Here is a 143,153-nt window from a genome sequence, read left to right as displayed (position 1 = left end):
AAAGAATCGATATACACACACCTTTTCAGAACCGCCTGTCCTAGACGAGGTCACGGAGCCTACCCGGTAACACAGGGCATAAGGGGAAGGGGACACACCCAGGACGGGACGCCAGTCCGCCACAAGGCACCCCAAGCGGGACTCGAACCCCAGACCCACTGGAGAGCAGGACTGTGGTCCAACCCACTGCGCCACCGCACCCCCAGAATTGATGTATTACATTTTAAACATGTCTTTAAAATACAAGTATCAAACTTGAACGGAACATGATTTTTACAAATTTATTTATTTATTTATTTATTTATTTATTGTTGGGGGGTGCGGTGGCGCAGTGGGTTGGACCGCAGTCCTGCTCTCCGGTGGGTCTGGGGTTCGAGTCCCACTTGGGGTGCCTTGCGACGGACTGGCGTCCCGTCCTGGGTGCGTCCCCTCCGGCCTTACGCCCTGTGTTGCCAGGTTAGGCTCCGGTTCCCTGCGACCCTGTATGGGACAAGCGGTTCTGAAAATGTGTGTGTGTGTGTATTTATTTATTGTTGGGAATATTGCGTTAAAAGTACACTAATTAATACCTTAGATTCGTCGGCTTTTTTGTACATGGTTTACTCAATAAAGCATTTAAGTGCATCCGATGCACGATTTAAATGCTTTACTGAGTAACCTTGTTTAGGCTTTGCATTAAAGCGCATCCTATGATGATATACGATAATATTTAACCTTGTTTTTATAAACAGTAATGTATATAATGTGTAGTTATATAGTTAGTGTAGTTGAACAGGGAAGTATAAAAGACAAATGGCTGCACCTCACAAATAAACATAAAACTTTGTTTCTCATAAAAGAGTAAAAACGACCGTAACCCGAGAGGATGGCACGACCGCTAACGTGAGAAGACGCCGGGTCCCCGAGCTCTAGGCGCTTTCGTCTCCGCTAACAGTATAACAAAAAATATAATCTAATATTATTTTTTGTAATTCTCCAAATAATTCAACATGTTCACGTTTCAAAATATAGCAATTAAAATATTATTGATTTTTTTATATATATATGAAAAACAAAACTGGTTACATGACTCAGAACCTTCACTGTGTACATTGGCGTTAACTATGTGGTTTTCCACCCGACCCGGTACGCAAAACACCGGATTAAGGCAAAGAGGAAGTGAATGGGGGAAGAGTTAAAGTGTAACACCGCATCTCGAGAACAACGATAGGAAGCAGTCAGGATGTAGTTTCCGGTTCTATATGGACTGTGTGTAGTATGTCAAAAAAAAACGGAGACGTCTTTGTAACGTCCTTGGCAACGATTTAAACAAACACGCTGAATTACAAATAAACGTAAAACCGTTTTAACTACGTTTGCTGTGTTTGCCTTGACTTCCCTCAATGTCTTTTTCAGTTTAATTGGCTGTGTTTAATAACCTATTTTTGTTCGAGATGAAGTTGTTTTGCTCACTCACCCCTTTCATAAAACTGGTATAAACACAAAGCGAATGCAATGTGAAATAGAAACTTTTTATGAACAAATTCATTTGGTTAAGGGGCGATCGGATCGAAAGCCACGTTTTTACCGTTAGGTCGTGCGTAGGATTTTATGGCAAGCCGCAGCGAATGTGGGATGGATGCATGATTAATTTAGTCTTTAACTGCATAATTAACTGGTACCCCGACTCTAAAATAATTTGAATGAGTAACCCATTAAATGCCTGAGGGAAGTTTATGTGGTTGTCAACGCTATTTCCGTCTCCTAAGCGCTTAGATTTTAACCTATATTCATATTTCAATAAATCACAACGAGAGTGTGTTTAAATAATCTGTGTTTTTACCCTAATGTCACGATGAGTTCTGGAATGGAGCATGTAGTCCATCTGGAAATACACTAATGACTTTCAACATAATACAACATGTTCTACATTCTGAAATCAACCTATTTTAAAAACCACTAAAGCAGGAAAGCATTTATTTGAAAGTAACCACAAGACCCCACCTTCAGTAAATGACTTTCCCTCCCGAGCACATAGTAAGGTAGAGGCTTTTCAGAGGTCTGGGACAGAAATGAAAACATGTCATAATCCAACCACACCTGAGTGCACTTCAGTGCCTCTGCAGATTGTCCATATGGCTGATAAAGTACTGACAATAAATTGGAGACTTATGTAATTCAAAAATAATATCTTAATTGCAGATTGACCTCTTGCACATATGAAAGAAACATTGATAAACGCTTTATTCCAATATGACTTAAATTGTCTGACACTGGCCAAACAAATGATGATCTAATCAAGCTGCAGAATAGTTCAAGAGAATGTGTGTTTTAGCAAGTGGTATAACAGTTTGCCAAGAATTTATTTGCTCCCTGACAGTAACTGCTTTTCCAGGCCAAGGAGACTGTGGTTTAGAGCCTATTCTGGTAGCTCAGGGTACCAAGATAGTTAGAGTGTTCCCTGGATGCGATTCCAGTTCATCTCAAGGTTGGTCAAGTGTTAAAAGTGCTAAATATTACCAATAGGGCTCAGAGCAGGTGTACACAGATACTGCCAGGACACATTAGACTTAATCTAATCTAATCTAGCAGTGTAAATCACCTTGGTGAATAAGGTGTGTGGGCTGATAACACTACACAGAGTTCATTGTAAGTCAGTTTGAAGAAAAGCTTCTGCTAAGTAAATAAATGTAATGTGTTATTTAAATGAAACATTTAAAATCAAATATTGGAGAAATGCCCCCAGTCAGGGGGGGTGCGGTGGCGCAGTGGGTTGGACCACAGTCCTGCTGTCTGGTGGGTCTGGGGTTCGAGTCCCGCTTGGGGTACCTTGCGACGGACTGGCGTCCCGTCCTGGGTGCGTCCCCTCCGGCCTTACGCCCTGTGTTGCCGGGTAGGTTCCGGTTCCCCGTGACCCCATATGGGACAAGCGGCTCTGAAGATGTGTGTGTGTGCCCCCAGTCAATTCTCTGTTCTCATATAATACAATTTATTTCTATGTTTTTAATAGAATGCATTCCATTAAAAATTATACACTCTAAGACACACACTGGCTGAAACCACTTGTCCCAAGGCAAACCGGAGCCTAACCCAACCCAGCCGGAGGGGGAGGGGATACACCCAGGACAGGATGCCAGTCCATTGCAAGGCACCCCAAGCAGGACTTGAACCCCACCTCCCACCAGAGAGCAGGATCCAGCCAAACCTACTGCAACACAGCACCCCTCCACTCTAAGACAGTAGGTAACAAATCAGTTAAACTAGATGGGGACCTGTTCACTAGGGGCACTAATACATTAAATAATAATCAATAATCACCCTGGGCACAAACTCTTTACACTCTCCCGTCTGGCAGGTGTTACAGAGCACTGTCCGTCAGAATTACCAGATACAAGAACAGTTTTTTCCCAACGGCCATCACTCACATCAACAGTTAAAACTCCCCTCTAGGTCTTCTGTCAGTTCAACAATATCCAACGCACACACGCAGTCTGAAGCCGCTTGTCTCAAGCAGGGTCACAGCAAACTGGAGGCTAACCCAGCAACAGAGGGCACAAGGCTGGAGGCAGGTGGGGGGTACACACCCAGGATGGGACACCAGTCCGTCACAAGGCACCCCAAGCGGGACTCAAACCCCAGACTCACCAGAGAGCAGGACTCGCCAAACCTGCCATGCCACTGCACCCCCCTTTTCACTATCCAACCATTTTGTGTAATGGCTTCTTATTTATTTACTTTTTTCTATTTATACTACTGTTTATACTCTTGTGTTTGTATACTCTGTAAACATTTATTTATTCTGTAATTCTGTGTCAGCTGTTTGTCTGTAAATACTGGAGGCACCTAGAACCACAGCAAATTCCTTTTGTGCATCAGCACACTGGCCAATAAAATTTATTCTGATTCTAATTCTGATAATTCTATAGGGAAAGATATACCACAAAATGAAAGATCTAGCTCATTTCATTGTTGATGCTTTTGGCAAATAGTCATGTATTTCCCTGTTAAATCTTATTGCTAAAAAATGACCTGTAACATTGCTCATGCCTCAAGAAAGATCATTTCTACAATGACGTATGGTGGAGGCAGCATCATGCTATGGGGATACTTTTCATCAGCAGGGATTGGCTGCCTTGTTAAAATAAAAGGTAGATGTATGGAGCAAAATAACACGGGATGCACCAAGGCAGCTAAGAATCTGTGGTACTATATGAAAACTGCAATCCATCAGCATGATCCAACCAAAGTGAACAATCTGGAGCAAACATGCCTATAAGAGTGGTGTTAAATCAAACCATAACATGTCTACCCCCCAAAAGCACACTGTTATTGCAGCAAAAGGTTGCTCTACCACGTTTTAAAGTGCAGAGATTGCAAATGGAAACAGTATATTTCAATTTCAATATTTTCTATTGTAAAAACAACACCTTAAAGCAATAAGCTTCAGTGTTTTAAAATAAAATTATCACAGAGAACAATCTACAATTTATGATTCAGTAAAATGAAAAAAGTGCAATTATCTCCACAAAACACAGCCATGCTTGGCCCCATTGTCGTGAATTGCTCCAGAGAAAATTATTATGTAAAAAATACTTTATTATTGCCAAATTCAGAATTTACAACCTGGAGCATCTGAAGGAGACACATAATGATTCATAAACAGGGGAAGGTTTTGTTTCAGGTTCTTCTTAGGCTGTGTACAGGCACCAGTGGCATGCCGTTTTGTTCTAGAAAGGGTTAGGTCACAGGGTTTTCCCTAACCAAAGTTGCAAGCGTGATGCTAATAGGCACATTTTTTTAAAACTTCCGTCCTCTCCAAGTGGATGAAAAATGTTTGGCACTGACCAGTTCCACAAGTAACAGGCACTTTCTTTTAGCCTTCATTATTCTGTATTGCTGCCCTATCTTTGCTGACACCTGTGTCTGATTGGCAGCTCAGTTTCCATTACAGCATAAGTCCAGCTAATTAGCCCCCGTCTGTTCATAATTAGAGGCACTGATGTAACCTCATCTCCTCCCAAAAGTGCTGGTGGCTCCAGGCAAATGTGGAAGCCATTAGGCAGTTCTTAATTAGTTAAGCGGTGAGCGTGTGTCACTATTTGTGTGTTTTGGCAAGGGCTTACAATGCCCTCTCGCTGGCAGATTAAGTGGCACATTTGTTTTTCAGCATGCCTAACATTTTCATATTTCATCAGTTCTTTCAAGGGGGTGTGGTGGCGCAGTGGGTTGGTCCTGGTCTTCGGTGGGTTTGGGGTTCGAGTCCCACTTGGGATGCCTTGCGACAGACTGGTGTCCTATCCTGGGTGTGTCCCCTCCCCCTCCAGCCACGACATCAGTTGTTTCAAGCATTCTTTGCAGTCAAGTACATCAGATATAAGGTACGTAATATACATGAACAGAAGCTCCACCAGCCTGTTGTTGTCTTTGTTATTTTAACATTGCTGATCACAGCACAGATTTCTCATAAATATTTCCTCTACCACAATCACCTTCAGGATTTCTCTCTCTTGAGCATATACAAACACCTCCATGTGCATGTCCATCCATCAGTTTGTGTTCTTGCATGCCATTCAATTGAAATCATGGCTCCTCCCACTTCTCATCCACCACACAAACCACAGCCCCTGCTGATGATCCCATCCGGCTGGACTCAAGTGATGACGTCTTTGATGAGTGTTGCTTTCACTTTTTCTGACATGGTAGGAAGGATGCGACAGCGACTGTGCACCTTGACCGCTACTGAGACACATTACATCACCCATGCATTTTAATCTATTATCTCTGCAAGGCTGCCTACAGTACACAAGGAAAATTGTAGGAATATTTTTCACTACTATATAAATAAAATAACTTGCAGGTAACCCAGCATGAAGAAGCTGTAGGCTTTATATAACATGTCATAAAATGTTAAATATCCTTGATCTGTTGTGATCTCTTTGTGACTGGGCACAGTTTTTGATTTAAAGACAGAACAGTTGTTGACCTGTTTCATTATTATTCAGGATGGCCCGTACTACTATATTTTTGCTCTCAGAATTCTTCCGATGGCAAAGCACATTAAAAAGAGGTTGCAGTGTGAATTGTTTTAGGTCATCTTTCAGTTTACTAATAATTTTCATTTTTCTATCTCCATAGCACCTAATTCAAAACGACATGAGTTTGTCTGTTCATGTAAAAGATCAATAAAGCTGTCCATTCCAGTGTCCCAGTTTAATACATCACAAAGTTACGCCTCTGTCTAAAAGTGTTTAACGCTGCAAAAACTGTTTTGTGTCTAAAGATAAATTTCCTTTAATCTCTTCAAGGTCTGGTTTTTTCCCTTTGCTGTAAAGTTCATCATTATACCACAGCAACCACTGTTCTTTTTTTTCTATAAACACTTTTATGGGAAGACATAACATTTGACTGTAAATATGTCCAAAACAACATGCCATTAAATTTGTTTAACCATCAAGCTTAATTCTACACATGAATCTAATTATGAACACTCCCATTCTCCTCATAAGACTCCTGAAAAAAGGAGATGTCTCTGCATTCTGCCAACTTATCTTCAGCATGCTACACTTCTCTGCCTCGCCTTGTTGTGTTTTATTCCCCTCCTGCTTGGAGACTCATAAACAGCCTTCTCCTTTTACACCATCGCCTCTTTATGAGGCTCTATCGTAAATAAGCTTAAGATATTTTTTGCCCCAATACCACCCAAGGGAGTGGTTCAGCTAGCAGCAGCAGAGATGCAAACATCCCTTCCTCTGCATATTTGCCAAGAATAATACATATCCATGCTGTCATTAGCAGTGCATTTTTATGCTGCCATCCTGGCAGTGTATTACTGAAAAGGGCTTTTAAAAATGTGCAAGGGAAGAGCATTTGTCCCACTTTCTAGAAACCTTCATTGAGAGTGTTTTCTGTATAAACAGCATATTGATGTGAAAAGGCTGTGCATCACACATTGTCTGTTATCTATAGCAGCAATCACATTTGTTGGCCTGAGGAGAGAGGGCATATTTTGAAATCCTTCGGAGAAACACAGATTTGTGTTGTCATGATATACGTTTCAGTACCTGCCTTTTGTGAGATCATGTGTCCTTCAGTTGTCCAGTGTTTAAAAATATGTGCTCCTGTCTAGCTTTACCTCAGAGAATTATCTAAGCATTGTGCTAGGCTGACTTAAAACCATTAACACGTTCAGGTTTATACTGTTCCTCGTAAATAACTTCATTCCATTGATGGAGCCAGGTCAGCTGAATCATATGGATGCCAAATGTGATAAAAAACGGTTATATATACATGCATCTTATTGCTTATTTAACAAAGTTTCATAATTTTTCCACAAAAAATATTTACTGTAACAGACACTTAATGACATGTAAATATTCAAGTGTAATACAACATTTTTATAGGTTTATGTTTCATTATTTATAAATGGTTCATATGTGTCTAGTCTGTACCTTCAATGACGTGCTCAACATTTTTCACATTTGAGAACAGTTTCAAATGGGAACAGATGTAGAGAGTCTAGCTATTTACTGTTGATTAAAATCATGACTAACATGAGAATAGGCGATTACAATTACATAATTGCAATTGTATATTATTCTCATTTTATCCAATTTCAAACATAATGTACAAAAATAACCATAAGAAGTGTTTCAAAATGAAAGATGCAATAGAATAAGTGTTATGTGATGTAGTTAATCATAAATTCATAAATATTAATTTAATGTTTTGAAAGTGTAATGTTGCATACATTAAATTTTTCATTGTTGTTTTCATACACATACTGAATTCTTCACTTTTTTAATACTAAAGTACAGAAAGAACTGTACAGTTCAGCTAAACCCAGGATAGGTGAAAATCACTATAATACCTTTTTTCCTCTTTAGACCTCAGACTGGTCCTCTTTTCCATTGGAGGGTTTCAAATGAGTTAAGAATATGAAGGCTCGGGTGTTGGCAGGTCAACTGACAGCTTTCCCAGTTGTCATAAAGTATTCTTGGCTCTGCATTACAGATGTAATTAATAGGCAGAGACGATTTGCATGAAGTTTTCTGAAACATCAAATTAAATGCTTAAATATTTCAAGAGTGGTTGAAAACATAAATAAATTATTAAATGAAATAATTAATGGATGATGAAGGAAAAGTAAAATTACGCAACCTTCAAAAATGCCGATTTGCAATGTGCAAAACATTTATGAGGTGCTAAACATTAAATATACAGAAAGTTGAAATTAAAATAAATTTTACTGAAAATAAATCAAAGAGTGTAATATGCATAGAATTGACAAAATACTGCAAAAATCTCAAAAAAATATGTTTAACATAGAATAATTTGGGGGAAAAATCTGGAAAAGTGAATTTTCGTTGATGCAGGACAAAGTAATGTATTACAGATAAACTACAATAAAACTGAATTTAGAAAGTGTTTTATATTGTTTTTGCTTCCTGTCTTTCGACAGCACTGACTTACGGGCAGCCCACAAATCACTCTTGACTTTTGCTACTCCAGGCTGTTCTGGTTTGCAGGATGTGTTCAACAGCTGCAGCCATCGCCTGCGTGTTAAAATGCAAAAACTTTATGTATTCATCAGCTCTCTCATTTGGACCAAATACCAGTAGTGTCTGAGGTTTTTCAGTAATCTGGGCTCTCAGGAGACAGGGATTGTAAGATCGAGTTCTGCAGTGAAGCGGTGGTGTGGAGCTGGCCCTGCCTCCATCGATTTTTTAACCAAGCGCACGCCCAGTCCTCCATCCACCCATCCCCCATCGCATGATGGCAGAGTGCTCCTTCCCTTACTGCTGCAAGGAACTGGCTGAGGTGTGACAGTAAAATATTCACTGCAGAAAGAAATGAAGCCGAATGCAGAAACATATTCAAAAATAATACTTAGACAAGAACTCTGGACCTGGGCACCTTAAAGAATTGCTTACATTTTGGTTTTCTGTGTCACATTGTTGTTGTTTTCCATTCTGTTTCTTCAGTAATGCAAATGACCTCTTTGTTAATACGGATACACCTTTGTCATGTGTCATGTCGCAAGAAGCCACGGACAGATGGAAATGGTATGAATGTCAAAGGTCTTCCTAGGCAGTGAAACGAGTAGTAAATCACGCTGTGGACCTCAGGCTACTCTTTGACTGAGAACTGGTCCACAATCCAAGGTCTCAGAATGATGAGAACATTAAAAGAATCTCTTGAACAACTTCCAACATAACCACTCCCTGAAACTGAGATAATACTTCTGCTAATAGAAACAGTTATCAAACAAACAAAGCTTTTTTACATTTCGAGGTACTTAAAAACAAGTTTATGTTTTTTTTTTTAGCTTTTCCAGACAGGGAATGACAGAATAAAAAATAAAATGACTTTTACTCCTTGTTTGTGGCAGAGGAAGGTGAGAATTGGGGTGTGCTCACATCCTTGGGTGGGCCTTCATTCCCAGTGGGCCATAAACCTGCAGAGTAGATAGTGAGTCACAATACAGGTGTTCCTTTTACATCTCAATTTTTTAAAGAGCTTTATGACTTCTTTTTCACAGGGAGCTGAGGAAACAGAAGGGAAGCAGAGCTCTCAGACATGTTGAAACCATGGACTATGTCACTGCAAGAGTACATAATTAAGGAGACACTTACTTTCACCTGAAGTATTTCCACCAGCAAAGGCACCCAGACAACAGAAAGCAGCAAGGGACCAAACAACAGGTTAATGCAGTCAAAAAGGAAATTTCAGAAGAGGAAAAAAAGGAATTTGTGTAGTTAAGTGTGTTAAGTTTGATCCAACCCCCCCCCCCCGAACTGTACTGGCCTGAACGACAAGAAACACTGAACCTGACTTGGAAAAAATCATACATTCCTCTTACAATCTGTATTTCAAATTGAAACCTTATTTCAGCTTCAGTAACATTTGTCTTGGAGGCATATTCCGGAAATTTAAAGGCAAATGAAAGCCATGCAATTTAACAAAGCACCAAGATATCAGCTGACATCAAGTGAGCTTGTTCAGGGGTACAAACTACACGAATCACACAGCCTTGCTTCTACATTGGAGCATCAGAAGACTATAAAAACCTGGAGCTAACTGCACAGGATAGAGTCGATGTTAAATGAAAGGCTTAAAAAACCCACATGGCAAAGATTTTTACAAGGCACTTTCAATCCTGTAATCAAAAGTGGGACAAGAACATTTTCTTTGACCGGGCTTTTTTCCTTGTTGCTTATATGGATTTTATCTTGTGTTCAATGTTTTCTTCTAGTATGTTTATTAAGGCTTTGTTGAAGGTCTCCAGGAGAGATAATAAAAGGGTGACATGAGAAACAGGCTGGTGAGAAAACAGTTAATAGTTAATACTGTCAATCCATCTAGTCCACCTCATGTGCAGAGGTTCTGTGTGTGTGTGTGTGTGTGTGTGTGTGTGTGTGTGTGTGTGTGTGTGTGTGTGTGTGTGTACACCACTGCCCCCAAGCCGCAACATGAGATATAGCACCTGTTTCTGCTTTCCTCCAATTTATTCCAAGAGTGTAGCATCCCACTATCCATGAACAACCTTAAAGGCAGTCGCTCCCTTTTTGCCAGCAGAGATTGAGTGTAGTAATTTCCCAATGACTTGAGGGTCCAGCCACATCAGCCTGTAGGTGGGAGGCTGCTTCTGTGCACTAAGGATTACAACAAGGTGTCAGGGGGTGAGTTTACAGCTCCATGGCTGTTTTTGATAGAGAATCGTTAGAGCACATCTATGAACTATCAATTCAGCACTGTTAAAAATCTACAAATGTGCCTACACAGTTAAACAGTATGTTAAACCCTCTTGTTACATCTGTCAGTCTTCCATTGCATTAATTTTCTCCCCTTAATGTTCTCCTTGTGTCTGAGTGGGTTTCTTCTGGGTGCTCTGGTTTCCTCCCACAGTCCAAAGACATACTGGTCACGTTCACCTATAGTGTGTGAGTGACAGAAAGAGTGTGTTCCACTGATGTATGGTTGAGTAACCCAGTGTAATAAGTGTATCTAGCACTGTAAGTCACCTCGGCGAATAAGGTGTGTGGGCTGATAACACTGCATAGAGTTCATTGGATGTCTCTTCGGAGAAAAGCATCTACTAAATAAATAAATAAATGTAAATGTAATTTTAAAATCCATTACCCTCCCTACCTTCTGCAAGCCAAATACACACACTCAAAGAGATGGGAAAGCTCCTTATCCCTTCAAAATGCTCATAATAAAAGCCTGTAATTGTGCCACATGCAAGCTACTGATTTGTTTTAGTTGTCCAGCATCATGCCTGTAGGTTTAGAGGAATTTTGCAGCCCAGAAGTCTTTATGGTCTGAGACCACAAACAGCATGTTGGCCTATTGCATAACGATTTGATTAGTACTGTTGCGCACTTAGGTTTCTATGTTTGTGCATACATGGTCATGTATTCCAGCGTGGATTGCTGAAAAACTGGAAGAGAAAAAGAAATCGTCAATGCATAAAATTTAACCCCAAGGTAATACATTACACGTTATCAAAAAAGCATCTCTGTTTGAGTATCCTATTCTTCAGAACTCCTGAATCCCTTCCAGAATTCAAGGGTGTCTCATCTTTTAGGAGCAGTTTCAGTCCTGAGCTCCTGACACCTTTGTGAATTAATCCCTCATGACCAGCTTTTAAATCTACCTTTTTTCCTACTCGTATTTCACTTCTCCACGTTGCTCCCGAATTTGTGTGCTATGTCAGCAGTGGTACCGAACAAACAAGGCATGCTTCAATAACTGTGTGTGCATGTCTACTCCGTCTGACTATTGACAAATGCATTTTTTAAAACTCTGACTTGTGTGTCACTTTGTACAAAAGCATCTGTAAAATAACTGTTCACATTATGAACATGATGCATAATTTCCATCATTTGGAAATGGAAAATGGAAAGTGCCATGAATGTGAACACAAGGAGAGAACAAAAACCTTTAATATCTCCAGCAACTTCAGTGAAAAAACAAGGCTAAAGTATCATTTTGGCGCTTATGTTACACAGTAATTAGACTTGTTGACTGAATCTTATTTAAGAAATGAGAAAAATGACTGCTATGAACGGATGTGTGTCCTGAATCGTGAAGCTGGTTTGGCAGATGTCTGAAATCCCATGCTCTTTTTAGGTTCAGCAGTGCAGTTCTCCCTTCCATAAAAAACCACTAGACTTCCATTTCTTAGGGTCAGATTCATACAACCTGCACTGATGCGCTCAGTGCCTGGAAAGTCTAATGTGTAGTACCATCATCACACTATGGATGGCAGTACAGCCCCTGAGACCATTTCCCCCTGAAAAAAACCGTGTTGAAGAAGTCTCTGATGCCCGCTCCTCATAAGAATCCAAATTTGAGCAGTCTGTATAAAAGGTGCCCCTCCCTATAGGTGCTGCAGCATACTTGGGCCCAAAAAAGTAACCTTCCTGACTACTCCTGTCCCACTTTCTATAAACCTGTTTTCTGAACTTTCAAAAGCACTGCAGTGCGAGCGGTGTCGTTTTTTCTTGGCATCCGAGAGAAGAGAGTCAACCCAAAGAGCCGAGCTTTCCCCTTTCACGATGATCTCCTGGCTTTGTGCGCCTCCAAGGTCTGTGCTGTTCTCACACAATCCAGGTTTCTGTGGAATGCATCTCAGAACCTTGCGATACTCCAAAACTGACAAGGCCCAGGATTCACCTGGAGCACCGCTCACAACCCTTTCTTTTGGGGTTCAGCAGGTTCCTCGCGGCTACGTGCTGCTGTCAATTCAAAGGAGGTCTGTGGGATGCAACTCCAGGCAAAAGGGCTGTTAAAATAAATTAACAAGTGACCTTGAATTGAAAGGAGAGTCACCTATCAGGAAATAATTACATTCATTAATTTTTCGTTTGCACCCCCAAATGCTGCTACGGCCACATCCCCCCCCGCTCGCAGATATGCTCTTGAAGGAGGAAAGACCAAAATGCCCAGAAAGTACTGTTTGCAGTTGAAACTGTGAGATGTGTTCGAGCCACTGATGTTGTCTGCTTTTCTATAGACCTGGATCCAGAGGTAGGAAAATTTTACACACACATAGATGCATTTTCAGAACCGCTTGTCCCATACGGGGTCGCGGGGAACCGGAGCCTACCCGGCAACTCAGGGCGTAAGGCCGAAGGGGGAGGGGACAAAATAATTTCAACAAGTAAGCGCTGCCTTTCTATATTGTGTGGTTCGTGGAAACGCGGTGCTGTAATTTTCTCTTCTGTACAGAAGAATTTTGCTGAGCAAAGGAATCAAATGTAGTGGAAGAAGTCTGACTGGTTGAAGGGCATCTACCAGGTTTGCTTCTTTAAAACAGACAGCTCAATCTATGAAGAAAATGTAAAAAAAAAAAAAAAAAACACCATGGATAGATGCAAAGATTCAATCTGTAGATAGTGGCAAAATCAATACAGGGAGGCCGTAAACAACAGAAAACAGAGAAAAGGATGAAGTCTGGACAGAGGGAGAAAGTGGAAAGAGGTGGAAGAGAACAGTTCTGAGCAGAGAAAAAAGAGATGGGGTGACAAAGAAAGAAGAGGATGAGTGAAAAATGAAAAACATCCAGCAAGAAATGGAAGAAAGTGCAAATGAGGAGACAGGAGAGGGGGAGTGAAGGAGCCAGGGAGAAAGACGGGAGTGTAGAAGTGATTTATACCGGCTGTATAACACTCCACCCCCTCCTCATCCACCTCCGGCACCCTCCCACCTTCTCCAGGCTTTCTGCTTCTTTCCGCACTCTCCCCACTCCCCGCCACACACACAAACTCACACAAACACACTGCGGTCTCTCCCTGCACCAGCCCATGATTAGGATTCTGCTGCGATTCGACTGCAGCACTTTGCAAATGGAAGACTGGACATAATTTCCCTAAAATGCTGTTTTTTATCACCTATTTCCCCTTCATCAGCCTGCTGCACAGGATTGATGGCCGATGGCATCTCTGACAGCTCAATGTTTTTATGGTCAGATTTATGAGCTATCTGCTCCTTGCTCTTTACGGCTCAAACTCTGTAAAAATGCTTATTTCTCAAATAAGAAGTGGGAGGGAGCGTGTGTATGGTGGCGTACACAGGCAGCTGAATGTATAATGTGTGGAAGGTGTATACAGCCCTGTGCCCAGCTGTGTGCAAGACTATTCCTACTACCACTCTTGTTAATCCTCTGGCCAACTGCTCCATACTATTCCAACCATTTTTTAACACTGCTGTTCAGTAATCCAGAGTCTTATTACTACTGCCACAAATTAATCCTCTGATATTATTGCTTGTTCTAATAAACCTCTGTCATTCTGCCATTGTGCGTTTTTACTCAAACACCTCATCCAATATGACCAATTAAAGCCCTGACTATTCTTACTATTTCTGCTCAATTAATCTTTATGCATTAATTCTCTCCAAGGAAGCGATCACTTTTGCTTTAATTAGACTATCCTGGCACTATTGTTTCTGCTACATATCACAAATCCACCTTCGCTGTGGTAAATTACTGTGTGCCCTGCAACAGGGATCCAGATTTTAATCCCTGCAGCGCAATACTGCCCATCTGTGGCGGGGAAGCCGCAGGCCCACGTGCTGGCCTGCGTTCTCTTGGGTGGGTGAGGTGTCTCAGATTCTGTCTTCCTGGGTATCGGAAAAGCTGTAGGTTAAATCAGGCAAAGAGCGTTCCTTCGCGATTGTGTTCCAGTGAAGCCTGCAGCTTGTGTAGTGCAACAAAGTGAGTAGCTCTGATCAAGTACGTCAGAGATGGTGTGTGCCTCTGTTCATCCCTCCCAGAGGTGACTGGAAATGACAAAATCTGGAGGAAAAGGAGTCAAGACAGTATAAAATGTCTCACTGCACCACCATTCATCAGCATGTCTGTATTATTAATCATTAATCTGCTACTGTATTTTGAGATTGTTGGAAATGCAGGAATGGGAATATAGTGGGGTATTAGCACTACATGTACAGTGTCATTTGAGAATTTGGGTATATTGGGGTATCTATATGGCTGTATGCTCCTCCTCTTTTGGATTTATGTAAAGAAACAAGTGTGCGGATATTTGAGCGTCTTAGGCACATGTGTCAGGGAGTGTCAGCGTGTCTGTTAGAATGGAAATGCGTGACTCTGTGTGCGTGGACACATTCGAATGCGGGCGTGGGTTTAATTGAATGTGCATGCGTGACAGGAAGCGCAAGCACATGTGTAATACTCAGGCTGTGCGTGCGTTTCTGTACGTGTGTAAAGTTAAGAGACAATGCGAGTGTGTGCGAATGTGTGCATGCGTGCCGGCTTCCCACTGTGCTGATCCATCACGGGTGTGAGCAAAGTGAGCCGCTAGGGCCCAGTCAGCGCGAGCAGAAAGGCACGGAGAAGGAGAATCTAATTTATAGCCTCAGCTCCCCCTCCCCGGGGGGGCACTGCTGATGGGGGTGGGGGTTTGGCAGCTGGAGACTCCGGAAGTCAGAGTGACTGGACTGTGACAGTTTCTGGGGCCTGAGGAGCAGGGAGGTTTCATGACTAAAAGAAAATTGTGCTAAAGACACAAATGTGAAAGTGGAGTACAGACATTCAGAAACAGGAATATAAATGTCTCTTCATGGCTCGAATGGAATTATGCACAAAAAGTTAAAAAAAGCAAGTAAAGACAAGGAAAATACCCAAGACTGTTCTAGAAACAATAGTTCATTAACCTTTAAAGTTTACTTGTGAGTATATTGTTTAAGTGTTCTCATTTTTAGATCCAGTCGCTGTGTTTTCAATTTTCTAGGTTTAATGTGCACAAGAGGCCAATAAAGGCAATTTGTACTCTGCTTTGCAAATGCTAAAGTAGCTCATTTCTTATATTTGGAGAAAAAGGGTAAGCATCAAGTATAATCTACTCGCATATGTGCCATTCTGCTTAAAGTTGCAGGTTGCTTGAATTTTCCATTTAGTTTTTTTTTCCATAATATGAGTCTGAAACAGCCATGGGAATTTTATGAGAAGGAATGTGAAAATGGAAAAATGTGGGCACTGCTTCATCCTAGTCCAACCATCACGCAAGAGGGGAATGTCTTCCAGAAGGGAATGTCTTCCAGAAAGGGACTACTCTTCCACAAAAACATTACAGGTTGTATAAATGAAAGCAGCGCATATCCTTTCCGGATGAACACTTACATTTGTGTGGGAAGTTTGGGTGAGAATGTGAGTGTGGTGAATATGAGTCACTGTCGTGGTAGAAGTAATTTTGTGGGCATGTTTGCATTTGTGTGTGTGTGTGTGTGTGTGTGTGTGTGTGTGTGTGTGTGTGTGTGTTATGGCTCTGCTTAGTTTAATTTTAATGGGCCCATGCTGTGTAGCTGGCAGTCATGCAAGTTCTGCATGCAAAATCAGTGCATAACTCTGACTTCAGCCCTTTGTCCATACTGACCAAGAACAGACCAGCTTGTTTCATTAAAATATCTGACCTATACTCAGATCTATTAGTAACTGAATTATTTTTATCTTTTAATCTTCATGAAATGTCAAATGATGCACAATATGGGAACTCACATGTTTCCTTTTACAATCTGGTTGTACACAGAAAAAAACAAAGAGCTGTTTGTTGTGTGTACAATACACTTTATAAGTCTGTATAAAATGGAATGTGCTATTTCACATCTAATAAGAGCGATGAGAAGTGAAAACAATAGAACTATAGGACAATAAAGCTTGACATGATCCCTTCACCGGTTCTTGGCATTTATGAAACAACATCTACAGTGTTGCAGTATACATACCAATGTGTGTCAAACTCCCTCTCTCTGCCATTCCCAAAAGAGGCTAAAGGAAAAGCAAGACTTGGGCCAAACGGGGCATGTGGCTGCAGCAAACGTCATTTTTTAAAGGATGCATTAATGCCAGATTTCAAAGGACAGACGGGGACATGAAGCAGATGTCTGGAAAAGCCTGCTTTCCCGCAGAAGAGCAGACATCCTGTGCAAAGCTCTTTCGCTCAAGTCATCTGCGGAAAGAAATGACCCCTTGAATGGAGTCGGCATATTTATCGAAAAGGTAATCTCAGAGAAAGTATCGATTACAGACTCATCTCCAGCAGGGGATAACCTCAGGCCATGATATCAAAACGAGAAAGAAATAACCAGTCAAACAATGGCTGTGAGACATCCCTCATAAATCAGTTGACCGAAGCATCACATCTCATTCAGCTCTAGCTTAACAAGTATCGGTGGCACGAACACCCTGCTGCTTCTTCACATTTTCCGAAAGCCTTCTCTTCAGCCCGCTCCTCACGACCGCGAACAGTAATGCGGGGGTTGGGGGGGGGGGGAGCAGAGAGGAAGGAGAGAAAGGAAAATGTTAAAGGAATTTCAAAGAGCTTTTAAAAGAGGCCATTTCATCAGAATCATTATTTTTTTGCAGTTCTCCAAAGACTTGTAATTGGTGGCCTATGAAGAGAGACATGCTGCAGCAGGGCTTAATTTAAAACCCGAAAGGTCACCGCGCCGAGCAAGGTCTCCCGCTCAGCCAAAAAAATTAAATGAACACTATAGAGGGAGGGAGGGAGGGAGGGAGGGTTGGCGATGGAGGAACGAGAAATGAGAAATGAAGGAAAGTGAAAGGAGCGGAAGGAAAATGTGAGAGGGACGGAAATAAGACAGAAAAGAGAGTGGGAGTGCCAGGGAATAGTGTGAGAAGAAGACACACGAATGGAAAAGGGAAAGGAGGACTTTAAATGATCCCTAAAAGCGACCACTCAGACATTTTTCCGTTCCACTTTACTTTACCATGTACGTTCTATCAGGTATTGCATCAAGTTCCCTTCTGGATAATCATGACTTCCAGTGTCAAACTGGCTGATGGCCAGTCTGCTCACCGATGTAGGCCACACACGCTTGGCAGGTTGCTGCGGATCCCCAGCACGAGCCAGATGGGGCGTACCGCGTTGCTACCTGCTGCAGTAAATCTGCTTCATCTGTCTTAATGATCCTTTCCTTGCGTTCACAGCACAGCGCCTCGCCGGAATAAAAGTGCATAGCATTCTAGATCAGGAGCGTGAAGGTTTACAAAAACGGTTTTGCTCCTTGCAGGTACAATTAACATTCCCGTTGCACCAGCTGCGGCGACGCGCAAAAGAGTTGCTGCTAACGACAGTATTTCTGAGAGCGGCGGTGATGCCGTCCCCATGCTCAGGTTCTGGCACCCGCTCCCCCTTCGGAACTCGGGCACTTGCTCATCAGTCGGTTCCCTTGACTTTCCCAGCGGGTTTTCGACCGCGTGGAGATATATAGCGTCCCATCGTTGCCAAATGGCGGAGCCCAGGCGTAAAGCCCCTCGCGCCACACCGATAAGACAAGGGTTCAGCTTTAATGTTGCCAGCACACAGAGAGACGCACCCGGGCTGGCTGTAAAAAGGAATGGCCTGTCTGCTTGTAAACACTGCAGCCTGGGAGGTGCATGGGGGTGGGGTGGGCCTGCTTTAAAGGGAGGAGAGGTATCTAATTCCCTTGAAAATAAACTCCCACCGCCCAGAGCGGAGATCAATTCCTGCTCTTTCAATTCCAGACTCACTCCCCATCTCCTTTCAATTGAATCTGCAGTAAAGCATGACTAGTAAAAGGCCACCGTGCTACCTTAGGCATTCTTGTATTAGATGCCAGTTGCTCTTCTTTCCTGTGAAATACAGCACCGCCTGTGTGAAGGAACATAAAACGAGGGGTGCCCTGTGAAGTCCAGGTTTGAGCTGCAAATCGCTCTGCAGCGGAGGGTTTGCAACGCCGCTTGCATACATCCCCTGTGAAGCCACCCCCTCACTGCCAGAACACCCCCGGTGAGAGCGAGTGCCCGACATCTGAAACCAGGAATGTTATGGGGTGTTCTGAGAGTCCTGGAGCAGGGCGCCTTCCCCACGGCCTGGGCCCGGGTGCTGATCAGATGGACGATCAAACACTAATCATTCCCTCACGGCCCATCCTGCGTAAAGCTGCCATTAATTTTGCAGAATTACATCAAATCTGAGACATTCTTTATGCGGCCCACGGCCCAGAGACAGTTATACGACAGGGACTGCTGCGCAAGGCAGATGGGGCAGCTTGGCTGTGCATACTAAATACCCCTGCATCGCACTGCGCTCCCGCTACTCCCACCCGCCCCTCACTCTGCCCTCCCTCTCGGTCTCTGTCACATATATTTTCTGTTTTTCGCCCCCCTCTCCTTTGTCTTCTTTCCTTCCAACGTCCTTGCTTCCTGTCATTTTTTTCCCTCTATCTTCATTTTTCTCTCCTTGTCCTTCTCCCCAACCGCCTCTTGTTCACGGTGCGTCTCGTCCTAACAGCCATCGTTATGGCTCTCTCCTTCCGAGCTCCACTTGATTATCGTTCCCCGCTGTCAGTTCTTCTGAGCCGCACGAGCCCAACCTGCTAACAGTCTGACCTTCTCCCTGAAGTCTTTCCTCATGTTCAGGAACTGAAAAAGCACAACTTCTTTTGCACTTGATTCCTCTTCTGTCAATCAAAAAACATATTGATACCCTCTGCTGGATGTTGCTCGTTTACATTGTCCCAGAAACAGGATGTATTGCTTCCTCTTCTGTTTCTCCTCCACATAATGAATTATGAACTCCTCGTCAGGGGCAACAGTAAACCCCTTTCTTAACCCTGACCTTAGTGACCTGGATTAACCCTCACTATAACTCTTGACCACCATAGTGCAGGCTGACATTTCAATCCATCACTCAGATGAATCCCAAAACAACTATTCTCTTTGAATTGGTCACTTGAAGGTCTCTATTACTCGAAATAAAAAAGTTCCTTGAATGTCCTATATCGCATATTGAATATCTCGGAAAAACTACTGCAGCACCACGTGTTGCAGAAATGGACAAGATTTTTCTCTTATAAACATAATGTACAGCTGTATTTAATCCATCGGTCCAAGAGTGTGGCCTCAGTTCAGAGTAAACTAGAGAGGAATTAGATTAGATACATTTAAGAATACATCTTATTTACATACCTACAACTTGAACTGGTCAACTGGATCAAAACATGAATGAACGATTTACATAATTTTACGTAAATCAAAAAGCAGTGTGTCCTCAAAATGTTCTGTTCAAAAGCATCATCAACATCAAAAGTAAATCAGGGGCAATTCATAACCCAAAGGGGGTGAAAACGGCCAGATTTACTATTCTAACAATTGCAATGTAACAACTAATACACCATTTTCACAAATGAATTGCTCATTTTGTGCAGTGTCCAGCAAAAAACAGGACATTTGACTTAATGCTCTCTGTCATAAAACCTAGAGCTGCCCTCATCTTTTGCCAGTTAGACACTGTGTGTTACCTAAATTCCCCTCTTCTTCATACACGCAGTATGTGATGTGGAACTAATTCCCCGGGGTTTGAAAGTATGGTCAAATGAATCCCATTTTCATTATTACCATGGTCAGTTACTTTCTGGGGGGTGCGGTGACACAGCGGGTTTGGCCGGGTCCTGCTCTGTGGTGGGTCTGGGGTTCCAGTCTCGCTTGGGGTGCCTTGTGATGGACTGGTGTCCCGTCCTGGGTGCGTCCCCTTCCCCTCCAGCCTTACGCCCTGTGCTGCCGGGTTAGGTTCCGGTTCACCGTGATCCTGCTGGGGACAAGCAGTTTCAGACAGCATGTGTGAGTTACTTTCTTCCATAACAAGGACGAGAGCTAACAACCTTTTGATCGCATCTCCAGATCTTTAACCGCAAAACGACGTGTGAACCTTGACAATAAGACAGTTGCATGTAGGTGCTGCTTACATGCCAGCAGGCTTAGCTGTTTGTGAGAGGCGTTGCACAGCTCCCAGGAGTGCTATGACAAGGCTCTACTGTGATTTCTTCCCTTGGAGTGTCAAAATACCACTAGTCTGTTGGTGAGTGGCCAATATGCAGATAAATCAGTCAATGTATTGCTTCACTTGTCTCCCTGGAAGATGCCTAAGGCTGGTTTGGAAACACTTCCCACAAACAGTGCCAAGAAGCGAGCTGATGCAGGCCATACCAAGCCACACAGGTACTATAGCTTGGAAGCTCTCCAGTGACCCCCCATGAATTCACACCAATCAGCAACAACAACCTATTATTTGCAACAGCAATGGAAGGAGAAGCTGGAACATGGGGAGCTGCAAAGCGTTCAGTGGCAATCTTATTTCAGGTTGTGTTGTCCCCATAAAAAAAGCAGTAAGACCTCTGACCGGGTTACTGATTATATTGCAGCATGGGAGTCCTGTACAGACCACGAGTCTCCCTTGCACCACTTCTTTGTATTGATCCCTTAAAATTAAGTTGCACTGCAGCGGGGACCACGGAAAGGAAATAGCAAGGGAAGGCAGCTGCCAAAGTTGTCTCAGGAGAGCCACAGGCAAGGCTAGGGAAGAACGGACATCCAGCAAGGTCAGTACCACTGGCAGCTCACAGCTGTCAGTCGGTAACAAGCACCATCCGCCTTCCCATCCTCCATCTTCCTTTGCTCTCTTCCTCCAATTCCTACAGTCTTCTCCTTCACCAAGCCTCACTGACTCACGGCGTCAAACCCGTTTCAGCAACCTTTACTGGAACGCCTCCTTCGCTGCCTGCATACAGCTAGCAGCTCTTGGCAGCCAGCTTTTTCACCTAATGGCGAGTCCTGAGCCAAGTGTTTTCATACACACCCAAGGTTTTGAGAGCTGCTCGCTCATTTGGCCAGCAAAGCAAACTACAGCATTATGCTCAGGGTCTTCTTCGGTACTTTCATCTAAATCTCCTTTTCAAATAAGAAAGCAGTACTAAGGTTAACAATGTGCTAATAAACGTAGTTTCCTAAAAAGTTTGTCAATACTGCCAACCGTTGTGGCAAGATGGCAGTAAAGCATTAGCAGCTACAAGGATTTCCACTTAGCCGTGTTGTCCTGTGACCGTAATTCACAATGCAATCTAATTAAAACCGATACCACATTTGTCCTGGTGACTCTGCCAAATGACAAAAAAGTATATAAACGATATATAACAAAATATACAGTGATCTTATGGTTTTAGTGCTGAGAATACCGTGGTTGTCACCATTTTTACACAGCAGTCACCTAAGATAAAGATATACAGCCCAATAATAACAGATGGCTGAGAAACAGCGAATCTGTTTTAAAGAACTGGAAAGCACCATATACAATATGTGTTAAACGGAATTTGTAATCGTCACTTTGATTTCTAATTTCTAGTTATGGTCATGGGGGGATGCAGTGGCACAGTGGGTTTGGCCACATCTTGCTCTCAGGCAGGTCTGGGGTTCGAGTCCTGCTTGGGGTGCCTTGTGACGGACTGGTGCCCAGCCCCGGGTGCATCCCTCCCCCCTCTAGCCCCCCACTGCTGGGCTAGGCCCCGGCTCACCACAACCCCACTCAGGACAAGCGGCTTCAGCCTGCGTGCGTGTACGTGTGCGCATGTGTGTGTTATGGTTATCATAGCATGGCACTGATTTTTAAATACAGTACATAGATTGAAACTGAACAGATGCAGTCATCGCCCTGACTGTCAGCCTCCTTGGTTAGTGCAAAATGCTGGAAGCTGTCATTGAGCTTAATAAAATGTAGCTGAGTAATCTGAACTTTTCACGCACATTTGTGAATCTTGCCATTGTGTTTCATTTAAATATATACACTATTGTCATTTGCCAACATTCAGAGGTGAAAAAATTACATTTCAGTTTTTAAAATTGAGCTGTTATGTCTTAAGAAAAAGCCATTATTTGCCTGTCACACATGATTCTATAGGCAGTTTCTTGTATAATGTGCACGGGCAAAAACGGTGGTGTTGGACAAATTAACTGCTTAGACAATTGCAGCTGCATCCGAAGCTCCTCTCCTGTTCTGAAATGCACTTTTGTTTAAACATCTGGTCTAAGCATCTGTTAGATCAATAAATGTAAATGTATTGCTATTTGTTATGTATCACACTCAGCTCTCGTATGAGAGGGTCCCATCAAAAAAAAAAACCAATGCAGTGGTACTAAAATACATGCAGTACCCCGATTACTTTGCAAAATGGCCTTTTTCCTCCACAGTAGGTATTTTATTCTGCATAGCAGTTTGTATTTGTCACGTCCACGCCCATAACTCAACCGACAACACCCGACTCTGCTCCAGCACCTGGTTAACCACTCACCCTTTAAAAGACCCTCCTCAGCTCCCATACCTTTGTGGAATCTCGTCAGGGACAACCGCCCTTTTTTGTGACTCCTCGCTCATACGCATCTCCAGTTCTCAGTTCACGTTCGCCGGTTTTGACCTATAGCTTTGTTTCTCGTCCACGGATCTTCATTTCAACTCCAATCGCCGTTCGACCGCCACTCTTCGCTTCGTCTCCTGACCTCACCCATGGATTCCCGCTCTGACCCCGACCGCCTATCGACCGACCCGCCGCCTGTCCCCAATACTGAGAACTTGCCTGAATCTCTGACTCCAGATGAACGACTTCACACTTGGGTTTTTCCGTTCCGGTTCTCTCTGCCTGACGTGACAGTATTGGACTTTTTGCAACAGACACAAAAAAGACAAACTGACTGTCACATTATATAGCTGGGCTTTGATATTTTTTTCCCTGATTGCACACATTATTTAAGCTATAATAATAATAATAATAATAATAATAATAATAATAATACAGTACAGTACTACAGTTACATTTCTCTATGGCATCATCATTTTCACATTTCTAAGTCTGTTTTCTTTAATTTTTTTCTTTTCTGTGCCACCAGAATATTCATGTTTTTGCTTGCTAAATGTAGTAAAAGAATAATCATGAATACATAAATAACTTGAATGGAATCACAAAGGAAGCCTTCTGTAAACATTGTTTTTGTGAACATAAATGGAACCGCTGCTAGACATTCAAACACTGAGTGAGACCTCAACAATAATAGACATGGGGGCCGTGCACAGAGCTGCCAGCCCATGTCATGGTGTGCTAGGTGGAGTGCCCCTCTTACACCTTACAACCAGTCGTCAGGACTCTGCATTTTATAATGTGGCTGATTGGTCAGCCGCTTGTAAGAATGTGTTTTCCTAAGTCACATATGACGTAAGCCCGGGACCCCCTGTATTTCCTATTTTCTACTTCTGGCCAATCACAACCATTAATTAAGGTCACTGTAATATCACAATGGAAACAGCACATTCAACTTGTCTTTCTAATGGTTTTCTCTAAAGTGGTCTACAATGTGGAGCTACTTACAATTACACATTTATTCAGCACGGTAACTTTTACTGAACCAACTTAGGGTAACGAATTTGATCAAGGACGGTGCAACTGGAGCAGGGATCAAACATCTGTGTGTAATTCTACATAGCACTTCCAAAAGCAGAGCTTCTGAACACTCTGCACAGTGAAAGATATAGTCAATGATCTAATGAAAATTATTTCTTTATATTACAAATAAATCAGTTTATCAGAATGTCTCCATCCAGGATACGCCTTGTCTCACACTTTGCTTTTGACAAACAGTAATTTATGTCAGATGCATGTAAAAGAAGAGCTTTTGATATTAATTATAAACTATGTTGCCATTATTTTCCTGAATGTATTTTAATAAATTTTAGGTGACATATTTTGTACAGTAAACATTTTCCTGTACAAAATAATGGGAACTTCCTTCCCTTACAATGAGTATCTGCCTTATGAATGACTTTGTGGAAAGAATTATTCCCATTACATGAGGAATGGGCGTTCTTCTATATTACATAGAGACTTGCATAAATATAACACTTCCAACCACAACACACTGGTTTGTGGGAAAAGCACTCTTTGAAACGCGGAATATCTTTGCTCTTCTCCATAGCAGTTCAAGTCAAAATTATAATGCATTGTGATATTATCAGTTAGACATGGAACCTAAAAGAAAATGAATCAGGATGCAATAAAGACTCCCTGCCTTTAAACACAGTGAACCTTTCTAATAAATCATGTCAGTGCCCCATGATTCCTGATGATATTAATCAAATTGTTTTAGTAGCATGTAATATGTGGTGTGTCATTCACATTCAGTACTACACATTCTTGAACTGTAACTACAGGAAGGGTGTCTGCTACAATTAAATGTAATATAATGCATATCAGAGATTCTGCTTATATCTGGTAATACAATGTACCAAATAGATTGTAAACATTATGTCTGTTAGCATTAACTAAACAAACATTTACTTAAAACTGGATGCACATTTAAACACCTTTCTATCTCCAGTGTATTGAAGTACACTATATATTACAGAAATAGGAAATTGTTTTGATCTGTATCTGGAATGGGCAGTGTATTTCAAAGCGGCCCTTCCAACCGTGAAACCACATACTTAAACACTAGAGAGATGTTCATACATGTGCAACAACAAAAAAAAACAATAGACTACATACTGTGTTTATTAGTCAAACACTTCTTTGGCAGAGCAGATCTAAAGCAAGAAATATTTGGCAAGATGTTCTAGTTTTTCTTTATTTTTGCAGTGTTGTGAAAGAGTGCTGATAAAACGAAATGTAACGTTACAAAAATGCCCCTTCAATTTTCCACATTCAACCCCAGGCCAGTTAAGTGTACTTTATAATTATACCTGGGTCTAGTCAATGATCATGCAAATTAATCTATTAAACTTTTGTGAACACTGCATGTTACTATGAGGTGCTTCAACTTGTTTAAACTGAGCATTAATAACTTTTTTGTCATTGTAAAATGGCATCATTAGATGTTCCAGAGAGGGGGGCATGGCGGTGCAGCAGGTTTTGCCAGGTCCTACTCTCTGGCGGGTCTGCAGTTTGAGTCCTGCCTGGGGTGCCTTGGGATAGACTGGTGTCCCGTCCTGGGTGTGTCCCCTCCCCCTCCAGCCTTGTGCCCTGTGTTGCTGGGTTGGGCTCCAGTTCACTATGACCCTGCTTGGGATGAGCAGTTTCAGACTGTGTGTGTGTGTGTGTGTGTGTGTGTGTGTATACATGTTCCAAATGACAAACAGTAATAAAATTTATTCGAAACCAAAATAATAAAAAGATGGTCCTTCTTCTATTACCTGACTAATTTGCCCACAGTTTATGTATGCATGTCTGTATCTACTCTGTAATGGACTGGCATCCCACCCATGGTGCACCCTGCATAACCTCTAGACTGCAAATCTGTACAATGAGAAAGGCTACTGACAGTGAGTGATGAATGAAAGCTGAATGAAACTGAAAAAAAACTGCAAGGTACCTCAGCTCTTTTATTCTACCAACTTATGATTTTAGACATGCCATTATTGGACTCAGATTGATTCATCTACCCAAAACTCTCTCAAAAAGGATCTTGCAATTATATAGGTTAATGATTAAGTTACAGGTGGGATTCAAACCTGTAACCTTTGGGCCCAAAGGCAACAACTAACTACTACGGTACCAGCCACCCCCCTTTTCTACATATTTCACAAGATGTGTTGCGAAACAATATGAGAAACCCCACACGAATGACCCGTTGCAAGGGGGTCCGTTATGCTTTTAAATGGAAAATCCTCCGCATAAATAGTTAAAACTACGCAATACGGATAACGTCTCGCTCGCCGGGACGGTAGAGATTTGATTGAGGTGCAGCGCCATCTGGTGGTCATGTGCAGGAACACGAACTGGGGGCAACGTGAGCCAAGCAGCGTATCTGCAGCGCGCTAAAGGAGGTAAAACAGTTGCGCGATCTCACTGCCACTTATGTCACAGTGAACAGATGTTGAGTAGTGTATCTAGCAGTGTAAATCAGAATATGGTGTGTGGGCTGATAACACTACATAGAGTTCATTGGAAGTCGCTTTGGACAAAAGCGTCTGATAAATAAATAAATGTAATATAATGTGATAATGTGATCGAGGAGATGGACCAGGTTGTCAGTTCAAAGAGGGATCGGTGATGCAGCTCAGCTTCACATGGCGCTTAACCTGAATAACTATGCATTGGCTGCATACATTCAATGATTTGTAGTTAAAGTCACTTCGGGGTTGGAGCGTCGGCTTAGCTATTAAATTATAGCAGTAAATATCTGCTTGTAAGACATACACCAAGAACCATTGCTTTTCCTAACACAGTGACAGCAAATCTTGATGATACCCATGTGCCTCCAGTCACACTTACGGAGTGTCAAGTTACGGAGCGTCAACACGAACCTGATATGTTTACATATAAGGGACCTTTATTTCCATCAGGTTTTCAGGTTTTAGGTACAGGATTTGATTGGGAACGCCAGAAAAACGTCTTTGTAATACAGCGGCGCATCCCACTAGTAGTACTCAGTACTGTGAACAATAGTGATATGATATCAGTTCTGTTAATCATGTTTTTTTTCTGAGTAACGGAGTTGACAGTGCGAAAGCATTTGTCCCGCAGTTTTTGAAAGGCAGCCTTCTGTTTCTCTCCGACTGCAATGCAAAGCTGTGTACACATCGTGAGTGTTTTGATGCGAGTATAGCAACCTATAATATACTAAACATTCCAAGTCATGCGTCCTCTCCCTTCGATACAGCCAAATAAACGTTAAGTCCATCCCCTAGAAATTTAATGTCATTGGCTAATCAGACCGCTCACATCTCGATGCATGCTGGGAATTGTAGTCTTTATTTGGGGTCCTGTTCCCGTACAGTGCAATCGTGTGAACTACAGTTCCCATATTTCCAGGAAACCACGCTGTCCTGTCAATGTTTTTGTTATTGTTGGTGAGTTGGAACAGCTGACATACTGAGGACGAGAAGTTACTTGTGTGTATCATATGTTATTTCAGCGTAGCCGCAAAAATAAATGACAGTCTGTTCTGTACATTTTTAGACAGGAAAAGAAATCTGCGAGAGGTGAGTATTTTAGTGACTTTGTAATCATTTTGTCTGTGTCTTAATGATTCCACTTGGACAGAAAATGTATTGTGCAGCTTTTGAGATGCGCTTCGGGAGACCAGCGAAGGAGCGCCGTGCAATCTGGAGAAGCACTAACATGAACTAACAACACACCGAACTAGGACAATACTGCCTGCGCTCAAGGCCTGCTTATGATCTGTCGTCCTCCCGTATGTGACGGGCTGCAAGGAGAAAATGTCTGCTGAGGAGCGAGCTGGCGTGTTTACATTCCATCTCTGTGGTTACGTTGGAGCTCGCAGTTGTTGCGCCGTTGTGTCGTTGCGCCGTCTCGTGCGCGGACACGACGAGCTACGTAACGGCGACCTCACGTCAGCATTGCGATGACAACAGAGGCGACAGGTACGGTACGCTTCGCTTCTGGCCGCGTGCGCGTCGACAGGAGCGGCCCGCGCTCCGCGTCTGCGCATTTAAATCCCCGGTGACTCCTGGTACTCCGTGTCCCTGGTACCTGACCGAGAAACAAACGCCGCCGTCATTCCTTCCGCCGGTGTATTGGACCGCTTATCGTTTTTACCTGCTTTTAGTAACTATAATAGTTTGTGATTCGACTACGGATTTAGTTCTACTCCTGCACGCCTGTTTCTGTTATTTATTCTGCTTAGCCCGTGTACATTGATTTATTTAATATTTTAATGTATACTGGCCCGCGTGGTGGTGGTGGGCAAGCGGTTCTAGTGTGTGTGTGTGTGTGTGTGTGTGTGTGTGTGTGTGTGTGAGAGAGAGAGAGAGAGAGAGATATGTCCCTTGTGACCAGCGGTGTAGGGTGACGCTCCTTCAATTCCCACCGAGTGTTTTCTCACACCACAAATAGTGCTGGTGTGTTTGCAAAGTGCCGTTCTCGCGCACTCATGTGCTGTGGCCCCCCGTGTGTTTTTCTGTGAACAAGACTCCTCCGGTTACACGTGTGCCCCCCCTTCTCGGAACACTTATTCTGAGACCCCCTTTCACAACACTTCACCTTTCACCCGTTTCTGCCACACACACCCATGTAAGTGAATTTAAAAGAAAATAAGAGAAAGTGCTGCAAGTGTTTAGAGCTGCTGCTTTTGGACTCAGATCCCGCCTCCAGCACTCAGGAGTACTGTACCCTTGAGCAAGGTGCTGTACTTACCCTGAATTACTTGCGCAAAATCACCTGAATTGCCCAATTAATTGTGACTTTCTTGGGAGAAAGGTGTCAGATAAATGTGAAGAAAGCTGGTACACTTAAGTTAAACACACCCATCATCTGGTTAAAGAGCATATTCAGCTCTACTTTTTTTAGGAAAAAAAACCTCAGTCTCAGACCTCGTGAATTTAGAAAGCATGAAGAAAGCATGTCCTATTTTCGATTTTTTTTTTTTTTAAAATTCTATTTCTGGCCAAAGACTGATGAGGTTTTCATTAAATCAGATGGGAGTGAGGCAGTTTTTCTGTTCCTGTCTAAATACACACACACAAAAATTAGCCATCGATGTGGATGCTATTTACTTTATATCCATCTATTTTCATAAACTGCTTGTCATGGTCAGGGGGATACAGAGCCTGTCCTGGAATCACTGTCCACAAGGCAAGAGGTTTGAGTCCTAGATGGGTGCCTGTACATTGCACATTGTAGGGTACACACATACATGTGTGTGGCTATCCTGCAATGTGCAATGTGCAATTATACTATATATAATTTAGAATTTTTATTCCCATCCACACACAGTCTGAACTGCTTGTCCCGTACGGGGTCACGTGGAGCCGGAGCCCAACCCGGCAACGCAAGGCATAAGGCTGGAGGGGGAGGGGACACAGCCAGGATGGGACGCCAGTCGATCACAAGGCACCCCAAGCAGGACTCAAACCCCAGACCCACTGGACAGCAGGACCCGGGCCAACCCACTGCACCACCACACCCCCTATTCCCATCTATATAAATTAAATATGATCATTGTATTCATTGTACCAATGTGTAACAGCAGCCTGCCTGTTTCCGGTACTTCTGCATACGGCAGAACGTTGCTTGCCTTTCTGCATGATCGCCTACTTTGTGTCAAAATTTACAAAACACAGCATTTACAAAATACTGTGAATAGCTAGTGGGATCATAGTGAATCCTGAATTTTTTATGGTCACTGTGTTGCATATTTATCTGTCAGAACCCTTTTGCATTTGGACCTGAGAGTGTTAGAAATCAGTACCATGTACAGTTGTGTAGTATCTTGTCATTTGTCTCTGTGGGGGTCTCGGTGTTGATTAATCCCAAAAATATGTGCGGTTTATGCCGGATAAAGGTAAAATGGGACACAGATATTATTTTGGCCGATGTGTTTTTATGATTTTGCTTTTTTCTTCGGGATAGGTGAGAAGTTTGCTCATGTAATTCTTCTATATTCAAAGAATCATCTTGCCAGATAAAGTAATACTAATATTGGAATAGGAATTTTCTTCAATGCATGGTGTGGCATGATTGAAAGTCACTTCTGCCTATTTCTCATCTTTGTCAATTTCTCTTGGTCCTCAGTTGCAATTGCAAGCTATTTAGACAACATGGAAAAGACATGGAAGGTGGAGTTCCGCAATGTCGGGCAAAGCTACTTCCCACAGAGCAGAGTGGAATGCCACTACAGTTTGAGCCCCCAGCATATGTGGACCAGCAGTGACTGGATTGGGCTTTTTAAGGTACAGTGACTCATTATTAAAATGAAAATGTACAATTCTTACATTTCACGGTTCCAAGAAGTCTCTAGTTTGTTGTGTGTGTGTGAGAGTGTACGTGTGTTATGACCTAATTTTAAATCTTTAGCCGCTTTTTCGAAGCTGTATTTAGAAGATCGGAAGCCTCAACTTGTTATTTTCTTCATGCTGTGCCCCATCTCAGGTGGGCTGGTCCTCCGTGAGGGATTACCACACTTTTGTCTGGGCGGTCGCACCAGCTGGGTACCAGGAGGGAACAGCTGTGAACTGCTGTGTGCAATTCCAAGGTACTGCTGTTGGGTAGTTTATTTTTTTTTAACAAGTCTGCTGTCTAAAATGAGCCCACCTGCTGGTTTAAAATTGGCCGTGCGGTACTTGTACGGAGCGTCTGCTGGTGCAGTATTTGTGTGGAAAGCGCAACCGGCCTGATGAAACGGTTTTGAATGAAGCTTCGCTGCGTTCTGCAGTGGGGTCAGTGCGGATGCGGGACCATGAAAACCTGGATAGTACAGCGGTCATTAAAATGGATTTTGACACAAAGAGAGTATCCTGTGGGAGATTGTTAGATTACACGCTGTAAAGACAGCAGACAACTTTATATGCGCCAGGAGTCATTTTGTGTTCCTCTGTGTGTGAATTAATGTACCCTTTTGTCGGACGATAAATTAATTTGTCAGAGAAGGTATACGGTGTAAAGATAAAAAGGAGAAAAGGAAATCTAGAGACAAAGGCTAAGAAGGCTGGACACAGAATGACTGATTTGCCCCTAAAATGAGTGCGAGGCGACTGGATGCGATGACCACACGGATGTGCAAACTGGAGAAAATCCCATTAAAGAATTCTATTAATAGTACCAAGTTGCTCTACTAAAGCAGATACTTAGCAATCAGCATTAAATTATTAACATTTTTGCTGTTTTATATTATGAATATTGCTCCTCCTATTATTAAGGATATTTTTAGTATGTGTGCCAAAATTCACACCTCTGCTGTTATTGCAGAGCTGCTGCATCTAATGTTAAGGTGGGTAACTGCAGCAAACTGGAAGTGCGGGATTTTTTAGCAGATCTCTCAGGATGTGTTTATGTTTGTCTCACTCACTGCTTCCTAGATAGTGTTCGGGAGTCATTTTTATGGTCAGACATTGCCGAATTAGCATTGTTGTGTGTGTTCTTACCGCTTTTAAGAGCTTTAGCGGTGTAAATATACACAGCTGTAGCCCGGCCACACCCAGAGTCCCACACTGACAGCCGCACCTGGGGGTTGCTCTTTAAATGGACGCCAAGGACCAGCTGCGGCCAACCAACTAACAGAAGACCCTCTACTAAAGGGTGGACTTTGACAAGGGTTCGGAATTTTAAATTTAGGAGAGCTGTTAGAGAAAAGGTATCTTGAGAGTTTGTCTTGTTGACACTGTTGACAGTTTGTATTGGATGGGACAAGCGGTTCTGAAAATGTGTGTGTGTGTGTGTGTGTGTGTAGTATAAAGGATGTGAATTTGTGCTGGCCTGAAAGCCATCTCCTTTGTGATTTTGCTCATTTGGTTAGAGTTTTTTATTCGGGTTTGGCAAATATGGATGCTGCTAATACCATTTGCATGAAACCACTCACCTGGTCACTCCTTGAACCCATCACATCCTGGCATCTCACAACATGTTCTTGAAAATGTTGGAGAAAGAATGCAGATGTTGCTGAGGAATCCATCTAACAGATGTTTACATGCCAGCAAACAGATGTGATGTTTGTTTTTTGAGGCAGTATTAATAGTCTCCTGTGTTGAGAGTCTGTTGATGTACATTTACACTTACATTTACATGTATACTCCTGCAAATATGTGTGTCGATTTTTGCGATGCTGTCACTGTCCTGAGTCCACCGCTGTGGTCACTGACAGTCTGTCCCTTCTCCTTACCACCCAACATCCAGCTTCTTACCTCCCGGGCCCCAGCACAGATCCCTTCCAGTTTGTCTATGTGGACGGGAAGGGGGCCATATGCGCCCGCAGCTCACACTTCACCTTCTGCGCCCCAAAACCGCTGGAGGACCTGGTGACCCTGGAGGAGGAAGGACACGAGGAAGAGGAGGGGGCGGACTTGCTGCTAGTGGTCCCCCGGGCTGAGCTGCTGCAGGTGGGGACTGGCGGGTGGGGGTGGGGGCACACAGGGAACCATTTTGCATGTGCAGCAGAGCAGAGAGGCCCCCTTTTCCAGGGCCGTGGGGAAGATGCAAATGAGCGGTAATAAAAAGGTGCAGGGAAGGGACTGAAATATAGGATGTAAGAGAAGATGAATGGAAATAAGGTGCTACAAGTGTTTGGGAATTATTCAAGTATTAAATTGAATTTGCTGGGTGACTCATTACTTCTTCGTTGGCTGTGACGGCGGGGCCAATGCACAGAGCCGCCTGGAGGAGTGTCTGCGGGAGCGTTCCGAGCTGCTCCAGGCCCGGGAGGTGGCAGAACGCGCCCAGGAAAGGGAGCGCCACCTCAGAGAGAGGGCCAAGGAGGACTGGGACCGTGCGAGAGGGGAGCTGGAGGAGAGCATCGCCAAGCTGAAGGAGAAACTGAGACAGAGCCAGGAAAAGATAGAGGAAATGGAGAAGAAACAGCAGGTTTGGCAGCTGCAGCCGTCGTCACTCTGTGGCGGCAAAGCCTCCGCTAGGCCTCCACATGGTGGATTTATCCTACTTCTGTTTTGGAGTATGTGAGTCATGTGATGTTGTGGTGCGGGTTTGACCTGTGAGAGATGGCACTCGCCCATTTCACTCTGTTTGTTTGTGCTGTTTTGACGTTATGAAAGTCTACTAAGTCGAGCACAGAAACGGGCAGCACGTCATGCGCTTCGCCGCTAGGGCGGTTTTGTACTATTAAGGCCAATGCTTTCATATCACATGTCTTGTCAATAAAATCCCACAGTTCTGCTTTAAAGCTTAGCAAACCGTAGCTGTCAAAGAACTGGTGCATTTTTTGCAAACCTGATTCATATTTGACTTCTTTATGCTCTAATTGGTAGATGGAATCGTCAGAACTGGAATAAAACTTGATGAAAACTAATAAAAGGTCTGTTTCCCTGTGTTCCTTTCGACAGGAGGCACAGTTCTCCCATGAGGCGATGATCATGGAGAAGGACAGCCTTATGGCGCAGATCATGGAGAGCCAGCAGCGGATCAAAGCTCTGGAGGATGAAGCCAAAGCTCTCGCACATAGAGGGACCGAGAAGGAGGCCGAGCTGGAGAGGTGAGGCCCGCGTCTGCGCTCCTCACCGATCATTGTCCCGTCACGCTGGTGCCAATCTGCGTCCCTCTGTATGCAGAATGAAGGAGAGGATTAAGAAGATGACTGCACAAAAATGGGAGGAAGAAGAGGAGAGGAAAACTCTGCAGGTAGAGCTAACCACACAGTCCTCCCTATAGTGGCAGCAAACTCAGAAAGCACCTACACACAACCTTGACCTCACCAACCCCGCAACCGGCAGCTGTATGTCCTCGTTTTGACCTGCCCTTTCAGGACAAGCTGCAGCAATCTGAGGAGGAGCTGCGCAGCCTTGCGGCTGAGTTCCAAGGCCTGAGGAGCTCGCTGGCGCAGAGGGACATGCAGGCCTTGCAGCTGCGGGACACCATCACCACCCTGACAAGCAAACTCCATGCTGCGCAAAAGAAGGAGGTGAGGGGTACAGGGAGCTAAAAGCAGGGGTTCACGGAGCCACCAGGGCAAACGTTAAGTGACCTGGCTGACCGCATTCGCGCTACGTGCAGGCAGAATGCGAGGCAGCCCTGTGCGAGCTACAAAGCCTGCAGGAGCGGCTGGCCGCCAGCGAGCACACGGCGGAGGGCCTGAAGGCAGAGCTGAGCGCCATGGCGGCCAGGCGGGACCAGGCTCAGGCCGAGGTGCACCAGGCTCGCCTCCAGGCCGCCCAGCTCACCTTACAGCTGGCCGAGGCCAGCCTAGCCCTGCGCGAGGGCCGCGCCGCCTGGGCCCAGGAGCGGGAGGCCCTGCAGCAGAGCGCCCAGGTGAGAAGATTGACACATCATGGCGACGGAGTTGATCTCCACAGAAGATTGACCCTTATGGGTCCAGAAGCTCCTTCTCAGCAAGAAAGGCTGCTGGGCCAGGAACAGCTGTACAGGCCCAAGATTTGTGATGAAAAGTTTGCTGATTCACACTCAAGGAGAGTATCTGCAGTTATGTACACTGCCTAGCACAGGGATTCTTCGCTTTACGATGGGGTTCCATTCTCATGACCTTGTTGTAAGTTGTTGTGTTCAGAAGTTAAAAATTACGTTCAGGTGGTCACATGTTCCAAATTTATTTTTAGTTGATGCTTTTCTCCAAAGTGACTTACAGTGTTATGCTACTTGCAGTTATTCACCATGGATACAGCTGGGTAATTTTACTAGAGTAAATAGGATAAGTACCTTAATTAAAAGTACAACAGCTGGAGGTGGAATTCAGACCTTTGGATCTAAAGGCAGTAGCTGTAACCACTACACTACCAGTGACAGATGTCATAATTGAGGACTACCTGTACGTATTTCTGCATCGGTAAAAATATTCCTCACATGGTGAGGCTTCTGCAAAGCAAACACAACAATTGTCATAACTTCCTTTGTCCTCACAGAGTTAAATCTTAGTAGATTCTGCAACATTTCTCGGGCAAACTTGGTTTAACGTCCCCAAGTGAGTTTGGTGGGGCGCTGGCTCTGTGTCCAACCTGCTGTGTTTCCCGCAGGCAGACAGAGAACGGGTGGAAAAGCAGAGTGCGGAGTTACAGCGGAAGGAGGAGTGGCTGCAGGAAGAGAGGATGGAGAGGGAGAAAGTGGAGGTGGAGCTGGGAAAGGAGAAGGACTGCAGCCGGGTACGTGCTCAAGCAGATGTAGAGCTGGACCAGCGCATTCTGTGAGCAGACGCTCAGACCTCTGCCTGTGCTTATAAAAAATGTGCCACAAAATTAAAAGAGGCGCGCACGCGCACACACACACACACACACACACACACACACACACACACACACACACACACACACGCAGTTTTCTGTGCACAGTAAGGCTGAAGGTTCCTTCACCTCCAGGTCCAACTGAGCGAGGCACGCAGGGAGCTGCAGGAGCTCAAGGCCAGCCTGAGAGTAGCCCAGAAGGAGAAGGAGCACCTGCTTCTGGAGAAACAGGCAGGTTCTCCCCTTTGACACCCATACTGTTGTGCTTGTCCACACACACCCTTTGTGAGAACAACACACAGGGTCAAGCAGCACATTCATCACCAGCCTTAATGTCTTCTATATGCTGGAGCTCTCAGTGCTACATTTTCAGATTTGTGTGGCTTTTGGAGGAATTTTTAAATAGGATAAATATGTGGAAAGGTACCACCTGCTGTAGCGTCCTTGAGCGAGGAACTTGCCCTGAATTGATACAGTAAGAATTACCCTGCTGTATAAATAGATCAGTCATTTTAAGTAGCTTAACAGTTTAAGTATCTTTGGAGAAAAGCTAAATGAATTGATGTACGTGTAATTTAAATGGTAGACGTGTGTGTGTGTGTGTGTGTGTGTGTTTACTCACACATCTGCATGCCCTCTGCTTTCAGGAGATGATGGACTACATGCGACAGCTGGAGCAGCGGCTCGATGCGGTAGCAGACGCCAAGTGGAGCGAAGCAGCCTTTGCTTCAGTTAGTAAGTGGCAAAACCTCCAAGTCCCTTGGGGGGGGGGGGGGGGGGGGGGCATGTCTTTGGTGTGTTTTCCTGTCCCACCCTGTGTGTCCTCAGGTACAGCCTGGCCAGTCCGATGTGTGTTGTGATTGCAGGTCGTCCCGATAGCCCTGTATCTGACTCTGAGGATGAGAATCCTGAGGCCCTGCGTCACCGCCCCCCTCACCCCCTTGGGCCATATGGCCTGTGTGACCCCCCACCGACAGACGCGTTGCTTCTAGGGACTCCACCACCTTCTCCAAGGGAACTATCCCGGGGGACAGTGGTTGTCAGTCAGCCTGCCCCTCTTTCGTCTCCACGGCAAACGGGCAGCGATACACTGACACACAGCTCAGATTCAGTAAGGAACAAATTTCATGCCTGCACACACACACACACACACACACACACACACATTTTGCACTGTCAGCTTGCTTGTTTTCATAGACAGATCCCATAAGACAGCAGGCATGGTAATTAAGGGTAATTAGTTACGGTTACCATTCCTTCAATAGTAATATTAATTAATGACAGTATTAATAATAGTTACCAGCTCCTTGAATTCCTGCTGCCTTCTGAGTGTCTCTTTCCCTCGTGCCTGTGTTTTTGTCTCAATGCGTTTCTGCATCTCCTGCGGTGGTCCTAGGAGGAGGATCTTGAAATGGGCAGATCAAGTGGACAGAGCTCTGGGGAGGAAACCGCTCTACTCCTGCCGGACCACAGGGATACTGTCCTGAGGTATGCACAGTGGTCACTTGTGGAACCTGACTGTGTGTTTTCCACCTTGCACACAAACACACTTCACAGCAGTGCATTGTTTCGCCGTTATGATGGAAGTTTGAGCAGCAGCACAACTCGTTTCAACCTGGACAGCAAACGGAGAAACCAGTGAGCTGTAAATGGCCGAGGAGAAGAGTTTCTGCTGGTGGGAGTGATTAGATGGGAAGGAGGGAGGACAGATAGGAAGCCATCAAGCTGCTGCAGTGATCTACCATCAGATAGACAGAACATGCATAAGCTAATTTTCAGCATCATTAAAGCGCCTCTTTCATCTTCCTTCCCATCCCTCCCCTTCTCAACTGCAAACCGTGGCCCGAGCCCCAGTGTTGCCACATGTGGACCCTAACTGTCCTCCCTCTGTTTCCCCCCTGCGCTGCAGCGAGCTCGCCGGCAGCCCACTCTGGTAATGCACGGAGACTCAGGAGCACTGCCAGAGGTCGCCAGCTGGAGACCACCAAGTGTTACCTGGATCCCACCTGTTACGTGGTTTTATATGATTTTCACTGTATGCATCTTTACATAAGGCTGTCTAAACAAGTTCAGTGTAAATTAATTTTAAATACCAGCACAAGCTGTGGAGCTCACTGACTTAAGTGAACATGTCCACCCTTCATACACGTACCTCCTTTCTCTGCATATTCCATACACCGATCAGCCACAACATTAAAACCACTGACAGGTGAAGTGAATAACATTGATTATTCGTTACAGTGGCACCTGTCAAGGGTTGGAATATATTAGGCAGCAAACAGTCTGTTCTTCTATGCGGTGGTTAGTACCTACCAAAAGTGGTCCAAAGAAGGACAGCCGGTGAACCGGCAACAGGGTCATTGGTGCTCAAGGCTCATTGATGCGCGTGGCAGCGAAGGCTAGCCCGTCTGGTCCGATCCCTCAGAAGAGCTAATGTAGCACAAATTGCTGAAAACCGTAATGCTGGCCATGATAGAAAGGTGTCAGAACACACAGTGCATCACGGTTTTCTGCGTATGGAGCTGCGTAGCGCAGATCGGTCAGAGTGCCCACGCTGACCCCTGTTCACTGCCAAAAGCGCCTACACTGGGCACGTGAGCGTCAGAACTGGACCATGGAGCAATAGAAGAAGGTGGCCTGGTCTGATGAGTCACGTTTTCTTTTAGATCGTGTGGAAGGCCGGGTGCGTGTGCGTCGTTTACCTGGGGAAGAGATGGCAGCAGGATGCACTATGCGAAGAAGGCAAGCCGGTGGAGGCAGTATGATGCTCTGGGGAATGTTCTGCTGGGAAGCCTTGGGTGCTGGCATTCATGTGAATGTTACTTTGACACGTACCACCTACCTAGAAATTGTTGCAGACCACGTACACCCCTTCATGGCAATGGTATTCCCTGACGGCAATGACTTCTTTCAGCAGGATAATGCGCCCTGCCACACTGTAAAATTGTTAAAAAGTTCAGGTTGTTTACTTGGCCTCCAAATTCCCCAGATCTCAATCCTATTGAGCATCTATGGGATGTGCTGGAAAAACAGGTCTGATCCATAGAGGCTCCACCTCGCACTTAAAGGACTTAAGGAATCTGCTGCTAACATCTTGGTGCCAGATACCACAGGACAGCTTCAGAGCTCTTGTGGAGTCCAGGCCTCGACGGTTCAGAGCTGTTTTGGCGGCACGAGGGGGACCTACACAGTATTAGGGAGGTGGTTTTAATGTTTTGGCTGATCGCAGTATATCAGTTTCATGACAGTCGCATGTATGTTAACAGGTGTGCAACGTTTGTGTGTAAAGGGAAATACAAACCAAAGGAGGATGTAATTTTTTTTTTTTTTTTTTTTTTTTTTTTTTTTTTTTTTTTAAAAACAGTTGATGTGAGAGTGCAGGTATATGTTTGTGTTTCCTATTATCAAAACGGTTTGATTTAAAGTTTATGCAGCACAATAATCTGTACCAGTATTTTTGCTTTAACGAGTTAAGTGTTTCTGATAGCTCAGACACAGTTAATTATATTAGTAGTCATATAGTAGTGTTTTGTGCACTGTTTGGCATCACCATTATTACCATCAATTAGTCGTTTAGTTCTTTAGATACATTAGTTGTTTGAGTTCTTATCCAGGCATTAGTATATGGAAGTTGTGTGAGGGATTTTACTTTGTAAAACAAAATGGAAATATGAAATGCAGACCAGATGAATACTTAAATGTGAGGGTAATTTCTGAGTGGTTTTAATTAGCAAGAGGGAGGACATCTACAAATTTATGGTGTTTCAGCACTTTTTAATGTAGTGTACAAGATTAAAATAATTGAAAGTGACGAAACAACAGGTTGACTGTTTATAGGTGAATTGGCGATGCTAAATTGCCCGTAGCGAGAGTGACTGTGTGAGTGACTGAGTGCATGTGTGGCTATCCTGCAACGGACTGGCGTCCCGTCCATGGCATACCCCCCTTGGCCTAGTGCCTAGTGGTTCCGGGACAGGCTCCGGACCAGAAGCGGTCCGAGTGAGTGAGGTGAGTTGAGTCAGTTTTACTGTTGTCAAGGTGTACTTCCATAGTAATATATTTAATTTCAATCTTTTTCCAAATGATGTGCACTGAGAGGTATTAAGTGTATATAGAGTGTGGTAAAGACTGCGCCTAGACTGAGAGCAGTGCTGCATCTGCACTAGGGGCAGAAAATGGATGCGAACAGGTACAGGGCAGAGCTGCACGCCTCTACTTGGCATGGAGAAAGACCGGAGGCAGAGGCAGACACTGCCGCTATCCCACAGAGGAGCAGAACCATAAACTTTGGAGATTGCCCTTTCAAATTGCCCTCATCCCAGCCGATTATTCCGTCCACGTTGATTTGTAATCTCGACGAGATCCCAAACACTTTAACGCACAAATAATGTAATGAGGGAAAGTGTTGGTTGTGTGGTACAGATTAAAAAGATGCAGCAAGTGGTACTTGCTGTTGGACTGTGTGTAGCGTCATTGAAATGTTGAGGCCAATTTGGATGAACACTTGTAACAGTTCTTCACTGCGGAAACCTACTGTTTGCCTGGTTGATCTGATATTTACTGTACTTTACACCCGTGTTTACTCTTTGGATATATTTCTTTGCAGTCTTAGGTTTGTCACACAAAATTAAATTATTTGTTGTTAGAACAGTGTTATATAGGTTGCTGTACCCATCCTTGTTTTTGGTATTACTGATAGTTTTATTTGGGAAATTATTTGTCGCCTCCTTTAAAATGCATTGTTGCTTTTGTTATGCTTTGCGAATCCACTTTTAATCTTTGGCGTTTATTTTAACCGACTGGAGTCTATGCAGCAAAGTACCAAAACAACTTGCAGAGTTCAAGGTTTTGTGAGGAAGTGGCGTGCGCAGTTCACTTTACTCTGCGAGGTTCTGCTGTTGTGTCAGCAGGTGGGAGGTTTGTGGTCATGGGTTTGCGTACGATGTCTGTGTTGGTAAACAGCTACATACCAAATTAGACCACACCTCTCACTTAAATTGCTGCGGAAAACTGTTATTTATGTAAATGTACCAAAATGATTTGGCCTGCCAGGGTTGCGTCCAAATCGACTATTCTTACCCCTAAATATTCTGAAATATTGTACCGCATTGGATGTCAATCTGTGATCTGAGGTGCAAAATATCACACCAGCTGGGGGACAATAAGACCTGCAGTGTGTATCAGTGATATGCACAATATATGCAATGTCACATTAACATTTTGGGGTTTTAAAAAAACACCAAGTCATAGTGTCAAAGCTTCATGTTAATTAATTTGACAACAGTGATTGTGAGATACCTAAGTCTTCAGGAGTCATTTGACTGAAATTGTATGTCCTTTTTTTTCCCCCACATTTACAGTTATTTCAGTTCATCAAGCTGAGCAGATCCAAGCTTTCTCCAGTTGAATGACTTCAGAAAGCTGGTGAAGTTGCCCCACTGGTTTGACACTAACTAGTACTGCACATACATGTATCATCTTACATGTGCTGCCGTTTTTGCAGTACAGCTCCCCTTTTCCCCTGTTTTTGGCTTGGGTTGACAGATTGTTTTTCGCAGGGCCTCCCCCGGCTTCCCACTCAACTTGTAATTAATTTTTATGCATATCCATTACTGTACAGTGTTTGCCTTCCGTAATAAAATGCTATCCACTGTATGTGTCGGAGTCTGTCTAGGTGTGTCTCACCTGCCCGCATCCCCATTTCCTTATTTCTCGCTCCCCTTTCTGTACCATGTCCAGAGTGGCGAGAGCTAATTATAAAATCAATGGTGCTGGGCTGCCTGTTTTACAGCGCTCACTAAAACCTTAACTGATAAATCGCTGCGGGATTGACGACTCCCCCATTCTTTATCTCTTTTAATTAGAAATGTAAAAGAAATGAAGACCCAGGGGCCAGTGTGCCCCCCTCTGTCTTTTATTACCCCCCCCCGCTGGACCCAGTTTCTGCCCATTCCCCTGCATCCCAGTCCCCAGACTGACACGTGTCCACAAGTCATCTTCCATTCGGGCCCATCCCTGTCCTCCCCTCCCACTGTCTCCTGAATGTTCCCCTGCCTTCTGCTTTCACTCAGTCCCATATTCTTTAATATTTAAGACCCACTTTTCCATTTCTTTCTCCTCCGGAGAAGGTGTAAAATTTACAGTCTTCCTGGCTCCAAGCACATCACCTCCTTGTGACCTTCCCTCTCCTCCTCAGCCTCTTTCCCCTTGGCACTGCTCCTCCCCCCATGACACATTGCAGCCCTCCTCTTTTACACTCGGCTGTAGGGAAAGAAGAACCATCTCCTGCTCAATGGCTGGCAGAAGCAATGTCAGAAGTTTCATGTGGCGTCCTGCACGGGTATGCTTCTGCACACTGCCGAGATGCGCGGCCTCATTTCACCGCCCGTTTCTCCGCCTCTGCTGGATGTGTGATAAACTGAGAGCGTACAGGCCCTTGTTCCCCTTGTTACTCCGCTGCAGTCTTTGGGATTCATACTGTTCCGTTGTCAAGCTGTTCTTGCTGTGTCCATGGGGGCAGGTTGTGTTGTATTACGGTAACGCACACAACCTTAGTGTTAGGATCTCTTCGATCATGTGCTTCATTACGCGGTTTCTAGAATTCACTCAGCTCGAGTGAACGGTGATCAGTACCTATCAGTACCTCATTCTCCACATGTTCCCAAGATGCTGCAGGACACCCGTACTCCCTGCGGAAGGCCAGGGCGGCACGGTCCTGGCTCAGAGTGTATCCACTCGCTGCACTGCATCAGGCAGAGCCTTTCTCTGGCCTGCAGCCTTCGCTACCCCCTCATCCCCCGAGCCTCGCTCTCTTCTCCAGGCTTGTTCTGCTCACCCTAAATCAGCATAGCCCTGTGTCAGACTGCCAAGATAAAATATAAATAAAGATGGAAACGCATAAAAGCTACAGATAAAAAATACTGCACAGCCTCTTTAAATCCCCCAACCCCGACAAACTTTCCCCGGTGTTCCCATGGCAACGACTTATTCGGTTTGAATATACGAGGTCATTTAGCACCTCCTTGTAAAAGAGTGTATAATGTATGAACCCAGTTTTAATCCCAGTTTCGCTTTATCGATCCCTATTTAATGAAACTTAATTATTCCAATCATTTAATTAATAGAAGGCTATCATCTGTTTATCGCTACCTTCTCTCTCCATATTAATAAAAATGTCCATTGTGACAGAGATGTTAATCATGCTGGACCGAGTGCGCGTCTGTGTTTGTGCCCATTAATGTGGGAGTGGAATGGTAAAGCCCTTCCCCTCCGTTCTCTTCTCTTTGTCTCGCTTTGTGTGAATTGATGTGTTTTAAGCTTCTCTGCGTTCGGCACGGTCTGCCAGTCTGACTGGGGGGAACGAGAGTGCGGACTGAAATTTTTAGCTGAAAAGTTTAGGAATGTGTATCTGTGGAGGCACTGAACTGCTGAATGGGCAGATTTCCCTGTATTAAAATTATAGTTCCCTGTCTGATGTCTGCGAGGTTGAAAAAGCTGACTTCTCTCTCCATAAAATGAACCTTTTCTCGTACTCGTCTGCCCAGATTCTGATTCCGAGTTCACTCACAGCACGCTACGTTAAAGAAATGTCAAAACGCATTTAAACTGGTGGTCTTTGTAGGAAACGATATGTGACACGCCCTGTGCGGCCGAGCGTAAGCCTTTATTTGGAATGAATTTATGGTCAGTTGATTGTGTGCTCTAGGGGACTTGGACTTGAAGAATCCTTGAATGGACAAAAAAAAAAAGGAACTCATGTTTGACATGAAGAAAACATCTTTACACTTACATTAATTCATCTATCTGACACTTTTCTCCAAAGCAACTTACAGCGTTAAGCTTTTCACAGTTATTTACCCACTTGTACTGCTGGGTAATTTTACTGCAGCAATTTAAGGTAAGTACCTTGCTCAAGGGTACTACAGCTGGAGGTGGGATCCTTCTGCATATCCAAAGCAGGACTGCGGTGGTCCAGAGCTGGGCACACCCTGGATGGGATGCCAAAAAAAAAAAACATTTACAGAAAATGAATGTGATGCAAAGCTGTGAGAAATTTTCAGTGAAACCCAAATGAGAGATACTGCGACCTGCTGGAATGGCTGTGTGAAAAAGGCCATGAAAATGACTCCGCACTCCAGTGTTGAGATGTATTCTGGACTTCTCTCCTGCAGCGCACTATTGAACCAGATGTGCAGTACGCCATAGCCCCCTGTCGACAACCACCGCTCATGGCAGCTGGGTGTCCCAACGGTGCCGGCGAGCTCGCGTGGACAAATAAGACAGGGCCGAAAAGCGTGCTGTCCCAACATTTATTGCAAAACACAAAGACAGATGGTAAATAAAAAATAGAAAATAGCAACAAACATTACATACTCCTTAGTTTATAATGCTGTATAAAATCTTATGATTTGTGAAATCTGATCAGAAAGCAAAAGCCTCAAGATGAAAATATATGAATTTTTGTGGTTAAACAATTGACAGCATGTAAAAGTAGGAAAAGGTGGGAGCTGGTAAAAAAAATAATAATTTGGCAGCATTTTAAAGAGTTTCACATTTTCACAAATAAAAATGCTCCCATCCTGATTTGCCCACTGCCTAGTTTTGTATCGTCGGTGAAAGCGGGGGCTGCTGGCCTGGCTGTGCTGTAAAAATGTGAGTGTGGTGAGACCACCAAACGCACATCACCTGGGATGCTGCTGCCACCAGTCATCTGAAAAGGCACTTTATTCAGAGGTACAGTGGGGCTGCGAGTCGATTTAGGGCCAGAGAAGTTCTGCACAGATTCCATGTGTTTCACAGTGAGACAGACAAAGTGTGAAAACACAAAGCGTTTTAAAAAAAAGTCCTCTCAAGGGGTGGAGATCCCTTTGTAGGTCAAACGCCTCCGATCACATGGAAAAAACTGACATGATCTCAACAATCTTAATAGTTTCAATAACAACATCATGGATATAAAGATCTAAAAATAAAAGCCTGGTACATTCTTAAAATGTAATACTAACCCTTTATTAAAAAAAAAAAAAAAAAAAAACCCAGGAAGTCCCTAAAGCCTTTTCCATAATAGCCATACAGGAATACAAAAGAACCAAAGGTCCAGAGGGTCCCAAGGTCCGTCTGTGGAGAACGGCACCTCCGCGCTGCGGTTGCGCAGCACGTGTCGAGCTCACAGCCACCGCCGATTAACGCCGCAAGGCCCGAGAGACGATTCCTGAACGGATCCCGACTGCCGCATCGCACGCTTGGACAGAAACCGGTAAATCACCACGATTTGCACCTACAAGCCTGCTTAGGCATGCCACCTCTGTCAGTCACACAAACAAACGTTTGCATAATGAAAGTCTTCGACTCCTGAGCTGTGCTCCGTGATGCTACATGCATGAATGGCTTAACCTGAAGAAAAAGTGGCCTTTTTTTCATTAGCGAAATATTATTGCATTTGAGTAATATTGTCCCTCCAACCTCCTTCTACGCCAACACTGGTCCCGTCTCATATTTATACAACACAGTACTGTCGCTGCACAATTCCCGTGGATTCAGTTTGTTTTGAAGGCTGTTGCAGTGAGAGCGCTCATACAAAGAGTTCTGAGTTCTGGAACTGAAAGGCTGTGCTGCAAGTCACTTGCCATGTGTTCCTAAGGCCCCCTGACCGCAGACCGCCAAGGTATTCGTCCCTGAAACGGGGAGGGGCCGATCGCTGCCGCTGGATTTTCAAGCACAAGAGAAGATTGTGTCTCTACAGTTACCTGGAGATGCCCTGTCCTGCTTTGCTCTGCTTCCCCAACACTGTTGGCTGCAGCCTGAGAACGTAATACTGACAACCACGTGACACGGAGATTGTCCGGACCGTGCAAAAGCAGATAACGTGCGGCCGCAGTTAGTACTTCCGCGACACTGGGGTTCCAAGATCAGTCCAAATGTGCTCAAGATGAAATGTGCTTTAAAGGCAGGCCAGTGGTGCCACATTGTACGAAGGACCTGCTTCTACCGTCACGTAAGACCACAAAGTCTCTGCCCCGTACGCTGGTCAGACATGGGTCCAGTGTGTCCGTACTTCTGCCCATTCTCCCATCCTGTTGCTTATCTGACAGCGTTCGTACTGGACTCGATGGTACGCCTTCTGAGTTGAACCGAACAGTAGTCTTAGCTTAAACAAACCCCCTATTCCTCACGCAAAACACAGAATGCATTAGGATATTTCCTACTAATTGCTCCACCTAAAAATGTAACACTGATTTATACAAACAGAGAAATCCGGGATTAAAAAGCTACACAGTGGATCCCCAGGGCCACATCTGAGAGGCGCCGATGTGAGGCTTATAACTCCACATCCAAGAATACGTAGAAGGTGCCTTTATTACACCGGCACCGGGTAACTTACTTTAATGCAATCTAGGTATGTTTCAAAATGATTACGTAATAGTTAGAGAGGTTAAGAAAAGGCTTCGTGAGGGCAAGTGAAAAAGTGTCCGCAATGATGTCTATTTACACACTTATTATCGCGGACACTTTCGGACTTACCGCGGTACACGCGCCCGCAAGAATGAACCCAATGCGCAACATGTGGGGACCGACGGAAAAATTGACTAGATAAGATAGATATTCCACAGCCCTGGACTTGAACGCAAAGCCAAAGTAGGAAAAAGAGCTGCGGTGGGAGCAGGCGAAGCTCCAGGCCTGTTTATGTAACTGAACTTTAAGCAGAGCTATTTTATTGCATTTTATTGAATTAAGTTTCTGGAACAACCCCCCGGAGGTTAAAAATCACCACAAAAACCGGAAAAGTCACGAGTTAAAGCAGAAATGAACAATGGAGGAAACGAAACGAACTCAAACGCTTAGGATTTATTTGTCTAGATTAGCGAGTCCACCTTTCCTGTTAGCCCGAAAAGAAAAGAGAAATAAGGATACCCGTTTCAGGCGTGGCCAAGGGGAAACGTGCCCAATCCCCACATTCTCACTGTGCTGCCCACGTCAAAGTGTCCTATGCACTAAGTTGCCGCTCTTCCAAGTGGTCAGACACAAGACTTGACTACTACTCACAAATGTGCCCTAGAAAACTGAACTCGGTGAAGCTGAAGTCTAATGAGCTTCTCCTAGATCCCCCAGCATCCCGCATTGATCCCGCTAAATAAAAGTGTCTCGAGATGAGGGTGGATGAAAAAATGAAGGCCTTGCGGGGGACTAAGTGCTCACATTGCATTTTCTCCATCAATTACTACGCTGAGACATGTGGGTGTGTTAGGGCAGCTTGGGTTTGGTCCTCACTGAGTAGCCCTGAGTCATCCTGCTCCAGCAGTAGGCATCTTGTTGGATCGAGACTGTTGACTTGCATTAAGGACACTCTGTGTGTACGTGAGAGTGCTTTAAAAATCCGTAGGAACTGGTTGCCCTGATGAGGGGCACAGGCACCAGAATCACCATCTCAGACCCTGGGGCCAAATACCATCGTCCTCCAGGTGTGTGCTGTCCGGTACCTCCCAACGGGGCCCCGGAAGTGCTTCGCATATGGCTAAATGTACACGAGAGTCTCAACATACTCGACACAGGAAGCAGTAACTACTGGACACCTATGAATCGGAGGGATGCATGAAGGACAGGTTTGCATTTCTAAGATTGCTGATGAAGGATAGCTGAGGGAGTGGGAGCAGATGCAAATTACTGGGATCCCTGACAGTAGTAGGGGTTGGTGCTGCCCCTCTACGTTATAACACAAAGAGTTCATTTTGGCACGAAAACAAAGGAAGGAAAAAACATCGCCTAACCGGAACCGCAATTCATAGCCGTGTAATCGATGAGCGTCACACCAGCACCCTATTTACAACCATCCCTCTGCATGACATCCAAACTGAGTGACAGATTTGATTATCACCGTTTTTGTCTGCATGAAGCCAAAGTGCGAAGGGGCTGGATATGAGATTCAGCTGAGGTTTACCAGTTGTGTATTGTCAGTTCTTTCACTTAGTGATGAAAATCTGGTTGTACAGATACATGGCTATAGCAAGAATACATAAAACCTTAAATGACAATTAAAGACAAAAATAAAGATATATAGATATATATAAGCGAATGCATATATCAACAAAGAAAAGAATAAAGTAAATTGAACAAATGTTAAAACCATGAACAACAAATGATTACCATGTCATGTTTAGTTCGGCTGTACTGTACTTTAAAGTGTGTTTTTAGACTAGTCTTTAGCGGCCTCTGGTGGCTCCTCGAAGAACTGCACCGAGAAGCGGCTCTTGTGACCTCATGCCACTCCTTCAGCATGAGTCCAGTGCACAGCGCTGGTGTTCCTTTGTTTTGGCATTCCTCTAAAGTACAATATTTTTTAGAACTGTTCCTGTCTGAAGAGTTATTTTTTCCTCATGCCTTTTCAATGCTTTCAGTTCTCGTCAAGTCCATGAATAGGGATTGTATGCGTTTCCTCCCGCGGTGTAGGACCTGTCTGTCCTGGTCCACCTCCACCCTGTAGTCTGGGGAAATAGCTGTGCAGTGGGTGGATGGGCGCAGGAGGATGGCTCTGTCGTGAGATGGGCAGTGCAGAAGGACGAGGGGTTTGGGGAGGGGGCGGGGGTTGCCTTCTTCACTGTGCCCGTCCCCCATGCCCACTTCTGGGCAATTCCGCATTGGTCTCTGGCACAGCCCAGGCCTCTCCATCGCTGTCGACCCCCCTCTCCTTGTCCTCATCTCCGACATCATCGTCGTCGTCATAGTCATCCTCCTCCTCCGGGGAGGGTTCGCTGCCGTTCTCGGCTGCCCCGCCGTCATCTTCGTCCTCCCGCTCCTGCTTGACGGTGACGCCGCACGGAACGGACGATGCGGGGCTCCTGCCAGGCTCTGGCTGCTCCTCAAAAGCCTCAGGATTCTCCAGCATCTCACGGATCAGAGGCGGCATGGGACCTGGGATCTCCATCTTCAGCGTGATGGCTCTCTCCGCCCCTGTGGACGGGAGACACGGCCCTAAATCAATCGGCGTCGCTCCTGAGAATTTCCTCCGTCATCCGAAGCTCACGCTCGCAACCTTTCAATGAGCCTCTCCCTAATTTTCCATTATTCCTCCTCATTTAATGCATGCGGTGCTCTCGGCACTCACAGCATCTCTCAAATACCTCAATTGAATTAACGACGCATGAGTTCATTTCCCTTTTAACTAGGGAGCGATGATTTGTTTCGAACCAAAACTGCATTAATGCTTTCATAATGATCATAATTGAAGTTACACCATTTCTTACGTCCTTTGTGTTTTAACCTAAGCGGAATTTTGATCCTAAATTCAATTGATATTGATTTTTCTACCGTTTGTCTCATGCCCTGTTAAGTAAGCCTGGATCTGAGTGCCAGCTGAGTGGCGTGGTAATGCAGATCTCCCGGGAGCCGAGCTGCTCTTTTGCCCTCTGTTTGCTCTCCGTGAAAGTGCCGTGCCGACCCTGGGGAGGGTCCCCATGTGCTACTGAATATGTACGTGTAATGAATGATGTCATGAGTGCGATCCCAGCACAGAGGGCAGGGTTGCTCTTCCCTCCCGGGACGGGTGCTGCGCTCACCCTTGGTGCTGATGCCTCGGAGGTCGGTGATCTTCATCAGCATGCGTGGGAACATATGCGGCTTGTTGGGGCGCCGGCGACGGGCGTAGATCTTAAGTGCCTCCAGCAACGGTTCCTGCAGCTTATCCACGCGCTGGGGCTCCTCCAGATCCATGCGGTCTGGGCCGGCAAACAGAGACGGGCGGTCACATGCAGTGAGCGGGACCCAAAGGCGGTCGTACGCCTTTGGCGAGACCAGAAGCTATGCAGCTACCTGCACTTGGTCTAAAGGTAGCAGCTTTAACTACTATGCTACCAGCCATGCACATGATAAGCAGTCAAATATACAACTTATTACAAATACCTGTACAGGCTGAATAAGGTTAAATAATTTTATCTGATTAAACTCTATTTTTTCAGAGGGAAAATATATTTAATCCATCCATCCATCAATTATTAGTAACCAGTTTCCAATGCAGAGACCTAGTGGTCCGGAGCCTATCCCAGAAGCACATGGCATGAGGCAGGCTACACTCTGGCCGGGATGCCAGTCCATCACAGTGTCATCACACACTCCTTCCCTCACACACATAACACTACAGGCAATTAATAGTCCCCTGAATCAGCTGGACAATAAGTCTTTGCACTGTGGGAGGAAACCAGAGCACTGGGAAGAAACCCACACTAATACAAGGTGAACGTGCAAACCCTGCACAGACCGGGCTGGGTTGGAGCTCACACCTAATCTCCCACCCCAGAACATGTGAGGCACCAGCGCTATCCCCTGCAGCACCATGCTGCCCTATTTTATTTAATTCATTTCTGGGGCAGAGCTTTCCATGTGTGTACTTCCACAGGCGATGGACACGGCGGCGGACACATGGTAGTACCTCCACAGATGAGGCAGATGGCACTGAGGAGACCCGTTTCCGTGTCGTCCATCTCCAAGGGCAGCAGCTGGCCGGCGAACGCGAACACCAGGTCAGTGAGCGGTCCGAAACCCGCGTTGTGCATCTGAGTACGGTTCAGGGTGAGCCCATCAGAGAAGGTCATGGTGTCCTGCTCGGGAGTGTAGCGGGTGCAGATCCTGAGCATCTGTAGCAATGCAGGACACAGAAGGAGAGCTGAAGAGAGCGGAGCCACGTGTCTCATAGGTGAAGTAAACGATACGTACGACACGTGTTCAAGGGAAACGTGGTACGTGACTGCATTCGCAGCTGTTCGGTCCACCATGCGACACGTTGCTGTTTCCAAGGGATCGATTACATGCACGTGAAAATAATAATCGCTTTCCACAACCCCACGTTCATGTTGCACTTTTTCTACTTTGGCTTTTCCCAAAGGAAGAAGAGCGGAGGCCGTGAGCACCTGTGTAAACTCATACACTGCAGCACGCCAGTGGAGCAGGCGCTGTTACTTTCTCTGGCGAATTCCCCGAGCGCCCCCTCATCCACTTACAAGTGCAACTGGGACCAGAGGACTGTTTGTAAGTGCTTTTGTCTGTAACTCCCGAGGAGCAGGTGTAGCCGAAGCAGAGAAAACCCAAACGGTGTAAGAAAAGTAAATGCGAAATGTCAGCTGCGCCCTTGGAGGACCATAATGCAGTAAAAATGGGTTAGTGGGCAAACCGGCCAAAACGTGCTGACAGTGGAGAACTTAACTGGTTCGCAAAGCGTTTTATCTCATATTTTATTATTGCTGTGCAATATGGGACACCTGCTGGCACATCGGTTAGAAGTGCTGCCTCTGGAGTCAAAAGTTTCAGGTTTGAATCCCATGTCCAGCTGCAGTACCCTTGAGCAAGGTACACACACACACACAGACTGAAGCCGCTTATCCCGGGGGGTCACAGCATACCGGAGCCTAACCCGGCAACACAGGGCGTAAGGCCGGAGGGGGAGGGGACACACCCAGGACAGGACACCAGTCCATCGCAAGGCACCCCAAGCGGGACTCGAACCCCAGACCCACCAGAGAGCAGGCACAGGCCAAACCCGCTGCGCCGCTGTGCCCCCACTCCCCCCCTCCCCTTGAGCAAGGTACTTACCTAAATTGCTCCAGTAAAATTACCCAGCTATATAAATGGGTAATTAACTGCAAGTTGCTTTGAAGAAAAGCATCAGTTCAATGAAGAAATGTAACATGCCCTTAAAATTACGCACGCTTTCAGATCAACGTACAATTTCACAAAAGCCCATCAATATAACAGATTATTTCAAGGTGAGAAATATTAGTAAATACTTTTGTGTGTCTCTGACTGGTACCGCAATTCAGCCAGAACATACTGTAGGCTTTACACAACGATGAAGAAAGCACCCATGTGGCAGTAAGAAGGAGCTGTGGCACGACCCTCTGCGGCACTTTCCTCCGTTTGCGTGGCCTCGCGCCATCCTTAATGCGGTTACAAAGACGGACGGCTGCGCGGCGAGCCAAAAGAACCCGGCACACAGGGTTCTTTGACCTCTCTGGCTGCGTTTCCGTCGCCCCTCCTCCGACATGCGCAGCAGCCTTGACTCACACCTTTGCTCACGTGCCTTTGATGTGGCTTCCTCTGCAGCGTGTTTATGCCGAGCCGCAGCACGCGTCGCGTGCCTCCACACGGACCGAAAGTGGCAGCCTCGTAGATCCCGCTCAACGGCCCGCGCCTGCCGTGAACATTCATTGTTCGCCATGCGACTGTCTTCACAGCAGCCTCAATGCAGAATCTGCTGCAAATGTCCAAGTTTCCACTAAATCCACTGTGAATCATATTAAATAAGTGACACCGGTGCTTCCTGTTGGGCTGTATCTCTCTCTCTATCTGCCTATTTCAATCTCACTCATCTCACACCCCAACCAGACTGCTTTGCTCCTCCACCTCTGCCCGCTTGGTGGTCCCATGCACAAAAGGTCCAAAAGCAAAATCACAAAGGTTCTCGATTCTGGCTACAATGTGGTGAATGTGTGAACGACCTCCCCTCCTCACTCAGAACTGCTGAATCCCTGCCTACTTTTAATATGAGTCTCAGAACTCACCTCTTCCCTCATGTCTCAAGTGCATACACGACAAATGTGTGAATGTTTATGTTCAATAATTTTGTGATTATAACTGTACAATAACAGATAAACCTTTATGCAGCTACTTCTGTGATGTATATGGTGGAATGTGACAAATTAACTGTGCTTTAGAATCACGCGTCTGCATCCAAGTCTCTCTTTCCGTCGATGTGATGCACTCATTGTATTTTTCCTCAAGATGCACATTGCTTTGGAGAAGAGTGTCTGCTAAATGTATCCATGTAAGTTCAGCCACTTTTCATGTGCTTATCTCACACACACACACACACACACACACACACACACACACATTTTCAGAACTGCTTGTCCCATACGGGGTCGCGGGGAACCAGAGCCTACCTGGTAACACAGGGCATAAGGCCGGAGGGAGAGGGGACACACCCAGGACGGGACGCCAGTCCATCGCAAGGCACCCCAAGTAGGACTTGAACCCCAGACCCACCGGACAGCAGGACTGTGGTCCAACCCACTGCACCACTGCACCACTGCACCCCCTCCTATCACACACACATTGACTGAAACCACTCGTCCTGAGCAGGGTCGCGGCAAAGAAGAGCCTAACCCAGCAACGCAGGGCGGAAGGCTGGAGGGGACACAGCCAGGACGGGACACACCCAAGACGGGACACCAGTCCATTGCATGGCACCCCAAGCGGGACTCGAACCCCAGACCCATCAGAGAGCAGGACCCAGCCAAACCCGCTGCGCCACCGTGCCCCCTCATGTGCTTATTTCTCTTATAAATACCATTTTGCGCTTTGGTAGCTGAGCAGGGCCAAAGGCACTGAGGCTGGTGTCCAGTGATAGAGCAGCGTGTGGCAGAGCAGAGGGCAGACGGGTTCCAGTTACCAGAATGTCCAAACAGGCTGACTTGAGCAGGGTGATCTGGTCAGCGATGGTGAGTGTGGTGAATCCCGGAAGCCGCTTGGCGAACTCCACGATCTTAATGATGCACTTCGTGGAGAGCTCACTAAACTTGTCCCACAGGCCCAGGTCTAGCTGAACACGATGGTCAGAGCTGGAATTCTGAAGCAGAGCACAGATTTGGTTGTGAGTGAATTGCTGGGGGGGGGGGGGACAAGAACAGAGTGCCGGTGAGACGGAATGAGATTTGGAGGGAAAAAAAGTAGGAAGAGACACCAAAAGGTCAAGGGATGGGGGACAAGATGAGAAAGAAGAGGAGAAAGTGTCAATAAGTCCTGAGACACGGGAAGACAAGTAAGGAGCGATGAAGGGGAGCAGTGCCCGAGACCCTCGTGGCCCTGACTAACCGTGGTATATTTGCCAAGCTGGCATAGTGAGGGGAAGGTCTCCTGGTGGGCCCTGCTCACTTTGTTGACCAGCTCCTCCAGCTCCCCGCTCAGCTCGTAGCTCTCGGGGAGCACCACCTCCTCCTTCACATCCTTCTTCTTCTTGTTTCGATCATTGCGCACCGCTGGAGAGAGAGCAGAGGTCAGGTAAAGAGTACTCGCAGTAATCAAACACTAAAGTGCCCTTGTTTTGTTCCCCAGGCCTTAGATTATTAAAAGATCCCAGACAGTCATGCAGAAATTATTATTTTTTTTTTTTTAACCACTGCTGTTCCTAGAGAACCTCAGTGAAGATCTTCATAAAGCATTTTGGTTTTGACCCGCTCCTGGGTACAAGTCCCTCTGCCATTAATCACAGTACATTTTCTCTCAATTTGTTCTTGCAATAGCACTGTTCATCTTCATGTTCCTTTCGAAAGTGACACCACTGCCACACTCAACCCACCCAGCGACCCTTCATACACATATTTTTTTTTACTGCTATCATCCTACATGTATTTAGCTGAGGATTTTCTCTAAAGCACTAACAACTATTTGCCCATTTATGCAGCCAGGTCATTTTTACTCTAGCAATTTAGGGCAAATACCTTGCTTATGGGTACTACAGCTAGAGGTGGGATTCAAATCACCAACCTTTGGTTCTAAAGGCAGCAGCTCTACCCGCTACGCTGCCAGCTGTCCGCGAGCTTCCGCAATCTTCCAATCTTCCACCCAACGCTGTCCGACAGCAAGAGAAACACATCCTAAAGTCAGCAGTCGGCCCACCCCCCCTTCCTTCCTCTCAGGATATCCAGTAATAGCGGAGTTACAATGTGATCCCAGCACCAGCACACATCCCGCACAGTCACGCACATGTTCCGTCGAGCTCCGAGGGGTAACACCGCCGTAACGTCGTGTGCGCAGACCTGCCACAGGGGGGCCTCATAGCCCTGGAGTTTCCAAGGACGGTGTCACAGAGTATCCCATAAGGCACCCGTTTGGCCATACCTGAGATCCACGCACCGTGTCAGTCCACACGGGCCGCTCAAAGGCATCCCGGGCGAGGGGGGTATCCCCCAGTGTTCAAGCAATCCTAACATTTGTCTTTAAAAGGTAAAATTTCCTGGTCCCCCCAGTACCTTACCATGCCGCTGGGTGCAATAATTGTCTCTGCCATCCAGTGACACAGATTCCTTTCTTAGGCCACTTTGCCGGAGCCACCGCAAGCCAAACTGCGTTGCATGACTGCAAGCTTCCTGTTTTGTCATGCAGGTTCATATCACACAGGAAACACTACAGAATCTGTTTTTCGCCCAGTTACAAACAATTTGAAACCGGTGAAAAGGCGGTCAAGCGGTCACTAATAATTCCCGCAGGCCTCTGCGGTGCCGCGCCGTCAGCTCTGCCGATACGCACGTTCCTCACCTTCCTTGGACATTCCGACCTCAAAGCACTTCTGCAGTCGGCAGTACTGGCAGCGGTTGCGGGTGACCTTGTTGATCTGGCAGTTCTTGTCCCGGTGACAGGTGTATACCATGTTCTTCTGGATACTGCGCCGGAAGAAGCCCTGGACACATCACAGCAGGCAGTGGGAAGGGGGAGGACAGAGACCTGAGCACGTGGGGCATATTCATGGCAAAGTGCACCTTTTTTATGACTATTAACTTTTATTTTGGTCCCACCTTTGCTGCTGGAGAAGTTGATTTATAATGAACTGATGATTTATGCAGCAAGGTATTTTAAAAGGGTAGGTATTGTGATCAAAAGTACTACATAGAGTGGGATTCAATCCGGGAACCTTGAGATTGTAAGGCAACAGCCCTACTTACCACATTACTCGACAGGTATTTAATGCATCGAGAAAAACTGTACAACCAACCTGGTACACCAAAATATTAATTATAAGCAGAATGCGTTACATGCTATGTAAATATTTAATGGTGCTGGAAACCAGACGTGTGGCTGCGATCGTAGAATGTGTAGTGGTGACTGTGAAAGATTGCAGATTACATTTTATGAAATAATTTGATTAGAATAATCTGGAATTAAGGGGTATTACAATTATTAGAAAGGCTCACTGTGTATAAAGACAGAGAGCCTTTGCCGAATCCTGATTCATTGCGCTTTAGATCCCATGTTTAACTGATAATACAGCAACACAACACAGTTTTGACCTGGACTTCAGTGGAGAGAAGCAAAGAGCTCCAGCGTTTCAATGAATACCGATTATGTAAGTACCTCTTCACTATAGAAATAAGAAATAATAATATCTTAATTCCCGAAGTCAAAAAATCAACACTTGAGCATATTTTGTTTTTTCCATTCAACGGTCAAGCTTGACAAATGTGCCCAGCAGAGTAGTTCGGACTTTATGGCAGTTTTCCAACATTATGCACGCACCACACGCTCCTGCCACACTTCTGCTACTTCTTGTTGTACATCTTTTTTTAATTTGCTCATTTAAAACGAAACCTGGACTCAAATGTACTTTTCCACCTCATGATTTATTCCAGTTTTTAATATTTCACCTTAATTCATTTTGCCATTCGCCCTCTCATCCGTTTATACTTCATACTATTTATATTTCTAAGCTCTGGCACCACTTTATTATAACCTTACATCTCTTTCCTAATAATACATTTTTAGTGTATTGCCTGTGCTAAACTCACTGCTCTGAAATTATACTGGAGGTCCATTCTAATAATCTGGATTAAACGTGAACCCCTATTCTACGCTGTTGGATCACTTAATGTAAATTAAGCCTGGTGGCAAGAACTCCTTGAAACCTGGGTCCCGGCTGATGTATTGCATTGTGCCGACGTCTCCGCGGTGGCTTGAGCACGTCTGCGCCTCACCTTGCAGCCCTCGCAGGAGCTGACCCCGTAGTGGTAGCCCGAGGATTTGTCCTGGCAGACAAAACAGGGCTTGTAGACACGCGGCGGCGGGGGCGGAGAGGGAGAACTGGGCACCATCTCCTCTGAGCTGGTGCTCTGAGTCTCCACCGCTGCAAACATGGGGGGAGAGAAAGCAAGAGAGAGGAAGACGGTCACAACACTCCCCGTGGGCTCACCGTTGCTTGCTACCAGGGTTCGAGGAGCAAAGACATTGTAGGTCGTACAACGTGGCCGACAGCGAACGACGTTAAAATCTTACGTGCTGGAGGCCAATGAGAGCCGGAGGGAGAACGCACGGCCGTAGCGGAGCTACAGTTGAGCTTTTCAAGGTCAAAAACGGCAGCAGAATGACGGGAGACCTCACAAGCCTCCGCTCAGTTCGTGATCTACTCTAATGATCTGTTTATCTCGCCGAAAAAACACTTCCATCCAGAGAGAGAAAGTAGACCCCGACTTTTCTCGGTACCCCCTGCATGTCCAAGAGCGAAGCGCTGCTTGACTACATATAACAGTGACCGGCAGAAAGCGAGTCAAGGGAAAGGTGCCTGTCAATCAGCGAAACTCGAATCCCCCTCGACTTCTTCCACACAGGAGGGAAGCTGCAAGGTAAATATTTTCGCAGGCTGGGGAAGGTGGGAATGCTGAGTGACAGAGGGAAGGAGGGCGAAGATAAACAATTAGAGAGTCCGAGATAACCGGTAGCTTGAGAGAGGGGTTGATGCAGCGGAGAGAAAGCAGCAGAAGCATCTAGAACAGGGATGCGCGATCTCTTTGGGCCGAGGGCCATCGTCGTCATTGTGATCAAGTTCGAGGGAGGCGTCTGTAAGACTGTATTGGGTCATACCGAATCCTAAATGTATACATTGGAGAATTGTTTTCATGTGTGGAGTTTGTTCAAATACAAGTCTGGTTATCGCCGTATTATCATGCGATTCGATAGAATTTATCGTATTTACGGTAAGCGCAGTACACATTAATAATTTCACAAACGTTCTTGAGGACTGCATTATGAGAAACGGCAGGCCACGTGCAACTCCCTGGCCACGCGCTGGACTCTACTTGTCTAGAACATTACGTTGCATGGGGTCTCTCTCAGTCCCCGGTCCTCGTCCCAATCAGCGCTTCACACTCCCTCCTGCTTCTCCAGCTTTTGGTCTGGTGCCTCTTTAAAGGTATGGAAAGGCAGCGGCCCACCTGGACATGAATTTTTACAATGTTTCCTGTAGCTGATGCTTTTCTCCAAAGCCACTTACAATGATTTACCCATTTATACAGCTGGGTAATTTTTACTGGAGCAGTGTAGAGTGTGTACAGTACCTTGCTCAAGGCACTATAAGAGCAGGTCAGATTAGAACCTGCAGTCTCTGGAGCTACCCCTGCTAATAAGCACTGGACCGAAGTAACTCAAATTACTTTTTTAAGTATCCAACAGATGAAATGGGCAAAATGAAGCGTCGTAAGATGTGTGTGAAAAAGGAAACGATGATAAAATTCTCTGGGCCGAAGCAGGCATTGTGAAAAAGGGATAACCATGTGCACATGTCACATCGCTCCTTTCAACTTTCACTCCCCCAGTCACCCCTGAACGTCCACTCTGGCACCTCCCGCCCTTTGACACACAAACCCTATTTTCCTCTGGTTTCCTGGCCCTAAATTCCTCAGTGCTGCTTCGCCAGGGTTTAATAGAGGTCCAGGATCGTAATCGGCCCTATAAAGGCAGTCCCAAAGTCGGGAATGAGGCCCCAGTCTGGCTGGCGGGTCCTTTATTGGGAGCCAGTCACCTTGGGCAACTATTCACACCGCCACCTTCAGGCCCGGCCTATAAAAAAGCTCAATCATAAAATAAAAAAACCAGGAGGCTCTAAAATTCAAACTTTTAACTGCCTCGCCCCTGCAACCTCCTGCACCATCTTCAGTGGAGACCACAGGGCTAGCCTAGCCCTAACCTACTACACCCCAACCCCTCCCTTGTGTCACACCAAGGGGTATAGCCAAACCACCATCCTAGCTTTTAACAAGGGGAAGGAGACTTCAAACAGAAAAAGAGGGCATAAAAAAGAGATGTTAATAAAAAGAGAAGGGAGACAAACCAGAGAGAGGAGGCAAAGAACTGGAGACTGACATGACAATTGACAAGTGTGTCTCACCCTTTCCTTCCGTCCTGATCCCCCATCGCAGATGTGGCGTTAACAGAGGCCGTCCACGAGATTTTACCGGCAACACACGCACCTCTCGTGCTAAAAAACCCTCCTTGGCTCATTCGTCCGTAGAATTTCCACTGGAACGTCACGACTATTCCCGAAGGCGAGTGGCAAACAACTTAATTCATCCGCATGTTACAAATGTCAGCTTTAATCTTCGGCCTCAATCAGATTTACGTAAGTACGCGAGCACGGTTTTGTTTAATTGCATGCCTCCTAGGTTTATGCAAAGTAACCGCATTTACTGGCACACTATTTATCTCGTCTCCCGGTGTCACAAAAACAGGCTCGGTGCAAGAGTAAGGAGGAAAAGGGGCTTTTTTTTTTCCATAGAGTCGAGTTAAGGGGCAGTTGGAAGCGCAGTGATTGGAGCTGCTGCTTTCGGATGCCAAAGGTCGCCAGTTCAAATTTCACCACCCGCTGCAGTACCCTTGAGCGAGGTACTTACCCTGAATTACTCCACTACAGTAACCCAGCTGTATGAATGGCTAAATAACTGTAGCTATCTTAACACTGTAAGCTGCTTTGGCAAAAAGCATCAGTTAGATGAATAAACGTGAGGTTCTGGATGGCATTACAACCCCCTCGAGTGGAACGAGATACAAGTGGCACTTAGAGCCAGGTTTATAGGTTCTAGAGGCAGGAGCTGAAGGAGGAAGAGGAAGAGGGAAAGTATCTCAGGTTCTACCTACAGCCAGGCCAGTGTTCCTGAATTTCACCTCCAGCACCCCCTTCGCAAACCGCAGCTAAAAATCAATCGGCACTTTGGCTTACGCTGTGAAATAAGCAAGTGAATGTGCCCACGAAGCTCCTCCTTCTTCTGCATTCATGCCATGGCCAGCGCTGTTTAGAAAACAAAGCTCTCCGAAATCTGAAGCCCTCTTATCAGCTCAGTGGCCTGGGGCTCAATCTGCATGACAATCCCTCGCCAGGGAGCTGCTGACTGGTGACGGACAGTACAATTTCCAGGGCAGGGGGAGGTTTCTGTGTGTGTGTGTGTGTGTGTGTGTGTGTGTGTGTGTGTGTGTGTGTGTGCGTGTTGCTGACGGGCCTGGGTTGTTCATTTCCTGCTAAGTATCATTTTACCTCTAATCCCATCTCTCAATGGCCTCTGTACGCAAGTGGCACGGCTGCTCTTGACGGCGCTAATCCCTCTGTCCTACGCAGCAGGAGCGCTTTCCACTGCCTCCTGCTCCCCACCCCCTCATTTCCCCCTGCCCCTTTCCCTCAGCGCCGGGGCAAAAGCGGAACCGCTCTTCCTCAACCCCTATGCAGGCCCCGCCAAGTGACGTGTGTGGCATGACACCCGTATGTGCGGATTGCCCCGAATCCTCGAAGCGCCGGCAATAAAGAGGTCAGTTGCGTCCACTTGTGACGAAAGAAGCTGGTGAACAACGTATGGATTGTGGCAAAGAATTAACAGGGGAAAAGAGCCATTGCTGAAGGTATTACGTGTGCCGTGTTGCAACATCAGGGCAGACGGAGCCCATTATGACACGTTGGCTGACATGCAAATATTTCTTCAGAGTGGAAATGCAGTTCCGTCTACGTGACTGTGGGTACGGCCGAGTTGGAGGAAAGTTTTTTCAAAGCCTCTGCATGTGAGCGCTTGTGAATAACTGCAGCTCCAGCATTCTGCGTGGGCTGCGTTCCAGTTGTCCCCGGTCCGCCAGAATCCGAAAATCGCTTTGATTTGCAAATGTATCCGCGCCACCCTTTTCTGTAACAGTTGCTTCCGAGTTGCTCCTTCCGATTCTCTGTGTGTGTGTCTGGGTGTCTTTATACCAGAACGTGAGCATCTGCAGGCAAAAGAAAGATCTTCCGTGCGTTTTTCCGGACATGTCCAGCGCCAGACTTTTAAACGGAATATGTTTCTGAACAAAAGAACAATTTTTTTCAGGGAACGCCTCCAAGCAGTGCAGGAAAAGTGTATCAGCGCGATGAATGGTGTGGAATAATCCAAACACGGAACTGCACCGAAATTATGAAGGTACCGGCAAAAGCTGCTGCAACGTATGTTAACAAACTATGAACACTGCCCCCCCTATATTAACACACACACACACTGTCTGAACCGCTTGTCCCATATGGGGTTGCGGGGAGCCAGAGCCTCACCCGGCAACACAGGGCGAAAGGCTGGAGGGGGAGGGGACACACCCAGGATGGGACGCCAGTCCATCACAAGGCACCCCAAGCGGGACGTGAACCCCAGATTCACCAGAGAGCAGGACCCAGTCCAACCCACTGCGCCACCGCACCCCCCTCACCTATATAAAGGATATTTTAAAAGGATGGGTATAATTACAGCGTTAAAACGCTTAGGCTCCTGCAGAACAATATGCGTGAATGACTGTAAGGGGTTTAAAAGCTTACAGTTATGGATGTGACACGACAGCTCTGTGCAAGGGCATGTCTGTGGTTCTAAGCTGTGCTGTGTGCGAGGCACCTGCGGTGTGCTGCTGGGGGGAAAGAGAAAGGCAGACAGGAACAGATGCGAAGAGGCCAAACAGGTTTCGCGAACAGCGAGACCGACAGACTGACTGGCATGCGGACGCCGGCCCTCACTGGGCGTTTGTTCCCCCGCCGGCCCCACACCTCCCGAAAACAGGAGGCCGGCGCTGCAGGACCGGGATGTAGTGCAGCGGAGCGGTGACGGGTGGGGCCAGAGGAAGCTACCCGGCTAAGCTGTCGAGATGGCTGGGGGCCGCGGGGAACGTGGTCTGGGCATGGGAAGGGGCCGAGCAGCGGATGGTGTCGGGGCAGCCCAAGGACACAACGCCCCTCTTCTGTCATTTCGCTTCTGCTTTCGCAATGGCAGGTTGGGCCTGGCTTTTCCTTGCTGCCCACATCTTCCTGCCAGTGACATATTCGTACAAGGTCATGGTCCCAAGCAACCCTTCCTTCCTCTTTTGGTATTTACTTCCTCTACAGCCTTTTTCCACTGGCCCTTTGGGGTGGCACAGCGGGGCACACCTCTGAGATCTTTTCATAAGAAACTCTCCACCTTATACCTCATCAGAACTACAAGCTGTACATGGAAAGGGCTCAAAGTGCTTAAAATGAGAGCGTGAGCACAATTTGTTACCCGCGTGCTTGGTGCACGTCGGAGCTCGGTCGAAGGAGCCACGACATCACGTCCACCGAATGTGGGAAAGTTAGAATAGGCTGTTTTGATTTCCCCCATGTGCCTGCACAGGAAGTGTCGAACACCCACCATGTGACTGGGCTGTAAACAAAACGAAAGACTGGAAACTGAAGGCTTGTGTGTGTGTGTGTGTGTGTGAGAGGGAGAGAGGGAGATAAAGATGTTGAGCAGCAGTAAATCCTTTCACAGCTGTCTGTGAAGTCATTACCTGCAGCCCACCCGCTTGCCTGTAAAGAAGCAGTGCTTCCCCTTCCTGTTGGCCCACCTTTGAAAGGAAGCCTGTGAAAAAGAGGCACACCATCCAGGAGATGGCTCAATAAAAACACACATGCACACACGCACACACACATACGTGCATAGCCAAACAGACACGCGCACACACGCACACACACACACACACACACACACACACACACACCAAACCTGAATGAGCTGAGACCTCCTTGAGGAATTTACATACCCCCGTCAAAACCACACACAGCCCAAGACACACACCCAAAGCTTGCAAATACACACACCATCCCAGACATGGTGCAGTGGGCAGCAACACAGCTGGTGCCAGTGGGTCTGTTCGAAAGGTGGGCAGTTAAACCACGGCTGCCCCCTCAGACGCCAGTCGACACACAAAACAGTCGAGCCTTTCTGGAGCTCCTCATAAACCCCACCTCGTGTTTATTTATGTCTCTTACGAGACTACGCCAACATTTGGCCTCGGTAACAACACTAAGAGCCAGTCGAAAGACCCAGGATTCCAAACAACCATAAACCCCATGACACCGGAACCCAAGCAGAACTAGAGAGGCCCACAGATGCCACGCCGTCACTCAGTGGTGGGGAAACGCTGCCACATTTAACACCAAGAGATAGCGAGCTGGCCTTTCATGAAGCCCGCTAGTCCAAAAAGAACGTCGGCAGGCAGTGCGGGAGCGATCTACTACACGTTCGATCAAAGGCATTTATCTAAATGCCTTTAGCAAAACCATCTAGATGCATGAATGGACCAAACCTACTGTAGAAATGTGAGTATTGGTTCAGGCAGAAGTGTCAAATCGGCGACTTAAATAATGTAGTGTAGCTCTAAAAGATACAGGTTCGTAATTTAAAGGCTTCTAACTCCAGTCCATATCGCGGTACTGCTGAGGGACCCTTGAGCGAGGATTTCATCCGGAACTGTTCCAGCGAATGTTCCTGTTTATGTAAAATATTGTGAGATGGTGTGGATAAAAGCATGAACTAAGCATCAAATTAGCATCAAAACTGGAAGAGCAACGAAAGCAGGGGAACAGGGTGGAGGGCAATGGGATTTTAAATGAAGTACTGAATTGAAGCAAGGCTGGCTAATTGAGGCATGCTGGGACACACATGCCAGGGGGGAACTGGTCCAGCATCCTGCCGCGTGCCCCTGCCGTGCCTTCAGCGGTACAGCTGCACACCCAGTTCCGCCTGCAACCGAGGGGGCATTCGTCCACCATCAAACCCCCTCTTTTATCCCTCTCTCTCAATTCTGCATTTGTGGACTGCGCCTAGCAACTCCTGCTCGTTGGTCTCCTATTGCTTCCTCTTCTAACTAATAGAAACCTCAAAAGCTGCCACTGGTGTGAAAGTAGGCGGACAGCACACGAGAGAGAAAAGCGAAACAGAAACAGCGATGCTTCCTGTATCTACTGCTGGGCACGAGGACTCCACGCCCCTCTTTCAGCACTTCCTCCGTCAGCAGAGAGGCACCTCTCAATACCCCCCAGCAGGGCCAGGTCTGCTAACACCATGTGTTCTCGCAATTGGAGGCAGAGTCATGGGTTTTCAGCACCTGCTCAGAACGGCTGTCTCACGCGATTCAAGGTTTTCTCGGGGATCGCTTACCTAAAAGGGAGGAAGGCATGGGAGAGTGATTTACGGCGTGGCCTTGTAAACTGACAATCCCAGGTTGAAATCCTACTTCTGCCGCCGGACCAAGGTACTTAATACAGAATTGCTCAGGTATACTCCGTATACATAGGTAAATCACTGTGGGCTGTTTGTTTCGCTTTGTAAGTCACCTTGGACAGAGGCATCAGCTAAATTAAAAATAAATAAATAAATAATAATAATAATAATAATAATAATAATAATAATGATGCCTAAATCAAAACCCTCTTCAAAACTCACATAACCACCTGCACAACGTACAGACTGCGGAACAGAATAGTTCATTCTCAGCATCAACTGTGCCGTGACTGCCGATTGCAACCAACTCTTTATGAAAACCTCAAATTTCTTACCTCCTACAGAATCTGTGGCTGCCTAATGCTTCCTGTGATTTGTGTGACTTGTGGTCAAGTGACACTGAATGATTTGATAAACACTTTGGTTGTGTTTTTTTTATTACAACAGCCAACCAGTCATTGCAGGATTGCACCTAAGAGCCTGAGTTCTGCGGAGAGTTGGGTTTGAGATCTCATAGACGACAGTGTGTGCACAGCGGCTCATATCTGTGGCCATTCTGAACCTGGAAAGACCACGCATCAAGGAGGGGTTTCCCTGCCTGGTTACAGAGGCAGTGAAACGAAGCCCTCCAGTTCTTTACCACCGCTCATGTGTTCTGCTATTAACTCACTTCAGCACTGGCTAATCTACTGAAAACAGTCAATCTTGGTGCTCTACCTTCACCTACTAGGTCACCTTGAGAAGACACTCTGCCTCTTTTTATCAAGTTAGCCTAAAAGGGTTTATTTTGAACCAACACAGAGACTGTAAATGGAGCGTAAATACCAGGAGCCAGTATTCTCCCGCCACCTCCCAGACGGTTTGGGATTTACTCAGGCTGAAGAGACAGTTGATAGAGCCGTCCCTGTGAAGCAGAGGCTCAGCACATATCAAATGGGACAGATGTTTAAGTGAGAGGGATTTTAGCGAGGTTAAGTACCTGGGTGGCTGCAGGCAATGACGGAGAGCTTTTTTTCGCTCTTATGGTGGAGAGCAAAAGCTATGGAGGCAAATCAGCATATGGTAATCAGAGAGCTTGAGGGAGGTGAGTTTGTGCATGGGCGTCAGGGCATGACAGTCAAGGAACCCAGCAGAGGCAAGTCGGTACTTGCTAGTCAGAGCAGTCAGACCAACTAAGGAAGGCAAGTTAGCGTAGGGCCCTTAAAGAAGGCAAGTCTTTCAATGTGTCTTGAAGGTGTGGGTAAGACAGTCTTGGGTTAGGTGGGTCACCAGCACTGACAGAAGCAGCAATTTCCAGACAAGCCACAATGTGCAAAAATACAGAGTTGCCTATACCTAGAATCGCTCGCAGTTACGAAGACAAAATGCCTACAACACTGATCACGGTGACACGCTGAAAAACACACCTGCTCACATAACATTAGATCACAGCCAAGCCTCATCAGCTAATCCTCACCAACCTATCAACCAATGGAAGCTGGAGAGCAGGGAGGAGCCAGAAATGTTCTCCAGCAAAAACATCACTCTGGGTTCACCTACGTTACATTCACCAGATTCCTTTGTCCAAAAGAGACTCCAGAGCAAGAGCATAATGGCACATTTGAAAACAAGAGCAGTACTGCTGCCCCTACAATCACCGCACTGAATGAGCTATTATAAAAAAAAATAGTACGCAACAAGTGTCAAGGATCACTGTTGGCACTTCACTGGGCCAAGCCGTCAGTCAACAGCATACAGAGCCCTGTCCAACGGCACCCCCGAAACACAACGGTGCACTGAGAAGCTCAAAGAAAACAGTGCAAATGTGTACAACATATTGAACACCAAGCCCACAGACAAGCGGCACAGAAGTGGTTCCCAACATCTTTAATCCAGCACGCAGAGAACACACCCGGTAGAAGGTCCTAAATGCCTACTAGGGATTCGGTACAGTCACATGGCAGCAGTTGGCATGAACTGTGTGTCCTTCAAGAGTCTTAAAAGCTCAGCTGAGATACAGGAAACACTGCAGCCCTTCGGAGGAGCGATAAATCTAACTGCATGCGCTCTCATCCAGTGTGACTCCTGGGTTTCACGTTGGATTCGTCAATATTTTTAACTGAATCTCACAGAAGGCTGACGAAGGAGGGATGAAGTTTGAACAGCATTAACATTTCTGCTCAAAGTTCTGGGAGATAGCTTGCGTGTTCATGTAAACATCTCCAGAGCTATCTGGAACCAGAGCGGGTTTGGGCCTTAAGACTCCCCGATTTAGTCAGCAGTCAGAGTACAGATGGGGACTGGACAGGGCTAAGGGGACGAGGCTTCATCTGGAGGCTCAGACGAGCCAGCAGGCCTGATTTACAGTTCCCCCCCACCCTGTGGGACCGGGCCATAAACCGACATTACAACACAGAACTGGATTCCAGCAGGAGACTGAGAAATCCTGTCACGCACACACGAACGCAAGCTCCCAGCCTCCCTCGCTCTTGCTGCTGGCAGCCTACTGTGAGGAGCCAGCAGACAGAAGCCCTCTATGTGGCCTTCAGAAACACAGCACCAGAGGAGCAGCGCTCTTATCTTTCACTGGAACCAACACTCTCGCCTCCACATAAGACTGGGCCACTCTGCAGAAATGACTCACAGAACCAACCAAAACAAACAAAGAAAACTGGCTGCAGAAAACGGTGCTGAGATACCATGGAAACTGTAGAGTTGTGCTGTGGTGCTCATGAAGTCGTACAGTGGACAGGGGTCCCAGGGCTCTATGTGGATTTCGGAGGGGAGCATACTGCAGTATGAGTACCAGACAACTTCCAGTAACTATATCTATCTCTGGTGGGTCTGGGGTTCAAGTCCCGCTTGGGGTGCCTTGCGATGGACTGGTGTCCCATCCTGGGTGTGTTCCCTCGCCCTGCAGCCTTGCGCCCTGTGTTGCCGGTTTAGGCTCCGGCTCCCCGCGATTCTGCATGGGACAAGTGGTTTCAGATGGTGTGTGTGTATCTTACAATGTTCATAATAAATACATTTCAAGAAGGATGCTAGCTCATTACTCGCATCTAGGGAAAAAAAAGTCTGGGACAGCTGGTAGTGTAGTGGTTAGGACTGCCAGCTTTGTACCAAAAGGTTATAGGTTTGATTCTCACTTTTGTTGTAGTACCCTTGAGCAAAGTACTTACACTAAATTGATCCACTGAAACAGCATAAATAGCTGTAAGCTGCATTGGAGAAAAGCATCAGCTCATCGGTATGAAAGGGTCCTAGAGTTCTTTGGTTGACAAACAAATACTCAGCGTCACCCAAAACATACATTCGGGTTTTGTTTCTGCATAGGGATGGAACAAAACAGTAAAACTAATGGAGTGATGAACACCTTCATGAGGATTTTGAGTTGTACGGTATACCCTGAGATGAATGGCTGCAGGAAGCGTCTGAGCGGTGGTGCATCTCCTCAGTCTTTAACCTCACTGGAGTGAACAGCTCCTCAATCGCTCCCACGACTGGCGGAACATCACCTCCGTTTCTCACATGATAGAAGGACACCTCTTCTCCATCACTCACCTCTCTGGCAGTGCGGCTCCTCAATTTCTCACCCAGGATTTGCCTCCCCGGTCAGGCATTCTGACCGCTGCCCCATAATCCTTTTCTTCCTAATTTAACCTTCACCCCCAGTCCCCTTTCATCCCCTGTGCTCTCACAGCCCCATTGCCTCAGGCATTTTAATCTTTTAATTGAATCTTTTGTAATTATAACGAAATAATTAAAGACTTCCATTAAGGCAAACAAATGATGGGGCGAAAGGGGGTGGGTGACTCTGGCAGAAGATATTGTGTGCCTGTCCTGCAGCCCTGCTCCCAGGCTGCCCGGCGATCATCCCACTCTGGGCCCCGCAGCAAAGCCCGGCGACAACAATAAGGTGTGTGTGCTGGTGGGGGACCCGCGGTTACATACTCATCAAACCTCAATAGCTCATGTCTGTAATCAAGGAAGGGAGAGATTTAGATCCACACAGAACAAATTAACGGTTACGCGCATCTGGCTTCAATGATATTGTCACAGCAAACACACCGTCCTAACAATCAATCCACCAAATCAATACTTACCATCGGAAGCGCTGCACTATATCAAAGCTATGAATAGCGTTTTAATGGGGGATACGATTTCATTCCTGCAGTGGGGGTTAGGGATTATTTTTGCAGCGCTTTTTTAAGGAAAGAAATAAACATCGCAACTAAGATCGCCATTAATTACTGTCAATTCGGCGGAGGCCATGCTAACACTAACCGTCGCTGATGACTGGTGTTTCTTTGTTATGTGGAGAGCTTACAGAGCTGTGCCAAGTACAGTCTCACCCACACTGCCAGTGAATTCTCTATTAAGAGCCTTTTGAAAGCCGTCTTTTCAAGAGCCAGAGGAGACCAGCAGGCACACGGGAGCGCTTGACATGGGCCAGTCCGCTATCCGTCTGTAACCCCTGACATTGACTCAAAAAGAGGCCTTGAGCTGTTAGGTGAAAAAAACAGGAAAGCAGATCACACCCTCTACAGTTCCTCTAGCGTCATGAGCTCTCCGCATATGCCCAACGGGAGGACCGTTTCAAAAGTCACGCGTTGCCGTACTCGGGGAGGAGAGCTTCACGTCACTTCGGCACGTAAATTTGCGAAAGACAAAACGGCAGACGCTTTCCCAAAGCAGCCCACCGCCTTCAGTACGGGTCAGAAACAACACGCATCGGCGATGAAAAAAAAAAAAAGAAAAGAAAAATGACATTTTCGTTCTGGAAAAGTCGCAAACGGGCTCATTCCACATCGACGCTTAATAGAAAAATTACATCGGCAGAGTAAATCCGAAAAAGATCCGTTTTATGTTCATTTCAGCCCTCGCAGTCCTCCACCTCGTGCCAATAGGTTGTCGCATCAAAGGGAGACCGTTCCGGCAGAACGAACACGAGACTTGCGCAAACTTCTCGAGCCTCACACGTTGGGTTCAAACTAATTTATCTCCCCGGTTCGAAGAGACAATAAGGGGCAATAGTTAGCTAAGAGATCCCATATGCCTGCAAGGCTAAAAAAGGATATGCGACGTACAGGGCTGAAATAGTACACCTTTCCTCACCTAGGGTTGAGTCTACAAGCCGGATTTTTCCTCGCCTTTATTTCCGGACCAGAAAACTTTTCCCGGGAAAACAAAGGAAAACAAAGCGAATGGCTGGTGAGACTTGACTGATTAAATAAACAAATCTCATCTTGTTATCGTGGGGATCGCGGTTAACGAGTTGAAGCCGGCGGGATTCCCGCAGCTTGCCCTCGCAGGCCGGCCTGACAGGACATCTGTCTTCATTAAAGGAGACACAGCACGGATGACAGCCACTGAAACGCTGGTGTCTTCACGATTAATGAAGATAAATGGCCTCTCCGGAGCGGGGAAAAAGGAACAAAAAAGCAGAAGGTAGAACAAACAGCGTCTGGAATGGCACGGCTGGCTTTAATGTGAAAGGCTGGGAGAGGCGAGCGGGCGGCCGGGTGCTGTTGCGGTGCCGCTGGGTGAGCGCGGTGGAACCCGGCGCACTTGTGTTTCGACGCAAAATTTTGATGGGCCGCTCCAACCCCGCCCCCCCCCCACCGCCCGCAGTCGGCCGCGGCGCTCAGACAGGCAAGGCCCCATAGACGCCAGGAGAAGCCAAGCTGGAGCCACGTCTGTCATGGGACGGCTCTCTTGTTCGAGGCCAAAGACTCGTTCTGGGAAGGAGGGAGCGAGTGCAACCGGGTGAGAGAGACTGAAAGAGAGGGGAAGGAGGTGCTGGATGTGGTAGCGGTGCTGTGGGGGTGGTGGCTGGGCCCTCTGGCACTCTCAAGCGCCTCCACTGTTTTCTGAGGACAGCCCTTCGCATTCCATCTTTTTTATTTATTTATTTCTACTTTCTTTTTTTTTTTTTGGATTGTGTTCACAACACCCTGAGAACTCCCGATCTCTTTTTTTTCGTTCGAAAGAAATCTGAAGATACGAGGCGCACCCGTAAAACACATTCATTTCCCTCGATGTCAGCGTCGCCAAATGCCCACGGATCGCCTGGACGAAGGCAAAAGGCACGAATCAACAAGCGTCGGTCCCGCTGCGTCGGGCGACAAAACGGTGCGAGGGCAACCGAAGCCGGAGGAGTTCCGCACATCGAATGCAAGACAGTTGCCGCAACCTAAAAAGCTCCTCTAAACTGTGAGCAGTGAGTTTACACCATGTAGAGTACTCATGAATGTCATCCTGCCCCCTCTACCTGTTGGTGCCAACTTGCTCACACACTTCTACGCGTCTTTTTTCAACTTTCTCTGTCTTTCATTTCAATGGCACATGATATCAGTATTCAGGTTGGCACTCGTAAGGAAGACTGCAGTCCTTTCGAGGGTAAACAATCATGGGACCCTACGGATTCCCCCCCCCCCCCACACACACACGCACACACACACACACACACGCACACACACACACACAAGTAGCTTGAGCGCAGGGGTAAGCCCTGATCCCGCCCTGTCATCCAAATGCAGGAGATCGGGTCCACATGACAGCGCCTCCGCAAGAGCGCCGCACAAGAGATGCCCGAGGCGGTGGCACTTACACTGAACGCTGGTGGCGCCCGTCCAGGCGAAGGGGTCCAGTCCGGTAAAGAAGGGGCTCGCTTTCCGCAGCATGCAGGCCCCTCTGTTGGTAACATCATAGAGCTGCCGAGGGCCCATTCCCAGAGCCTCCATGCAGTCGAACATAGTGCTCCTTTCCAAAGCCCCCCTGCCAGAAACGCGCGGCGCGGCCGAGTTTCCCCTGCCTTCGCTCTCTCCTTCCTGCTCTGGGTCACGGCACGGCAGAAGGAGAAGAAAAACAGCAGAGTACAAGTAGCGCGAAGCTCGTGAGCGTACGGCTCCCTGGACCTGCCGGCCTGGCGCGGCCGCAGCGTTGCAGCGCTCCTCAGCTCGCCCGGCTGGAGCGGCGGCCCTGGCTCCCGGGTGCCTTCGCTCAGCTCTCCCTGACTCTGGGTAAGCTGCTCGCGCTCTCTTGTAAGAGACCTAAATAGAAGCCCTGCGCAGCCCTCACTGCCTCCCAGACACCGCGGAGCAAACCAACTGCCTGAGCCCTGAGCGCAGAGAGGGGGAGGACGAGAGGGTAGAGGGAGGGTGGGAGGGAGGGAGGGAGGTAGGGTGAGAGAGAGAGAGAGAGAGCGATAAAGCGGGGACCGGGGCCTTGTGGGTGGACCGATCTGGTTACAGGGCAAATTTAATTTCATCCTCTCTCTCGACTGGGTCCCCGTCTTTGTATTTTATCCTTCATTACAAACACAAACACACACACACAACCTTTCCCTCCCCGCATACCGCGCTCTCGTCGCTCTTCATTCTCTGTCTTTATGCTGCACCTCCCCCCCCCCCCCCCCCCCCGCCCGCTTCTCTTGCTGTAAGCTCCCCCTACCCCCACCCCACCCCCTGGCTTTAATCATAACCATATTAAAGTCCACCCACAGTGTCCTGGAGAAAGGGAGAGGGGAAATATAGTGTGCCGAACTGAGCTGAAAACAGAGACCAGATGCAGCAACACATCTGTCCCTTTGTGTCCTGAAACAGCAGAAAGAGAAGGATGGGCTTTAACTGTGACAAATGACATCTTCATTGCCCTGTTGGACTCTGTGTGGGTGCCCTGTGATAATGAAATTAAGAAAAAAAAATATATATAAACATGGGACATATATATGGAGAGAGCTAGTAGTGTAGTGGTTAGAGATGCTGCCTTTAGACCCAAAAGTTGCAGGTTTGAGCCTCATCTCCAGCTGTAATGCCCTTGAGCAAGGTACCTATCCTAAATTGCTCCAGTAACATTACCCTGCTCTATAAATGGGTACATAATTGTAAGCTACTTTGGGGAAAAGTGTCAGATAAATATACATCCCATATACTGTGTGTTAGTGTTTTTTTGTTTGGATAGGGTTGTTTCACTGTTCTCCCATTATTATCATTATTATTATTATTATGGGTGTGTCCCCAAGGGGGCGCAGTGGGTTTGATTGGGTCCTGCTTTCCGGTGGGTCTGGGGTTCGAGTCCCGCTTGGGGTGCCCTGCGATGGACTGGCGTCCCATCCTGGGTGTGTCCCCTCCCCCTCCAGCCTTGCGCCCTGTGCTGTCGGGTTAGGCTCTGGTTTGCCGCGACCCTGCTCGGGACAAGCGGTTTCAGACAATGTGTGTGTTATTATTATTATTATTATTATTATTATTATTATCCAGTAAGATGAAATTTGAGCAGAAACATAGCTAAACTTGGTAAATAAATTGGGACAAACATGAATTAGGGGTGGATACAGAATAAAAGTATAATCCTACCACTGGGCACAGTAAGGTGAGAAAAGAGGAGTGATGGGGGGATGAGGGCCACCACAGTATCCAGTACCTGCCCCATCAGCAAGAAAACGCCCAGTGTCGCAGTGTCGCAGACGTCTACATTTCAACTCGTCTCGCCATTTACTGGGCAGACGCTCCTCTGAGGTTCTGCTCTTTATAGCGCTCGCGCTCACGGTCGCTCAGAAAAGTTACCTTTGCACATTTGAAACCGCAGTGAACGTTTCAGTTCGAAGCATGACTGTCAAGTCACACATTAAATTAATAGATTGACTAATTGCATTCGTAAAGATATGTATCACAGAGCGTATGGACCGAGGGGGTGCACTGACGCAGTGGGTTGGCCCGGGTCCTGCTCTCTGCTGGGTCTGGGGTTCGAGTCCCACTTGGGGTGCCTTGCAACAGACTGGCATCCTGTCCTGGGTGTGTCCCCTCTCCCTCCCTCCTGCCTTACGCCCTGAGTTGCCGGGTTAGGCTCTGGCTCCCCGTGACCCCATATGGGACAAGTGGTTCAGACAGTGTGTGTGTGTATGGATCTCTGAAATAAGGACCTCCTGGATTTCTTTAGGCCCAAAGTGAGGGTAGATGTCTGAGAAGAAGGCACTAAATCCGAGGAAAGGCTGGCGGTGCGATGTGGTGTGGTGCGGTGCGGTGCAGTACTCCTGTCCTGAGCGGGGCTCCCCCACCAGCTGGGTCCCGGTGGTACGGCCCATCGGCCCCAGAAAAGACTCCATTTCCTGTCAATCTGTGCTGCTGCCTGGACTCTCCTTAAACGCACTCTCTCCTCTCCGTGTCTCTCACTCGCTCTTCTCTCGCTCCAGGGATTCGCTTTCCATCTTTCCCTCTCATTTCCCATCTCCCCGAGACCCCTCGTAGATCTTTCTTGCGCACTGAGGGGTCGTGTCATCTCCGCGGACCGATCCAGCCCAATCAAACTGTGAAAGACGCTTCGCTCGCCCAAGTCCCTTCTCTCCTCGCAGTTTTCCGCCCCTCGGTACTTGGCAACATTTGGCATTTCGCGAATGATCTTCTTCGTCGCGTATTCTCTCGCAGCGTCCGGGTTCGCGCTCACGCAAGCGACAATACATGCGCACAAATGGACACGGGGAAACCCTTCCTCGCACGTACACGAGCCCCACAGCCACGTCCCCCCCGCTGAAAGTCTAACAACACACTCCTAAAGTGCATTAAGAAGCCTGAGCTGATTACAATCGATGTGGGCTAAAGCAAGAGACGTGGCTCCTCGACAGGGAATGTGAGCTGATGGGAAAGAAGAGGGCTGGAGTCGTCTTTTGGATTTGCAGCCGCCGTGTGCCGACAGCTGCGGGACCGACATGTCTTAGAAGAGCTCCGCTTATATTATCATTCCATAATTCATTTAGGATCATTTAAAATGTTACTGTCCCACTTGCAGTTTTCCCCGCAAGGTTTCCCTCTCTTTCTGTGCACTTCTGGAGTCTGTTGTCCAGCTTCTTCTCTCTCTCTGCCTTTCCCACTGTCCTTTCCATGCCACCGCACACACACACACACACACACACACACACACACACACACACACACACGCTTCCCATCTACCATCAATTCAAGAAAATTCTTCATTGGCATCGGTTCCATCTCTGTATTTCGTCTCTCTTGTTCTCTCCCCACGTCTCTCTCCCCTCCCTGAAGCCTAATTCAATCATGCTTTTATTGGAAAGGCCCCCAGATTGAATTATTATTGCCTAAACCAGCACATATTGTACCATTCACTTTTTCCTGCATTTTTTCTTCCCTTCCTCTTTGGCCGAACAACACGTTAACGGTTCAGCAGATCTGTTTCATAGTTTACATTTGCTTAGGATATACTTTTGAGTTAATTCTTGACTTGCTGAACATTCAGGAATTAATCAGTTTATATAACTGAATATTTACTGGAATAATCTGGGCTATGGGTTTTGCTCGAGCGCTCTGCAGTAGTTCCCCCCCTTGGAATTTGAAAGGCCAGATGTGAGGTCAGAGATACAACGAAAAGTACAACCAGAGCACCGCTTGCCTCAGAGTTTAACGTTTTTAACAAAGCGCACCTTCGGCAAACTAGAATCAGAAGTACTAGTGATGCTTCTAATCCTGTGCCTCATGCACACTCCACATTCGAAACGTTTCTGTGATCTTATTCATGCAGATCCGTGTGTACGCGACCTCATCCATTTGCATTTAAAACAGCCATCTGTGATTTATTACCGCTCTTTCGGCCTCATTTGAAATATGTGGAACATTTGAGTCCATCCTAATACCTTGCAGCGGAGTTAGACGGTACGGTATAAAGACGTATTAAATGTGTTTTCTTCTGTTTCTCAGTCTGTCCTCCAATCTTGTTATTTATAATCATTGTCTGTCCATTCACTGGAGTGGTCTGCCGCAGTAAGCCGTGTTCTGGATTGCCAGCAAAGCCACTCGAGTACATTTGGACATTTAATACAGGCATACTGCATAGTGCTGACCCCACCCACCCCTCCTCCCTTTCCTTCCCTGTCAAAGAAGGCTGAACTCTGGAAGAAACCCCCACTGGGTCACTAACTTTCCCCCCCAAACTGATCCTGCCCTTCTCTCGTTCCTTCCCCTGCTCTCTTTTGGAACCGTTGCTCTGCCTGCTCCTCTCGCAGCTTTGGCCTTAAGTCGCTTTGCTCTTGTCGCCTCTTAGTCTTTTTCACCCATTTCTGCAGACCTCCCTAGGTAGATCCTTTTTTTTAGAGGTGAACTCTCGGATTTAACTTTCTTTCCATTTCTTCATTAAATACATCTATTCTTCCATATCTTAAGAATTCACGCGAAATCACACAGTTCATTTTGTCCTCGCGAACCTGTAAGGCCTTCCTCCGGCCAAGCTGACCCTTTGCGTGATCCCAACTCGCTGAGCCTGTGCGCCAGATGCTGCGCCAAGGTACAAGGTGCTTTACTGTGTCCTCTCTTGCTCTTTTCCGTTTCCCTCCCCTCCCTTGTCTCTCCGCTTCCCTCTCTCTGCCATCACGAGTGTGTGCGGCCTTCCATCTGCCGCGTCCTCTCTGCACTTGGACGCGGCTCCAACTCCTGCCTCCTCGCTAGCACACGTGCAGAGGGAGAAATACGGACACGGGAAAGCAAGCCTCCTGAAAAGCCTCCTTTTTTTTTCTTTTTGCCATTTTATTTTTAATCCTCTCTTCCATCGCTCTCTTTGTCTTTCCAACGTTGAGCGATTTTCATAATGAAAACCCGCTCGGCACTGACATTCAGGTGTTTTCAAAGCACATTTCAGTCCAGTTTTACCACTCTTCTTCACTGTCTTCACCGATACGATCCTCAGATACACAATAAATGAAGCACGCTCCTTTTCCTTCTCCGAAGCACATTTTTCTCCGAGACGCCCACGTCGGGGTACAAGCGTTGACCAGTGTGACTGACTGCTAAGAAGGGTATCCTGCAGTTCCCCGGGCTACATCAGCTCCTGAAACCAACATGAACGCTGCAACAGCATGCTGCAACAGAGCTCCACTGATGACAGAGACACAAGGTGCCGTGCCGACCCCCACCCCACCCGCCCTCGCCTCTGGATTCGGGTTGCCAAAGCACGAGCGGTTTCCTGGGTCCGCAGATGACGGGCCCGCCCTGTGGGACTTCGAGAGAGGCGTTTACACCGCCCGCACAGGTCCGCCCAAGCTGCTCGTCCCCATCGCCATCGCATGTCATCAGCAGGACATCAGTCAACCAGGTACACCTGGGCCTCAGTCAGACATATCCCTCCATTTGAAAGTACACCGGATCTGATCGACATGCCTAAAACACACAAACCGTCTCTCGCCAGCGGTGCTACGACATTCCCTCTAAAGAAGGAACAGGTACGGCAGACATTCCTACAGCCGGCCCCCGACTCCATTTAGAGAGCGCTGTGAATTCGTGATCAAAGGCCCGTCCCCAAAAAATAGCTAAACATTACAGCCACTCTGGGCCGTATCAGTCTTGGCCATCGCTCAGCATGGCTCTCGCTGCATGCTCTCATGACTTTCCACTAAAGTTATTCAACACCAGGAACTGGAGCACACATGTTTTTGAGCAATCGTTGTGTTGGCTGGCAAATCGTAAGCCCCCCCAGGGTCACGCCCACCCCCCGTGTGCCCTCCCCTTCCAGTGAGGCCCCGCCCCTCCTCTTTCGCCATTGCCCAGGCCCCATCCTGCACGTGCCAACTGTAGCCTTCTGAAAAAACTACCGAAGCTTAATACTGGACTCTTTATCTCTATTTGTCATCACAGATCATCACCCCCACATGCTCTGCCTCCCTCCTTTTCTACTCCCAGCGTCCCTTCGGTGGAGTTTTAACTCGTTTTTTTTGGCTCGTCTGTTTTGCGAGTACACGTCGTCTAGCGAAAGCAGAAACAAGAGAATTAGGAGAAATAGATGCAGTTCCCGGCCTTTAAGTTAATGCACTTCATGTTTTATGCATATCTTTCAATGCAAGTGTGCAACACGTATGCAGGTTCTTTGAGAGTTAATATGTCCACATGTATATTTTTCTCCACATTTTTGTCCCAGATGCCTAGATTCATACAACAATATTCATAAATGAAATGTGACTCATATTTGCCTCTGTTTTTAGCTCCCTTTGCTGGTCACGCAGAAGGAAGCATCAGCGCTACAAAAGATGAAGGAACAGGGAGAAAGAGAAGGAAGGATGAGGACAGGCTTAACAAAGAATATCTCACGTGATTTTGCTTTGTGAATAATATTTTCCATGGTGTTTTTTTTGAAGAGGAAGCTGAGAGTGTTAATCAAAGTGAGAGATCTCCAATGTGAGGGAGTGGGTGAGAGCAGGCTGGTGGTGTCAGCAGGCACCCAACCTGTCAGTTACATGATGAGAAATAGAGAAAGCACTTTTTAACTGTACTTTGCACAGAGCACTGCTCAGACACTTGCCACTTCATTAACTGCCAGCTGTCCAGTCACACCAGGCCTTTCTAAATGACAGGAGGACAACTGCGCCTGGGAGCTCGTGAGATACATTTATCCGATGCCTCTCTTCAAAGGCACTCAGAGCGTTATGCTTCTTACAGTTATTTACCCATTCACACAGCCAGGTAATTTTACTGGAGCAATTTTAGGACAAATACCTTGCTCTAGGTATCACGCGGAACACAGGGAGCCGGGAGGGCTAAACCCAAGTGCAGCGTTGTTCGTCAGAAGTTGAGGGAAGAGGCAAGTGCTCAAAACCAGGGACAGGCGAAGGGTCGGTCGGAGGACAGGACAGGAACGAGGATCCACGGACGTGGTCGGAGAACGAAGCAAGGAGTCAAAAAGCCGGAGATCGCGAATAGAGTAAGAGCGTGTGTAGTAACGCGAGGAAGGGCGGTTGTCCCTAACGAGATTCCGCAACGGTACGGGAGCCGAAGAAGGTCCTTATAGGGTGAGCGATTACTCAGGAGCTAGTGCAGAGTCAGGTGTTGTCGCTTGTGTTGTGGGCGTGGACGTTACACTAGGGTACTACAGCTGGGTTGCGAGCCTGCGACCTTTGGGTACCAAGGCATCCGCTCTAACCACCACTCTTCCAGCAGGGCTCAGATACCTTCTGTTCAGGAGCATGAGGAGACCGAAGCTAAGATGGCGATTCTTTGGGTTGGAAGGAGCTTGAGGAGTAATGACCCAAGTTGAGACACTGGCACTCAACCCAGGCCCGGACAGGGATGAGTAAGTTGGATGGGGGTTATGCTTTTTCGTGCACACAAACACACACAACCTTCTCTTGCTCATTTTCTTCCGACCTCTCGTTCACACGCAGAGGCGCACACACGCATACAGGGCCTCTGCTACTTAAAAAGAACTGGGCTACAGCCCAACGGTTCAACTCTGGTTTTATATAAATAAATAATTAGGTACAATGAGCCGCTTGTGCTCAGCCCCCTTCAGTATTACAGTAACCTTTATTTCCCTGTTAGATTTTTTTTCCCCATGAAAATGTGGCATTCATTTTTGAATGTTCCTTTTTCCATTCCATCTTAAACCACTTACCACCAGAATGTCTCTAATTTTTATAAATCCCCAGGACCCCTGAAGCCAACACAACCACCGTTTGTATGCGTGTCTGTCAAAGCAAGTAAGGGTATGAGTGCTTTTAATTATGTCAGTGTCTATGAATATATTTATGCTGGCACATGTCAGTCTACTTGCTGCATACTTGTGTGTGTGTGTGTGTGTGTGTGTGTGTGTGTGTGTGTGTGTGCCCACAAAAAGGCAGGCAGCTATACCAGTGTGTTCCCCAGGGGGCAGTAGAGTGTCAATAGAGTTGCATTCATCGAAAAACAAGACTGAACAAGCGTTAAATTCTGCTTTCACACTTCTTGCGATACTAATGACCACCTTCCCATCATTAAGGAAAATAAACGTATGGAGTCTGAGCAGTAAATAAAAAGCCTTCACCTGAGTTCTCATGTTACACGCATGTCACGTCAACACTACCCCCTTTGAGGCCCGTCCCCACTCCCACCCCCACCCCGCCCTGCTTAAAGCAGAAAAAGCGTTCCAGCGCAGATGCTATCACGCAGTAAGTGGCAGTAATGGGCTTCCAACTGTTTGCTCCAAGAGCTCAGATAATGACGAGGATGGACCGACAGGGCTTCGACGTACAGGCGCGTTCAACTGTCCGCCTTTCCCACGAACACACGCAACGAAAGTAAAAATCATCAAGGGACAGGAGCATTTTCTAAAAACAATTTTAGCGGCATGAGCAGGCTTTACATACCACAGCTGTGCCACGGGCCACACGCATCTCTATCTCTCCCGTCTTTGCGCCAAACAGGTATTTCTAAGGTGCGTGCCAACAGCCGCGCCGGGCGGAGCGCTAACCTGTCGACACCGCTCTCCCCTTCCAGGACCAGCCAACGTACTGACGTCTGCGGGATATTTAGCGTGGAACTCATGTCTGTGGAAGAATGCAACACTTTAAAGACGCCCGGAGTCGCCGTGCGGCTCCTGTTCCACTGAGTTTTTTTCGAGGTAGCAGACGCTCCTGACGGCAACAGAGAGAGCTGTCAAGGCAGCCCTTTTCTGCTCCAAAGCGCCTTCAATTACGCTGCGCTGAACTCCTTTCTTTCCCTTCCGAAAAGTTTTAGAAGAAAGAATGAGAATGAGCGGCTAAAGCTACTCGGGATATTCCTGCTGGCAATAAACTTGGCCTGAACCGCCAAACTGCTCGCAACTGAATTATTCATATTATTGCGCTTCGGCCTGCTGTGCGTGTTTGAACCTCCACGTTTACTTTTTGAACAGAAACACCAGCAGTTTGACTTTTCTGATGAGACTCGCAGGGAGAAAGCCAAAGGGAGACAGTGTATCAGCGGGCTTTTTCCAAAAATACCTAGAGGATTAGCTGCGGAGCGAGAGCGGAAGGCGATGACTGACGTCTGAAAGGCCGGCCTGGCGCTCAGGCATGTTTCGACCGGCCGCAGGACGTTAGCCGTGTTCCGAGAGTTTGGAGCGTTTCTCCAGGATTTGCCCTCGACTGCCCGCATTACTGTGAAGCATGTGCGCGTGCGTTTGTGTCTGCGTGCGTGTGCAATTTCAGGCTACGGGGTACCGGAGAACAACACAAGGCCAAATTGTCCCGTTTGTCCTCTTTTGTCTGCTAACAGAATATTTATACTCACTTTCAACGATGGCCCTTGCGACCACGCTCGTACTCCGGCGGGGCAGTGCGGAGCGCTACGCCGCGTATGTCATAGCATGTCTGGGAGAACGCTCCCTGCCTCCCCCACAGCAAAAGAAAAACAAAACAGGTGAATTATCGAGGTGCGCGGGTTCGACATGTTTCCTCTCGTTTAAAAATCTCTCATTACACTTAGTTTCCGTCGAGTCGTTCACTACTCGTGGTGACCCTACGTGTAACGGGGCGAAACGTTTCACGCTCGCTACACGTACGCTGACCGAAACCCAAAGTCGCCACTTCCACAGTTCAGAAAAGTTCCCTATTTCACCCCGCTAATATCCCAAAGCGACACTACTCGGGCCTTGTCTTTCTGTCACGACAGATGTGTGGGGAGAGAGCTGGAGGAAAACAGCTGTCACATGTCCCCGCGCTGGATGCTGCATTTCGGCCGTCGACACGGTGAGTTACCCTGTCACGCTGTCTAAGTTGTGCTAACGATCCAAGGACAAGTTTTCACTTTGCCTCATTTTTTTATTCCGTGAACACTCGACCGACATAATTCTTACTTTTTAAAAACACGTGATTTTAAACAAGCATTTTAGATCGCTTATTTCAATTGCGTTTAAAGTAGTCGGCATATACTGCATTTTTGTATCCCGCATGCATAGTAATATCTATATTTACAACATAAATCTCTCTATGTCCATCAAAACAGTTCTTTACTCCGTACAATTAGGTTATACAGTACAATCCACAATCCTTGTGATTGCTTTGATTTTTATACTTCTGAAATGATTTGGAAGAAGAGAAGAATAACAAGGCTAAGGTATTTGGTCACATCCCAAGGATGGCTTAGCCTGTTCCTAGAAGTGGGGTCTGCAATTCTAATAAAAGGCGGAGGTGATTATTCCTAAATGCGCGTGTCTTTGCGCATGTGTGTGTATGCATTAATGTGCATTAATTAATTTTATTAATCTGTAACTTATGAGTGCTGACACAACGCTCGGGGATATTTATAACTGAGAAATGAACAATGGTGTAGAAATGCAGCATGGCTCTTTTTTTGGGCATCCTAAAAATAACAAGTCGGTTCCAAATCTGTGGTACGGAGACAAGAGAGTCGTACAAATCTTCTCAGCGCCCCCCCTTCAGAAAAGTCACTGGGAGTTATAATTACACCTGGACATATCAAAAGAATAAGAAAAACAGCATAAAATGTTGTATTGACGTAGCTGTAATCAGTCCGTTGAATGCGAGGAACGAGACGAGGTGCTTTGATCGAGGACTGTAAATACACGTCTCATTGCTTCACTCCACAGAAACGGATCCCCTGCCTTATGACCTGTCAATGGCCAAACAAACCCCCGTTAAGCATAATTGACCAGGGAAAACCGCATTCCTGCATAACAAAATGCAAACAGTCGCTTTTCGCCGCTTTTCTTCCGCTTTGCATGAAGAATCCCCCGCAAAGAACCTCCCACAAAGCAACTACACCCGAGTTTCTGTTGCAAAATAGCCAACAGGTTTCAAATTAAACATGTAAAAAAAAAATCAAGCATATAGTGCCAGAGCTAAGGTTAAATAAACCAAGTTGAAAATGACTTTGACATCAATACTGTATTCCCTTCTGAAGCAAAAACTGGACATTATTGTTATTATTGCATATAATTATTATCATTTAGCAATAATGTTATATAATGTGTAATAATAATGGTCTATCCCAGGCAGCCATGTTGCGCTCCAGCAGGCTTCTTGGCGAAGGTCTACTGCGCTCCTCCTCGCTCGTCATGTACAACAGCACCCCCTGCGACCCGCTGCGGAAACTCTGACAGCTTCCCGCTTTCAACTAGTTCGGCTGTATTTTCTCCAAACATTTCGCTGCCTGTTTTTATTTTTAAAGTAACGTTCACCTTCAGAGTTGCTTGGCGCGGTACAAAGACAACCCTGTTTTTCGTCTCGTACCCGAGCCGAAGGGGCTCAGCTTCAAACAGCAGCGAACCAGAGGAAAGAGGTCCCCTTCATTGAGGGCCACGGCCGGTTTATACAGTCAGTACTTTTTCTGGGCGCCAAACAGAACCCCAGAGACGGTGGGTTATGAAGAACAGGCTTCTCTGTCTACCGTGGTCTACATGTAAATGTCTCTCTCTCTCTCTCTCTCACACACACACACACACACACACACACACACACACGAATACAAGCACCATGTTTTCTTATCTTCTGCAAATCTTAACAAATTTTTCACATCTGTGTTAGAAACTCCTCGTGTCCTGGACAAATGTGAAAAATACCATACAGAAGGCAAAGTGTGCGACTTGCGACCGTCGGCCGTTACAACCGTCCTCACGATGTTCGGGTACCATTAGTGTTTCGCCGAAGAGCGAAAGGCACGAGTGGCACGTAAGGAAACGACAAAGTGGCTGAAAATACTTACAAAGTGCTGCCATCTCTTTGGGAAGGTCTGCCCCGAACCTCCCAAAGAGGTTGCTGTTGGCGAGCAGGTCAAAGGGTGAATGGCTTCGCATGGAGTTGAAGGCAAACGGGTAGACAGCTGGTGGGAAGCTGGTCATGTGGCCCACCTGCCGTTCCCGATTGGTAGCCATGGTTACGAAGCCCCCGAAGAACCGCAGTCCAACAGGAGGGTCTGTATCACAGACTTGGACTCCTCAGGCCCCGGATGCCAAAGTACTTCTTACTCTGCCTGGTAGCTCTTGCTTCTCCTGTGCAGCCAGGTATGACTGAAAAGGATGAAAATCTGAGGACCAGGGAGTGTCGTGGCCTACAGATGGCTTGAGCTGCATGCAAACCGGTTCCAATGAACAGATCCTGCGAAAAAGATGGACAAAAAAGGAAATGGGGGAGGATTACATACCATCTTAATAAATATGAATTGATTGCACACACTGGTGGATTATTATTATTTTTTTATCAGAACAATGCCATATGGTTATCGTTCAATAATCGAATTATTTGAGAGGAAGCATCCAAATATGCTCCGTGCTTCAGTTCGCCTTACGTCAACTCCGTGTTTTTGTTTTTTCTTGGATTAAGAGATATTTTGCACAGATTTATAAGAAAAGGATGTGCAGGTTCCGGCACACGGTGAAAAAAAAGAGTCTGAGAACACGAGAGAGAGAGAGGAAAGGAGCCCTGCTGAAGAAAACTGGGAATGCATAAGGGGAAAACAGAAATGAAAATGATGAGTATCAGGAGAACAGAAGATGAGTTACAGTTGAAAGGACTGGCTTTTCACGTCCCATTATTTTTTAATTTGGGAGACATTTAGCGAAGGCACTGAGTTTAAAAAGTGAAAATAAATACTCTGCGAAAGCAAAACAAGAAAGTGATTGACCTGTCAGCCTAAATCTAAAATGAAAACTGGAACCTCTTTCATGTGAACGCAGCACTTTAGTAGAACCAAATCCCTTAAAAACAGCTCCCATTGCCCCACAGAAGTTGAAATTAAGTCAAGTTCTGGTCCCCTTAAACACACAAGAAGCTCCCCGCCCCAGACCCTTGTGGCCTTTACAGCATGGAAAGCCTGCACTAAAAGCACTGAAAGTAAAGAATACCTCGGCAAATGCAACAAATATGGATTTTTGAGTGTGTGCGTGTGTGTGTGTGTGTGTGTGTGTGTGTGTGTGAAGGAGAGAGAGAGAGAGCTCTTGTTTCTGCACTTTTGAAAGTATTCCAGATTGCGCTGTGATTCCAGGCTATGGCATATGATTTAAATCACCAGAACTCCACTATAAAGAACTCCTCTGTTCCTGCTGCCAGCCTGATGCGGAGGCCAGCCACTCTCTCGGCTGCCCTGGGACCTGAGGCCCAGACACGGGTTCGACAGTCTCGAGAGTGAGGCTGCCCCCCACCAGTGGTCCGGTTAACCCTTTAGTTCTGCCATCCATCCCGATGCAGATCTGAGTCTCACCGCTGCGGCCATCGGTGCCGCAAAGTGCCCACCTATGATAGCTGGAACCGAGGCCCCCCGGAGGCTCGTCCTGGGGGGGGGGGGGGGGGAGCTTTCTTTGTCGTAGGGCCCAAAAGCCATCCCGTTCGATCGGCTTTCTCCAGGGTGATTTTATGAGTGGGTGGTGTCTGCGGCTTAATTTTTTTAATGTGGTTTTTGGAAGGAGGCGAGCCAAGAAAATGCTGCACTTTCTGGAACTGCTGCGGCTTGTGAACCAGGGAAACAGAGGAAAAAATCTTGGTAATGAACTCGGCACACAAAGGGGGGGCGCCCGTGGGGCGGGGGGGGGCGGGTGAACTGCTGAACTGAGCAGAACAAATCAAGGCACAGTGACTCAGTCTGGGCACTGGGGGGCACTAAGGGGGTGGCAAGGTGGCTTTCTGCCCAGGAGAGGAAAAAATTCTACCCAACACACACACATGCACATATATACACCCTTCCCCCTTCTCGGTGTCCATCTCTCTTTCTCATTCTCTTTCCACAGAGGCAGTTAATTACACCCTACGGCTGCAGGCAGCTTCAAACCGCCGCTAATTTAGAGTTCCATTACAGTAAACTGTTCCACATGTGTATCCCCAGCACGGGCAAGCTGAGGTGGCCACGTTTCAGGAAGGAGAGGCAGCCGGCAGGCACCCACCCCCTTCGCTGCCACCGCTGCCCTCGCCGGCTCCCTCTCTGGGCCTTCTCTCACAGAGTCTGCTTTTCATCCCCTTCCCTCTTGCGTTCTCCACACAGATTTTCATTCCCCCACTTCGTCTTTCTACACTGAGTTTCTTCATCCTCCCCAAGTGGCACATGTTCTACTAGGGTCCAAACTCTTCTCTTCCTTACAGATGCATGTGTCTGGCCTTGGTTTAGTCGCCATGGGCTGCTTCACACAGCCCTCAAAGGCCCTCTGCTGTTCATTGAATTGCTCAAGCAACCCCCTCATGCACACACTGACACCTTACAAACCTCTTTTATGAATTTTACTTGTTTTTGTTTTTTTTTTTAAACCCTGCCGACTATACACGACCGCCCCGTCCACACAGACACGGACGTATGCATATTAACGTAACGCCCAAGTACGGATGAAAAGGGTGATACTCTCGAGTGCGGAGCGGATATACATATATAAATGCACCGTGCAAAGTGGGAAATAAGGTGCCGATGTGCTATGAGGAACACGGACCAAAGAGTGTCCTCTTAAGGAGCGTAAGTGAAACGGAACTAATACACAGAAACGTGATTTACACAGGACCAGAGCTCGGGACTAGAACATAGACACACTGCGAATGGGACGTGGGAATTCGGTGAGTGAACAAGGAACGAGAATCACTGGGGCATCGCGGGCAAACGCGGCAGAGAGCCGATCAAGAACCCGCACCTACATATTTACCCTACGCTTCTTTTGTAGTGCTGGGGATCTGAGTGGACCCGAAGCGGCGCCGCCGATACTCATCCTCAGTATGGTTCTCAGGGATCGTGACAAAGACGTGGTTTTCGTCGTTATCCCATCATCTCTGTCCAGTTCTACCGATAACAGACAAACTGATAGGGCAGTGGAGTATTAACACAATACAGTGTAAACATTTTTGGGCTGAATTTCGCCAATCCCTCTTGTAGCTGCATAGCCTTGGGGCTCCGTTCATGAAACGCCCCACTGCGATGGCAGTACAGGGCACAGTGCAGACTGTGACGAGGCAGCCTGTTGAACACATTCTACCGCTAGACACTGGCTCCGCGTGATCTACCATCGCTCACCGATCAAAGTGCCTTGAAATTTGGTTTGTCCACCATTCTGTACGGCACTGCTCACGGCGCCTTAATCCTGAGCAAAGTACGGTGCTGCTTGAATGTTTCTGAACCACGGTCATTATTCTTGTATAAAATATTAAAATAAAGTTACAAAATCTTAAACCTTAAAATAAACATGTTAAATGAATAAATGATTATGATTTACACACTTGATTTAATCAATGCAACTTGGGCTTCACTTATTTTTACACCTGCATTGCTTCTGCGGTTCTGCTACACACATGATTTCCTCTAAAGCAACATATGGAACTGGCCATCACACACCTATTATGTCAGACGAGAAGCATTGATTCTCAGTAATAAACGTGAGTTTTGCGTTAGAATTAATTGACACAAGGGTTTCGCATACTTTCAAGCAGTACTGTATATGCAGGGCGCTGATTCTGCTGGTACTGTTATTTCCTGCATATTTCCATATGAGTGTGTAATAACCAGCCAGGTCTAAAATATTTGCTGGCTGCTGTTGACGTTAATGAGGTCTGTTGCCTGTAAAATCCATAACTATTAGATCTTGTTTGGAACATGAGCCTCATCTGCGTCTCTGCTTTCTCAGACGAGCGCTGGGTTGTCAGTGACACAAAAGCATCTCATCCTTATAAATATTTAATTCTGATTACATATAAATACATCATTGTTGTTCCTCTGAATGACTGAATACACACATCAAAGTGTCTCATCCTCATGAATCTAAAATTGCTACAGAAGGCATCTCAGCAGCTTATTCCTATTTCTGAAGGCTGCAGGTTATGTAGCGATTAGAGCCATTTTTACCCAAGTGAAGGAGATGAGTTTGAATTCCCGCTCCTGTTGTGGTACCCTTGACCAATGTACGTACCTTGAACCGATAGAGTAAAAATAACCAATCTGTATACATGTAGCTTAATACATCAACATTTAGTTGACATTTTTCTCCAAAGCAACTTACAATGTTAATGTTACAAATTACTTACCCACTTATAGAGCTGGGTAATTTTACTGGAGTAATGTAGGGTAAGTACTTTGCTCAAGGGTGCTACAGCCAGAGGTGGGATCAAACCTGCAGCCTTCGGATCCAACGACAGTAGCTCTAACCACTACGCTACCAGCTGCCCCCGTATATAGTGATCTATAAACCAAGCATTGTAAGCTGCATTTGTGAATGGTGTAACCTAAATAAATATAGTAGTAATCAAACACTCTGATTACAACATGATGAAATTGTGAGAACCAAACTAATTTTAACTGTGGATTCAGCACCTAATATTACAGAATCACTGGGTCAGCAGTTTGATCTCATACACCCGGTAAGCGAATGGATATATGCATGAACGTTCCTCTCTGCTGCGAAAAAGAACGACTTCTCCCTCTCTGTAACGACCCAGTGATAAATCTGCTCATGAATAGCGCATTTGGATCGGTATAAATTTAAAACAGAGGGGTGCACAGAAAGGTAAACATTTTTCCCCCATTTCTCCAAGTACAATAAAATAGGCCCCATTAAAAGAGCTATTAAAGGCCTTGTTTTTCCTTGAAATGAGTCACACGAGGAGAGCAGCCATTACAGACCTGCTCCGTCTGAGAACACACCTTCTGGCTGCGAACACACCCTACTATGTGTTGCTGTAGACTCAATGCCCTCTTTATGGTGGTGGTGCCCAGCCCTGAGGTCGCCCGCTCTAGTGGAACACACCCTCGTGCGCAAATGGCGGCGCTGGGGAGGCGACCTCACGCCTCTCCCACCGTGACCCACCGTGACCCAGCCTGACCCAGCGCGGGGGTCCACGTCCCTTGTGCTCAGAGGGCACCCGGGCCACCGCAGGGCTCGCTCCGAGAGGAATTAAGAGCGCCTCGGCTCGCGTGAAATTGCCGGGGACTTTCCACATTTTTTCTAGGAGGCGTATTGCAAGCTCCTTAGTTTTATTCATTCATTTATTTATTTATTTATTTTTTTCAACACAGACTTAAAGAGGGTGGTGCAGCAGGTTTGGCTGGTACCAGCTATGTGGTGGGTCGGGGGTTCGAGCCTTGCTTGGGGTGCCTTGTGATGGACTGGCGCCCCGTCCTGGGCGCGTCCCCTCCCCCTTCGTCCTTGCGCCCTCTGTAGCCGGGTTTGGCTCCGGCTTGCTGGGACAAGCGCTTGTAGACATCGCTTTGCAGCACTAAAGAAAGGCCATTAAAAACTTTCCTTATGAAGTGTAACAATACATCTGGTACGACTCATTTGACCTCTAAAGTTACATCAGGGTGAATGCTTTCTTCCATGCGTTCAGTTGCTGGCAATTTGACTTGTGTTGCTCTTCATTTTTGCCTACATTATGACACTCAGATCAACCCAGGGTAAAGGGAAAGGAATGCATCTCCAAGCCCATTGAGCGAGTATGAATGTTTTTTCGTTCTGTGTCACGTCATAATTACTGGACTTATTGCTGTCAGACACCCATTCATCCCAGCGTCTGTTCGTAGATTATGTGTCGACAATTTAAAACACGTTTCTCAGGCCTTCGAGAGCAGCGTGCTGTTTTGAAGTGCCTCAGTATTCCGAGAATTTGTCTGGTTTTGATACTCCTATTTTTGAAGGATATATGGGAAAGAAAACATCCTTATTTTCATAAGGAGCTTTTGTTTTTTCGGGAATAAAAATGTGTGCATCCTAGAAACAGATACTGGTGAGTGTCCAGGACCTAAACTCGCTGCCCATGTTGCAGTTCTTACCCTTGGAGCCTCACTCATAACTCATCTCATTGCGCAATTTAAACCTTCATTTATATCTATTAGCTCCTAACCCAAAACACAGACCTCTGCAGCTGAACTCATTAACTACTGTTCTCCACACACACTTCCACAGCCATAATAGGGAGCGCTCATGTAGAGTGTCTTTCAGAGGAATAATGACAGCACTGACACACGCGATGAGTGCAGACGGAGGACCGGCTCCTTTGTTCGGCGACTCAAGTGTAATTTTTATCTAGCCACTCGAAATCATCGCTGTTTGTTCTTCGCTAAGAGCGGAAGATTGAGTTACAAAGCAAGGACTCCTTTTCACGTCTCCGCCGGTGGGCAGAAATGTGAGCGCTTCTGGGCCCTTGCCAGTCGTGACAGTTCAGAGCCGAACGGTAGTTTCAGCGGAAGCGGGGGGCAGCATCGCGACGGGGTCCCGAGTCAAATGCTCCGACGTGCTCCGAGGGCACGGAAAACCTCAACAAAAACGAACATCTTCTACGAAACAGGGCGAGGCTCCAAGGAGGTTCGGTGTTTGCACGTTGATTCGTTTTAGATGTACGTATCAAGGGCGTTTGTTCACCAGAAGGCCAACTACCGTCTGAAAGAAAGAGCAAGCAGTTTGCCGATGACAGTCGCTCAAGAGAAACGTGACAATGAAAATTAAATCAAGGTGTCTCAGGAAGTCAAAAACCACAGACCTAGAGGACGTGGTTTAACTGATCAGAGAGAGTGAAAAACATTGCTTGGCACAGAAGCAACAACTTCACCCTTTTGCTGTTGCTTAGCCTGGTAAACTGGGCAAAATACACCAAACTGCTGCATTGAGAACCCTCTTTTCCCATTCGGTGGCGTCTTTCCAGAACAACAATTATGAAGATTAGCTGTTCAAAATACTTAAAACAAAGCACTCTTTGGTGATAGTATAACTACAGAGGCCGACCAGTAATAACAGCCCGCTGGCACGAATACGGGATAAATTATTAACTGAACGTATTTAACCTGCTAAATAGCATTCCTTTCGTCTGCATGTCGAAATATGAATTCTGTTGTTTGTATTTACCAGGGCATGTTTTCTCCATGACGAAACACGCAGCAATATAACAAGGACAATTATAATGATCTGGAGACCAATTAATTAATATCAAATATTTCCAAGACCAACTTTCATCCAGATTCACTAAGTATGGAGGGGCATGTCTCAACGTAGGTTGGGGAAAAAAAGTGGAGATTTTCTGCCTTAAAATCACTCTTCACATTTTAATGAGGCTGCAAGCTTCCATAATTGACTCAGGGGCAGGAGAATTTGGCAACTTGCGTTCTATACCCATGTTTTCCATCACAGGGCTTGTCTACCCCTGTTCAGTCTGCTTTTCAGGGGAGCAGTCTACTTTAACAACCCTCTGCTTGGCAGATTCCTTCAAATGCACAATACGTTGAACAAATGTAAAAAGGCAAAAAATTTTTTAAATAAACCCTATTTTGATATAATTTGTCAACTGCCACAATTCTGAGGACACCTGAATTACTCACACCCTGTGAAATAAGATCCGGTTTTTTTTTTTTGCAACCAACAATTGTTCACTCAGACATGTAACGTGAAGGCACGAGGAAATTTTATCGATCATCCCCTGCGAATGAAAGGCCAGTGTTGCTGGCAAAGGATGACAGTTCATAAGTGTTTTGATTTAATGGTTTTCATGCAACCACATTAAATGCGGGAAATGACACATTGAAATGGATCAAAATTAAAGTCAAACTATCCCTTAGAAAATTACGGGCTTGGACTTCAGAAACCATACTGTTGTGGCACCGGTGGCTGCTGTGTACCAAGTTCATGCCCCCAGCCTTAGTTATTTTGGGAAGAAAGACGACTCGGAAATACTTCCGCGTCTGCTTAGCAAGGTACCTTCACTACACTCGCTTATTTATGCTACGTACGTATTGTGTGAAAGGTACAATTATTTTGTCATATCTCTATCTATTCCACACTCATACAGACACACCTTTCTGTGGCATGTTTAAGTCTTCACAGAATCTGCTGGCCCAGATGACAGTAAACAAAAGTTCTGTTATGCACCGTGCACATTGAACTACCAAAATCGTTCATGAGTTTTCCATTCAAAAACTGGAATTTTCATGAGCTGTTAAATTTCTTTCAAAATCCCATAATAATAACAACAACAATGACGACAAAAACAGTCATTATCATTGTTATTCCATCCATGCAGCTTCAACAACTGCTTGTCCTGAGCAGAGTCCCAGTGCAAGGCTTGGGGGGGGGGGGGACCCTCCATGGGACACCAGTCCATCACAAGGTATCATAATTGTTATTATTTATTTAATTCTTGACTGTCTCCCATGAACTCTGTCTTTGGCTGAGTGATTGACATGATAATTGGCCAGCTTCAGGTGTGTGTAAATGACTGTTCAATCTGTGGAACAGAAGAAAAAAAAAAATTAAAATTTACAAGACCATCACTGTAAATGTTTGGGGATTTAGTCTTCTTCTCCTTATTATTATTATTATTATTATTATTATTATTATTATCATCGGTAACAGTAGCAGTAGTAGTATGAGGAGTGTTTAAACTTGTGATTATAAGTACAGGTAAGCTGAAATGCTGAGCCCGATATAGGGTTACACTGGGCACAGCAGGGGCTGGACGGGTCAACGCAAATGACTCAAGGCCACAATCAGGGGTCAGAGGCCGACCCTAATTGAAACATGCACCAGTCAACTTTTCCTCTAAGCTCAATGGCATCACCTTAAAACTTGTTCTCCCACCGCTTCTCTCTTATTCTCTTCTCCTCGGCTTTATTTCGCCTTTAGCTAATTTTTCACAAAGACTCACTGAGAATTATGGGGTCAAGGCAGTCATTAGTCGACAGACAAAATTGGATGGGATGTACTGCTGAAAGCTCGAGGATACTGACAGTTTGCAGGCTAAGACAAAGATCAAATGTAGGTTTAACGAGAAACCACAACCTTGAAAATTCCAACAACGGCGAAAGTAAAACTGAATCTAATGCAGTTTTAAAAGAGAATAGCTGTTACAAAATTTCGGGCAAATTGCATGTGATTTAACTACTTGTGAACCTTTTTTTTTTTTTTTCACAAAACTACAAGTCATAGATCATTAAAACATATCAAATGTGCAGTGGACCTTGTGCAATTTTCATAGCTCTAGGTATACCATCTCTGTACAGTTGGTGCAAAGATGCTATGTTCAATTTTGTACCCTTTAAAGCGTATATATGTGTACATAGGTGTATACATACATATATATACACACACGTGTGTGTGCGCATGCATTTATATATAATTACGTGTGTATATCTTTTTCTTTCACATTTTCATCAAGAACTTGTCTTCTGCAGGGTGACAGCAGTCCAGAGTCTATCCTGGAGGTGTAAGGAGTGAGGCAGGGTGCATCCTGGATAGGGTGCAAGCAATGACACACACACTCATTCACACACTTGGGCAAATTACCTGAAACATATGTCTTTCAGCAAAAACTGCGAGAACGTGCAAACTGCGCACAGACGGAGCCAGATTGAAATTTGCATCGGAATGCAGAGCCCAGGTGTTGTGGGAAACAAGCCCTACCTACTGTGTCGGTGTCGCCCTAATAAAAAAAAAAAATCCTGCTGAAAAATTAATGAAGAGAGAAATAGAATCCTTTCATCTTTGCCGTGTTTTCGTAAAAGATAAAAAGAAAGCAGGGCCACGCAGAAGAACCCCATCGCTGCAGCCTGCATCTAGCAGGCAGTAAATAAACATCTATGAAATAAAAAAGAATTTGACAAAGCCAGTGTGTTAGTGAGCAGAAGTGGAGACAAACAACATTTTACATATATGATAAATGATGGGGGCATTCCCTTTTGGAGGGGGGGGGATGATTCGGCACCAAAAGAGTCCTATTCCCTTTCGAAGCTTGGTTAGGAAAAAGGAGTAATAGGTTTCCAGAACATCTGCATTAGTGGCTTTAGCCTCGGGTCAGACAGAAAGAGTCGCAGACACAGAGGCTTACACATATATCCAGCAACACCTGCAGAAATACACACAGGAAACAGTGTCCTGATAGTTTCCTGCTTAATTACAGAGTGTGGCAGGGGAAGCCCCCACCTCCGCACCTCTGCCTCAAACCACACATGCCCAGCCCCACCCTGGCGATCCTCGTAAGCTGGGGCCCACAAAAGTTCCCTAAAGAGCACTTGTCAGCAGGGCAGCAAATTACGCCCCGCAATGAAACCTGGATTCATGAACATGAACGCAAGGATGAAACAATGTTGCAGGGGAAATTCGTAGATCGCCCCGGCTTCAGTTAAATACACCCAGTCGGACCCCGGCGAGGGCATCTGAACGTCGATCTGACACGTCTCTGCAAAGCAAGTTATAATGTTCAGCTGCTTATAATTATTCAGCCATTCCTACAGCTGGGTAATTTCACTGGAGCAATTTAGGGTTAGCACCTCGCCCAAGGCTACTACAGCTGAAGGTGGGATTCGAACCTTCGACCAGTGGGTCCGAACACAGCAGCTCTAACTGCTACACCAGCAGTGCCCTACCCCAGTACATCCCATACGACAGGTGGTGCCCCAGTACACCCTGAGAAGGCTACCTCCCTTCACGTGACACTAAAACACAAGCTCAGGAGAGTCACTAGCAAGATGACAGTAACCGAACTCAGTGGTCGGCAACCCTCCGCTTGGCTACCCCAGCTATTTACCATGGTTTTACACCTGAGCTCCTCAGCATGCCCAGGAGCGATATGAATGAGTACAATCAGGAAGAACGGTCCTATCCTGTGAAAGTAACTACTTGCAGCTTCTGTACCTTCTGACTTCTCTGAGAGCACGTGGCCCGGCTATCGGGCCGGGTACACCGGATCATCGAGCGCCTGGCATCCCGCACATACCTTGGCGTGCGAGGGGCAGACGGACCGGGCAGGAGGAGTCCAGTTCTCGGAGGTGTTGATGGGAGGTGGTGACCTAAACCAAAACCTGGATGCAAGATGCAAGCTTCTCACGGAGCTGCTGAACAGCAGGTTAAATGTACTGCGTTCTACCGTCTTGCTCACTGTTTTAGGTAAAATGTTAAGTGAGTGGACTAAAATGTTTTTTTTTAACCGAGGCTTAGGGAACCTTCCGTCGGCCCGGTTTTGCGTTCCGCCCCACGAAGCAGACCGTGCTCTTTTGAGCTGTTTGCGGAACCGTTCCACCGCCCCATACCCAAGCTACAGCTGCTGGCAGAACTTCCAGCGCACGTGAACAAGTCGATTCGGAACACGCAGGCAGAAGGAGGTGCAGCGGCGTGGGCTGTTAGCCTTTCAGCACTCGCACCGGGAGCCAGGCCTGTGCCATCCAAAAAACGCGTGCTGCAAAAACACGTGCGCCGTTACGAGACGGGAAAGTGCGGAAAAGTACTCCGCTTGCGACCAAACTGGGATCACAATGAACCGATTGTATATTACATTCAGATATTTATCTCACAAACATCCATCAGAGTGGCGTCCTTGCCGGTCACTGCCATTCACTCGCCAGTTTTGGTCCGTTTTTGATATTCCCAAATACTTTTGGACATAATCTTAATGTTTCATTGGTACTTATTCCGTAAAGGACACTCTCCTTTTGTTTTTTTTTGTTTTTTTTTCCAAGTGCAAAAGCCCTGCTGCAAAAGAGGAATGATGCTTTTCAGGTACTGCCACTGAGCGTGTCGTCAAGGAGGGAAACGCACGTAAACTTTGTTCGGACACAGTAAATTTGGCCCGGTCTTTTCTCATTCACCATGATGAGGCGAGAGCGCAGAGAGGAGCCAAGAGCGGCTCAGGAAATCGCAGCGCTCATTCATTTCTCCGCATCCAGGTGAAAAGTGCAGTTGGTTCGCTTCACGAAATGGCAGAATATAACAGAGAGAATAAAGAACATGAGTAAGGGCACGCAGGTGAGCCAGAACGCTGATCACGCGCTGATATTCCGACAGCGTGGCTCGAACTGTACCTCATACCGGTTTATTATACACCTCGGCAACAAGAGAAACCTGTTTAACATACATTTCTGTAGCCAAACATGAGTTTATATAACCTTTGCACAGAAACAGAAACCACGGTGAACCAACTGGTTTTACGGATGGACAAATCAAATGAATCAGTGAAAAAGGCCTCTGAGATTTCGGACTCAAAAAGCAGCCCCCCCCCCCCCCCCCCAGAGCATTTTTACTTCTGGTTAATGTATAGGTGCAACAGCTATAAAAAAAAAAAAGCGTATATGAAATTTATTTCCACAGTTCAAGTTTGGCTCACTCTCACACACACACACACGCAGGGATTCCAGTGAAACACAGACAGTCGCTCAGCCAGAGACACACACACACTGCATCAGCTAACTGATGAGACGTCTAGTCGTCCAGTCGGGATCTCTCACACACACACACTGTCACGCGTTCACACCACATGTGGGCACACACACACACACACACACACAGACTGAAACTCACTCTTTCGCTCTCACGCAGCGCTACTGCTTAGTTATGGAAACTGATCGACTTTCATTCTGTTTTTCCTCACCGCCCGACGCTCAAAATCTCTGCCTTCAATTAATAAAAGCTGCTGATTTCTTTCTCTTTTTTCTCTACACTTTCTTTTCATAGCAGACTGCCCCCCCCCCCCCCCGCCCAGGTTTTCAGGGGCTCTCACTCACTCTCCATTCTCAGTTTAATTAATTTCGTTTCCTAAATAATTGGCACGGAGTGTTAAATACAACAAAAGGAAGAGAGGACGAAAGAAGAAAAGCGCGGGTGCAGGACCAAGTAGTAAGTTGCGTGGGACAGAAACTCACCCGGCGACGTGGAGTGTGGAGGATGTGGCGGGCAGATGAATGGAGAGCCGAGGCTGCACGCGCTGGACGGCGGACGGAGCGGAGCGGAGGAGCAGGAGGAGAAAGGGAGGGAAGGACTCAAGGAGGGAGGGAGCGAGTCCCTTCAGCAGCAGCAGCAGCACCAGCACCGAGGAGGCTGTAGCATTCCGCTTCTGTCTTTCTCAGTCTCTCTCTGTATCTCTCTTTTTCCACACACTCCCCTTTCTCTCTCTCTCTCTCTCTCTCTCTCTCTCGCTTTCTCTCTGTCTCTTTCTCAGTTTCCCTCACTAAGAAATCATTATGCACTTTGATTCATAAACCCAGCCTGGGTCACATGACCCAACACTTCAAATATACAGCACATTTTTTCACAAGCCACAGATGCCTGGAGGGAAAGGGGGGGGGGGGGGGGGAGAAAGGGCTCAGAAAGCTAAAGTTTCTGTTTTTAATTCTCCCCCCTCTCTCTGCCCCCTCCGCTCAACCCCCCTTTCTATCTCTCTTTTTCTTTCATTCTCTTTTAATGGCCCTCGGTGTGAGCTTATGATTTCTTTACCTCTTGCCTGTGTTGCCCGGTTTCTTCTTCAAACAAAGTCACCGTCACCCTGCTACAGCTGTGTATCCAGAAGTGTGTGTGTGCATGTGTGTGTGTGCATCATGTGTTGCAGCTCCCCAATCCAGACCGAGGCAGCGAAACACACACACACACACACACACACACACACACGTACGACAAGCGAGCCACTTTCGGGGAAATCCATTTCAAACTGTGGCTTTTACTAAGCGCACAAAGTACTCGCATTGTTGCTGAACTCTGCCTTCCAGGACTCAGGAGGGCCCTTCACACCAACAAATAAGAAACAGATCAGCTTGACCTGGTCTGCGTCACAATACCAAGAATAACGAGCCAGATTTGAGCGAACCCATTTCAGCAGCGACCACCTAAGGCCTTTAAAATGCTACGTGAGATGCGGAGCGACTCTCGATCCCTAGCGCGATGCTCGCAGGGTCACGAGGATCCTCAAACATCTCGAAAAGCACAAGGTGCTGCCGAGCGACAAGAAGCGTGTCGTTTTTTTTCCCCACTTTGTCGCCTGTGTGTGTGTCACAAGCCAGGGTCATAAACTCCACAGGTGTGGAGGGTTACGCATTTTTAAAGACAAGCATGTGTAAAATGCCAATAAAACGCAAAAATTTCTGGCGGCTGAGGGATATACAGCTTTGCCTCAGTCCCAGTCCTCTCATTATTTGCTGGACGTGAGTATAATAAAGCGCTTGCTTTGGTGCATAAGGTTACAAGTTGGGTTTTGAAAGCCAGCTATCATACTTTTGATGTAATAAAAAATAAATGTCGTTGCAAAATCATTTCTGTATTAGCATCCGGGTGAAAACTAGGTCACATTCAATTGCTTTTCGGTACAGTGTGCATTTCGGCGTCTTGGAATCAGAGCATGTTGCTTTATGCTATATTATTTGCCCACTGGAATGTAGTGACACACTAATTTCATACTGCATTCCTTTAACTTCTGCTTGAGTTTACAGTAAGAGGTAAAAAAAAAAAACACGCACACAGTTAAATGTGTTTTTGTGAGCTTTTCGGGGAAGGTTTGGGCCACATAGAATGTATTTCTACATTTCACTTTTACCATCTTTGTTCAAGTTCTTTGTTTCTATTTCCTGTGTTTATTTCTGCAGATTTGTGTTTGCACGTGCAACAGAGATGATGCAAAGTTTTTTTTCTTTTTTTTTTTTTTTTGTTCCTCAAAAAAATAAGTAAACAAGTGGGTCCTTTAATTAAAATTCAATTATTTTTCTGGTCAGTGTCCACACCTTGTAAATTCAGTGGCAGCCGGTGGAAAGTCCCCGCAAAGATGGCAAAAACAAAACGCAGGGTGTGTTTCAGTGTGTGCCCCATTTTTATATGCCCATGTGTTTTTGATCTGAGCAAACACATACTTGTGTACTTCTGTGTGTTTAGCATTTCGTGGTTTTGGGTGTGGGCTTTGTCACTGTTTATGAATCCGAAGCTCTGAAGTAGCTTCGCCAACTGGAGACCCCAAACCTCAACGTTCAGCCACACCTTACCTGCCCTCCTTCTGACAGTTGATCCTGACCAATGGCACACGCAACGGGCAGAAATGGCTAAGGTCAGAACAAGGCCACGTGTGTATTTTATAATTACTGTGTAACTATCAGTCAACATTCTTTCTTCAATTCTTTATTCTTGAAATCATGCCAGCAGTAAAGAAGAACAAAGAATGGAACGTAAAGCATAGGTGGAATACAAAAAATTAAGATAATAAAGCGAAAAGGAGAAATTATGATTAATAACACACTCTCTATTGGAATGATTTAGTACAAAAAGTATAATATAGAGACATGGTCTTGAAAAAGCTGTACCAGTGCCAAAAAAATACACCATAATATAATATGCATGGTGATGTTGGTTGGACTGGGTCCTTGTGTAGAGCCGTTGTAATATACGCATGGGGTGTAACATCATGTCCTGTGTATCTTGAATCCATGGCAAGGTAACGCAAGGGTCAGCGGGGAGTGGAGTGATCAGAACTGCTCCCATTCTCTCAGAGGTCCCACGTTTGAATCCCCCTTCCTTGGCAGCCTTGAGCAATGTGCTCACCCTAAATTGTTACAGCAAAAAGAAAAATATACCCTTTTATGTACAAATCACTGTCAGTAGCTTTAGAGAAAAAATGTACAAAATAAGAATATAATACCTGTTTATCACTAGGCGTAGACTGTATGACAGGTGAACGACTGACAATGACAACTTATAAACTATTGCGGCATACTAAGAACAGATGAGCAAGAAGGACCAGCGTTCTAGTTAGGGACTGGGGTAGCTGGTAGTGTAGTGGTTAGGGCAAATTCCTTTGGAGCCAAAGATCGTACGTTCAATCCACACCTCTGGCTGTAGTACCCTTGAGCAAGGTATCTACTCTACAATAGCTCCAGTGAAATTCCCCAACTGTATAAATGGGTAAATGATTGTAACCTTACCACTGCATGTTGCTTTTGAGAAAACTGTCAATTAAATGAGTGGACCTCTCTTAACATGTTTAGGAAGGGGTTTTAATGTTTACAGGTTTCCTATAGTAAACACAACAGCAGCATTACATTCCCACAGTCCTAGACAAAGCTACACCTACACACACACACAAGCAACAGAACGAAGGACAACCCATCAATATAGCTGTTGGTGTTTCAAAATTAACAGTATCCCGAAACTGCTTTCTTTTTTACTAAGCGGATGGCACCCACCAAGCAATATACGTGAGACTCATTCCGATACCAACTTTACCAGACTGTGGGCATTCCCCGAGATTCTAAGGTTCATCCCCCAAAACTGAAAACTCCAAAATAACTTTCTATGTTCATTCCATTCAGTGACAGTTTGTTTTATAATCACTATTTGACAGTGTGACACAAAAATCTCACGGCCTGCAAAATTTTTTCAGAAATCATACTGCGTATCAGCCAGCTCGAGGGCACCAATCTGGTTCCATTATTCCTCCTCCGTCTTCACAGAAAGTACCCAACACCGTGGTTCATTCTTGCCTTGAGAGCTTGGTATGAGCAGGATACTGTCTGTTACAAAGTCATGATGGGTGAATATCACTCCAGAAACCTCTGCTGAACGAGTCGTAAATCCAACCCTCATTTCTTCCTAAGCCTATCTGGTAAAAAGCAGAAAAAGTATGTTATTGTTGCATCCAGTTAGGAGACTGCTTCCTACTGGTGTATGGTTTATTTGGTCAAGAGTGAATGTATCCTAACAGACTGAGCTTCGGCTCTGCTCCGAAGAACCCTCCGATTTTATCCGTTTTTATTGCTGGCGAACTGAACGTTAGTAGTGATTTGCAGTTTTTTTTTTCTTTTTTTTTTTTTTGATGTAGCAAATTATCCTAGCAGATACAGTCATCCGAATCTACTGCTGCGACATAATAACTGAACACTTCCACCCTTCTTGTTGCGTGCTTTTCTGAAGCAATTTGTGTTAAGTAGTTTTGGTGAATGCTACAACAGCATTGGAACCATCTGGAACTTTGGAGCAACCTTTCTGTGACAAGTTCCTTCCTGGAGAGTCTCTCATCACACTCTTTTGTCATTCTCCCACTCTCCGCTAGGGACGTCTGTGACTGCAGTGCACCGAAATAACCCACACACACACCGCTTGTCCCGCAGTGAGCCAGAGCCTAACCCGGCAGCACAGGGGCATAAGGCTGGAAAGGGAGGGGACACAGCCAGGATGGGACGCCAGTCCGTCACAAGGCACCCCAAGCGGGATTTGAACCCCAGACATACCAGAGAGTCGGACCCAGTCAAACCCGCTGCGCCACTGTGCCCCCACACTAGAATAACTGAAAAATAAATTAAAGTGAGGGAGTACAATCCGTTTGGCAACAAAATGAGACTTTTGTGCTGCATTATCATTTTTAAATATATTAAGTAACTTCCGGCTGATATTTAAATTAATTGTTTTCCACAGTCATGTCAACATGTGAGGTGCTGCCTGCTGGTGGCCAATTGTAAGCACTGAAAATTGTGCTGCTCCCGAAGTCATGGGACAGCCACGGGGGGGGGGTGCAGACACAGCAGGATCCGGGTCCAAATGGAGGGACAGAACAACTACGTGGCTCTGCAAGGTTGCGCCTGCGCACACACTTCACCTTGAGCGCATGCATGCGAGCTTGCAAAGGTGGATGTGTTTCGCTGCGTCTGTCTGACTGTCAGTAGCAGCGGGCAGGTCAGAGGTTAGCTGTGTTTGTGTTTCCGTGTCAGCGAAGTGTGCTTCTGGGGAGAGATTTATGATCTTAGTGTCTGGGAGGCTGCAGACTGAGGGATAATAGAGATAGATAAGAATCCTACAGTACAGTATCCGTGCGCCTTTCCATCAGCGGTTACAACTCTGAGCTCCGTAACAAAAAGCCACCGTACAGCTCAGGAATACTTTTGTCCTCCGGGGTTATGTCATCAGAGCACTAGTCAGTATGAAAGTGTCGAACTCTGGTCTCCAGATCAGATTTATTGTCCTTGTAGCACTGATGATACTTTGGGCTGTTCGCGTCCTTAATATACGGCACCAAAATGTCACGTAGATCAGCAATCATTGAAACAAATAACAGGCTTATTGATACCTTGGATTGGTCCTTATTATTAAAATCTTATATGGAACGCACAACATTTGCGAAAATCAAGTAGAACATTTCTAATGAACAAGATTTTTAAAAGATGTAGCCGTTTTAGATAAATGTTTTGCTGTTTTGTTTGTTTTTTTTTTGTTTGCTAAATAGATTTTGTTGTAATGAGAATACAAAGACCAAGCAGGAAAAAGTAAAAATATTTTCAGATATGTAACTTTTGCTCATTAAACCCTTGTGTTGTTACATTAGCAATATTAAATTACAGGCCTGCATAAGGGAAATTCTGCAAGATGTGCAATAATACAGTTTTCTTATTCTTATCTTGGATATTGTAATACCAGTAGCACTGCAACACTGATGTCCTTTTCCATCTTGCATGGAAAACCACACACTTTCCTGTGCTGCGCTGTTCCGCCATGCCCCGGCCTCTGTAACTTTACCACATTAAAGATCCATCAGAACATCTTTTTTGAATTTCAGTTTCTCCAAGCGCTAAATATTTCGCTATTCCAAACAGTTGCAAACACGCTTGACATTGTTGTTTGTTCCGCTACTGACACCATGCTTCTGACATAAAAGTTCGAGGTGGACAAAGAGCGCGAGACCGGCAACACGGGGACAAATGCTAAATTCAGGTGGGGAAGGTGGAGTGCTGAGGAGTAACAAAAAGAAAAGATGCCCACAAAATCATGGATGTGGAAGAAAAGAAGCGGCGGGTTTGTCCCACTCCGAAATAAATGGGCCCATTTCATAGTCTCTGTGTGAAGAAGCAGAGTGGCGTTGGCCTTGGGCAGCAAGGAGGGGCAGAGAGCGAGAGGCGAAGGGGTGGGGTTAGGGTGGGGGGGGGGCCTATGGCTGGAGCAGGTTTTAATCAGGAGCAAGATGTCTGTAATGAGATCACTGTTTCCCTGCGTTCAGATTGATGTCATGTGAGGTTCTGTACTGCTCTGAGAGGCACAAAGAGAAGACGCAGGCCAGGCAAGCACAAACACATGCATGGGCGCGCGCACGCACACACACACACACACACACACACACACACACACACACACACGCAGAAAAAACACGACCGTCCTTTAATTCGTCATTTAAATTTTTCATTTACAGGGCACCTATACCCATTACACTAAGGGTTCAGCCCTGAGCACCGAAAAGAAAACTATGAACATAGACATTATTCCATATTAAAAGCAGATATTTAAATGTAGAAAAATGAATAATGCACCAATACTGCATAAAAAATGGAGAAAAAGGTAACAAAATGTATTTTACACCTTTATCTATAACATATTAATCATTTGTGTCCTACCATTTACAAGATGCAGAAAGGGGATAAAAAAGGAGAAAAATCAGTCTGTGGATGTATATTAAACCTGATGAAATATTCAATAACAATATTGATATTGTTCACAGGTCACAGCCTCACAGTCAGAAAACGCACGTTTTCATACGTTATCGTTCAAGAGACGGTTACATCCAAAGCAACGTACAACTGAGGGTAAAAGCTGGTGCGAGTAAAATGTATGTTGTCGTTCGGTCAGGGGAAGGATGCCGATGTGAAAAACATGGGTTCGTTTTTTTGTCTTTCAACATACACACGACGCCCCACGCACCTGCATATAAGCACATTTACAGAGATGCACTTGTAACCATCCCACCACACACTCTTATGTAAAAGTGCGGGGACACATAGGTCTGAACAGAAATATATGTACACCTACTAAACCCGGATACAGATGCTGTCGTTAATAACGGGACACAAACACACACACACACACGCAGACAATGGAGGCCTACATGCACACTGGGAGATGATGGAAACACCAAAAAAAAGGGAAAATAAGGAAGGGCAGAGAAAAAAGTTTAAAAGGAGGGAGTAAATAATGGCAAAAACACTGAGGGAGTCTTTTTAGCTGTTGGCAGTTTCGGATTATAAAATTAAACATACATCCTGAGCAATGAAGGAGCCTATTCATTCCGTTACGGCGCAGCCTGGTGCAATTTACACTTTCGTACTCTGGTAGGCATGAAAAAAACAACACACAGGAAAACGAACCGCGATGAGAGAAAGACCTTTAGTGTGTATATTCTGTGAGTGCTGTTTGGCTGGGTGAGAAGAGTATGAAAACGTGTCTTTGTGCGTGCGTGTGTGCGTGTGTGCATGTGTGTGTGTGTGTCGCAATGGTGGGGGGAGGGAGGCTCCGAGGCTGAGGGCAGTCCGCGGAGCAATCAGCACGTGTGCCGGCATGTTTTTAAAATTGTGCGCACAGCATATTTCCCAACATATGTGTCCAATGAAAGGTGAACAGCTCTCCCATATAAACTTTCCCCAAAATGAGCCATGATGTCACCGTGAACCCTGCCTGAACCCAGCTCTGTCAAATAACATCACTCCGCTGCTCCCTCGCACTCTCGTTTTCTGCTTCCTTCTCTTATTCTTCTTCTCTTCATCGCTCCCTCCATCCCTCTTCCATTCCTTCCTTTCCTGCATGACTCCCCCCCACCCCCAGCGCGGCACACGTTTTCTGCCCCCTCTCTCGCTCCTTGCGCCCCCCACCCTCGGCCCTCTCTCGCTCGCCGCAAGCTCGGTGCAGCGCCAAAATATGCCAGGCTGTTCTGATTAAGACAGATTTTTTTTAAACTAGCGGTTTCAAAATTGATGGCAGCGGCTGGGGGAGAAACATGGGGGCAAAGAAAGGAGGGGGGGTGCATGAGGAGGGAGCGGAGGAAGCGGAGGGAGAAGGGAGGCAGCGTGGAGGCTGGGCTGTAGCAGTTGAAAGGCACAGACCCACATGTGGCAATGATTGTCTAATTACTGCAAAACTGTGAGCTCGGGAGAGAACGCGATTGGAGGGCGGCGGCGGCGGCGGGTGGGGGGTGTGTGGCGCACGGTGTCCGTCTCCTTCCTTCCCCGCAAACAAGAAAGCCTTTGTGAAAGAAGGGGTGGGGGGGGGGGGCAAAGACAAATACTGAAAGGATGAGTAGCCTGGCATTCTCCGTGCGAGTAACTGACAGCGGTGACTTGAAGTGTGTGCCCGTGGTGCCGATCTGCGCTATGAGCGGCGCACATGAAAAGGCCCCGCGCAGGCGAGGCAACTCGCTCGCAGGGGCGCTGTGAAAACTCCAGCGGGAATTTGCATCGATTCGTTTGTGACGCTTTTTTTACTCTCAATTTCACCACAGCTGCGTTTTTTCCTGTCCTGCTGCCTAAGGATGTAGCTGCTCTCTACCAGTTCCTCAAGGGGCCTTCGTTTTACTCTTTATAGCAACAATAACAGCATGAAGAGTACAGTGAAGGCCTCTTGAGGAACCAGAAAAATATTATTAGAAAAATTATTATTGAGATCATTATTAGGAATAATTCTTATTAGCAGTAAATTGTTATTAGTAACAATAATACTACGAATAATGCACTAGTAATAATAATAATAATAATACAGGGGGTGCGGTGGTGCAGCAGGTTTGGCTGGGTCCCGCTCTCTGGTGGGTCTGGGGTTCGAGTCCCACTTGGGGTGCCTTGCGATGGACTGGCGTCCTGTCCTGGGTGAGTACCCTCCCCCTCCAGCCTTGTGCCCTGTGTTGCCAGGTTAGGCTTCGGTTTGCCGCGACCCCATTCGGGACAAGTGGCTTCAGCCAATGTGTGTGTGTCTGTGTAATAATAATAATAGTGCTGTCTGTGCTATATTTTTTTTCCTTTCTTATTTCCTTGTTTTATTTTTATTTATTCTTACTTGTCAAAATGTGATTTTTCATTTACTGCCACTGGGATTCCATGTCTGTCAACATACAGTATTCTTCTTCTCTCAGGATGTTGTTTTGTGTGCTGCTGTGTCCCTCCGACTTCCCTGTACCTGTGCTCTCTGCTCTATAAAGGTAATATATGTAAAAAAGTGTACCTTCCTATGTATAGCGAGAATACTGTATTTTTCCCATAAGAAAGGATGGGAAAAAATGTTTAGGTTGCTGGGGGGGGTGTTGTAAGTTCTCTAGATTCACCCAAAATCTGATGCTCCATGGAGGGGTTAACGTGTGTAGCCTAAGAAAAGCTTCTTCTACTACATTTCAGGTGCATCCATATAAGTCATCATGTGTCTAATTGTTACTGTTTGTGATAACTTTCTATCCTCATTTTAATTACTTGTACCCATTCGGTAGTATATAAGTTACTGTGTGTGGGTAGTTTTGGGGTGGCTGTATGTGTATGGGGGCCCATGGTGGCATGGTGGTGCAGCGGGTTTGGCCGGGTCCCGCTCTCTGGTGGGCCTGGGGTTCGAGGCCCACTTGGGATGCCTTGCAATGGACTGGCGTCCCGCCCTGGGTGTGTTCCCTCCCCCTCCAGCCCCACGCCCTGTGTTGCTGGGTTAGGATCCAGCTTGCTGTGACCACTGTGGGAGTACAGTGAGGCGTCTCAGCAAAAAACATGTAGCAACGCACTGTAACGTGTATTTACACACACACACACACACACACACACACACACACACACACAATGTCTGAAATTGCTTGTCCCAAACAGGGTTGTCCTGGTGAGCTGGAGCCTAACCTGGCAACACAGCGCTGGAGGGGGAGGGGACACACCCAGGACGGGACGCTTAAGGCTTCAGAGCGTAAGGGGGCACGGTTTCAAAAGCTGTGTGTGTGAGACAGAGACCTTGATCACTCTTGCGCGGGTATCTCTGGTGGGAGACGATGGAAGCTTCGCAACGTGTGTATGTGCCTGCGTGCCAGCGCGTGATCGTACATTGGAAATGCAACAGACACTGGGCTCGCGGCGCTTCCAGGCACGCGGTGTTCCGCAGGTGTGTGATTCTGGCAGCGACTCGCATTCGGTTGCAAAACGGCTCGCGCTCTGTAATTACCGCCACTCTATGTTTGAACTTGCGCTCGGCAGCGTGCAGTCACTCGTCCGCGAGGCGAGCGCGAGCGCGTCCTCCGGGCGCGGGGGGCTTCCTGCGCGCGGCAGCAGCCCTCGTTCCTCCTGCCGCGTTATAGCAGTCGGTGGTCGCAACTTTCACACTACAGTATAGCGCTGCTTTTGGAGCGGAACTCCAGGCGCGCGGTGTCATTCCGAACAAACTCACAGCTGTTCCCCGGATGTAAAACTGGAGCGGTTACTGCGGCGTCAAAAGAATGAGCCTTAAGACGAATAGTTTGTTATATAAACCACTTAATTGACACGACTTGCCCTGGGGAATACTTCTGTATATGTCGATCTTAAACTGGCTGTCGTCCAGTTACATACTCAACGGAACTTTTCCAAATCGACGTTTGTTTTGAGCCCAGCCGTAAAACTGATACTAAGAACTGTACACCGTACAGTCAGCAGGGTTATATGACATGTAAACCTGCTGTTTACGGTATCCCTGCGATATACGAAACATAGAACAACTGTGTGCAAACACTGCAGTTGACTGTTTGTATGATTATTTATAATACGCACCCATGTTATATGTCAGACGTTACATTTTTTGTCACGTGATTGATCCCCTGGCCTGATATCAATCAATTTGCTCGCAACTGAATTCCTGGAAATTTTTTACGCAGTTTTAGAAGGGAGTTTCCAGTGATTATAGTTTCTAACGTTTGTAAACAGTGCCATCTAGCGGCGGAAGTTTAGACTGCAACTTCATGATCGGTCTCATTTCTGGGTGGCACGGTGGTGCAGCGGTAGGTTCGAATCCGGGTCAACGTGTGCAGCGTTTGCTTGTTCTCCCTCCCCGGTTATGCAGTCCAAAGTCAAGTGTAGAATAAGACATTGGGAAACGGCTTCGGTACTCTGCCCTACCTGGGAAGCCAAGTGGGTTTTCAACATGAGTCTAATTAGACACTTTCCAATGCACCTCTTTCCTATTACAAATATAATTCAAAGAAGTTTGCTTTTCAGTCTCCATTACTGTAAGGAAAAGTTAATCCAAGCAAACCTGCGTCTGCAAAGCCTCTCATATTTTTAAGCACTGATGTTTATGTTTAGCCAAGTTAAATAGATCAGTGACATTTGGTTACTACAGGACAAGTAAACATAAAGTAACACAGGAAGTGGCTGTACCACATTTTGGTGTCTTATCCAAAATACAGATTTATGGTTTATTCCAGATCAAAAAAGTTCTGGGTAGAGTTTTAAAAGGTATCTGGACAAGAACCATAACAGGCAGTACAACAACAACAACAACAACAACAATAATAATAATAATAATAATAATAGGTGCCACCTCAGTCATAGATGTTTAGAAACTCCTGGTTCCTGATTAAGTAATAAAACGTTTGGGTTTTTAAATTAAAGATTCCCTATGAATTGTGTAGTTTCTACAATATTCAGGAAAACACACACACACTTTCAGAACCGCTTGTCCCATACGGGGTCACGGGGAACCAGAGCCTACCCAGCAACACAGGGCGTAAGGCCGGAGGGGGAGGGGACACACCCAGGACGGGACGCCAGTCCATCACAAGGCACCCCAAGCAGGACTCAAACCCCAGACCCACCCAAGAATAGGACTGTGGTCCAACCCACTGCGCCACCACACCCCTATTCAGGAAAACATTTTCAAAAATATTTTTAATATATTTTACGAGTATTTCATGTAGTGTTACCAAGCATCAGTTTGTGGCACTGCAGCACTGTTACGACCACTACGAAGGTTTCAGAATATGTCTGGTTAAACCTGGTTAAACACTTACTACTTTGGGTACACATATCCTGTGCTTGGAAGGGATTTTAAATTTGAAAAAAATAAAAAACAGAATCAGTAATGAGGAATCAGATACCCAGGGAACACAGGCTTCCCTTACATGGTAACCATAATTTGTTCGCAAAGATCTAATTGCAGAGAGAATTCTAGTAAAAAAACTGTTCACTACCATTAATAGAAATCTGGAGAAGAAAAACACAATCCAGAGCCATAGAAGCTTCATTCATTTATTAAACCAAACATGCAGAATTCTTGCTTTATCTTTTCAAACCAGAGAAAATCCCATTCAAATCAAAATCTAGAAGTCAATACCTAAATAGAATATAACATTACATGGCTTCTCTCACGAGAGAAACAGGCACTGATTGAAAATTGTCCGCTTTTCATAATTATTCACATGAGGAAAAGCCAGATGGTAATTTTAGAATGTGTTGGGACCCTGCTGGGCCCTCAGAAGTCATGACTTCCCTCCTGATAATGAGGACCAAACATATGTTACACACTTCTGATCACCTTCAACACATATCATGCATATTCCGCGAAACGAGCAAAGAAGTATTTATTGCTTCACAGTCCAGTTCTGGGTCTTGTAAGTCTCCTGCTATGAACATTAGCAGAATTTATTTCGCCCACGAAAATCCGAACAGTTCATCTGAAATAGCCCCTGAATTGCAGCAAAATCACGACGACACTTCCTCGCAAACATGACTACAGTATTTATTCTGCCGCAGCGTGGCGCTTTATTGCCGCCAGTAATGCGTTTCGTTGCGTTTCCTTCGCTCGTACCAACTAGCGGTGCTTATTATTAACGTCTTTTTTTACGTTTATTTCTCCGAGGCACCTTGCACTTAATTAATTTACTCCTTCATCCGGCAAAGCACTCAATGTATCAAATGAGGGAGGCACGGGTCTTTATCAAGGGTACAAATGGAGCGGGATTCGAACCCAGAACCTTCAGCTGGCAGCAGAACAACCCTAAACGCGGCACTACCTGTTCTGTTGTGAGAATCTTTCCTTGCTCCGATCACTGAGCTGGTAAAGTGTAGTGGGCCGCTTATGTATGGCTGTAGTCAGTGTATTCTTCCCGTCGACTCACACGTTCCGCCCAATAACAAACAATTATCCTTCGTCAGACAAGTGGTTCGATTCCACTACCAATCCAAGTCGTAAACATCTGTGACACAAAACAACACGCGCCTTCTGCACAGGGTCGCCTAAGAAGCCACAAATGCGGCGACCTACATCACGCTGCTTTCTTCTCAGATGGTTTTCCGGCCAAAAACATGACCCAGGCAGGTCTCGCACCCAGCCAGAGCACAGTGCCGTTGACACGCTCTCCGCTCTCATAAACTGCACAGGTGAGAGGCACTCGACCATCATCATCATCATCATCATCATGGACTATGGTCATCCCGCGGGAGACTCCTCCACATGATGGTGACGATGAGCTCCTGCTATTACCCATGGCATGTGCGCCACTCGCTCATCCGCTCGCTATTTTGCATAAAATGTGTGTCAGTAGGGCAGCGCTGTTCTCCGGCACATGCAGCGCGCACATGCACGCGCGGCTTCAGCTCACGCCGCGGCGGAATTAGCGCCACCGGCTCGCGTGCGCACGGGCGTCGCGCGCCAGTGCGAGCGCACGAGGCGATGAGGGTTGCGGAGGGCGAGCGGGTCGGCGCGAGAAATCCCCAGGGTTACCGAGACGACAGGGCTTGAAGAAAAAAGAAAAAAAAAAAAAAAGAGGAGAAACAAAAGCGCGTCACATTTAGCGGTCGACCGAAAACGTGATTGATGTGTGCGGTGGGTGTGTTCACGAGTGGGAGTGTTTGCGCGTGTTGACAGCTCCGCCGTCACTCCAATGGCTGTGATTACTTCGGATTTCCAAACACCGCTTGTTGTCGACTTGCGGCCGAGCTGCTCACACACTCACTCTGCCATCGCATCTCAAGAGTTCAGGGCAACAGCGCACACGCTCGTACTGCTCCAGAAGTGCATTCCCACCTGGAGTCCCGGGAAAGAAGCCGTTATTCTCATGCATTGTTCCACTTTTCCATCACTACTCGCGCTTCGCGTCTCGCTTACTGACATACAGAGACAGAGACAATAAATAACCCCGCATTAAATCAGCTGCATTTTTACACGAGGATGGACAACAGCCCAGGTAAGTTATGCCAAGCTTTCTTCTTTTAAAACAGCAGAAGGTTTCTGCAATAAATGTAACAATAAACAAGAAATACATTAATGATTAACAGAGCTTCGGATATTTTTTTCAAGTTACAGTTTTAACGCAGTTGTTATGACTTGCTTGAAAAGTCCAGTGTGGTTGTAGCATTTTGCAGTAAAATTGTAACTTGCTAGTGTGCTTTGTGTTGATTAAAATACAGTATGAGTACAATATGATTCATTTTGGTGATGAGGGTCCTGACCAGTGCAGAGGCAATGGATATACTGTACCCAGTGGATAGTGAACTCGTCAGTAATTTGGAAAGAAAACCTGGAAAGTGCTCTTGCTGTTCATAAAGCTGTGATGAAGGCAGGGATGAGTGCGATACTGAACGAGATACTGAACGCAGGAATCCTACAGAGAGGTGTTATCGGAGAGCTGGAGGGAGAACCCTGTACACATGCCTGGATCGATGTGTACCCTGTAAAACCACCGAACACTGTTCACGTGTGCCGACTGTCATGAGCCCGTTACACCACACCAGATGAATAGAGAAGTACAGTAATGGTGGATAAGTTATATCAAATATCACTGGGCACTGTTTCCAAACAGGGTACTTGGTAAGTGTGCAGTTTGTTAATTTTCCCGGTGATGTACAGCTCACGATTCTCTACGGAATGCATTTTCCTGTTTTTAAGCTCAGCATAGTATTGCAGGTGCGGTGGCATAAGGTACCCCTTGCGCTCTCCCCACACTCCCTACCTCTGTAAACAAACTCACATGCAGCTACGGCCTGATCGACTCGCGGTCGAACTTTCTGCATCGCTGCCACTTGAGTTGTATCATTTATTGATTGTTCTATTATAGGTGTAACGATGTGCCCAACCAGTGTTCGATCAAGCCTAGTTATATATAATAACTCAGTTGGGTACTCTTGCTGTTTTTCATTCCACCCCCCCCCCCCCATTATCTAACCCCCCAGTGATGTACTGTTATATCTGTATGCGCTTCCAGGAATTACACTGGTGTCTAAGCAGAGTAAACCCAGTCAAGCAGTAGAGTTTTTAATCTTCGTTAACAACACAAGGTCAGAAACTTTCCTCTCCTGTTACAGACCAGCTGGTAGTGCAGTGGGTACAGTTACTGCTTTTGGACCCAAAGGTCACAGGTTCAAATCAACCTCCAGCTGCAATACCCTCGAGCAAGGTACTTACCCTAGTGCTCCAGTAAAAATGACCCAGGTGTATAAACGGCCAAATAATTGTAGGTCACTTTGGAGAAAAGTGGCTAGTCAAGTGGCTAGTGATTTATTTACAAAGCTGTAGTCATGTTCAAATGCTGGTGACCAAACCTCGATGTCGTGCTGAGACGTTTGAACACACCAGCCTCCAGCATGTGAAGTAAAGATCAGAATTAACCCTGTAAACCTAAGAGTACTTATTTCAGTGACTGCAGCCATGGGTATAAAATGAGTCACACCTTCTGGGGTTATTTTGCATTTTGATTTGCATGTATTTTTCATTTGGTTAACCAAATAAACATCATAGCAATACAATCTGACAGATTTAACTAATTCCCAGTTATCTCAACTGGCTGAAGAGCAGTGAAGTCTTTTTGTTTTAGTCAGATATCTAATGCTGGAAACATAATTTATATGCATAACCAATCGAATTTGAACCACAGTGACTCACACATAAACAAGCAGGGAAATGTCAGTGCTTTTCAATTTTGCACCTAAACATGTGTGAAATATATGCAATGACAGAGCACGCTCCATGTACATGGTGGATGCAAGCCTACTTTTCCACTTGAAGGAGCTTAGAGATCAAAGAATCTTTCAGATCAAGGGAATCTCAAAGACTGGAGTATTTCTGTGTAATGGGTTATGAGTTTATGGGGCAACCAAATGGAAGTTAAAAAGATATAGTAGGTTATGGAAGGCCTGAAAGTCAGAGTCCATGAGCTGAAGTGACTCAGAAGTCCAAAAGTTGAACGCCTACAAATCGACAGAGATACCATCAGTGGAGTTATCAGTTTTTCAGCCGTGGTTTCAGTTTTGTCTGAATGTTAATGTTCATTTTTGTAGATATTTGGTTTAAGTGTGACTTGCGCTAGATCATTGCATCTGATGAACAGATATTTTCTTGATGCTTCTTGGTGACCAGGAGTGTTTTAGGGGGTTTCATATGGCACTTGATTTTGGGTCTGCTGAACCTAGTAGATTTACTAGAGAAAGCTAGTGTATACTACCATTGCGGGTAATAGCTTGGCAAAGGGTTATGTCTTTCCTTGAGAAATGATATATATAATTTTTTATAATTATTCACGGTAACTGGGAATAAATGTATTGTGAACAAAATAGATATTTTATAATGAGGAAATGGTTAATCTAATGCATTCTGTGAGTCACTTACAGCACGCCACTGCGTGCACAGATGACTCTGTCTTCCCAACTGCCACCACATTGATCTGTTTCATCTGCCGGTTTAATTATGCAGCGAAGCCGGTAATTCCTGCAAGATGTGCCTGCCGGTGGTCGCGCGCCGCCTTCCTCCGCGAGGCGAGCGCTCGCTCGACTCGCTTCGCTCATCAGCGTCACGTGGACGCACTCCTACAGCCGCGTGCCGCGCGTGATCGCGAACCAACCCCCCCGCCCCGCGAACGAAGGAGTCTCCCTTTTTCACGCTGCCTGGCTGCGATGGGGAAGGGCGAGGCTGGTCAGTGGGTCAGCGGCTTCGTGCGCTGAGTTTATATCCTTCCTGTCGCGCTTCGTCACTCCCTGAGCTTTTACTTTAAAGGAGACGTGGTGAATATTTTAGTGAGCGGTCGAGTGCTGCCCGCTCTTTTTGTAACATCTGCCTTTATCGTGAGCTGCAAGACCAGACCCGCCTTGCTTTTTCTTAGCTGAGTGGAACGTGACTGGCGCCGCTCGTGGACGATTAGTGCTGAACCCTCCAGGCTAACGTACAGAGGCACGAGCGAGTGTGGCGGCGCGCGGGCGGACGCTCATTAGCTTAATATCGGCTAAAGATAAAAAGCACGTAGCGAAATAGCGTGACCCAGCGTGTAAGAGCACACTGCGATGTATATGGAACTAATGCTGTGAGATATAAACGTAATAAAACGTGTTTCCACCTACTTTGCTACCTGTGTGTGTGGGGGGGATTTTTGCTGAAGTCGAGCAGTAAGCACAATTACTGCCCCTTACTTAGCGAACCGTCACAAGGCTCGAAGGAGGTCGAAGTTTCCAGCAATTCATCCAGAAAGCCAGTGAACGTATTCGCAGGGGTCCACATATTATTTTTACACTGAGGGGACATGTCCCCCCAACAGCCCTGCAACGACCATCGGTCCAACGATACATCGGTTCATTCTTGTCTTTTTTTGTTTTCTGAAGCTTCTCCTATGTAGTCGAAAACGATGGAAATTAAACAGTCCATTCATAGACGTCCTTGTCCCTTCAAAAACACATTCTAGACACAAAAATGAATCTGCAACTAACCATGGCATGTGTACAGTACAGAACTCGTATGTGTGATAAAGAGGGTCACTGGTTTTCAGAAAACTTTGCAAAACAATACATGATTCTGTCCCAGTTCCTTAACCACAGCATGTTTTTTTAAAAAAAAAAAAAAAAAGTTTCGCATGCTGACTCAAATCTTTTATGTTAAATCACTTTAATGGTATGAATTGAGTTCACACCTACATGTTGCTCCCCTTTCCAGTCAGTTTTGAATGAATCCATGTGAAACGGGGCAAAAGCTGGCTGCAAACGCACATTGCGGCCGCACGCTTCGAGGGCAGAAGCGCGCAGGCTGGGATTAGCGGTTACTGCCAAGCCAAGCCGACTTTCTGGTGGCCTGGCACAGAGCAGAGCGAGCAGGACAGGGAGAGGAAGGTGGAAAGGGAAGGAGCCTTGTTGTGCCGGCAACATGCTCACGTTTCCCTGCCTGCCCCCGGTACTCGCTGCCAGATTAGCGCCCGCACGAGTACACTAAGCTCACGGTGAGCTGCCGGCAACCCGCTGATTCTTGCGTTAATACCAACGTTTGGTTTGACCTCGGTCTCGCAGCCTTGTGCCACCAGCCTCGTAGGAGCTCCCAGCGGGTGTGGCGTGCGCAACCCCCTCCCCGGGCACGCCGAGCTGCACGGGCCCACGCCCCACACGGGATGGCTGTGTTTTGGGGCAGCTGCCTTCAGCCTGGATGAGCAGGCTTTTCAGGCGTCAGAGCTGCCTCGTACCAACGTTCCCCCTCCCGACTGCAAATATTGAGCTTTCAATAAGAATACAATGCTGCAGAACAAGTTCGCTGAAATGTATGCTTTTGTGACATTGCCGCCATTGCCGATCTTGTCCCGTGACATTGCCGCAGCTGTGCAAATTGCAGCTATCTCGGTATTCAATGTGAACGTCAAGGCTCTGTCGTGTAACAAAGCTGCAGGTTCTGTGCTCTCAGTGAGAGATGATGTGGAAAACAGCCTCAAAGTGTGCGCCTCTCGCCTCAGCAACTCACGGAGAAGGGCGATGTGTGCGACTGGGGGTGGGCTTACGATAGGCATGGGCAGGGCTTGGCGAAGACCCAGACTCGGCAGATTTACCCCGGCTCACATTGACACTGCCCCATAACAATGTGTCAGCTACACGTGCAGGCTGAGAAATAAAAAAAAAAATCTGGTAAGTGGTCATGTATAAGGCAGAAAACAATAAAAAAAAGAGAGGGAGGGAAGAAGAAAATGTACCAGTATGGCTTTTCCTGACTTTTCAGGGTTGTGTGACAAGGGCAAAAAGCTTCACCCATTCCAGGGATGGGACAACATGTAGTGTTTGGGGCTGTCACCCTTTATAGAGATGGTGCTTGGTTCGGATCTCCTTCCTCCTGTCATACCTTTGTTGAGTAAGTATAGCCTGCACTATAAAAGGCTAAATCACTGTAAAGTTGATTATCTAGCAATTTATGTTGCCTTGAACAAGAGTCAGCAGAAAAAGCGTCCATAATAAATTGCTCCGCTGCAACTCCTTTTCAGTAAAAGTAATCATTGAAAACATGCTGGTGGTATCTTTTCCTCTGTACCTCTGCAGTGTCATTTGTAGTGGTTTTTGTAAAGCATGCGGTGATGTTTGTTCCTTCTCAGACCCATCCATCTGCCATGGAATGTGTGTTTTCAGTGACACTGACTTGAACATCACTATGAGCCTAGGTTGGGTGTTCAAGGATGCCTTGTTACGAATAACAGTGAACGTCATCTAAGACACAAGTGAAGGGATGATATTTAATTAATATTCAACCTCAGCTATATTATCACGTTAGCAGTTCAACTTGAAACTGTCTCATCGTAAAGCTTGAACTGGTCAACTTTTATTAGGGGGAAAACTGAAGCAGTCCAAAACCTCTTAATATGGAGTGGAAAAAAGGTCAACTTTGCCGTTTTCCCCCTTCTAAGATGGTTAAAAATCGTGACTGCGCTTGTCCGTTCTCCACACGGGACTGCGCAACTGGCCCTCCGCTAACTGTGTCAGCAGTCCATGTGCGCTGGCGGTCAGGTGTCGCCGTGCAGCCGGTTGCGGGCAGCCCGCCAGCAGAGGCCGTTATTATTGGAACCACGGAGGCAGGCGGCCCTCACGGACACGTGAGACCGTGTCTCGGCTCATCCACAACGCCTGACTGGAGATGCAGAGGGATGGGGGAGAACGAGAAGTACATTTGGGAGAGAGAGAGGGTGGGAGGGGGATAAAAAGATTTAAGCCCCCCCCTTTATGCTGCACATTCTGTGTATGAGCCCCCTTATCGCAATGGCAGGATTCCAGCCACACCGCTGGCAGTGAACTGCACACATTTGTTCACACAGCGGTATCGCACACCACGAATGCTGCGCTGCACCCCGGTGTCCTGCCAGTATTTTTAGCTCTCTTCGTCGTTCCATCTGAACGCACAATTATTCCCATTGCCATGTAATATTCTCAAAGTGAGGCACACGGCGTTGAAAGTTTTAAAAGGTGACTGTCCCTATCCTTGAGCACTAGTATATAGATGAGAAATACCAAGCTTTCAGTTTTAGATTGGTTTATAGCACCTTAGAATGTTAAGATAATTAATTCTGGTAATAACCAGGAAGAAATTATAATTTCATAATTGTGACCCAATATGGCAATGTGTCCTCAAATACCAATAGTGGACAAAAGAAGCTCATGAGCAGCAAGAAGTGACTTTATAACGTTTGTTTTACAATCTAAAGCTTCCGAGTTTGAATCCCACTCCCTCTGCAGTACCCTTGGTCAACATACGGTACTTACCCTGAATTACCCTTCTAAGAATTACTATGCTGTATAAAGGGGTATATAATTATAAGTAGAGTGTACAAAAATGCCACTTATACGGTAGTATCAGCTAAATAAATAATAATAGCAGTGAGGAAAATTGGAGCAGAATGAATGCAAAAAAACATGCGGTGTTCAATGTGGTTTTAGAAGCTTTATGACCAGAAAATAACTTCACAGGGCAGGATGTCATATCTGGGTTGCTGTGCTGAAATTGTTTGTACTACTTGGCAAAGCTTGTTTGTGGGTCAAGTGTTGTGAATAGCGAAGCAGTAGAGAAATTTAATACTAAAGTGTAACCTGTCATCGTATTTTTGATTGTGAGACATCGGTATTTACGGGAACGTTCCCAGCAACCTTACAGCCCTGATCAGATGGTTCCAACAGTAAAAAAAAAAGTCAATTTCCAGAAAGGTATGTTTTTTACCCGTGCCTTGGGTCCCAATCATTCCTTTAGAAAGACAGGTTCATGTAGCAGGTTGCAGTACCTTCACACCAAGCCATGTGAATTCCATTTTGTAGCAGTTTCTACCCACTGGGTGTTTATCTTCCCAGGTGGCCATGTTCCTCTCCAAAGGGCATGTGTTGCTGTCTTGCTGGGTAGTGTTAGAAACATGTTTTCTGGATCTTTCAATGCCCAGAGCTCATTCATATCGACCCTGCAAAGTCAGATGTGACAGTGGTTTTTGCTCCAAAATACTAGCATACATTGGAGACATTATTAACTTTTATATAGAAGATACCTTAAAAGGTTAGGTTATGGAGGTTTTTTGTGGAGTAATTCAGGGTAGTTATCTTGTCCACTGTTGCTACATTAAAAGTGGAGGGCGAGTTGAACCTGTGACCTTTAGCATATAAGGTAACGGCCCTAAACACTAAACCACCATTTGCCATCTAAGCACATGAATGGTGGGAGATTTCTGCTGGATGGTTCTTCTCCATGGGGGGTGTGGTGGAGCAGTGGGTTGACCCAGGTCCTACTCTCCCGTGGGTCTGGGGTTCGAGTCCCGCTTGGGGTGCCTTGCAGCGGACTGACGTTCCATCCTGGGTGTCTCCCCTCCCCCTCCGGCCTTCCGCCCTGTGTTGCCAGGTTGGGCTCTGGCTCCCCGCAGCCCTATATGGGACAAGTGGTTCAGACAATGTGTATATGTGGTTCTTCTCCATGACAGATGATGGAGAAGATGAAACAGGTGTCAATTTTCAGGAAAAATGGGTTTGCAGCATTAATGACATGTATGAGTTTATTCACTGCTGTTTGAATTTATTTTTCAATTCAGTGTATTTTCACACTTTTTTTTACTATGTAGAAGAGTGGAATGAGTCATCTGAATTCTTGACTGGGTGATATGTCAGGGTTCACAATGCCTTGATAAGGCTTTGCTTATGAATGACTGTTTCCCCGTTTCAATGATTTCTGCAGGAGGTGTGATCCTCTACGCAGGCACGTCTGGCAGCGCCAGCCCCAGTCCAGGCAGCCCCTCCAGCGGGTACCAGACGCAATCACCGTCCTCAGCCTCTCAGCCCTCGTCCCCGGAGGAGATCACCTTCACTGAGATTGGGGCTCTGAAGCACAGAGTGTCTGTGGGGACCCCTCCTTCACCCAAGCTGGTCTTCCAGTTCCCTGAGATCACAAGCACCCCTGGCCCTGGCCTGGTCCAGCCCAGCCTCTCCCACCCCATCATAGGGAAGAGACCTTGCGGGTTCTCAGGCACTTTCACAAGTGGGTGTTTAACAGACTGTATGTATATGACGGTGCACTTGTCTTTCTCCAACTCTTAAAATGCAGACTGGAATGCTTGTTGGTTTGTGTGTCCACTCAGCTGTTTGTTCACGTGTCCTCTGCTAATGCTGTCTGTGCCTCACTCTCTTTTTCACCATTTCACAGAGACTGGAGGGATGGTGCTGCTGTGCAAGGTGTGTGGAGACATCGCCTCCGGCTTCCATTACGGCGTGCACGCCTGCGAGGGCTGCAAGGTATGCATCATCCCGGTTATACCCAACAGTCCTGATTCGTAAAATCCCACGACAGGATGTACGCAGATATCTCCAGCAGCTCACAGTGCCCCCCCCCCACTCATCATCCTCTGCAGGGCTTTTTCCGGCGCAGCATCCAGCAGAACATCCACTACAAGATGTGCGTGAAGAACGAGAACTGCCTGATAATGCGCATGAATCGCAACCGCTGTCAGCACTGCCGTTTCAAGAAGTGCTTGTCGGTGGGCATGTCACGAGATGGTGAGAAGCCCATCACATCTCCACACACCATTCCCCTGGCCTACAGACCTCTAAAGCTGCACTGAAGAAGCAGCAAATCACCAGTTGTTCTGGCGCAGCGCAGTAAATAGTTAATTTTCGCTGCGCATGAATTTCGCCTCTCGTTCTTAGCGTAACGTCTTTTTTTCTTGGGATGTCATTAATCCAACACTGCAACATTAGTTTCTGCTTATCTTCTGCTCTCTGTTCTCCAGCACCACAAACGATCTCTTTCTCTTCTTCTCGTTGGTGCCTGTCCCCTTCCTACTTCTTTCCCTCCATACTCCGTAATCCCTTATGTCTCCTTCTCTAACCCCCCACGGACAGTGATTTATGAGCATAGGAGCTGTGAAATCCCTTAAGCTATCAGTCATCTTGAAAACTGCAGTGAACACAGGAGCTATTTTAAGAAACTAGAGCACAGACTTCATGATTACTGTGTATATGCCATCTCTCACCATTAATTCCTGCTGTAGGTTCGAGCAACAATAACACAAGCAATATGGAAGAGTAGCTAAGACCTTCTGTGCGAAAGTCTTTATCAAACATCCGCAGTGTTCCAGGGATATCATTTCAATGTCTTTACATTAAGCTCAACACCAGAAGGCTGGAAGGTAATTGACAAGTATACAGGAAATGAATATTTGGGCTGACCTCAAAAAGCAAAGGAAAAGAAAGAAACAGATGTGCCACAGTATATCTGTACATCTTGACCTACTTAGTTTAGTTTCTTTTTCACTTTTTGCAAAGTTAATGTTTTTTCGATACTGTAAATCACCGACCCTCGCGTTACCGTTTCATGTGGGGGGGATAACTGCTATTAGTTGACGGTTACTGCGGTTGTGAGTGTGGAGGTAGAAAACAGGGGAGTGTCAGGAGTCTTGAGGGGGACAACGATCTATATCGCAATTCTTGAAAGTGTTTCAACCGCAACCTAGAAACCTCTTTTTTTGTTGCACCCGTTGCAAAAACAGGAAAACCTCGTGTAACTGCCAGCATCCCACATTAAATAAAACGCCCTGATTTTTTGAGCACTCGGTTGTATTAGTGTGTTAGAGACACACAAATACTGATACAAACTGGCTGCATGATATGTTTTCATATGTAATCCTAGACCCAAATTCCAATGTTTTTACGACGTAATGCAATTATAACGTGATTGCCTTGGGGGGGGGCTTGCATTAATCACATGAGCCGCCCATTAAACCGCCATTAGTCAAGCCAGTGAAGACTGAGCTCATATCATAAACCCATTATTTGGAAACATAGTTTTTATGATTGTTATTTTTCCATCTTTTCTCAATGTAGATCATTCCTGTTTTTTAGCCGCCTATTTCCATGTTTTGATGGTGTGGGTGTCTTGATTGCCCTCAAGACAGAGATGACTTTGTAGCTGTACGATAAAATCTGGATTCAGGAGAAGCTGTTTTACTCACTGAGCCACCAACCATGACGAAGGGAAGTTTGACAGCTGGAATGGATCCAGTTGTGTGTATGTGTGTATAGCCTGTGATATACAGTATGTACTACATACTAGAGCTCCACTTTAAACTTGAACTGAAGAAGCTACCAAAGAGGAGGCAGAAATGAAAGCATTAACGTGCAAGCAAGCCCACATTAGGAGTATTCATATTAAAAGGGGCTTTTCTTGGCAATGTGGCCATTTAAAATGTGGTCAAGAAATGAGTATGTCTCATGGAAATTTAGCAGGAAAAAAAATTTTAACAATTTGTTTGTAATTTAGGGGGGGGCGCGGTGGCGCAGTGGGTTGGACCGGGTCCTGCTCTGCGGTGGGTCTGGGGTTCAAGTCCCGCTTGGGGTGCCTTACGACAGACTGGCGTCCCGTCCTGAGTGTGTCCCCTCCCCCTCCGGCCTTACGCCTTGTGTTACCGGGTAGGCTCCGGTTCCCCGTGACCCCGTATGGGACAAGCGGTTCTGAAAATGTGTGTGTGTGTTTGTAATTTCTGTGATAATTTCTACTGTGAACTCAGGCTTAATATATTACTATACAGTATAATACGTATTATATTAATACAGTATATTAAGAAACATGCACACATTTTTATATCAATATTTCTGCAATAGCATTTAATTTGTTTAATGTTGTATTCAAAAATAATGAATAACACAACATATGTTGTTCCCTTTTTTACCTGTTGAGTGTTAGTTTTGAACACTTGAGTACATAAAGAGGATTTTATTTCCTTTAAACTGGAAATGACACATTGGAATCCAGGGTCATATGGCTATTTAAAATTGAGAAAACCCCACCATGTTCCACCAATACAATAATCCATAGTCTGTTCAGAACTCAAGACGTTTTTCTTTTTTTAGCTGTTTATTTCTACAGAAGGAGGCATTCACTCGCATGTCAGTATTTCCACTACCTTCTCCTCTCCTGATCTAACCAGTATCCTTTTAATGCCCTATTCTTCATTCCTCTCTCATCTCCCTCACTCCTTCCCTCTTTATGCCCCGCAATCCCACTCTTTGGCTCCAAAGCCCCCCACTGTGCGCTCTTCCAGTTCCAGGACTAGTGAAACCATGACCCACTGACCCACTTTCTAGCAGTGGGAGGGAGTTGTGGGGAATAAAGTTGGGGGATGCAGCACACGGTAGCGCAGGACTATTAATAGCATTGCCAGCTGACAGTCACTCGTGGAGAGGGGGTGGGGAGGCGAGAGGCACTTCTGAACGAGGGTCTGCATCCGAAGGCACGGACTCACCGGGGCTCCATCACAGCCTGCTCCAAATCTATATTTTGCAGCTGTCAGAGACAGTGGCACCAGTTCCACGGTATTATGCTAACAGTTCTGATTTGCAGCGTTCAAATTCATCGCACAGTTTATATACAATAACGGCAGGAATTGTTACAGATTTTTTTGTTGCTTATTTCCACACATATATATATATATATATATATATATTTCGCATGATGATGCCTCTTATAGTTTCCACTATTAACAAAATCTGAACAGTCTGGGGATTCCCTGAAATATTTTGCTTAAGATGTGCCACTTGTCACAAAATATCGTGCCGCAAAATAATGTACAATTAAAGTAGAATCAAATAAAGACAGGATTCCATATGAATACACTCACTACTTTCACTCACTATCATTATCCATTGTAACATGATGCATACTTTGAAATTCACTGTAAATGCTCGAGTTTACATGATATTAACAATGCACAGCACCCACATGGTTGCTATTAACACCCATTTTGTTAATTACAAACATTAGTCCTCCATCCAGGAATTTAACCCCTTTATTCTTTGACTCATCAGCTGGCTCGAATTAACAGACAATAGCATGCAAAAATTAACATCATTCATTCATTCATTCAATCTGTTTTTATCAGTAACCTCTTGTCCGATGAAGGATAGTGGTATAAAATATTGTCTAGAATTATATAGAGTTTGTTCATTATTGAAGGCAGCAGTGTGTAAGGGTAGCACTGGTACCCCACAGCTCTGGGGCTGTTGCTTCGGGTGTATATTTGAATTCAGCTCAGTCTCTGTGGAGTTTGCATGTTTCCTCCGGGTTGCATGTAGTCTGTGTGTGAATGAGAGTGATTGCCCTGTGACAGGCTGGTGTTCTGTCCAGGCTGTCCTGTACTTCTGAGCTAGCCTCAGAACCACAGCAACCCTGCCCTGGGCACAGTTTTTGGTAATAAATGGATGAATCTGTCTTTTTCAGCAATCAAATAACTCATTGTCTTTAACCACTTGTTAAAGTAAGACTTTACTTTAGTGAGTTATTTACACGGAGTACACGCTAAACAAATAATTTTTAATGTTTGTACTATGAATGGGTGAGTTGTTACTACCCATCCTCTTGCCCTCCACATAATACCTCACTAGACATATATTAACGATGTTGTTTTCTTCTCAGCTGTACGTTTTGGTCGGATTCCAAAGCGTGAGAAGCAGAGGCTACTGGATGAAATGCAGAGCTACATGAACAGCCTTAATGAATCCGCATCTATGGAAATAGACTCCACCCCTCCCCAGGAGGCTCCACCCAGTCCAGGGGATGGCCAGACAGAGGAAGCCATAGGAGCCATTTCCCGTGCTTACCAAGACATCTTTGTACGTAGTCAAGATAGACTGGGCAGGAGGAGCAACATGAACATGAATCCAACTTCCTTCCAGAACAAGCCTACTCAAGAGAGCAGCTACACACATCCCCCATCACACACACTTCCAACCCAGGGATACAACTTATGTCCCTCTACCAGGTACCCAGTTACTACTTGCTGTCCAGCCATTCCTCACGACCCTTCTCCAGTTGCTATTTGTGACAACAACCGTTATGGCTACCTGAGTTCATCCAGTCAAAGCAACTGCCCACCTAATGTGGGTGCACCTCCTCAGGCCCGCTCAACCAATTATATGAATTATCCAACCAACAAGACTCAAAGTCAGTCTTCATGTCCCTGGAGACTGGCTCCAGGCACCAAAGTGCTGGTGAGTAAACGCTGTTCAGCATCAGTTGCTTTCTTTCTGTGCCCTTGTGTTCTTCTGAGTTTCTTTCTGCCATTTATTTTGATCATCTTCTTCCCTTCGTCTTTATCACCCAGGCATGTCCTCTCAACGCGTACCCCGTGTCCCCGGCAGGGCGCACCAGTCACCAAGTGTGGGAGTCCTTCTCGCAGTGCTTCACGCCTGCAGTGCGTGAGGTTGTAGAGTTTGCCAAGGGCATCCCGGGCTTCCAGAACCTCAGCCAGCATGACCAGGTCATGCTGCTCAAGGCTGGGACCTTCCAGGTGAAGCAGACTTTTGCAATTAAAATCACACCAGTCGACTGATTTTTAACCTCTCTGGAACAAGACAGTTTTCCCAAATAAACTTGATGGAACCATTGAGTTGGATCACCCATCCAATCTTCCACTTGCATGCGAAGCATTTTCAACTATTCATTCTCTGGCTCTGTCCATAACCTGCCTATGTGTTGTTCTAAACATTTACCAATTTTGTGTGTGATGTAACACTGTTTTTCCTCCCCATGTTCATCAGGTCCTGATGGTACGGTTCTGCACGCTGTTCAACGCCAAGGAGCGCACAGTAACCTTCTTGAATGGACAGACGTACCCGCTGGCTGCTCTGAGAGTGCTCGGCATGGGCTCTTTGTTGGATGCCATGTTTGAGTTCACTGAGAAGCTGGGCTCTTTGGGACTGGAGGGAGACGAGATGGCTCTCTTCATGGCCGTGGTGCTGGTTTCAGCAGGTAATGGACAGAGCTCCATGGTATCCCTGCACAATACAACTAATCCCCTTAAGCAGCATATTCATTCTTTTCCAGTTTTGCACGCTTATGTCAAAAGAATACCCGTACAGCAGCAGGACACAGTCTAGAGCCTGTCAGTCAACAGGGGATGTAGGCTTTTGTTCCAGCCTTCATCAGCTGCAATTAACTAAGCAGATTGTTGTTTTGCTCAAAATGGAAATGTAAAAAACCGGAGGTGTGTCATATTCCAAGTAAAAGCCACACCGGTGGCTTTAAGCTTTTAAAAGTAAATGGTCAACTCATCTTTAGTAAAAATGGTAAAAAGGCAAAGGCTGGAATAAAATCCTGCGCTCCGTGATGACTGTCAGAGCAAGGACTGATGGTCACGGTTCTATAGAACACACACACACACCTGTCCACAGTAGAGCTTCACTTAACAGAGTAATGTAGTAGCTAGAGCTGCTGCTTCTGCACCCAAAGACCGCAGATTTGAATCTCACCTCCAGCTGCAGCACCATTGAGCAAAGTACTTACCCTAAAAATTGCTCTAGTAAAATTACCCAGCTATATAAATGGATGAATAATTACTTTAACATTGTAAGCCACTTTGAAGTGTCAGATAATGTAAATGGATGCCAACCAGCCAACATTTATGACTGTAACTCATTACACACACAGTACCATTGGCTGAGAAATAAGTCATCTTGATGTTTGTAATTAGCTAAATCAGTCCCAGGGTGACACACCTCTGGCCTTTCACTCCAGACCGCTCCGGCATCAAGAACGTGGACGCAGTGGAACAGCTGCAGGAGGGTCTGATCCGGGCCCTGCGGTCGCTCGTCACCCGCCGACATCCCGGGGACAGCACTCTGTTTCCAAAACTGCTGCTGCGCCTGCCAGACCTGCGCACCCTGAACAACCTGCACTCAGACAAGTTGCTGGCCTTCCGCATTGACGACTGAGCAGCTCGCTCGCCCCACAGTGGGGTTGGGTACTTCCAAACTGAAGTGGAGAAGAAAATAGGTTCCAAAACAAATGGAACGCAACTGAACCTGACCAGACTGGCAGGAGCCAACTTACACCTGCAATCAAATGTTTAGAGATGGAGTATGTTCCACTTATTGACTTCACTCACTCCATCACATTCAGAGTGGGACCACCTCAGACCTCAGGGAGGATGGGGTGGGAAGGGCTTGGTTATATCGTAGCTCTCAGCTCTTAGCTCTGATCCACTGTTCACTCCTCTGGAAAAGTGAATTTCTGGAAATCCAGAAGCAATTTTTTCCACCTTTCCTGTCTCTTATTACTTTTCTCCCCTGGCTTCCAATTCACTCCAGCTGACAGCTGAGCAGACTTCGCCTGTGTGTTTATCAGGAGAACATGCACTTATCACCCAAGAACCACAAATAATAATAGTGTGTGTGTGTGTTTACGTGCGTTTCTGTGTTCTCCTCTGCGGGCATGTAAGAGAAAGGGAATAAACACACTGTACATAATACATACAGGTAAGACATGCACAACAACAGTCCGTTATCTAATGCTGGCAATTTTGATTCAAAGACAAAAAACAAAATCAGATAAATAAAAGTAGAATGGTAGGGCACTATTATAGTAATACTCACATTCATTGTGTTAACCACTGATGTTTTTGTAAACCCTTAGAAAGACAACGGATTGATGCTTTGGTAAATGTGCAATATTACACATGTTTTTAAAATTGTTTAATTCATGTGTATTTCTTTGTTTAACAATGACATCTGTCATTAGAGTGGGGTTTCGTTACAATTTCTCCACATGAACTTACGTCTGGAATCAGGGAGACACGAATGGTTGTGAATTTCATGCATGTTCAGTTTTGTAGTTTGATTTTGTTGTTCTAAATATTGTGGCAGTTAATGTGCTGCTTGTTGACAACCAGCCCTGGATTCGGCATGCTGGAACCCGGAGGTCCACGGAGAAGGTGACGCGTGTGGGGAATGTGGGGCAGGGAAAGGGATGGTAAAGAGAACGAAACACCACTAGTGTAACTTAGTGAGTTGCGCTGAAAGCAGTACGGCCAGTATGACAGTCACTCTTTACTCCAACCCTCAAGTTTGCCGTATAAATGAAGGTACAACAAATCAACTTTAAGTTGGTTGGACACAATCTTTGTTGTCTGATTACTGCTGATTGATTATATCCTGTTGTACATACTGTAAAATACTGTTCTTTATCTTCTTCCATAGAAACAATATATAAAGTTGCGATTATGTGCCACTTGTCAATTTCGTCCTTCATTACTTATACGTTTTGCTGGGGGTCCCAAGGGAGCATTTCTTTACCAGGGTATTTTGCTGTCCAGTTTTTACCCCAAATATCCTCAAATGGAGGGGGTGCGGTGGCGCAGTGGGTTGGACCGCAGTCCTGCTCTCTGGTGGGTCTGGGGTTCGAGTCCCGCTTGGGGTGCCTTGCGGCGGACTGGCGTCCCGTCCTGGGTGTGTCCCCTTCCCCCTCCGGCCTTACGCCCTGTGTTACCGGGTAGGCTCCGGTTCCCCGTGACCCCGTAAGGGACAAGCGGTTCTGAAAATGTGTGTGTGTGTGTGTATCCTCAAATGGTCCTTAATTTTCCCCCAGTGACTATACATAGACTACAAAATGTGCACAAAGAATATGTGAAAGAGAAGATGGAAGCACTGCAAAACTGCAAAAATACTACAGTATAAGCACAGTAAATATGGTATTTTTCTTCAGTGACCTGTTTTTCCCAAACAACCTTAAGATGAAAACCCCATAAGAAACACTATGTTGTAATAACAGATGTCCACACTTATAGGTAAAGGTATTATCTGTGCAAATAATTTGTAAGGATAAATATACGTACCTACCTCATATACACTGCATAATGTATCCCTTTTAAAAATGTGAAGACAACTGCATAATTTAAATTAAATGGAGGCCTGCAATATTCTGCAGTGAATATTTTTAACTAATATTAGTGGAAAAATGTCAAAGATAACTTTGAATTAGTTAAGTCAAACTAGACCATCATGAAGGTCTGTGAATGTGATTTTTCAGAAGGGAAAAATGAAAACCTAAAATAGAGAAAATGATTCTCTGGCATCAAAGAAAATCAAAAAACTGCAAGCAGACAGTCCAAGAACAATTAATATAAAGATTTAATTATAAACGATAGGAGACGTAGGACATTTGACAGAGTGGAATGACAAAAGCTCTGTGCCAAATTGGATAAACCTGGAGGGCAAATGGAGCAAACAAGGTGCTCCAGTTCTCATGCAGGTTTCAGGTGCAGAGTGGGATCTATAGCAGCAAATCCAGGAGGTGAGAATCAGATGGTTCACATGGTAAGGAGGACAAGAAGGACTGTCCCACCACACAGCAAACTAGGACTTCTCAAGAAGGCATCGACAAGTTGACAAAAAGGCAACAGCAACATTCTATAGCCGTACAGTATATTGCATTTCAGTCCAACACCAGAGGTGGTGAGCTCATAAATAAAGACCATTTCTGATCCCCCAAACAGGAAGGGAAATTATTCCACAAATTACAGACCATTCATCTCAGAAAATCTGTTTTTCCTTTTTTGTAAGTTCTAAGAAGCCAAGTTCTGGGGAGCAAATTTGTCAGGTGTGTAAGACTTGTCACAGTAAAAACTGCTCTGTCTCCTAATCACCTGGACAAAATTAGTGAAAATTAGTAAAACCCGCCTTTTCAGACCATTCCAATCAGTACGACTAAGGTAACTTAAACATCTTTCTTAGTGCAGTAAATCAGCCTTGATGTATTTCAAGATGTTTACACTATACTTCTCTTGGAGATTAATTATAAGATGTGTAGATCATAGGTAATGGGCTGTTGTCAATATTTACCATATATTTCACTGCTATGGGATGAATTTTGATTTTCAAGATATTCATCAACATTGGGCTGAAAAAATAAGACAATATACTTTTATTTAGCTAGCTGAGACTTTTCTTCAAAGCGGCATACAGTGTTAAGTTACTTACAATTACCAATTTCCACAGATGGGCAATTTTACTGGAGCAATTTAGGGTTAGTACATTGCTCAAGGGTACTGCAGCCAACAGTTATACATGAAAAAATGTTAGCAACATGCAAAAAAACCATACATTTGTAGGGTATACAAAAATGAAGATTTGTGAAAACAAATATGTTGTGTAAACAGCAGTCTGTTTCGGGTCAGTGAGCTTTGGAAATATGTGCTGCCTCATTTAGGGAAATTGTGTCTCCCCAAAAATTGTAGAACTGAGTACACCCAACACTTATAATTTTGAAAATACTTTTATTACATTATCTTAATATTTATAGCTCTAGTTCTGATTGGGTTGAAGTTATTTATTCCCAATGCTGTTGTCTAATCAGCCCTTATAAGTATGTTGAAATACCCATCATTTTCTAAGCACCGTCACAAGGCCTTCCATGGATATATATGTGTATTTTCTCACAAATAGGACGGTCTACTGCTAATGTAGTCTCCCCCTACAGCATACCTCCAGCACCAGTCCATGCAGAGCACAAAATCAACCCCCTATTTCCACTGCAGAATCCTGCAGTGGAAATATGTTTCACCGACAGTGTAAATCAGCTCAAATTCTGAAATAGCTGAGATTTCCTAAGAGGCAAATTATATATGTATTCAGTTGCTCACCTTAATGAGGCAGACAGGTTGTTTAGAATTCACAGCAATCACACATACCATAGGTGTAACCCTCAGTTCCATCAAAAATAAGTACATATGAAATGTGACACTGATGAGAAGCTTTTTTTTAGAGATTGCAGAGTTAGATTGTAGATATAAAGTAACATTACTGTAAATGTATTTAACAACATTTATAGATGGTTTCTGCACAGCATACAGAGCTGCTTTTAACTTGTATGTGAAGCCCCAGTGTTCATTACTTTTACCACTGGTTTTACTTTTACTCTACTTTTGCACTGGTCACACCGAGTAGGTAAGTAGAAACAGGTGTGTAAATTATAATAATTTATTCAATTTACAATTTCATTTTAAGATTTAGGATTATTTTATACAAAAAAATGGCCATCACTATAGGGCTGCCAAAGTTTCAAGTGGTATTGTATTACATTAATATATGTTCATTATGTTACATATGTTCATCTCCCTCTGTATGAGCTACTTTGTTTCATCGTGAAACCTCAAAAATAAAATGACAAAGTTTTAAAGCAGTAATCACCATGGGTAATGCATTAAAAATACAAACGTTTCAGATCTGTACTCCGGATAATTTAACATATATTTCAGACCCTGGGATAGTTCTTTTTACAAGTGAGCTTTTGCCCATTTTTATTCAGATAAACAGAGATACAATGAAAGCACAAAACACACCTTGAGGGGCAATGGTTACATTGCGCTGCAGGGATCAATAAATTATGCGGAAAACACTTAATACTTAGGTTAACCTTTTATTATAGTTATTAAGTAACTAACTATAAATGTGAGAGTAACTTCCCCCACAATATTAATGTTTAACAAGGGGTTTATTTGGAGAGAAGTGAGCATTTTGTGCCGTAACTCAGTGTACAATTCAAACAGGCGGAACGGCCGCAACTCCACGCCATCAAAAGTTAGGTACACTTTAAAACTGTAAGGGCCTGACACGTCAGATTGTCACAAGAGATTGTTTGAATGACTAGAAACTGGAACTCGTGAACTTTTCTGCGGCAGTTCATTCCAGAAACATGCGGCAAGTGTGTCCGAGAAGTTAATGACGGGACCGTTAGCATGATGCTAACGGCGCCAGTTCACAGACTCGGCACCTTTCCACTGTTCGCCATCTGGCGGCTCTCAAAGCGCACGGCGGTGGATAAAAAATTATTTGAATTTCTTCTCAACGTATTTTCCTTCGTTGTTGTAATAAACGTATAAACGTACATATTTTCGGGCCTCGTGACACAAGCATTCTTTAAGGCGATTAAAGGATGAAAATTCAAAACTGATAAGGTGTCGCTGACTTGACGGAACTTCCCTAAGCGCTTATTTAGTTACACAACATTGTATATATCATTTTACTGGACACGATTTTAAAAAGCTTTAATAACTTATTCATTCGGTGACGGTACCGAGAATTTGCATGATTTCCTAACACTGCGAAATTTTTTACACGCGCAAATAAACGTCCGTTTTCAAAGAAAGGTACTAGCACAAGGTGGGATTCGAAGCTGCGGTCTCCAAGTCCAAAATTTATTATTATTATTATTATTATTATTATTATTATTATTATTATTATTATATTATACTGGGAGACGGTATTAGTCATGAGACCGTGTGTGTTGTTGCGTGAAGACCACGCCTGCAAAACCCAGTGTATTGCCAACTGAAATAGCTGAATAAAGTGAATATGAATTTTTGCTTTTAAATAATCCATGCTAAATGAATATATCCCAATTTAAAGTAAGAGAACACAATTCCGAACACATAACCCTTTCAAATAGCTTAGCATTATTTTAACTTTCACTGTCATGAGGTATCGCGAGATTTCCCGGTGGTTTGTCATCCATGCAGAACCCGGAAGTAAATGTACAAAATAATTAACAGGCCTCGTCTGGATATATGAACAATTAATAGAAAAATCACTTTAGTCCATATTGGTACGTTTATATTTACAGTCGAGTGCACTGATACGTTTTTGGCCTTGTTCGGCTGCAGTGGGAGGAGGAGATCCATAACGAGGTAATGGTGTTGATGAATTTTGAATGACGAGACGTAGTAGTCACAGAAAGTCATGATGTTCCGTTCTTACACAGTTCTCAGCGGGATGTGAATTATATTATAAACATACTTTTTGATTGCATGTTCTTCCAGCCTTGTATATGTAGAGCACATGACGAAGAAGTTAAAGTCGGCTTTGTTTCTGCGTCAAATCATGCGATATAATTAGCCTGGGAAACGCTTCAACTCTGTATTTTTTGACACGCGTAGACGGTTAGTTAGGCACCAGTTAGTTTACACACAGTTTATATAATAAAATTGTTGAAAGTTCTAAGTTAATTTTTACGACGTTGATTATAGTTAATGAAAGTTCAGGAATTAAAAAAAATAACACTAGTAGTTCTTAGAGTGAGAGCGTCCATTTTAGTTTGGTATTTTAGTCACTGGAAGATTCTAGAAGCACCAGAACATTGATTGATTAGAAAGCATCAGATAGAAAAGTTGGTGCTGGAACCCAGTGGCAAAATTTTGCCAAAACTTGCTCATTTTAAGATGTGGACTGTTTTATAACAACTGACATAGTACAAACTAACGCTGAAATTATGTTTAATCTAACAAAACTGAATGGAAAATGCAAAAAAAAAAAAAAAATCAACAACAATATTTTTGTTACATTGTTTTTTTCTCTTAAATCAGGGAGCCAAATAAACTGGAATATTATCATCTTGTAATAACTTTTTTTGCAACATTTCTGCAGTCACTCTTTTAATGTAGACCTAGTTTCGCAAAGTGTCCATTTCTTCAAATCTGTGCTGAGCGACTGAGCCTTTTGAACACTTCTGTGCTGTTTCCACAGCTCCTGGTTTGGACCGGCAGTCTGCGATGTTGACGTTGGCATGAGGAGGGCAGCACCGCACAGCCAGCGGGTGTCAGAGTGGCTCTTCGGGGTGAAGCCTCCCTCGGTGGACATACGGCATCATGCTGGTGTGTGCCTACTTAGCGTTTGTACTCCTCTTGGCCCTTTGCCTGGGTCTGGAGCTCACATCAAGGCGCACAGCACCGCCTCAGGCCGCACCAGTGGCCGTCGCCAACCCTGCCTTCCGTAGCTTCCAGAAACTCTTCCTGCAGGGATACCTGCTTGCCCTGTGGGCGGACTGGCTGCAGGGACCCTACCTGTACAAGCTCTACCGCCACTACAGCTTCCTAGAGTCGCAGATTGCTATTCTCTATGTGTGTGGCTTGGCCTCCTGTGTGCTCTTCTCTCCTGTGGCGGGCTGGCTCCCTCAGGCCCTGGGACAGCGCCGTACCTGCCTACTCTTCTGCCTGGCCTATTCAGCTTGCTGCATCACCAAACTGTCAAGGGACTACTTTGTTCTCATCTTGGGCCGTGTCCTGGGGGGTGTGTCCACCTCTCTTCTGACCACCGCTTTTGAGGCCTGGTATGTGCACCGTCACCTGGATGTTCATGATTTCCCCAAGGAGTGGATCCCCAGTACCTTCACCAAGGCTGCTGGGTGGAATCACGGCCTGGCAGTGGCAGCGGGGCTTTTGGCCAACATGCTGGCTGAGTGGTTGGCGCTGGGCCCGGTGGCTCCATTTCTGCTCGCGGTTCCCTTTCTTGCTGCCTGTGGCTGGGTAGTGTTGTTCAGCTGGGGCAAGGAGGAGAGGCAGAAAGGACCGGAGGGCGAGAAGAGTATTCCGCTGCTCACAAGCACAAGTGCAGTGCCTTCTCAGAGCTCAGCACGGGCCAGGTTCTGGCGCAGATGCCTCGAGGGCTTGCGCTGTTTGCTTTCAGACAGGCGTGTGATGCTTCTAGGTGGAGTCCAGGCCCTCTTTGAAAGTGTTCTGTACATCTTTGTCTTCCTCTGGACACCTGTGCTGGATCCCCATGGCCCCCCCCTGGGCATAGTGTTCTCCTGTCTGATGGCTGCTAGCATGGCCGGCTCTTTGCTGTATCGCATTGCCTCCTCCGCCCGCTACCGGCTGCAGCCAGGACACCTACTGTGCCTTGCTGTGCTGCTGGCCTTCTTCTCATTCTTCATGTTGACCTTCTCCACGGCCCCTGGTCAGCCTAGACCGCGAGAGTCCTTCCTAGCCTTTCTTCTGCTGGAACTGGCTTGTGGGCTCTACTTCCCAGCTGTGAGTTTCCTGCAGGGACGTGTGATCCCAGAGGAGCGGCGGACAGCGGTCCTAGCCTGGTTTCGTCTTCCGCTCCATTTGCTGGCCTGCCTGGGTCTGCTGGCACTTCATAGGGAGGTGTCCGGGACAGGAGGAGGTGAAGGTGGCAGTGGAACCAGACACATGTTTGGGGGCTGTGCAGCAATGATGCTTGCTGCCCTGCTGGCTGTGGTCAGTCTCTTCACCCTCACTCGGCAGGACTCTGACCTTCGTCTGGAGGGAGCTCGGGGAGAAGGAGATGTATAAGACCAAATAAAGAGGACTGGGACTTTCAATGTACCTTGGATGCATTACATCAAAAGGGACATAATACTGTTTTGGGAGATGCCTACAGTTTATGTATCAAATGACTGATAGGCAGAACTCAGTTTTGTAAGTGTGAATTAATGCCTCTTTCAGCTGAAATAGGTTTGGTTTTATAGAGCAGCCCAAAGTTATAGTAGAGGTCCCTCTTCTGTCCAAATGGATGCTCCACATTACATTAGATGTTTACTTTTTATGTCAGTGAAGGGAGTTAACTTGTTTCCTCCTACATTTTCCATTTTCACACACCCTGTGTGATTTTGAGTGTGACGTAGAAGAAGCAGTGAGGGTTATATCACCATGATGGTTATTAATCCATTGGAGGGAACACAAATGCCAACATCACTGCACTGTCTCAATATGTGTTTTGATTAGGAAGTGATTAGTACACTGTGATTTAGCTGGGGGGGGCAGGAGTGGTTCATGGGGAGTTATCAATGTTGTGTGAATACGCTACCTGACATCAGAAGGTTTGTTTTCACTGTTACCCTTTGGGGAGATGTTATGAAGTAGCCTTTGCAAGTGATTGCATCTGTGGTCACCTTCTAAGTGGCTAAATTTACACTTTATTTATTATGAAATTGCTTTGGAGGCTGTTTATATCAGATGATTTGGTACAATAAAGCCTTTGCCTGGGATTTACTGGACTCCACTTTTTATATTAATGAAAATGCCCCCCGCAAACTATGTATGTAATTTCCGAAGTGTAATGTAAGCAAATGTGAAAACCATGTGATATTTAAGTATATTAAATGTCAAAGCTGACAGAATTGTGGACAGCATAACTTTAAATTTTCATCCAGATTCAGATTGATTTGTCAATTTGCAGTTTATGTAATTTTACAGTTAACATGAAAGAAATTTCTCTCTTGTAAAAGAAAAGCAGGTTAAAATTGTTTTATTCAGAATGGATTTATTCCACCTAGGTAGTGCACCATGTGATTTGAATAACTCCCTCTGCTGCTCTCTAGCTTTTGCAGCAACAAAACTAGAGTTCTGTGGACAAGTTGCATCAAAGTCAACAGGTTGTAAAACAAAGCCGGGGCTGACACCCCTCTTTGCGCTTGGCCTTGGTACGATCCCTGCCCCCTCCAGAACTGGAGACTCACCTCGATGTTGCTAGAACATCCATTTCCATCAAGGGAGGGGGGAAGTACACGATTGTGGGATTATCCAACCCCAGCAGTATAAAGAGTAGTTTAATCTGTACAGTAGAGAGCGATTTATTTCCAAGTAGCAGCACAGTGCTCCTTTTGTTGTCCTCTTTTTTTTTTTTTTTACCCGTCTCTGTACTAGTGTAAGTCCTGAGAGGACAGAACACAGACGGTTTCACAGCTGGAGAAAGGAAAGCAGCCTGGAGATCACCGCTGGAGACCATGACACTGGGAAAGGTAGAGGCTCACATGTAGTGATGGGCAGGATTGTTTGACGGTTTGTACCGCAATGACAATGTGACAACCTTGTTCCAGAGAGTCCCTATCATTTCGAAGCAGGGACTGCTGCCCTTGCAGTTTACAGTTTATTCTGAATTGTGTGGAATATGTGGAGCCTTATAACAGATAGCAGTCTGGTTCACTGTCCTTTCTCCTATAATTTATTTTAGCCGCAGTTCTTTTTCCCCTTAAGTCACGCAGCGATAAGTGAGTTACCGTTTACCAGCCAGGTTCATGCTATCAGGATTTCCTAGTATTTGAATTTCAGCTGCTTAGTAGGGTTAGTTTTGGCTGAGTTGGATGAACAACCAGAAATGTCAGGGTATTGTTGTGATGTTGACAAAAGTTGGAGCTAATTGTTTAATCCCAGGATGTTTGTGCTCATGGGGGGGTTTCAGTCTATTCAGCCTTTACTACATAATACTATCATCAATATCTCATCTATAATCAAAAGCCTGACTGGTGATAATTTTTTGAGGCTGAATTTTAACTTCAAACCCAGAAGACAATCTCACCGGTGTCATATATTTTTAACGTCATGTTAAAGTGTCTGAAAGGATTCACTGTTGAATGGGATTGATTTATGTAACTGCTAAATGAGAATATTCTAGAAGTAGGAGTGAGCTGAGAACCTCGTCTACGGGCACAGATGGAGTAAAGTAACAGTGATTTATCCATCTGCTTCCCAGCACCTTTATTTTACGTAAATCCAGAGGGCCGACGAAAGTGTATGTGTCAGCAGCTTAGTTCACTGATGGGATCAATGTTTTAATAAGAGTCAAGCTTCTTTAAGGGGCCTGAAGGATTCCCTTTTCCAGCACTTACTACCCTAGTCCTCCACATTCTTATATTATTTTTTTCCACATGAAAACAGTCTTCGAAGATGAAGTCAAGCGTTTTTTTTTTTTAAAACTTCTGCAGGTAATTCTTAACAGTGAGCCTGTACAGTTTCATTACCATCCGTGTTAATAATTTAAGCCACAGGTTCCTGTTACTGTTTTATAATGCAGGGAGAGAAACAAACACGCAGGGTCTTGTTAATTTTTTTGTTGTAAACTGGTTTGACGCTGTGGGTGGCACGTACAGCGGCTCGAAAACAGCCAGTGATGCTTTGAAAGAACAATGGGGGTGATTCTCAGAAGACAAAACGGGCATTGACTGAGGGCGTAAAGACTTGCAGGGAAAAAGCAAAGCTGAGATGTTTCTTCTGATCTCCCACTCACCCCACCGCCGACCAGGAATACACCGTTCTTTGTGGAATGCGGATTTTGGCTGCTTGAATGGGTGACAGGGAGAGGGAAGGGAGACAGACGTAGCTTATAGCAGATTAGACATATGGTCACTGTTGTGTAACGACACACGGTACGAGATACACCACATGAGGAGAGCAAGGCTGAGAAGCCGAGGCTTGACCTTGCCTGCAATCTGCCTTGCCTGTAATTTATTTAGGTGTATGTTGTCACAGGTGAAGCCACCAGACATGCGACTCTCAGTGTCAACACACTGCCTCCTCAATTTGTCAGTGCAACCAGGACCAGAAGTGTGTTTGTGAATTCAGTCATTTTTACCACTAAGTTGCTGTCTTTACCCTTGCAACTGACTGGCACCCCATCCAGGGTGTGCCATTCCTAGCCTAGAATCCTGTGCTTCCGGGATAGACTCTGGGCCACCGCAACCCTGACGTGGACAAGTGGTTGCTGAAAGAAAGCCAGTGAGTCTGTGTGCTTATTATTATTATTATTTTTACTACTACGGCCATCAACTAGAGGGGTGAATGGTGGTGATAAGAGGCCCACAAGTGAATGATTTAATTGTATACCTGCAATTTACTATTATTATTATACAATCAACAGCAGCTTAATAATACAGAAATCCATTTGTGGGTTTGGTTCTGTAAAAACATCAGATACAGCTAATTATAAAAAAAACTTTATTTTTTTAACTTCAAGCTGCATTACAGTAAACATGTTTGAACTCACTGTAAATAAATATGTTGCCTGTACAAATATCTGTCCCGTCCGGGTTGATGACCGATTTATGCCCAGCGATCCGTAGCTTAAATGTTTGCGCACTCTATTTTTACTCTATTTTTATATTCACTCCACTTTGGTCTCCATGGTAACAGGATGGCATTACTATTCGACTCACCAGCGCTCACACTGTGGAGATGAGTTCTGTCAAACTGGCCCCTCTGGGAGGGTAAACACATGTAGTGTTAGGTCCACTACAAACAGAAATGTGAAAGAGAACATGCAGTTTCTGGAAAAAAAATTAAATACTCGTATTTCTTGAAATTTCGGCGCGCCGCCTTTCGCCCCAGTACAAAAAAGTAATTTGTCAAAGTGTTAAAGTAAAACAGTGTAAAGAACTGCATGTCCATCATAGCATGATAGTTAGAACTGAAGTAAGAAACACTTGAATGATTTAAGGTTTTCCTGCTTACAGGTTGCTGTGGAAAACAAGACGATGGGTGGCATGCAGGGAGGCGCAAAGACAGCAGCCCCACCATCCTATGAGGAGGCTACTGCAGGTATTAAGACCCCACCATCGCACACCTAGAGGCATCCCATGAGCACATGTTTCAATTCAAGCAAAAATGAATCGGTGACTCAGTTCAGTTTATTAAAATGAAGGCTGTCGTTGCAGTGTATTTGCGTTTGGTTTTTTAAGGTAGTGGCCCATGTTATGGTGGCGGTTACCTCGATGGGGGGGACATGCCAACAGAGTTTGGCTGGGATGACAGAAACATTCGGCGTGTCTTCATTCGCAAGGTATGCTTTTACATCTCCAACTTTTCCTATTTTGTATGCTTTGGTATGTTATTTTGTCTTCTCTGAACTATACTGCCAGTCCTTGTCGTTCTACTCAACTCCATACAAAACTGAAAATGGAATCAAAACCAAATACAGGTGGTCCCCGATTTAAGACGGGGTTACGCAAAACCCATCGTAAATCGAAAATAGCGTAAGTCGAAAATGCGTTTAATACACCTAATACACACCTCTGCATGACAGACTGGGAGATGCGGATCGCTACCGCTGCCCAACCATCGCGAGAGAGTATCACACCACATATCGCTTGTCTGGGGAAAAAAATCAAAAATTCAAAATTCGAAGAATGGTCAGAATCTATCGCCAGCTTACCATCATAAAGTCGAAAAAAATCGTAAGTCGAACCATCGTAAATCAGGGACCACCTGTAGATGTTATTCTTGAAGTGGCAGAGTACACAATTGTTTGTGTGTCATAATCTGTTTGGGGTGTAACAGCTCTGTTTGTGTGTTTCTCAGCGTGAATGTGCTTCTTTCACACGTCTTGATGTGTCCTTATAGGTCTATGCCATCTTGATGACGCAGCTCTTCATCACACTGGCCATCGTTGCTGTGTTCACCTTTTGGTGAGTCAGTGAGTCATTCATTAGTGCCAAAAACGCGACGCGCCAAAGGCATTAAGGCTGTTACTTCCGTCTCTGTAGTTCAGTATCGAATTAAATGATTAAATTACATTGTACAGTACAATTATGTGCTCTATAATGTACTCTAATGGATAATATTTCTTCAGTTCAGTTTCCTTCTGCTTGCCCTGGAGAGGGTCGTGGTGGTAACTTTAGTGATTTTTGAAAAAAAAATTTTGTTTGCTTTGAGAATGAGGTTCACATTAGTTAATGAAATATGATGAAGTAAGAAATTTTTGGGAAATTCTACCAAGAATAATGGATTAATAACAGTTAAATAGGGTAATGAACTTAATGGAATGAAATTGTGGGCTGGGAAAAAAAAAAATCATACAATAATCATCCTAGTCTGGAACTTCCTTTCTTGGAAAACAGCTTCCTTTGAACACCTGTGATTTTTCTGTCCCACAGTGATCCAGTAAAGGTGTATATTCAAGCGAACCCTGTCTGGTATTGGATTTCTTAGTAAGTGTCAAACAATAATCCATAATGGTATTTTGTCATCAGATGTGTCCGTGTTACGAAGTGTCTCTTTGTCCAACAGCGCAGTGTTTTTCTTCACGTACTTGACGCTGTCTTGCTGTACTAGACCCAGGTGGGTATTGTTATTGTCCTAAACATTTTGTCACATAAATAACAAACTGAATTAATATACATGATCATGGACCTCACCACCCTGTTTGATTTTTGTCTTCAATTCAGACGACAGTTTCCATGGAATCTCATCCTCCTGACCATTTTTGTGAGTATCATCACGTGTAAAACTATTCTTAGATGGACAAGGGATCATTATGACTTCTCAGTGGATCGAGCATTCAGATTATAATTTACTCTAGTGAAAATGTATGAATGGAATTATTCCAAATGGGTGTTAAACATGCTGGGCTTTCTGAAATAAACATTATACAAACTCTAAAGGATTAGTTCTTAATGTAATCAAAAAATATGTTAGCTTATTATATCAGGGCACATTTAGGATTGTTTTCCAGTTCATTCAATAAAAATCCAGTATAATTCCATTCTTTGTTCCGTACAGTTTAACTCTTTGTTCAGCTTTGAAAAGCAGAAATTGCACTTTTGCTCATTGTTACACTCACCACACTAATGGACATGCTCTGTTGCAGACTCTGTCTCTCTCCTATATCACAGGGATGCTCTCCAGGTATGGTCTCTTTTTCCACCTGAGTGGTTTGTCTCATTGCTTTCTGTCTTTTTCTTCACTCTTTTTTTTTCTACGCTCTCATGCCACAGACTCTTAGCATGGCCAACATGATGGCTTTTGTCTCCAGGTAAAAGTATCGATGTTGCTGTACTGTTAGATTTCACCAGTTATCAAGTCCGCCTGTTCCCTTAAGTTTCTGGCTTTTTATGAGAAAGAACACTGAGAATCCTGAAAGGTCCCACCTGTCACTATGTTCTGCCTTTAGATCATGTACTGTGCTGCTTGGAAGTATGTGAAGCTCTGACATACTTGTTTTACCACAAAATGGTTATTTAATGAGAATCGGTGTTTCTCATGTGCCATAAGAGGTGTGTAATGACCAATTTCATATGTTGCTTTAGAGGAAATTGTGTGTGTAGTAAGAACACACAAGTAGTGCAGGTGTAAAAATAAGTGAACCCCAGGTTGTATTTGTTAAACCAAGTAGGTAAGTAGAATCAGGTGTGTAAATCATATTCATTTTATATGTTTATTTTAAGATTTAATATTTAGATTTTGGGGGGCGCGGTGGCGCAGCGGGTTTGGCCTGTGCCTGCTCTCTGGCGGTTCTGGGGTTCGAGTTCTGCTTAGGGTGCCCTACGGCAGACTGGCATCCCGTCCTGGGTGTGTCCCCTCCCCCTCCAGTCTTGCTCCCTGTGTTGCCGGGTTAGGCTCCGGTTCACCGCGACCCCACTTGGGACAAGCGGTTTCAGACAGTGTGTGTGTATTTAGATTTTCTAAGTTTATTTTAATATTTTGTACAACAATAATGACCATCCCTATAGGGTTCAAATACCTGAAGCAGCATTGTACACCACCTTTTATTCCATGCAGTAGAAAATGCACTAGTTCATCCCTTTAACAACCCATTACATTTACTTTTACTTACTTTTAACTGAAATATTCTTTGATTACAGTGTACAAAAAAAACTTTTTGTTGCAGCTTTTATAATACTAAGTCTGTGATGATCTGTTTGGGTATCACTGCCTTGGTGTGTCTGTCAGTAACCATCTTCAGTTTCCAGACAAAGGTAAGAATGATCCTCATCTGAACATCCTATTTGTCAGTCTTAATCGCTTGTATTTTTTCTTTCCACTGATCTGTGTTCTGTGTCAGTGCGTTATTTGTATTTTGCAGGATTTAGCATTTGTAGAAATGGTCTAACATAACTGGGCTTTAAATGAGAACTCTGCTGAAACAATATAACAAATACAGTAAAGGGAAAAAATTATGAACTTTTTTTGGAATCATGTTCATTGTTTAGTTACTGGCAAGATTTAAGTGAATGGTGGTCAATTTGAAAATTCATTTTGCATCATGTATCACACACTGGGCTCTGGATTCATACATGGGTTTGGATCTAACTCAGTTGCACCATCTCCCCATATTGGAATAGGTGTCCAACCACATCCAGACATGTGCTTCAGACATGTGTACCATGTCTCACACCCTGTGCTTCTGAGATAGGTCCCAGATCACCACGACCCTTCACTGGACAAATATTAATTGAAAATGGATATACAGTATGACCACAGTACTGAGTGTAAGACATTTGTTTAAAGGAGCACAGGAGCCCATGTCAAGGACGTAATGGCCATGTGAGCGAGACACGACAATGCTTGCTGTTTCACAGCTAAGTACTGCAACTTGTTCTTTCTCTAGATTGACGTGACATCATGCCAAGGGGTGCTTTTCATTTTGGTCATGGTTCTGTTGTATTGTGGACTGTTCCTCATTATTCTCCTGCCCTTCGGCTACGTAAGTACCTCCAAGCTCCTTTTCTCAATTAATCAAAAGTAGCAACAGTTGATAAAATGCACAATAATACACCTACAAGTATTACGTGTTTGTCACATTTGTCATATTTGACACTTATTATAAAAGATTCTACAACTCATTTCATTTTGATTGAAAGGTTGAAAAAAAATCTGCCCTAAGCCTGGTGCTTATTTTTTTGAGCACAAATGAGAATTTCCTCCATAGCAATCAAAAAAAAAAAAAAAAAATCCTAAGAACCTGTTTTGTGTTGCAGGTGCCATGGTTACATGCTGTCTATGCTGCCCTGGGGGCAGTAGTATTTACCATGGTAAGGATGTTGACATTGTGTTAAAAGTATTAGTAAGCTGTGTCCATTCCTGCATTGCATGAGCAATTCACATATTCGGTCCTTCACTTTGTTTGCCTCTCTAGTTCTTGGCATTTGATACTCAGCTACTAATGGGCAACAGACGCTATGCCATGAGTCCAGAGGAATACATTTTTGCTGCGCTTAACATCTACCTAGACATTGTCTACATCTTCTCCTTCTTCTTGCAACTCTTTGGATCAGAGCAGGAATGACAGTGCACAGAGACCTCTGTTCACCCACTAATAATCCTGCTTGTCAGTCACCTTCCTCCCCCTATCTGACATTTGCTCATTCGTGTCTTCTCAGTCAAGCAGACCAGTCACGGCTGTATCTGAATGTATTTATTGTCATGAGGTTAACTGCTATGCGTAAAATAATTTCCAGTTCTAATAAGTTTTGTCCCTGAGAATGAAGTACATTCCATGCACAGCATGATAAAAACAAGCCTGGAGCAAGAGCCTGGTGGAGATGGCATGAATATTTTCAAAAAACAGAATGGTTTTACAGCATCAGATGCTGGCTTCCACAGAGAATCAAATAATATCAAATTATATCTCAATAACAGCATGTAGTCCATGTGCTTCTCATATACAAAATTCATTTCTGCTAGACATAGAACTTTTATTATGAAAAAAAATATTGCCTCCAGAGGAAGGAGCTGTGATTTATTAACAAATGCTTTAGATTTTAGGCATTCTCATAATGACAAACGGAAATTGGGAACGCAAAAGAAGATTCAGAAGGTACATTGAATGTATGCTCATGCTGTTCTTCTGAACTTTTGCTGCACCATACATTTTAGATGTGCTGGACTGACGTGTCATTTCCATGCAATCAGTTTGAGCGGCATGATAATACATCAGCAATATATGATAATGCTGATAATGTACAGTGTGATCCTAATTCAGGCAGTACATGATGTGATTAGTCATAGCTTATTTTGTGCATTAGTTTATATGCAGTGTGTGTGTGTGTGTGTGTGTGTGTGTGTGTGTGTATACACATATATATTCATACATATATGGCCTTGCTTTGCTACCGTCAACACATTTTTAAAGTATAATGTCGTTGTTTGTAACTAACATTTCTCTTTAATGGAAATAAAGTTGTTAGATGTTGCTTTCATAGAAAAGGGCAACTGACAAGGCTTGTGAACTCACTAAGACCTTTTTGAAAACTGAGGTTTGTTTACAATATCACTGATTCTTTGCTGCGTAACCGGTGGCAAACACACTAGATCACATTCAGCCTTTTTTAAAATTGTAAGACGGCAGGATCTGTGTTTAGATAGAGATTATTTATTTTTCTGGCTTTTGGTTTTTTGTGTAAGCAATAAACAATACAGTATTTGAAAATTTGGGTATTTATAACATGTATGCTTTGCTTCAAAAACTTTGGTGCTAGTACAATTTTACATTTAGCAGTAACTTTAATTATAAGATTACATAGGTTTGAGTACATTTTTGATCACTGAATAGTCAACAAGTATGTAGCAGTTCGCAAAATGGAATATTACAGTGCTTTACCAGATGTGGAATAATAGTTTAATATTATACATCTTTTATCATGGCTTATTAAATATTCTTTTATTGAAAAAAGTGAAGTAAAGCAGCCTAGAGAGTGAGACTAATGCTACATCTTGTAAATAACTGATTTAATTTTATACTCTGACTTTTGTTCTTTTTAGATAATAGATTGCAGCTTTCAGCAATTACGACAAAAGTTTTACATGTATTTACTGTTTAGTATTTAATGGGTGGTTGTTAGTTTGACACTGTATAAGCATTTAGTGTCATTCCTGTCACTTAACCTGGTAACAAACTGTAGATATGTGCTATGTATTTGCAGCTTTAAAACTGAGGTGTTCACATGGTATCAACATAATTAACCTGATTGCTTATACATCTCTGGCCTTTGCTTCAAGAAATGTAGTAATAGTACGGTGCTAAATGCCTGAATGCGGAAGAAGTTTAATTGAAGCATACAAATGTAAGAGTGCTGCATAATTTTTAGAGAATTAAAAGCTGATTTTTTTTAAACTTTTGCTCTGTTACTTATTAATGCACTTAATGTGGATTGTAAATACTGTACTTTACATTGCAAATAAAATATTTATTTTCTTCAACTCAGTAATGGAAAGATTTTCTTAATGGATTTATTTTCAGCATTTTGTCATCATTGTTTAATGTCTTGTCTATGACATGAAAACCTTTTTCCCATTTGTCCTCTCATCTGCTCACATTCAGGATGACTACAGTTAATATTAAGCACATATGAACAGATTAAGTGAAGGTACTTTAGTTACTTGTGCAGCACACAGGGTGTTTACCTCTCGTCTTGTCAAAGTGCGTGAGGGTGAAAGGTGAGTGTAAAGCTGGCACATGTGGACACATCTGAGCACATCTGCACTGCAGCATCCGAACCTTGAAAAGAACCTCCAGTCAATCTGAAATGCTATTGCATTAGAAATTGAGAAGATGAACTCAAGTGTGTAACAGTGTCCTTCTAGTACTTGTTTTACATTTACTTATTTAGCAGATGCTTTTATCCAAAGCAACTTACAATGGACTCTATGTAGTGTTACCAGCCCACACACCTTATTCACCAAGGTGACTTACACTGCTAGATACTCTATTTACACTGGGTCACTCATCCGTACATCAGTGGACACACACTCTCTGTCACTCGCACTAGGGGTGAACCTGACCAGAATGTCCTTGGACTGGGGGAGGAAACCCATGCAGACACAGGGAGAACATGCAAACTCCACACAGACTGAGCGGGGATCGAACCTACGTCCTCTTGCACCATGCAGGCGCTGCACCCGATTTTACTCCACCGAGTACTACTGATATTACATATCTCCCTATAATGAATGATAAGGCGTTACCCACCCATCTGAATGCACCTTAAAACTTTTTCTATTACATCAAGGATTTTGTGGTACAGTACAGTAAAAAGCCTGCGACACTCAATGATGACTTTCCACATGTACTCGACACACACCGTAACCAAATTAATAATTTAATGTTACTTCCTTTACTTCCACCCTAACCCTAAGTGCTATTAGGACCGGGACAAAGTGTTGGGGATTCTTTTGTGCGAAATATAATTTTATTCATTAAAAATATTTATTGTAACGACCCGTGTTACTGGTATTTAGAGGGGAAGA

The 143,153-nt window shown here is 45.4% G+C and overlaps 5 protein-coding genes across 13 annotated transcripts; 4 read left to right on the top strand and 1 right to left on the bottom strand.

Annotated features, from left to right (window-relative positions):
- The first annotated feature begins 26,584 nt into the window (after nucleotides 1-26,584).
- calcoco1a (calcium binding and coiled-coil domain 1a) lies at nucleotides 26,585-37,869 on the top strand. Of its 5 annotated transcripts, none has more exons than XM_029246381.1 (15): nucleotides 26,585-26,624; nucleotides 30,334-30,491; nucleotides 30,691-30,793; nucleotides 32,431-32,633; nucleotides 32,902-33,114; nucleotides 33,591-33,739; nucleotides 33,816-33,885; nucleotides 34,010-34,165; nucleotides 34,258-34,512; nucleotides 35,232-35,357; nucleotides 35,571-35,666; nucleotides 36,083-36,170; nucleotides 36,302-36,546; nucleotides 36,832-36,923; nucleotides 37,345-37,869. In XM_029246381.1, exons 2-15 carry the CDS (start codon nucleotides 30,360-30,362, stop codon nucleotides 37,370-37,372), a joined length of 1,956 nt encoding a protein of 651 aa, XP_029102214.1. In that variant the 5' UTR covers nucleotides 26,585-26,624; nucleotides 30,334-30,359; the 3' UTR covers nucleotides 37,373-37,869. The 5 variants fall into 5 exon arrangements, with proteins under 5 accessions (XP_029102214.1, XP_029102213.1, XP_029102212.1 ...); XM_029246380.1 differs by lacking the exon at nucleotides 26,585-26,624 and adding an exon at nucleotides 27,632-27,782; XM_029246379.1 differs by lacking the exon at nucleotides 26,585-26,624 and adding an exon at nucleotides 28,080-28,184.
- A 5,972-nt stretch (nucleotides 37,870-43,841) lies between these two features.
- Nucleotides 43,842-94,968, bottom strand: rarga (retinoic acid receptor gamma a). Of its 3 annotated transcripts, none has more exons than XM_018760466.2 (9): nucleotides 94,765-94,968; nucleotides 81,898-82,289; nucleotides 56,162-56,310; nucleotides 54,732-54,873; nucleotides 53,289-53,452; nucleotides 52,867-53,043; nucleotides 49,852-50,056; nucleotides 48,983-49,141; nucleotides 43,842-48,377 (listed from the first exon to the last, which is right to left on the bottom strand). In XM_018760466.2, exons 2-9 carry the CDS (start codon nucleotides 82,064-82,066, stop codon nucleotides 48,022-48,024), a joined length of 1,521 nt encoding a protein of 506 aa, XP_018615982.1. In that variant the 5' UTR covers nucleotides 82,067-82,289; nucleotides 94,765-94,968; the 3' UTR covers nucleotides 43,842-48,021. The 3 variants fall into 3 exon arrangements, with proteins under 3 accessions (XP_018615982.1, XP_029102306.1, XP_018615983.1); XM_029246473.1 differs by lacking the exon at nucleotides 94,765-94,968 and adding an exon at nucleotides 92,847-92,866; XM_018760467.2 differs by lacking the exons at nucleotides 81,898-82,289; nucleotides 94,765-94,968 and adding an exon at nucleotides 70,059-70,541.
- Nucleotides 94,969-107,699: 12,731 nt separating this feature from the next.
- nr1d4a (nuclear receptor subfamily 1, group D, member 4a) lies at nucleotides 107,700-124,842 on the top strand. 2 transcript variants are annotated; one of them, XM_029246443.1, is made up of 8 exons: nucleotides 107,700-107,988; nucleotides 116,534-116,833; nucleotides 116,999-117,087; nucleotides 117,204-117,348; nucleotides 121,262-121,836; nucleotides 121,950-122,135; nucleotides 122,386-122,596; nucleotides 123,362-124,842. In XM_029246443.1, the coding sequence occupies exons 1-8, from the start codon at nucleotides 107,859-107,861 to the stop codon at nucleotides 123,556-123,558; spliced, it is 1,833 nt and encodes a 610-aa protein (XP_029102276.1). In that variant the 5' UTR covers nucleotides 107,700-107,858; the 3' UTR covers nucleotides 123,559-124,842. The 2 variants fall into 2 exon arrangements, with proteins under 2 accessions (XP_029102276.1, XP_018615652.1); XM_018760136.2 differs by lacking the exon at nucleotides 107,700-107,988 and adding an exon at nucleotides 108,086-108,794.
- Nucleotides 124,843-129,141: 4,299 nt separating this feature from the next.
- mfsd5 (major facilitator superfamily domain containing 5) lies at nucleotides 129,142-132,487 on the top strand. Its single transcript, XM_018760762.2, has 2 exons — nucleotides 129,142-129,305; nucleotides 130,141-132,487. The coding sequence occupies exon 2, from the start codon at nucleotides 130,263-130,265 to the stop codon at nucleotides 131,706-131,708; it is 1,446 nt and encodes a 481-aa protein (XP_018616278.1). The 5' UTR covers nucleotides 129,142-129,305; nucleotides 130,141-130,262; the 3' UTR covers nucleotides 131,709-132,487.
- A 164-nt stretch (nucleotides 132,488-132,651) lies between these two features.
- Nucleotides 132,652-141,283, top strand: LOC108939424 (protein lifeguard 2-like). Of its 2 annotated transcripts, XM_018760764.2 has the most exons (13): nucleotides 132,652-133,156; nucleotides 134,815-134,919; nucleotides 135,644-135,728; nucleotides 135,869-135,969; nucleotides 136,530-136,594; nucleotides 137,063-137,116; nucleotides 137,196-137,246; nucleotides 137,354-137,393; nucleotides 137,776-137,813; nucleotides 138,796-138,883; nucleotides 139,516-139,611; nucleotides 139,886-139,939; nucleotides 140,044-141,283. In XM_018760764.2, exons 3-13 carry the CDS (start codon nucleotides 135,665-135,667, stop codon nucleotides 140,191-140,193), a joined length of 801 nt encoding a protein of 266 aa, XP_018616280.1. In that variant the 5' UTR covers nucleotides 132,652-133,156; nucleotides 134,815-134,919; nucleotides 135,644-135,664; the 3' UTR covers nucleotides 140,194-141,283. The 2 variants fall into 2 exon arrangements, with proteins under 2 accessions (XP_018616280.1, XP_018616279.1); XM_018760763.2 differs by lacking the exon at nucleotides 134,815-134,919.
- Nucleotides 141,284-143,153: the final 1,870 nt, after the last annotated feature.

The sequence above is a fragment of the Scleropages formosus genome, chromosome 19 (assembly GCF_900964775.1).
Source record: "Scleropages formosus chromosome 19, fSclFor1.1, whole genome shotgun sequence".
NCBI lineage: Eukaryota > Metazoa > Chordata > Actinopteri > Osteoglossiformes > Osteoglossidae > Scleropages > Scleropages formosus.
This window is presented reverse-complemented; position numbering and strand designations above follow the sequence as displayed.

What these genes read in the sequence shown, in the direction of transcription:
- nr1d4a (XM_029246443.1), top strand. Translation starts at nt 107,859, where the DNA reads ATGCGGCGACCTACATCACGCTGCTTTCTTCTCAGATGGTTTTCCGGC. An exon ending in GTTCTCAGGCACTTTCACAA is followed by an intron (nt 116,834 to 116,998) that starts GTGGGTGTTTAA and finishes ACCATTTCACAG; the next exon opens with AGACTGGAGGGATGGTGCTG. An exon ending in GGTGGGCATGTCACGAGATG is followed by an intron (nt 117,349 to 121,261) that starts GTGAGAAGCCCA and finishes TTTTCTTCTCAG; the next exon opens with CTGTACGTTTTGGTCGGATT.
- mfsd5 (XM_018760762.2), top strand. Translation starts at nt 130,263, where the DNA reads ATGCTGGTGTGTGCCTACTTAGCGTTTGTACTCCTCTTGGCCCTTTGC.
- LOC108939424 (XM_018760763.2), top strand. An exon ending in TCATCCTCCTGACCATTTTT is followed by an intron (nt 137,394 to 137,775) that starts GTGAGTATCATC and finishes GCTCTGTTGCAG; the next exon opens with ACTCTGTCTCTCTCCTATAT. An exon ending in GGGCAGTAGTATTTACCATG is followed by an intron (nt 139,940 to 140,043) that starts GTAAGGATGTTG and finishes TTGCCTCTCTAG; the next exon opens with TTCTTGGCATTTGATACTCA.
- rarga (XM_018760466.2), bottom strand. Translation starts at nt 82,066, where the DNA reads ATGGCTACCAATCGGGAACGGCAGGTGGGCCACATGACCAGCTTCCCA. An exon ending in AGCTTGGCAAATATACCACG is followed by an intron (nt 53,044 to 53,288) that starts GTTAGTCAGGGC and finishes GCTCTGCTTCAG; the next exon opens with AATTCCAGCTCTGACCATCG. An exon ending in CATCTGCCTCATCTGTGGAG is followed by an intron (nt 49,142 to 49,851) that starts GTACTACCATGT and finishes TTGCCGGCCCAG; the next exon opens with ACCGCATGGATCTGGAGGAG.
- calcoco1a (XM_029246379.1), top strand. An exon ending in CTGCTGTGTGCAATTCCAAG is followed by an intron (nt 30,794 to 32,430) that starts GTACTGCTGTTG and finishes CCCAACATCCAG; the next exon opens with CTTCTTACCTCCCGGGCCCC. An exon ending in CACAGGGATACTGTCCTGAG is followed by an intron (nt 36,924 to 37,344) that starts GTATGCACAGTG and finishes CCTGCGCTGCAG; the next exon opens with CGAGCTCGCCGGCAGCCCAC.